This window comes from Papio anubis, chromosome 9, assembly GCF_008728515.1.
Source record: "Papio anubis isolate 15944 chromosome 9, Panubis1.0, whole genome shotgun sequence".
NCBI lineage: Eukaryota > Metazoa > Chordata > Mammalia > Primates > Cercopithecidae > Papio > Papio anubis.
The window spans coordinates 105,952,206-106,078,454 of NC_044984.1; the positions used below are offsets into that span (position 1 = coordinate 105,952,206).

The window sequence follows — 126,249 nt, forward strand, 5'->3', positions numbered from 1 at the left end:
ACGCGCACCCCTGACACTTTTTGAGATGGAGTCTCGCTCTGTTGCCCAGGCTAGAGTGGCACGATCTCGGTTCATTGCAAGCTCCGCCCCCCGGGTTCATGCCATTCTCCTGCCTCAGCCTCCCGAGTAGCTGGGACTACAGGTGCCCGCCACTACGCCTGGCTAATTTTTTTTTTGTATTTTTAGTGGAGACAGGGTTTCACCGTGTTAGCCAGGATAGTCTCGATCTCCTGACTTCATGATCTGCCCGTCTCGACCTCCCAAAGTGCTGGGATTACAGGCGTGAGCCACCGTGCCTGGCCCACTTTCTTTTTTGAGATGGAGGCTTGCTCTGTCGCCCAGGCTAGAGTACAATAGCACGATCTCAGCTCACTGCAACCTCCGCCTCCCAGGTTCAAGCGATTCTCCCACCTCAGCCTCCCCAGGAGCTGGGATTACAGGAACCCACCATCATGCCCGGCTAATTTTTGTATTTTTGTACAGGCAGGGTTTCACCATGTTGGCCAGGCTGGTCTTGAACTCCTGACCTCAGGTGATCTGCCCACTTCAGCCTCCCAAAGTGCTGGGATTACAGGCGTTGAGCCACCGTGCCTGGCTGACACTTTCTTAGATTATTAGAGACATGCTCCCAAGTAAATGTCAGTCAGAGACACAAATTTCACACAGGGCAGAATAATTTCAAAGTTTGGCTATTTTAATTCAATTTCACTGTTCAAGGTAGTATGGGTATATTAAGTGGTTCATTTCCATCCTGAAGAAAACAGCTTCTGTCTGATGTGATATTGTGAAATTCAAACATGACTCCTTGTTTTTATAACACACACACACACACACACACACACACACACATTTTCTTTACGTATCTTGGTAAGATTTTTTTTTCTGGAACTTTTTTTTTAAAACCTTCAAGTAGTTTGGAAACATTTGCCTATTTGCTCATTCCTCTGGGCACAGCCTTTCAGAGCATTTATCCCACCTGTGCTGAAAAATCTGTTTTCCCAGGTGGTGGTAGAGCCGCTGGATAGAGGGGATCACAGAGAAATGAGTGAGCGAGCTTTGTAAACTACTTCTAATTCTCTTCATTAGTATGCTATGATCCACCGCAGCTTCTGCAAGGTCAGACATGCAAGACAAATACTTGGCCAAAACAGCAGGATTCTAACTAGTGTAAAAATAGATTTTAAATAAAATAGAATCTCTATAGGAAAGAGAATTAGGTTATGCTTTACATTCCCACTCTTAAGATATCTGTATATATAAGTCCAAGAGAGACTCAAAGAGTTGGTCTGCCCTAAGTAAAAATTAATGTCTGAGTACATTCATTTTGCAACATTACAGGTAAAGTTTTTTGGGAAATGCTGCAGCATATCCCACAAAAATGGACAGTGATTAGCAATACAGTTGAGGTGCTAACAAGTAACATGTAAGACATTTAGGTCAAAGGGGATGAGGTCTAATTACAGGCTAAAAACCTATTCTGAAATGTGATCATTTGAAAACCTTTGGCTAATTATAAAGCAAAAACCAAAACCCCTCATTTAACAATACATCTTGCTAACCTATCCCTCTACCTCTTCAAGAAACTAAATTCCAACACAGGTCTTAAGTTTGCTCAATTACTGCAGGTTATGAATTACTTGACATTTATGGTTCCAGAGAGAGTACACAGCCCCTCTGTTGGCCCACACAAGCGTTATATGACTGTTGTAAAGGGGGCTCTGTTGAAATTATAATTTTAGGATTTAGAAACAGCCTTTGGTTATATCTTGAAAGCATAATTGAAAATCTGCCCAAGCTCCCTCTAGCTGCAACCTGAACATGCAGCCCAATATTTTGTAAACATTTAGAAAATACTGAACCCAGCAAAATACACAATTAGCTAGTCAGAGGCCTCACTCTACATTTTCACATGGATGAGAAATCTCCCCACTCAGTCTTGCTAGATGCTACGATATCTACTCTGAGATTTGAGTTTGGGAACAGCCATTAAGCCTACTCCTTAATTGCGGTTCATAATGACGTATGAAGTCACCAAAAATAAACAGTGGAGCTGCCACCATTTTTCCTACACTGAGTCTACCTAATGTGCCCCGGGTTGTTTGTTTTTCCTGGCTAGCCCCAGAGCAAGAAGAGATGACTGCTGGTAAAGAGCCAGGGCCCGGTTTACTACCAGGCCTCTTTTCAGATAACATTCAAGCAATTCCTCCACTCCCTAGAGGAAGGGGGAGATGATAATGATATGACACTATTGCTAGGGAATTTTCATAACTCCTTAGTAGCCAATGTACCCTCTCTTTAAAGCAGCTGTCATGACCTCAGAGAGGTTTGGTGCTTTAGTGCTAGATAACCTTACCTTTGAGGTTACAAGAAATAACTTAACATCTTAAACCTACCCCAGAACTGAATGTCAAATACACCAACTCCATAAATACAGCGGAAAAATGCACAGCAGAGTTGGGGTTTCTACCAAGCAGGAAGGCAAAATGGTCATTAGAATGTCTGAGGTTAGGGAACTCTTAAGACCTTTTCAAACACAGCCCCTTTCCATCAGCTCTCCAGTCAGCACCCTCTACATTCACTACATCACACAACAGCAAATGAAAGAGCCAAACAACTGTGGCTTGATCCTCACTTGTACTTATTAGGGCCCACCCTCACATTTAGCTGAAGGTCCCAGCACACCCTCACGGTGCCAGGGAGAAGAGTCTCGGGGATGTCTGTTGCTCTGAAGGTCACTTGCCCCTCCTGCTGCGGCCCTTCCTGGAGGACAACTTCCCACTGCCGCCAGAAGAGGCAGGGCTCGAAGCTGAGGCCATGGCGATGTTGATCTGTCCCTCCTGGATTTCCTGCCGGGTCTCGGCAGGCAGATGGTTGATCTTCTGCTGTGTCTCCAGGTAGAACATGACATCACGCAGCTGCTCCTGGATCTCGGTGATCTGCAGATCTTTTTGGTCACAGGTCTCTTTCAACACCCTCTCCTCCTCTTTTAACTTGTTCTGCAAGAGGACTTGGTTGGCTCGCAAACACTTGTTCATTTCCTGCTCCTCTTTGAGCTCGTTGGTGAGTTTGGCCACTTTCGTGTTTAGCTGAGTGCACCTTTAGAAAAACAAAGGAAGACAAAAGCACATTTTTCATTTGCTGACACAGTCCCCTTTCTGCTCTGGGATTGAACAGAGAAACCATGACTTCAGAATCCCTTTAGGACAGACCCCTTTCTCCCATGATGAGGGAGACTGGTTTGTTGCCATCGCAATCAGCTACGCAAAGCAAGAATTTTGCTTTACTTAACACAAGCGTATTTTTTTTTTTTTTGAGATGGAGTTTCGCTCTTGTTGCCTAGGCTAGAATGCAATGGCACGATCTCAGCTCACTGCAACCTCCACCTCCTGGGTTCAAGTGATTCTCCTGCCTCAGCCTCCCAAGTACCTGGGATTACAGGCACCCGCCACCATGCCTGGCTAATTTTTGTATTTTTAGTAGAGACTAGGTTTCGCCATGTTGGCCAGACTGGTCTTGAACTCCTGACCTCAGGTGATCCACCTGCCTTGGCCTTCCACGGTACTGGGATTAAAGGCATGATGTACTGCGCCAGTCCACAAGTGTACTATTTATTTATTTATTTATTTTTTGAGATGGAGTCTCACTCTGTTGCCCATGCTGGAGTGCAGTGGCGTGATCTTGGCTCACTGCAACCTCTGCTGCCTGGATTCAAGCAATTCTCCTGCCTCAGCCTCCCAAGTAGCAAGGATTACAGGTGCCTGCTACTGTGCCCAGCTAATTTTTGTATTTTTAGTAGAGACAGGGTTTCACCATGTTCCCAGGATGGTCTCAATCTCTTGACTTCATGATCCACTGCCCTCAGCCTCCCAAAGTGCTGGGATTACAGGTGTAAGCCAGCGCGTCCAGCCCACAAATGTACTTTTAAGACACTTTTTAAAAAAGCATCAGAAATTTTTCAGTAGCAGAAACTATTCTGTGACTGATGGTAAAAATTCTACTGCTTCTTTGTTTTGCAGTCAGTGGTTAAATAGGTGCCTTGCAGATGGTAACTGTGATAAGGAAGTTATGAGGAAAAGTGGCATTCTTGGAGAGTCAAGTACTCTGACTTCATTGCATTTGCTGAAGGGAAAAAAAAAGGGCACTTATTCTAACCAAAGGGCTTTAGACTTGGGAGTGCCCTCTTCTTGATGTCCAGTCGTACTCATAAGTAAAGAATTGCAGCTCTTCCACAGGAGGCCTACACACCACTGCTTGTGCTGCCGCCGTGTCTCTAGTGATCCCTGAAAAGTTCCAGCATATTTTGCGAGTACTCAACACCAACATCGATGGGCGGCGGAAATAGTCTTTGCCGTCTGTTATTAAGGGTGTGGGCCGAAGATATGCTCATGTGGTGTTGAGGAAAGCAGACACTGACCTCACCAAGAGGGCGGGAGAACTCACTGAGGATGAGGTGGAACGTGTGATCACCATTATGCAGAATCCATGCCAGTACAAGATCCCAGACTGGTTCTTGAACAGACAGAAGGATGTAAAGGATGGAAATATAGCCAGGTCCTAGCCAATGGTCTGGACAACAAGCTCCGTGAAGACCTGGAGCGACTGAAGAAGATTCGGGCCCATAGAGGGCTGCGCCACTTCTGGGGCCTTCGTGTCCGAGGCCAGCACACCAAGACCACTTGTCGCCGTGGCCGCACCGTGGATGTGTCCAAGAAGAAGTAAGTCTGTAGGCCTTGTCTGTTAATAAATAGTTTATATACCAAAAAAAAAAAAAAAAAAAGAATTGCAAATGAAACCATCATTTGAGGCCAGGTGCGATGGCTCATGCTTGGAATCCCAGCACTCCAGAAGGCTGAGGCGAGAGGATCGCTTCAGCAAATGAAAGAGGAAAGAGTTCGAGACCAGCCCGGGCAACAAAGTAAGACCCTGCCTCTACACAAAATCAAAAAAATTAGCCAGGTGTGGTAGCGTGCACCGGTGGTCCCAGATTTACAGGAGGCTGAAGCTGGAGGATTGCTTGATCCCAGCAGGTCAAGGCTGAAGTGAGCTGTGTTCATGCTACTGCACTCCAGCCTGGGTGACAGAACGAGACCTTGTCTCAAACAACCCACACCATCTGAGACCCAGTCGAGTGGCTCATGTCTGTAATACCAGCACTATGGAAGGCAAAAGTGGGAGGGTCACTTAAGGCCAGGAGAGTCGCTTTGAAACCAGCCTGGTCAACATAGTGAGACACCATCTCTACAAAAGAAACATTAAATAAATTAGCTATTTAATTTAAAGTGTGGTGATGTGCACTTGTAGACCCAGCTAATTGGGAGGCTGAGGCAGAGGATTGCTTGAGCCCAGGAATTTGAGCCTGCAGTGGGCTGTGATTGCACCACTGCACTCCAGCCTGTTTGACAGAATAAGATCCTGTCTCAAAAAAAAATAACAAAAAACAAAAGCGCACACACACACAAAACACAAACAAAAAAACCCCACTATTTAAGATACTATTTTTATGTATCAGAACACCCAAGAGCTGAGACATGAGAAAAGAGGCACTTACATACTGGCACAGGAGCATGAACTGGTATAAACTCTTTTGAAGACAACTTGGCAATATCTATAAAAATTAAAAATTTGGGCCAGGCACGTTGGCTCATGCCTGTTATCCCAGCACTTTGGGAGGCCAAGGAGGGTGGATCATGAGGTCAGGAGTTCAACATCAGCCTGGCCAACATGGTGAAACTCTGTTTCTACTAAAAATACAAAAATTAGCCGGGTGTGGCAGTGTGTGCCTGTAATCCCAGCTACTCGGGAGGCTGAGGCAGGAGAACTGCTTGAACCTGGGAGGTGGAGGTTGCGGTGAGCCAAGATCATGCCGCTGCACTCCAGCCTGTGCGACAGAGCAAGATTCCGTCTCAAAAAAATAATAATAATAAAATAAATAAATAAATAACTGCATTCCCTTTGACGCAGATACTTCATTTCTGGGAATTTATCCCATAGAATATACATACTCAGGATTGGGCAAAAAGAGACATGGAGAAAGATGCTCTTTACAGTATTGCTTATAGTACTGTGAGATTTGACACAACCTGACACAATAGGGAACTGGTCAAAATTACTATGGTAGGCCAGGTGCAGTGGCTCATGCCTATAATCCCAGCATTTTCAGAGGCCAAGACAGGAGGATCACTTGAGGCCAAGAGTTCAAAACTAGCCTGGGCAATATGGCAAGACCCCATCTCTACAAAAAAATTTTAAATTGGGCAGGCATGGTGGCACACACCTGTAGTCCTAGCTACTCAGGAAGCTCAGACTAGGAGGATCACTTGAGCCCAGGAGCTGGAGGTTGCAGTGAGCTATGATTACACCACTGTACTCCGGCCTAGGCAACACAGCAAGACCTTATTTCAACAACAACAACAACAAAAATAATTATGGTACATCCATGCAATGAAACAGCATGCAGATGTTACACAAAGATCAGGACAGATTTAGATGTGCTAGTATGAAAAAAAGTCCAAAAACATATTTTATCAAAGATAACACCTACATTCTATTTTTGCAGAGAAAAGATTATGCATGTGAGATATTTATGTGGGCAGAGCTAAACATCTAGAATAAATATTCACTAGTACTGGATAATAATGGTTAACACTAGATAGCAGGATCTAGGGGGTGAAAAAGAACTTCCTGTTTTGCAGGGTGTGGTGGCCCACACCTGTAATGGTAAAACAGTCTCTACAAAAAATTAGCCAGAGGCCAGGTGCGGTGGCTAATGCCTGTAATCCCAGCACTTTGGCGGGTGGATCACCTGAGGTCGGGAGTTTGAGACCAGCCTGACCAACACGGAGAACCCCGTTTCTACTAAAAATACAAAATTAGCCAGGCATGGTGGCACACACCTGTAATTCCAGCTACTCCGGAGGCTGAGGCAGGAGAATCGCTTGAACCCTGGAGGCAGAGGTTGCGGGGAGCTGAGATCACGCCATTGCAGCCTGGGCAACAAGAGTGAAACTCCGTCTCAAAAAAAAAAAAAAATTAGCCAGGGCCGATGGTGCACAGCTGTAGTCCAGCTACTTGGGAGGCTGAGGTGGGAGCATCACCTGAGCCTAGGGAGGTGGAAGATGTAGTGAGCTGGCCGAGTGCAGTGGCTTATGCTTGTAATCCCAGCACTTTGGGAGGCCGAGGCGGGCGGATCATGAGGTCAAGAGATCCAGACCATCCTGGCCAACATGGTGAAACCCCATCTCTACTAAAAATACAAAAATTAGCTGGGCGTGGTGGCATGCTCCTGTAATCCTAGCTACTTGGGAGGCTGAGGCAGGAGAATCGCTTGAATCCAGGAGGCGGAGGTTGCAGTGAGCTGAGATCGCGCCATTGCACTCCAGCCCGGGTGACAGGGGGAAAGACCCTGTCTCCAAAAAAAAAAAAAAAAAAAACCCTTCCAGTTTAAACTCTATTCTTTATTCTTTAACACAGTTGTTCAATTTGTTAGGGTGCTGAAAGTATAGGGTAATTTAAAATTTTTACTTCTATTAATTTTGTAGTGTTGTTTTTACAATAGCTTAAAAAAAATTTACTTTTGTTGAGACAGGGTCTCGCTGTTGCCCAGGTTGGAGTGCAGTGGTGAGATGTTGGCTCACTGCAGCCTCTGCCTCCCGGACTCACGTGATCCTCCTACCTCAGCCTCCTGAGTAGCAGGGACTACAGGTATGCACCACCATGCCCAGCTAATTTTTGTATTTTTAGTGGAGATGGGGTTTTACCATGTCGTCCAGGTTGGTCTTGAATTCCTGGGCTCAAGCAACCTGCCGGCCTCAGCCTCCCAAAGTGCTGGGATTATAGGCGTAAGCCATCATGCCTGGCTGGTAATTTCAATCAGTAGCAACTATCTTCCCAAATAATAGTAAATAAGGAATGTTATTGCTATGCTGTTTATGAGTTTTATGCTCCATATTCAACATCTTTTGCCTTTAACTCCTGCCCAAGGCCACAGTATATAACATTTCCAGCTTAGACACAGTCTCCTTCCTAACTGCCAGTTCACAGCCACAATGGCTCAAAGAAGCCAAAGGCTCTGGATGGAAGAAAATTGCTTTTCACAGGCAAAAATGGAAGATATCTGCACACACTTCAGGCGCACAGACATCAGGAGAGAGCATTGCATTCCACATGGCATCCATCTGGTATGAAACTCCACATTTTTTAATAAATGAGAAGCCTGTTCCATACATAGGGAGACTCCTGAAAACCTGGTGATACGTATATTTGAAAATGAGGGTGTTTCCATAGGAATGAAAGAAACTGTCTGTTTATAGAGCCTGTTACAACAGAATAGACCAATTGTACCTACCTTCTTTCCACAGACTGCTTTTCCTTTAGGAGATCATTTAGTTTGTGCTCTAGATTATCACACTTCTCAATTGTTTCTTTAAACTTGGTCTTCATGTTGTTAATCTGAGGGAGCAAACAGAAATCAGATTCATTTCACAAAGGTAATGTGGTGTGCTCTCTGGGGCTAACATCATATTTTCCCCCCCCAATTATATGTATGTAACTTTGACAAATCAAAATTAGAAAAGGTAAGATATGGCAGTTTCCAGACAGGGAAAAAATATAAAGAAAAGGTGAGGTAATCATTTGAAAGAATTTCTGTAATAGGATTAAAAATGCCGGGAGATCTTTTTTTTTTCTTCTTTTTTTAAGACGGAGTCTTGCTCTGTCTCCCAGGCTGCAGTGCAGTGGCATGATCTTGGCTCACTACAATCTCCGCCTCCTCGGTTCAAGCGATTCTCCTGCCTCAGCCTCCCGAGTAGCTGGGATTACAAACACGTGCCACCACGCCTGGCTAATTTTTGTATTTTTAGTAGAGATGTGTTTTCACCATGTTAGCCAGGCTAGTCTCAAACTCCTGACCTCAGGTGATCCACCCGCCTTGGCTTCCCAAAGTGCTAGGACTACAGGTGCCAGCCACCATGCCCGGCCTAATTTTTTTTTAATTTTTTTTGAGATGGAGTCTCGCTCTGTTGCCCAGGCTGGAGTGCAGTGGTGCGATCTCGGCTCACTGCAAGCTCCGCCTCCCAGGTTCACGCCATTCTCCTGCCTCAGCCTCCTGAGTAGCTGGGACTATAGGCGCCCGCCACCACGCCCAGCTGATTTTTTGTATTTTTAGTAGAGACAGGGTTTCACCATGTTAGCCAGGATGGTCTCGATCTCCTGACCTCGTGATCCGCCCGCCTCGGCTTCCCAAAGTGCTGGGATTACAGGCGTGAGCCACCGCGCCTGGCAATTTTTGTATTTTTTAGTAGAGATGCCATGTTGGCCAGGTTGGTCTCAAACTCCTGACCTCAAGTGATCTGCTCACCTCGGCCTCCCAAAGTGCTGGGATTACAGGTATGAGCCACCGTGCCTGACCTAATTTTTGTATTTTTTGTAGAGACAAACATTGGTAATATAAGAAACTTGTGACAGTTGACTCTAGTCGTTTATTTTTTCCAATTCCCAATAATTTTTTCAAGTATCACGAAGCCACATGGAACATAAGCAGTCCATGGTCTTTTGAGTCTATTTATAAAATCAATATACATAGACTAATTCATATTACACAGCCTTAAAAACATAAGAGAATTTAAAAATTCTGATGTATAACATGTCAGATGGCAGCAATCCTATCCCAGAGTATTTTGGAGTCTGGCTAGGTAGATACTGGATCCACTCCTGTGTGAAGATCTGCAAACTTGGGAATTTCCTCAACTCCACTGATATGAGGACACTGGCAAAAGATTAGGTGGGAAGGCAAAGTCGGGAGGCTGGGTGAACCACAAGGCAATATAACAGGAACTGAAAGTGGCTGAGAATTTAGGTCATACAGCCCAGGGATCAGCTGGACCTTTCTTTTTAATCATTTTCTATACAGCCTGCCTAGCAAGTCTCTAATAACACTAGCTTTAATAATAATAATAATAATGATAATAAGCCGGGCACGGTGGCTCACCCCTGTGATCCCAGCACTTTGGGAGGCCGAGACAGGTGCATCACGAGGTCAGGAGTTCGAGACCAGCCTGGTCAAGATGGTGAAACCCCGTCTCTACTAAAAATACAAACATTAGCCGGGCACGGTGGCAGGTGCCTGTAATCCCAGCTACTCAGGAGGCTGAGGCAGGGAGGGGCTTGAACTAGGGAGGTGGAGGTTGTGGTGAGCCAAGATCTCGCCACTGCACTCTAGCCTGGGTGACAGAGCAAGACTCCATCTCAAAAAAAATACAATACAATACAGTAAAACAAAAATAAATGTTCCATTCAAATTAACTTTACAGTCAACCTCCATTGGAAGAACACGGAAGAGAGTTTTTTTTGTTGAGACGGAGTCTCCTTCTCTCACCCAGGCTGCAGTGCAGTGGCACTATCTTGGCTCACTGCAACCTCCATCTTCCGGGTGCAAGTGATTCTCCTGCCTCAGCCTCCTGGGCAGCTGGGACTACAGGTGCATGTCACCACGCCCAGCTAATTTTTTTATTTTTAGTAGAGAAGGGGTTTCACCGTATTGGCCAGGCTGTTCTTGAACTCCTGACCTCATGATCTGCCCACCTCGGCCTCCCAAAGTGCTAGGATTACAGGCGTGAGCCACCACACCCAGCTGGAAGAGAGATTTCTAAATGTTCTTCTATGTCATAAAAATCAAAATAGCTTTAAAATTGCTCAAATTCTAGTTAGGTATTACTTTTCTCTTCAATATTGTTTTAAAATAACAGAGCACTAGATCCTTTTGAAATTTTCTCCTAAACTGACTCGTCAGTTAAAGGAAGTTGAAAAGACAGAAATTACTATCATAAGGAACCAAATGGTGCATGTCTTGGACAGTAAAGATACTTAAGCTAAACACATTTAAATCAAGATGAAAATATAAAGGTAACCCTAAAAAGGTTTTTTTGTTGTGTGTGTGTTTTTTTTTTCTTGAGATGGAGTCTCGCTCTGTCGCCCAGGCTAGAGTGCAGTGGTGCAATCTCAGCTTACTGCAAACTCCGCCTCCTGGGTTCACACCATTCTCCTGCCTCAGCCTCCCAAGTAGCTGGGACTATTGGCACCCGCCACCACACCTGGCTAATTTTTTGTATTTTTGGTAGAGACAGGGTTTCACCACATTAGCCAGGATGGTCTTGATCTCCTGACCTTGTGATCTGCCTGCCTTGGCCTCCCAAAGTGCTAGGATTACAGGCGTGAGCCACTGCGCCTGGCCAAAAAGATTTTTAATATTGCTACAGACAAATGTTAACGATTTAAATTAGTGCTTTTTAAAACATTTCTGGTCCAGTGCCATGGCTCACGCCTGTAATCCCAGCACTTTGGGAGGGCCGTGGCAGAAGGTTTGTTTGAGCCCAGGAGTTGGAGATCAACCTGGGCAACATAATAAGCGCTCCCCATCTCTTCTTTTTTTTTTTTTTCTTTGAGATGGAGTCTCGCTCTGTTGCCCAGGCTGGAATGCAGTAGCGCAATCTCAAAAAACAAATGAAAAATTCTGACCATTAGCCCACAGTAAGAAACATCCATGCCACACACAAACCTGAAACGAGTTTCACAAAACAATATTAATTGTCAGCAGGGCGCAGTGGCTCATGCCTGTAATCCCAGCACTTTGGGAGGCCGAGACGGGCGGATCACGAGGTCAGGAGATCGAGACCATCCTGGCTAACACGGTGAAACCCCGTCCTACTAAAATTACAAAAAATTAGCCGGGTGTGGTGGTGGGTGCCTGGAGTCCCAGCCACTCGGGTGGCTGAGGCAGGAGAACAGCATGAACCTGGGAAGTAGAGTTTGCAGCAAGCCGAGATGTCACCACTGCACTCCAGCCTGGAAGACAGAGCAAAACTCCATCTCAGAAAAAAAAAAAAAAAAAAAGTTAATTATAATACACCCTAATATTTACATCTACACTATTTTATCTAATAAAAATGCTAGTTGTGGTCCACCAAACTCATTTTACAATCCACAGCTGGCAAAATACTGATTAACATGAAGCTAGACATCCACAAGAAAAGATATACTTCTAGAGGAGTTCACCTTACGACTACCTCTACCTACCATGTGTTCTTCATATATGGCCATGAAAACTAAGAACCTTTGAGTGTCTGTGAGCTTCGTCACCTAGAATAGGCTCTGCTCACATGCTACTATAACAGCCCTACCTAAGGCACTGGGGGAAAGAAACAGTGTTTATAACTGAAGCCTACAATGAATTTCAACCTTGATCCACACCCCTCCTTCATACCAACAGGAGGCCCACAAACAAGAATCTCTGTCAGTGAGACCCAGGGTCTGGGTTACTGGTACTCCTTGAACATGTTCTACTGCTGGGGGTGCTAACGGACAAGAGACTGGCCAAAAGAAGGACAGTGGTGGAACAAAAGGTTTGCATCATCAATTAACTTATGGATAAATGACAATTGTTACCAGAAAACAAAAGCATCCTTTTAAGCACCTCAAGCGTTTTAGAGCTGCTCTGGCTTCCATTTCACCTGACCTAAAAGCAAACATGAGTTTCAGTGTTTCGTTTCCCTGCCCCTTGACTTGCTTTTCATTGGCATGTTTTAGGGAATGAAGTTAACCCTAAAGAATCCTACAGGGCAGAGAGAATCCTGAGCTTAGCTCTCAAGCATCTGGATGAAGCACTTGAGATAGTCACGCTGGTATATCCCATGGAAAAACCCATGAGTGCAGCTGCAGCAGAGTTGCCAATGCACTTCCCGTGAGCCATGACTTCACAGTATGCGGCAGTGACCTGTGCTCTGCCTCCATCAAGAGCATTGGGAGGCGGTCCTCCCTGCACATACTCTAATCAAGCCCTATTCAGAACTAGTAAAGTCAAGTGACCTTGAGTGCCTTCGGAAGGGCACTTGCGTTGATTAGAAGGCTCTTGTAAGAATTTCATCCATAACTTTTAACTGCGAATCATTTTAAAACTGATTTTTTTTTTTTTTTGAGACGGAGTCTCAGTCTGTTGCCCAGGCTGGAGTGCAGTGGTGTAATCTTGGCTCACTGCAACCTCTGCCTCTTGGGCTCAAGCAATTCTCTTGCCTCAGCCTCCCGAGTAGCTGGGATTACAGGCGCCTGCCAGCACGCTCGACCAATTTCTGTATTTTTAGTAGAGATTGGGTTTCACTATGTTGGCCAGGCTGGCCTCGAACTCCTGACCTCAAGTGATCTGCCTGCCTCAGACTCCCAAAGTGCTGGGATTACAGGTGTGAGCCACTATACCAGGCCTAAAGCTGATGTTAAGCATTAATTTTTACAAACCCTGATTTTGCCCACTTATGGCATATCCAGAAACTGGGGCCCATGGCCCTGCCTGCTAAGATCCAGGATATTCCTAGCCACCTCAGAGGTGGGCCCCAAGCCCAGCTCTGTACTGCCTATCTGAAGGCCCAAGTACAGGTGGGGACTCACAAAGTTACTAAAGTAATTGAGAAATTTTACAAGATTTTATTTCATACTAAGGTAATCACTGAATTACAGACAGTGTCCCTAGGTCCAAAGAAAGGTTCCTAGAGCCATAATTATACACAATTATACACAGGTGCTTACTAGTTTTCAGACTACCTTCTTTGGAAGTCACAGGGTTCCTTGCACATACTGGAGACAGAGCTCTGGGCCTTCCATCTAAGTTTCCACCAAAATCATACCACTGTTTAATTTTGCTAAAGTAGTGAATGGCATCTTTTTTAAAGGACTATTTCATTAAAATTTGAAAACTGCTGCCCTAGACCTTCAGGGTGAATAATGAAGTGCCAATACCTCTGCCCAATTTTATTTCCTTCCATTTAAAAGGGCTCTGCGCCATTTCACTGCCTTAGAAGTTCATGTTTAGCTCCCAAAGGCAACGGTTCCCAAGTGCCTGACTCAAATGACAAACCCTTAAGTAGATACTTCTATCTTTTTAGTGGAACTTCACAAGGCACTAGAAAACCAGATTGAGGTTTTAAAAAAAAAAAAAAAAAAAAGCAAACAAAACCCCCTAAGACCCTAAAATATCAAAACAGTCAAGCCTTTAAATCCAAAGTTTCTTTTTAGTGGCAAAAGTTTTCCACCTGTTACCAGCCTGAGATGGGAAGATGGTAAGATTCCTCTTTCCCTGTACTCTGCCTTCCACACCCCCCCATCAGAGTGCCCTGCCATGTGGCATTTCAGCAGTCACCAAACCAAACAGACTTACTTCCTCTGCTGTGTCCTTCTCTATCCGAACTATCTTGTTTTCCCAGTAGATTCGCTGAGATTCCAGCTGACTTGTTAGTAAATATGAATACTAGAAACATAGAGAATAAAGACCAAAATGTAAGTCACTGTTGTCAATCTCTGAAATCCAATTTAAAAATCTGATCTTTAATGATCCACAGAAAACTAAAACTAACCAACAGAATGTATATTTACACCGTGGTTCCACTCTTCTCAATATATACTGGACGAGGGGACAGAAATGACATTATGCTTCTGTCCTCCTGCGGTTTACAATCTAGTCAGAATAAATGTACTTATAAAAAAATGTATTCTGGTCAAGCTGACTTTAACAAGAACCACAGTGGTTTTAAATCTATGTATAACTCAAACTTACCTGTCTCCCTGCCCCCATGAAGCAGTCCTGTCCCATCCTGTCCCACCCAGCACTTGAGTCAGGCGCCCCCTTTCAGCTCCCTTAGCACTGTGCCTATCAGTAACAGCACTCAGGACAGCAACACTTCATCACCAATTTACCTGCCTGTCTCCCTGACTGGACTGTGAACTCTTTGAAAGTGAGGGTTATATCTCTACTGCTGTATCTCCAGTGCCTGGCACACGGTGGACGTCAAGAACTGTTTGCTGCGTGACTGCATGAATCAATGAACAGTGCTGTGTAACCACAGGGAAGGGACAGATGGCATATGACAGTAAGATCTGAGAGAAGGCGAGATTTGAGAGGGCACTGACAGATAGGAGGAGAACAGATAAAGACAGAGATCCGAGTCCAGAGAACTACTTGGCCAAGACAGAACTGTGGACATTAGAATCTCTTCAGAAATGAACGAGTAACACTAATAAGGCTGGTGTGCCAGGTTAGAAGACATGGCGCCAGTGGAAGGCTTTGGGGTATTATAATATCGACAAATATGGGCAACGGGGAACCCAAGGCCAAGGAGTGGTAAGGTCACATCTCCATTTTGGAAAAACCATTCTAGAAGACTAGAAGAGACATAAACATGTCTGCAGGCTACAGAGAGGGCAAGGAGAAGAATGTCTATGCTACTGAACCCTAAGCTCCACAAGAGCAGGGAGTTTGTTCAATGCTGTGTTTGCAGCACTAGCACCAGTGGGTGAGAGCAAATATTTTTCTTTTTTTTTTTTGTTTAAACGTGGGTCTCGGCCGGGCGCAGTGGCTCAAGCCTGTAATCCCAGCACTTTGGGAGGCCGAGACGGGCGGATCACGAGGTCAGGAGATCGAGACCATCCTGGCTAACACAGTGAAACCCCGTCTCTACTAAAAATACAAAAACTTAGCCGGGCGAGGTGGCGGGCGCCTGTAGTCCCAGCTACTCGGGAGGCTGAGGCAGGAGAATGGCATGAACCCGGGAGGCGGAGCTTGCAGTGAGCTGAGATCCGGCCACTGCACTCCAGCCTGGGTAACAGAGCGAGACTCCGTCTCAAAAAAAAAAAAACACGTGGGTCTCACTCTGTTGCCCAGGTTGGAATGCAGTGGTGCAATCATGGCTCACTGCAACCTCAACCTCTTGGGCTCAAGGGATTCTCCTGCCTCAGCCTCCTGAGTAGCTGGGACTACAGGTGCATGCCACCACACCTGGCTAATTTGTTTTTAAATTTTATTTTTAGTAGAGACAAGGTCTTGTTATGTTACTGAGGCTGGTTTTGAACTCCTGAACTCAAGCGATCAAGCCTTGGCCTCCTGAAGTGGTGGGATTACAGGCATAAGCCACCACGCCTGGCTAATAAATATTTCTTTCTTTTGGAGACGGCGTTTCGCTCGTCACCCTGGGCTGGAGTGCAATGGTACCATCTCAGCTCACCGCAACCTCCGCCTCCCAGGTTCAAGCGATTCTCCTGCCTCAGCCTCTCAAGTATCTGGGATTATAGGCGCCCACCACCACACCCAACTAATTTTTGTATTTTTAGTAGAAGTGGGGTTTCATGTTGGCCAGGCTGGTCTCAAACTCCTGACCTCAGGTGATCCACCCACCTCGGCCTCCTAAAGTGCTGGGATTACAGGCGTGAGTCACCGTGCCCGGCCAGTATTTCCTGTATGAACAGAATGCATGTACATACTTAATGTGGAGGATGTACTTATTCTAAATACTTAAAAGTGTTTGATCTTTTTTTATTAATACAATAATTTATTAAAGATAACAATATAAACCTCATTTTAGGCCATTTTACAGACTATCAGACTTTTAAAAGTCTTGAAATAAGCAAGTTTTCAAACGTCCATTTCCTCCTAAGGTTAAGGTATGTTTCTAAAACAACCTTTTTCAAAATGTATATAAAACATGACTCATGGCCGGGCGCGGTGGCTCAAGCCTGTAATCGCAGCACTTTGGGAGGCCAAGACGGGCGGATCACGAGGTCACAAGATCAAGACGATCCTGGCTAACACGGTGAAACCCCGTCTCTACTAAAAAAAAAAAAAAAATACAAAAAACTAGCCGGGCGAGGTGGCGGGCGCCTGTAGTCCCAGCTACTCGGGAGGCTGAGGCAGGAGAATGGCGTAAACCCGGGAAGTGGAGCTTACAGTGAGCTGAGATCGCGCCACTGTACTCCAGCCTGGGCAACACAGCGAGACTGCGTCTCAAAAAAAAAACCAAAAAAAACACAAAAAAAAGCATGACTCGTGGCCAGGTACAGTGGCTCACGCCTGTAATCCCAGCACTTTCGGAGGCCGAGGCAGGCAGACCACAAGGTCAGAGGTCAGGAGATTGAGACCATCCTGGTTAACATGGTGAAACCCTGTCTATACTAAAAATACAAAAAATTAGCTGGGCATGGTGGCACGCGCCTGTAGTCCCAGCTACTCAGGAGGTTGAGGCAGGAGAATTGCTTGAACCCGGGAGGCAGAGGTTGCAGTGAGCCAAGACTGTACCACTGTACTCTAGCCTGTAGCTACAGGAAGACAATCTCAACACTGAACTTGAGACAACTACAGATATCACAATGAAAGATGAAAAGTAATAAGTCACTAACAGTGAAACTTAGACTTTTTTTTTCTTTTTTTTTGGAGACGGAGTCTCGCTCTGTCACCCAGGCTGGAGTGCAGTGGCCAGATCTCAGCTCACTGCAAGCTCCGCCTCTCGGGTTCACGCCATTCTCTTGCCTCAGCCTCCCAAGTAGCTGAGACTACAGGTGCCCGCCACCATGCCTGGCTAATTTTTTGTATTTTTTAGTAGAGACAGGGTTTCACTGTGTTAGCCAGGATGGTCTCGATCTCCTGACCTCGTGATCCGCCCTTCTCGGCCTCCCAAAGTGCTGGGATTATAGGCTGGAGTCACCGCGCCCAGCCTCTTTTTTGTTTTTTTGAGACAGGGTCTTGCTCTGTCGCCCAGGCTAGAATGCAGTGGCACAATCTCAGCCCACTGCAACCCCTGCTTCTTGGGTTCAAGAAATTCTGGTGCCTCAGCCTCCCAAGTAGCTGAGATTATAGCCATGAGCCACCACACCCGGCTAATTTTAGTAGGGACGGGGTTTCACCATGTTGGCCAGGCTGGTCTCAAACTCCTAACCTCAGGTGATTCACCTGCCTCAGCCTCCCGAAGTGCTGGGATTACAGGCGTGAGCCACTGCGCCCAGCTGAAATTTAGACTTTCAAAGAAGAAAAACAGAATAAAAATATTTTAATAACACTTCACAGCAATGACCGAACATTTTTTTTTTTTTTTGAGACAGACTTTTGCTCTTGTTGCCCAAGCTGGAGTGCAATGGCGTGATCTCGGCTCACTGCAACCTCTGCTTCCCAGGTTCAAGCGATTCTCCTGCCTCAGCATCCCAAGTGGCTGGGATTACAGGTGTGTGCCACCATGCCCAGCTAATTTTTTACATTTTTAGTAGAAATGGGGTTTCACCACGCTAGCCAGGCTGCTCTTGAACTCCGGACCTCAGGTGATCCGCCTGCCTCAGCCTCCCAAAGTGTTGGGATTACAGGCATAAGCCACCGCGCCCAGCCATGACCAAACTTTTTTAAAAAAACGTACATCCAGGTAAATGACAAATATTTCAAATTAGAATAGTAAACAGCAGTAGAAACAGATATTGAGTGATAACTCATTCAGTCTCTTACCTCTAATTGTAAGGCATCTATTTTCTCTTCCTGGCAAGTATCCCCCTCACATTCATACTGTACTATTTTTCCGTCTGTTTTACTGGCAACCAGTCGATGAACATAGTTATCTAAAGAAAGAGTCAATAAAAGTGTGTTTCTTTATAATGAAAAGGGTCTCACTTTTAACGCTGACAAAATTTTTGTTTTTTTCAGATCAAATTTAAATGCTTTATAATATTTCTTTAAAAGTGTCAAATCATTTGAATTTTAGAGGGGAGGGAGAAAGGAAGAATGGAAGTATTAACTCCCTTTATAATGTGTATGATTCAAGCCATTCCTAGAAAAATAGTGCCCTCAGGGAAACTGAGAATTTGGGTTTGCAACAGCTGTCAGAAGATGACATTTCAAGCTGGGAGGGAAAGTGAAGAGGTTGCAAAGGCAAAGTTTCCACACAGAATGAGTCCAAATTAGAAAAGAGAGTGGTGTTCACCTCCAGCATAGTCCCAGACTCGATGGTTGGTAAGCTGCATGGCATACGTGTGCTGTGTTTCCTCAAAGTGCTTATAAGCATGTCGACTGACATACCGTCCACATCCTATGTGGCCGCATATTAAACAAATCCAAAGATTCTGCCGGAAGAGGTAAGATCTTAATTAGTTAAATAAAAATAAGTGATCTGGCCGGGCGCGGTAGCTCAGACCTGTAATCCTAGCACTTTGGGAGGCCAAGGCAGGTGGATCACCTGAGGTCAGGAGTTTGAGACCAGCCTGGCCACCATGGTGAAACCCCCATCTCTACTAAAAATACAAATATCAGCTGGGTGTCGTGGCTGGTGCTTGTAATCCCAGCTACTCAGGAGGCTGAGGCAAGAGAATCGCTTGAACCCAGGAGGTGGAGCTTGCAGTGACCCGAAATCATGCCATTGTACTCCAGCCTGGGCGGTAAGAACAAGACTCCTTCTTAAAATAAACAAACAAACAAACAATCAATCCAGCTCACTCAGAGTGGGAGGGGGCCTGAGGCACAAGAAGACAGAATTGCTGGTCTGGCACAGTGGCTCACACCTGTAATCCCAGCATTTTGGGAGGCTGAGGCAGGAGTATCGCTTGAGCCTAGGAGTTTAAGACCAGCTTGAGAAACATAGCAAGACCCCAACTCCACCAAAACAAAACAAAACAAAACAAAAACACTAGGCCATGGTGGCACGCACCTGTGGTCCCAGCTGCTTGGGAAGCTGAGATGGGAGGAAGGCTTGAGCCCAGGTATTTGAGGTTACAGTGAACTATGATTATGCCACTGCACTCCAGCCTGGGTAACAGAATGACACCCTGTCTCAAAAAAAAAAAAAAAAAAGAGAGAAAGAAAAATCTATTCCTACAGGAGCCTGATTAAATGTATGTTTAAAACCCAACAATCAAGGATGCTTTTTTATGGGTCATTTTTTTGCTGATTTCTAAGAAGCACTTATATGAACAGCAAGAAAAAAATTCACAATTCATCAGTAAAAGCCTAACCCTTTCAAAAGTGCAAAGAAAAAAGGAATAAATTTAGCTCAGGAGTAACATAATTTGTGTATTCATGTCTTGCCCGACCCTAGACAAAAAGAAAAAAAATCAGTCTCAAAACTTTAAAAGAATTTAGGCTGGGTGCAGTGGCTCACACTTGCAATCCCAGCACTGTGGGTGGCTGAGGTGGGAGGACTGCTTAAGACCAGGAGTTCGAGACCAGCCTGGGCAACAGAGTAAGCCCTGTCTCTTAAAATATAAAAAAAAAAATTAAAATAAAGAACTTAAGTCATACCAGGCAGAAGAAAACTCATGACAATTAAAGCTGCGTTCTTTGTTCTTTTCCATCACCCATTACTTACTTCCTGAACACCACACTCAAAACACTTATTTTCTTCTACTGGCTCGGGCGTTTGACAGTACCGGCAAACAGGACACCTATCCAGGACACCAAAAGATAATGGTGCAGGTTAAATATAAATGACAGCTGTTACAGAACCCAAAAGTCAAACACTGGATTTTATATCCTCCTCCTCTTATATGCTATTTTTATCATAACTAAGGAAATCACTTAAAATATACAAAATAAAAATATACAAAATCTTGATAAAACAGAGAAGAACAGAGAAATTGGAATCTGCCTCATGTCCTTTTCTGCTCTTCTGTCTAAAAAGGTTAGATGATCAAAAAGCTAAGTATTTGCAGGTTACAATTAGGACTTCATTTCATGTCTGATTATTTATAATGTTTTTTTTTTTTTTGAGACAGAGTCTTGCTCTGTTGCCTGGCCTGGAGTGCAGTGGCGTGATCTCGGGTCACTGCAACCTCTGCCTCCCAGGTTCAAGTGATTCTCCTGCCTCAGCCTCCTGAGTAGCTAGGACTACAGGCATGCGCCACCACACCCAGCTAATTTTTCTATTTTTAGTAGAGATGGGGTTTCACCATGTTGCCCAGGATGGTCTCAATCTCTTGACTTCATAATCCACTGGCCTCAGCCTCCCAAAGTACTGGGATTACAGGTGTGAGCCACCGCTCCTGGCTTGTATTTTTTTTTTTGAGACGGAGTTTTGCTTTTGTTACCCAGGCTGGAGTGCAATGGTGTGGTATCGGCTCACTGCAACCTCTACCTCCTAGGTTCAAGCAATTCTCCTGTCTCAGCCTCCCGAGGAGCATGTGCCACCACACCAGCTAATTTTGTATTTTTAGTAGAGACGGGGTTTCTCCATGTTGGTCAGGCTGGTCTCGAACTCCCAACCTCAGGTGATCTGCCTGCTCAACTTCCCGAAGTGTTGGGATTACAGGCGTGAGCCACCGTGCCTGGCCTATAATGTATTTTTACTCCAAACAACCTGCCTTATCCCCATTTCCCAAAGATTTAAATCATTCAAAAAGTACCCTGTCTTCTCCAGGTTGCTCCTAAGAATTGGATTTAAAATCTGTAGTAAAAAACAAAGTTTTTTTTTTTTTTTAAGACACAGTCCTGCTCTGTCACCCAGGCTAGAGTGCAGTGGCGCGATCTCAGCTCACTGCAGCCTCTGCCACCCAGGTTCAAACGATTCTACTGCCTCAGCCTCCCAAGTAGCTGGGACTGTAGGCGTGCACCCCCATGCCCAGCTAATTTTTGTGTTTTTAGTGGGCATGAGGTTTCACCGTATTGGCCATGCTGGTCTTGAACTCCTGACTTGAAGTGATCCGCCCACTCGGCTTCCCAAAGTACTGGGATAACAGGCATGAGCCACCGCACCTGGCTAAACACAAGGTATTAATATACTTATTGAAATGCACATGATATCTCACTGCACCATGAACATCATGTGGAAGGTATCAGTGCTCTATCAGGCATTCATGTCTCAATTTACAAAAAGCCAATAAAAACAAAGTTGAAAAAGTCCATTAACTGTTTTCTATTATACTCCACATAATTAATGTTAGGCTGGGCACGGTGGCTCAAGCCTGTAATCCCAGCACTTTGGGAGGCCAAGACGGGTGGATCACGAGGTCAAGAGATCGAGACCATCCTGGCTAACACTGTGAAACCCCGTCTCTACTAAAAAAATACAAAAAACTAGCCGGGCGAGGTGGCAGGCGCCTGTAGTCCCAGCTACTCGGGAGGCTGAGGCAGGAGAATGGCATAAACCCGGGAGGCGGAGCTTGCAGTGAGCTGAGATCCGGCCACTGCGCTCCAGCCTGGGCGACAGAGCGAGACTCTGTCTCAAAGAAAAAAAAAATAATAATAATGCTAAATACTAGTCATGAGTATTTTTGTCAGATGGGCAACTAGGACAGAAAGTGGGTTATAGCTGAGGCTGATTGAACTGGCACCAGGAAGAAACAATTTTCAAGATATAACTAGTGGCTGGGCTCGGTGGCTCACGCCTGTAACCTCAGCACTTTGGGAGGCCGAGGCGGGTGGATCACCTAAGGTTGGGAGTTTGAGACCAGCCTGACCAATATGGAGAAACCCTGTGGTGGCGCATGCCTGTAATCCTAGCTACTTGGGAGGCTGAGGCAGGAGAATCGCTTGAACCCGGGAGGTAGAGGTTGTGGTGAGCCGAGATTGTGCCACTGCACCCCAGCCTGGGCAACAAGAGTGAAACTCCGTCTAAAAAAAAAAAAAAGATATAACTAGTAACAGTTTGTTACCCAACTGAGTAAATAAAACCAAGAAAAGGGAATAAACAGGAAGAACACTAAGTGTGCGTCACAGATGACGCAGCTCTATCTGCGTAAAAGAAAGGAAAGGATCTAGTCCACTTCTTCCTTCAGCATCAGAAGAGAAGGCAGAAGACAAACTCAAAGAAAGAAATGGTAGCCAGAAAGCAGAATGCAGTCTTATTAGAGATGGAAATTGGTTTTGTCTCATTCCTTCGGTCTGTGTGGTGGCTGTGAAAGTGGTTGAAAAAGAAAACAGGCCAGGTGCAGTGGCTCACATCTATAATCCCAGAACTTTGGGAGGCCAGGGGGCGAGGCAGGAAGATGGCATGAAGCCAAGTCTACCCTGGCCAATGTAGAGAAAGCCCTTCTAAAAACAACAACAACAACAACAACAAAATTAGATTTCAGAACTGGTTCTGAAATCCAATTCTCTACACTGTGCCCAAATGATCAAAATGATCTTTCTGAAATGTAAATATGATCTTGAAAAGAAAAAAAATTACAAAAATAAACTTATAAATAAACAATTAGCATTCTATGATATACCAGCTCATCTGTCTACTAAAAAATAATCAACAGTTTATCAGCCAGGCACAGTGGCTAATGCCTGTAATCCCAGCACTTTGGGAGGCTGAGGTGAGTGGATCACCAGAGGTCAGCACTTCAAGACCAGCCTGGTCAACATGGCAAAACCCCATCTCCACTAAAAATATAAAATTAGCCAGGTGTGGTGGTGCACGCCTACAGTCCCAGCTACTCGGGAGGCTGAGGCATGAGGACTGCTTGAACCCGGGAGGTGGAAGTTGCAGTGAGCCAAGATCGCGCTACCGCACTCCAGCCTGGGTAACAGAGTGAGACTTTGTCTCAAAAATAATAATAATAATAATAATAATTAACAGTTTATTAAATTCTTCCTGCCTTTCTCTGCAAAAAATAATTTTATCTTATTTTCCTAATGAGATCTTTGGGAGCTCTTCCCAGAATGGCCTTCTCTGACATCTCTCTGTATCAAAAAGACGAACACCACCTCCTACTGCAGCCCTTCCTGAGTACTCCTGGTTAGGGATGCCATCACTCTCTCTTCCAATCTCCACCCTGAACCACATGCATTTATGTACAAGTGTAAACTCTCTTAGACCAAACCACCCCAAAGAGGACCTGAATTTGCTTCCTCTGTCTCAGCATCTCTCACAGTTCTATGCTTATACCAAGGCTCAAAACTCACTAAATGAACTGCATGATTTTGAAGGCAAATGGCCTGTCTTACACCCCATATGAGAGGTTGAATTTTAGTCCCAGTTCCGGCATTCTCCGGCCATGACACTTTTTGCTTGCAAATTCTTATCTCTGGGCCTCAGTGTCCTCCTCCTGTATAAACTCAGGTGGTTGGAAAAAATGGTCCCTGAGGAAACTTCCAACTTTAAAATGCTATGGTTCTAAAACAGTTAATTTATATCAAAAGGTATACTGGGGATGGGTATCGTGGCTCATGCCTATAATCCCAGCACTTTGTGAGGCCAAAGCAGGAACACTGCTTGAGCTCAGGAGTTCAAGATCAGTCTAGACAACATAATAAGACCCCATCTCCATAAAACAAACAAAAAAACAATTAGCTGGGTGTGATGGTGCACACCTGTAGTCCCAGCTATTTGGGAAGCTGAGGTGGGAGGATCACTTGAGCCCAGGAGTTTGAGGCAGCAGTGAGCTGTGATCATACCACTGCACTCCAACATGGGTGACAGAGCAAGATCCTGTCTCAAAAAAAAGTAAAAGTGGAATGGTGGGGAACAAAGAAGTGCCTAGAACTTAACTGGTATAGCGGATGGACTGAAGATACAGATAAACACTTTAAGGAATGCACATATCTCAGTATGGCTTTGTTCAAGGCAACTGGACAATTCCTTGAAAAACTCCCAAATGACACCCAAGAATTGACTGAGAACTCCATGGAATTGGAGCAACACGCTTGTCCAGCTAAATAAGCAGGGCAGTGATAAGCTGCAGAAACCCAGTTTATTTATCCTTAGTGTCCACCAAGCTCCTCCTGTGTGCCACATCCCCTACCAGGTATGAGAGGTACAGCAATGAGCAAGCAAGGCACAGCCCCTGCTCTGTGAAGCTGACATTCTTCTTCCAGCCACCAGGCCACTTGTGGGTAGACAAAGATTCCTGTAGACTTTCACCCCTCATCACTTCCGTGCTTGGGAACATGATCTTCTCCTTCCCCCACTGCCTTCTCTGGGTTCTGCTCTTTACCCAGCTTAACTCCTAATTATCCTCCTGGAGATGCCGCTTCTCAGGCGGTCCTGGCTTCATTAGGGCCCCAGTTCTCAGTCCCAGTGCTGCACACTGCTCTTCTGTAACACTGGTTATGGCTGTGATTTATTTACTTGTGTGATTTCATTCTGGGTTCTCCTCTGTGCTGGGAAATCCAGAAGGCCAGCATCTGATACACCTTTCTGGTTAAGTCCCACCGTGCAGTCTGCAAAGGGAGCAACCACCCTGGATTTGGGGGTAAAAAAAAGGTACAGGCCTCACCTGTTCTTTGTCTGTAGTAACATCACCTATGACTAAGACCTGGTACGTTGGGAATCAGGAGACTGTAGAGTAGATCTCATACTTAGTAACTGCTATTTCTACTGGCTGCCAAGCCATCAAGAGCCCAGTAGAGCTAAAATATTAGGCTGCTGTAGCCCAGCTGATAAGAAGCCCAGAGTGAATGGCAGACACCAAGTGCAGCTGATACAAGAGATTCCAGATCTAGATTTCATTGCAGCATGAGAGCCTCAAACTAAGCTTTGCTTTTTTTTTTTTTTTTTTTTTCTTCACTCTCTGGCTCTTGGAAGGAAAGAACAACTCATGCTGCTTTGGGGAATTCCACAAGGGTTCAGAATCAGCATACAAAAAAAGGACTTGGTCTCAGAATGCTGATTCCCTGAACTTAGGATACGGAAGGAGAAAAAGGACCTCTTGAATAAAGTCAAATACTTGGAATGGTTCATTTCTGCTGGTGGCTCTTTTTATTTTTATTTATTTTTATTTTTTATTTTTTTTGAGACGGACTCTCGCTCTGTCGCCCGGGCTGGAATGCAGTGGCATGATCTCAGCTCGCTGCAAGCTCCGCCTCCCAGGTTCACACCATTCTCCTGCCTCAGCCTCCCGAGTAGCTGGGACTACAGGCGCCCGCTGCCATGCCCGGCTAATTTTTTGCATTTTTAGGAGAGATGGGGTTTCACCGTATTAGCCAGGATGATCTCGATCTCCTGACCTCGTGATCCGCCCGCCTCGACCTCCCAAAGTGCTGGGATTACAGGCGTGAGCCACCGCGCCCGGCCCCTGGTGGCTCTTTTTAATTCTGGGAAGGGTTACAATGGGCTTGTACACAGTGGGGTTCGGCCCCTGCACTCACGTGGTGTCGTCCCAGCGCTGTAGACACTGGCTGTGGAAGCTGTGGTTACATAACGTTGTGAGGATGCCATTCACAGACTCGTCCATGCGCTCCAGACACACCGTGCACTTGGGGAGCTCAGTCAGGTCCATCACTGGGAGGCTGGCGCCCTACAGGAAACACCTCACATAAACCTTACTCTTCATCTACCAGCAATACTTTATTTTTCCTTCTTTTTTTTTTTGAGACAGGGTCTCGCTCTGTCACCCACACTGGAGCCCAGTGGCGCAATCATGGCTCATTACAGCCTTGACCTCCCAGGCTCAAGTGATCTGCCACCTCGGACTCCCCGGTAGCTGGGACTACAGGCATGAGCCACTGTGCCAGGCCTTTCTTCTTTTAATACTAATTTTCTAGTTGCTTTTTTGACTCCTGGCAGGATATCCTCAATATCATTGCTCTAAGCAAATAATTTAAATTGGTAATATTTTCATTCATTTATTCATTCATTCAAGAAACACGCAAGTACCTCCTATATTCCAGCACTGTGCCAGGTATTGGGAATACAGTGGTGAATAAAACAAAGATCTCTGCCCTCACAGAACTGACATTCCAGGAAGGGAGACTGCTGCCAAAACCTTAACATATAAATCTCAAATGTGACCAGACTCCTAGCTCAAGCTCTAAGTGTCTATGACTATAATAGAATACAAAGGAACAAAAGAATAGCTAGACCTGAAGGATTTTTCCATAAAGTTATAACTTAACACTTTCTACTCAGTGATAACAGCACCAACAACACTGATTTTTCTTTATTCCCTCATTTGACAGGTAAAGATTGAGCCCCTGCTATGTGCAGCAGACAGACACTGTTCTAGGTGTGGAACAGTGGTGAGCAAAAACAGATTCATTAAGTCCAAAAAACAGTCAGTTCCTGTCCCCACACAGCTTAGAATCTAGTGGAGGGAGAAACAAAAATCAAATTAAAAAGCAAACAGTACAGGAAGCCACAACAGGGTGTGAATTACGGGGCATGACAGTCTAGATGGTCAGGAAAGGCATTCCTAAGACATTGCTTGACTTGATGTTTCCAGCCAGAAGAGGAGAAGGAATTACTTAGGCAAAGGTCGGGGAGCACACACTTATGGACAGAGAAAAAGCACATTAACCTATAGTCCCTGAAGAGTAGATACTTACAGGAAATCTCTCAAGAAGCCACGTTAAGAAAGGAATCTCTAAAACTGAGGCCTCGTGCAGCATCCAGCACAAAGGATGCCCAATTTGATCACGTCAAATTTTTTTTGAGTTTGACAAATTTATTGGTATTTTAGTAAAGACATTCATCTCAGTTGTTTCTCTCTCCCAGCTTGACCTTAGGTTAATATTTCATTTGGGTCAAGAAAAGAGTATGTAGGAGAGTTATGTTAACAAACAGGAAAATGGACAAAAATGGATAGTTTGCCTACATTAAAGTAAGTTAAATTCATGTATTTTGATATAATTAAATCATGTAAGAACTAAGAGTTCTATATACATTTCCATTGTTTTACTTGGGGCTTATTCTAAACTTAAATGCTAGTGAACAAGTGTTAGGAATACACACAGCATGCTTCTCTGGAGTTATTACCAACTAAAAGAGCTCAGCGAGCAGTTACCACCAATAAAACAGTCTGAAGCTGCCTCCAAATATAATATTGTAGGAGTTTTCAAGGAAATTTTTATACTGTATGCTTCTTTTGTGACTATGCTTTTAAAAATGTGTTTAACTGTCACATTAAGAAAGATGCCAGGCAGGGTGGCTCACACCTGTAATTCCAGCATTTTGGGAGGCTGAGGCAGGTGGATCACAAGTTCAGGAGTTCAAGATCAGCCTGGCCAAGATGGTGAAACACTGTCTCCACTAAAAATACAAAAAAATTAGCCGGGTGTGGTGGTGGGTGCCCTGTAATCCCAGTTACTTGGCAGGATGAGGCAGAGAATTGCTTGAATTTGGGAGGCGGAGGTTGCAGTGAGCTGAGATCGTGCCACTGCACTCCAGCCTCGGTGACAGAGTGAAATTCCGTCTCAAAAAAAAAAAAAAAAAAAGCATATGCAATACAAAATACAAAAACAAACACCCTACGATACACAAATCTCACAAAGCGTATGTGGTGAAATTCCAAAAAAATGTTTGAAGATGCATTTTCTTTCCTTCTATTCCAGTATCTAGCATGTGCTTTTTGAGAGGCCATTTATTATTTTATATATACATTTAAAATAAATCACGTAATTTTACTAGTAAGAAAGCCAGGTCAGCATGGTGGCTCACACTCGTAATCCCAGCACTTTGGGGGCCAAGGCAGGCAGATCACGAGGTCAAGAGACCAGCTTGGCCAACGTGGTGAAACCCGTCTCTACTAAGAATACAAAAATTAGCTGGGTGTGGTGGCACGTGCCTGTAATCGCAGCTACTCAGGAGGCTGAGGCAGGAGAATCGCTTGAACCTGGGAGGCATAGGCTGCAGAGAGCCGAGATTGCTCCACTGCACTCCAGCCTGGGTGACAGAGCAAGACTCCATCTGGGTTGGGGAGGAAGCCAGTAGTTAAGTTCAATTTAAACTGGATTTCACAAGTTAGTAATTTAAGTCTTTAGACAAAGTTAAAGAAAGTGCATCTTCTTGTTTTCCATCTTCATACAATGTTAAAAATTTTTTTTTGGTGTTTATACTTTTAAATAAATAAAAACAGTCAAATGCTTAATATGTACATTTAATTTTTTGGTGGTGGTGGTTCGTATTTTAAAAGAAAAGCTTCCTTATGATTTGCCTCAAGTTCTGGTGGAAATGTTTACAGCAACTAGTTAATAAACAAAAAACAAGAGAAGCACATTCAAACTACTGATTTACTTTGGTAGCAAATTGTTTTTCTTTGAAGACTAATGAAGATACACAAGACCCATTAAGGTGAAGTGGGCTATTTCAAATATTCAACAGGTTACATTTTTTAAAAATTCTTTATTTTAATTATTTTTTTAATCTCGGTTCACTGCAAGCTCCGCATCCCGGGTTCATGCTATTCTCCTGCCCCAGACTCCCGAGTAGCTGGGACTACAGGTGCCTGCCACAATGCCTGGCTAATTTTTTGTACTTTTTTTTTTTTTTTTTTTGAGACGGAGTCTCACTCTGTCACCCAAGCTGGAGTGCAGTGACCGGATCTCGGCTCACTGCAAGCCCCGCCTCCCGGGTTTACGCCATTCTCCCGCCTCAGCCTCCCGAGGAGCGGGGACTACAGGCGCCCGCCACCTCGCCCAGCTAGTTTTTTTGTACTTTTTAGTAGAGACGGGGTTTCACCGTGTTCGCCAGGATGGTCTCGATCTCCTGACCTCGTGATCCGCCTGTCTCGGCCTCCCAAAGTGCTGGGATTACAGGCTTGAGCCACCGCGCCCGGCCTTTTTTTTTTTTTTTTTTTGAGACGGAGTCTTGCTCTGTCACCCAGGCTGGAGTGCAGTGGCACAATCTTGGCTCACTGCAAGCTCTGCCTCCTGGGTTCACACCATTCTCCTGCCTCAGCCTCCCAAGGAGCTGGGACTAGAGGTGCCTACCACCACGCTCAGTTAATTTTTTTTGTATTTTTAGTAGAGACGGGGTTTCACCATGTTAGCCAGGATGGTGTTGATCTCCTGACCTTGTGATCCGCCTGCCTTGGCCTCCCAAAGTACTGGGATTACAGGCGTGAGCCACCGCGTCCGGCCAAAAAAAAAAATTCTATTAAGAGCTAAACGTCTGTATCCACTGATAGCAATGCAATACCTAGTTTATGATGACTTGAAACAAAACAAATGCGTATAAGCAAAAAAGCTGCATTGTAATTTTATCTAAATTTACTTTCAGTCAATAGTTCAGCAACATTTTCTTCCCAATGCAATACTCTCTGTCTCCATAAGGCTGTTCCTGGGAGCCAGACAAGTTTAGGTAATAAGCGAGTTAAGAGAGTAACTGCTTGCAGTTTTAAACAGCCAATAACGTTTTGCTTCTCTCTTTTTTGAGACACAGTTTCGCTCCTGTTGCCCAGGCTGGAGTGCAATGGCGTGATCTTGGCTCACCGCAACCTCTGCCTCCTGGGTTCAAGTGATTCTCCTGCCTCAGCTTTCTGAGTAGCTAGGATTACAGGCATGCGCCACCACGCCTGGCTAATTTTGTATTTTTGGTAGAGATGGGGGTTTCTCCATGTTGGTCAGGCTGGTCTTGAACTCCTGACCTCAGGTGATCTGCCCACCTTCGCCTCCCAAAGTGCTGGGATTACAGGTGTGAGCCGGTAATGGCTCACTATAGTCTGGACCTCCCCCGACTCAGGGGATCTTCTTGCTTTAGCGGCCCGAGTAGGTGGGACCAAAGGTGCTCAGCATCACACCCAGCTAATTTTTGTTATTTTTTGTCGAGACAGGGTTTCATCATGTTGCCCAGCCTGGTCTCGAACTCCTACGCTCAAGCGATCCATCACCTCAGCCTCCCAAAGAGCTGGGATTATAGGTATGAACCACCACGCCCAGCCAGGGTGATCTTGTCTCCACAAAAAATTTTAAAAATTAGCCAGGTATGGTGGTGCACGCTTATAGTCCCAGCTACTGAGGAGGCTGAGGCTAGCAGATGCTTGAATCGGAGAGATTGAGGCTGCAGTGAGCCAAGATCATACCACTGTGTTCCAGCCTAGATGACAGAGCGAGACCCTGTCTCAAAAATAAAAGGCAGAAACAAGAGTTAGGAAGACAATTAAGGGTTACTATTGAAAACAAAAACATTTATTTTCAGCTTCAGGCTTCACTGATCTAGAATTGATAAACACTCAATTTCAACAATGCGGTATCATTTTTTCTTTTTTTTACGTTTTTTGAAATTTTAGAAAATGAGATGAAATTCAATAAAATTCTCTATTTTAAAGTGTACAGTTCATTGGCTTGTAGTATATTCATAATGTTGTGCAACTGTCACCACTATCTAATTCTGGAACACTTCCATCAATTCCAGAAGAAATCCTGTATACCGTTAGCAGGCACTCCCCATTCGTCTCTTCCTGCAGCCCTGACAACCACCAGTCTACTTTCTGTGTCTATGGACTGGCCTATTCTGGGTATTTCACAGATACCTTAGCATTCAATTTTATACCAATCTGATATATTTTAATTAAACATAGGAACAATTCACACTTACATCTTCAGATTTGAGCACTTCAGCTCTTTCCACATACACTAGCTGGCAAACATCATCTTCTATTGAGTTGAACTGGCGGCCATTGCATGCCATGTAAAAACTATCTGCATCAGCCTATGTACACCAATGGGGAAAAGGAAAAAAATTAAGACAGATACCCTGAAAATCTGCTTTATATTCAATATGCATGGCTCTATTCATTCTCGTCAGCTTTAAAATTTATACAAAGGAGAGAAAGCAACCACCAAAAGTCACATCTACTGAAGCTGATTGGTAGGCAAATCGCACTCTGTAAGTCAATAGTCTATGTTTACAATATTTCCTGGGCTACAACAGAGTTTTTACTTGAATTGGCAGAAGGTACTGAAGTGCAACAAGCTGAAAGCTGGTACAATTTTAATATTCAACCAGCAACAGTCAACATTTCCCTTAATAGCATTTTTTTTTTTCCCTCTAGTCATCACTTGTGCAGCTGCAAGTAAATACTCATTTCTGTAAAGCCTGGAACCAAATAAGTGACGCTTGTTATGAAAGAACTCTTTAAGGAAATGTCAGCATTGGGCTGGGCACGGTGGCTTAAGCCTGTAATCCCAGAACTCTGGGAGGCCGAGGCGGGCGGATCACCTGAGGTCGGGAGTTTGAGACCAGCCTGACCAACATGGAAAACCCTGTCTCTACCAAAAATACAAAATTAGCCAGACATGGTGGTCCATGTCTGTATTCCCAGCTATTCGGGAGGCTGAGGCAGCAGAATCGCTTGAACCCAGGACGCAGAGGTTGCAGTGAGCTGAGATCGCGCCATTGCACTCCAGCCTGGGCAACAAGAGCGAAACTTCGTCTCAAAAAGAAAAAAAAAAAAATGTCAGCATTTATGTTAGAAAAAAATAAAAGACCAGGGGAAGTGGTATGAGATGAAAAACCAACTACTCTTTAATAAACCAAATAAGTCTTAAACCGCCACCTAGTGTCCAATACCAAAAGCAAAGCTCTTGGTCAACGTCAAGAAGCCCAAGATGGACCAGCCTTTAAAATACTAACAGTCGCATTCCCTAGCGGTAGAAAATGGCTGAAATGTGGAGAAACAGCCCCCTTGAGGCAAAGTTGCAAAGGCACATGTGCGTCTATGAAATGGACACAGGTAAACAGAACCTCCTAGTCTAGCCTTAGTAGAAAGCAACAGAGATGACTCTAGTTTTTAAACTCAGCCAATTTTCTGAGGCAAGCAGGGAGGCCAAGGCTTGTCTGGATTTAATTCCCACACAGGCATTAGCCCAAACAGAGAAAGTTGTGTGCTTTGGCCCTACCAACATTGACAGGCTGCTTCTGGGAATTCTGCAAAAGGAAACGCTGCATCATCAACCTTAACGAAGAGATTCAGTGCTGCACCAGGCAAAAATAGTCCTGCCTGTCCACCCTCACAAGGTTCTGAATCTCACAGACACTGTAAGCTTCTCGGTAGCTTTTAATTCCCCTCTGATGAGGTAAATGAGGTAATTGTGAATTCTTGATTACTTATGCTTCCCCCCAACATTTTTTTTTTTTTACACCTGAGATAGAGTCTCACTGTCACCCAGGCTGGAGAGCAATGGCACAAGGTCAGCTCACTGCAACCTCTGCCTCCTGGGTTCAAGCAATTCTCCTGTCTCAGCCTCCTGCGTAGCTGGGATTATAGGCATATGCCACCATATCCAGCTAATTTTTTGTATTTTAGTAGAGATGCGGTTTCACCAAGTTGCCCAGGCTAGTCTTGAACTCCTGAGCTCCGGCAATCCACCCGCCTCAGTCTCCCAAAGTGCAAGGATTACAGGCGTGAGCCACCGTGCCCGGCTACTTATGCTTTCTTAACATGACCAAGTGAGCTAAGCAGCTGAGGAAGGGTGATCAATTCTGAATGTACTTTTATTTTGGAGGGCAAATTGGCGGCAGGTTGGGGTGGAGAGGCTTTACTTAAGGAAATAATCAGTGTATTGAGCATAGCGCATTTTAATCTCAAAATGTTTTATGCCAGCTGTTGGACAAGAAGCCTCTTTAATACTAAGAGGTTACAACCTAATATGGCTTCCCCCATTCTTCAGGAGCAACAGCTTCTTCTTGAAATGCTTTTGGCTGAGTAAGCAGCAAGATCAGCACATGGATTCACCAGGAGAAAACCGACTGTCTGAAAGTCAGGGCCTTCTCTCATCTCTTCAGAGCCTCAGGCACCACCAGGGGCTGGCAGAGACCTCCTGGGGTCTAAGCTCTGCAAATGCTCAGTAAATGACCAGGCCTCCTCAGAGGAAAGGATAAGACATGTGACCAAAACCATTCAATGAATTATTCCTTTCTGCTACCTGAGCCCAGGAGTGTGAGACCAGCCTGAGTGACGTGGGGAAACCCCATCTCTACAAAAAATACAAAAATTAGCCGGGCATGGGAGCGGAAGCCTGTAGTCCCAGCTATTTGGGGGCTGAGGTGGGAGGATCGCTTGAGCCCTCCCACCTCAGCCCCCAAAGGAGGAGGGGAAAGTTGCAGTGAGCCCAGATCGTGCCACTGCACTCCAGCCTGTGCAGCAGAGCGAGACCTTGTCTCCAAGTAAATAAAGAAATTAATAATTAATTAAATAAAATAAAAAAGGAAAAGAGGCACGCAGGTGAGTCGCCATGGTGGCCTAAACTAGGATGATTGTGGCAGAAATGAAAAAAGTAAAAAAAAAAAAAAAAAAAAAAAAGTACTTTTTTGAAACGACAACATCACTACACAGCTGAGATTTCCCAGTTAACATATTGATCTCTTCTTTAAAATCTTGGTATTAGAAATGTACCTTCTCCTGTTTATGTATTTTCTGAGCATCTGGTATGTGCCAGGCCCTGTGCCATGTATTAGGTAGAGAATAGGGAACAAAATTCATATGGTACCTACTTCAACTCACCACCTAAACGCACTAAACAAAAGCCTGAAGCTAACTGCAAAGAACATAGAAGAAACAGCTTTTATTGAAAATGTTTGCATTGTATGGACCCAAAACTTTAAAGAAACCTGGCTTTTGTTTCCTTCTAGTCTTTTGGTTTTATTGTTCTCTTCTGAGGATGAACTCAGAAAAAGACAAATCCATTATGATCAAGGTCCTTCACTGTCACAGGAATCAACTACAGAGTTGAGAACATACCTCTACTTCTCCAAGGAGGCGTCTGCTAAGGCTGTGGTAACTAAGCATGCATGTGAAAAGGAGCCAACATACTCTATTAAGTGGTCATCTGTCCTTTTCTGCCCCCCAAAACACCAAAATTGAACTTCCTTCTGCTTTTCCTATGTCCTGAAGAATTGTAAATTCTTTACCCAAAGACCAAGTTTCCTAACGGTCACACTACAAGTTTGTAAGCACAACCCCCCTGCTTTTTTTTTTTTTTTTTCTTTAAAAAAATTTTTTTTAAGAGACAGGGTCTTGCCATGTTGCCCAAGCTGGTCTTGAACCCCTGGCCTTAAGCGATACTCCTGTCTTGGCCTCCCAAGGTGTTGGGATTACAAGCATGAGCCACCACACCTGGCCTCACAACTCTTCCAGCTAAAGCTAAGGCCAACAGAAATTCAAAAATTGCCAAAGATACAGAGAAGGCTTATGAGTCCGTAATTAAAAATCTGTGGTGAGGAAAAGAATAAAAACGTAGTTAGCTGCCCAGGCTATGGAGTCAGGCTGCCCAAGTTTGAACCCTAACTCTGACACCTACTAGCTGTTTAGCTGTGGGCAAGTGACATATCTGTGCCTGTTTCCTCAACTGTAAAATACATGGCATCTTTTTTTTTTTTTTGAGACAGTCTCGCTCTGTTGCCCAGGTTGGAGTGCAGTGGTGTGATCTTGACTCACTGCAACCTCTGCATCCCAAGTTCAATCGTTTCTTCTGCTTCAGCCTTTCAAGTGGCTGGGATTACAGGCGTGCACCACCACATCCAGCTAAGTTTTGTATTTTTAGTAGACATGGGCTTTTGCCATGTTGGCCAGGCTGGTCTCAAACCACTGCCCTCAAGTGTTCCACCCACCTCAGCCTCCCAAAGTGCCGGGATTAAAGGCATGAGCCACCACACCCAGCCAACATGGCATCGTTGAGAGAATTCAAGGAGACAATGCATGGAAAGCACTTGGCACAGGATCCGGTCTCTAGTAAGTGCTTCATAGTTGGTAGCTACTGAGCCCACTATTCTCATTACAGTCGATATTAGTTTAACTTCCAGTCTTACACCAAGAGGGTATTATTAGGTCTTAGAAAATCCTTGATGGGATGATAGGGATCAGTCCCTAAGATCCAGAGTTAGCAATAAACAATACAACTCATGATACCAAGATAAAGGGCTCTAGCCCCATGGGGAAGAACGTGCAGCAACCTGTTTCACAGTCACAGAAAAACATCTGTCAACTTGAGCAACCTTCACTTGATCAAAAGACAGAAGGGGAAGGACAGTGCAGAAGTACAAGGAAAATCCATTCACAGTAAATATTCACAGTATTACCTGCACATTATGAAGGGCAGTACTTGTTATAGGGAACTGTGTGGGTTTATTAAACAGGTGAGTGTGGTGCATTTGTAAGACTTCAGACTATTTTAAAAGCCTAAATGTTCTTGAACATTTTTGTCTGGGTCTTTTCCTTTGTTATTTGCTTATTGCCCTAGTTGTTAAGTAGAAACTATAACAATACTGCTGTCATCGAATGTCTCACAACCAACTGCCTCCCTTCCCCACACCTTCATCCCACTTCCTACTAGAAGAGGAACGCGTCCCTGGAACTAAAAGTGAGGATGCCACTCTTGTTTGCCATTTATGTCTAGCTATGTAACCCTGGGCAAACCACTTATCTCCCTCTGCAGTCACCCCCCCACATCTGTAAAACAAGGATAACAGGCCGGGCGCGGTGGCTCAAGCCTGTAATCCCAGCACTTTGGGAGGCCGAGACGGGCGGATCACGAGGTCAGGAGATCGAGACCATCCTGGCTAACACGGTGAAACCCCGTCTCTACTAAAAAAATACAAAAACTAGCCGGGTGAGGTGGCGGGCGCCTGTAGTCCCAGCTACTCGGGAGGCTGAGGCCGGAGAATGGCGGGAACCCGGGGGGCGGAGCTTGTAGTGAGCCGAGATCGGGCCACTGCACTCCAGCCTGGGCGACAGAGCGAGACTCCGTCTCAAAAAAAAAAAAACAAGGATAACAATACCATTTCCGCAAGGGATTGTAGTGAGGATTAAATGAGACAAAGCATATTGAACACTTAGCATAGTGAGTGATACAGAAGCCATCGATAAATGCTGGATATTATCATCGTTATCCTTATTATTACATGTGCTACCAGACTGATATGGCTCAAGGCAGGATTTTCTCATGTTTTGCAAAGCTCCTTGGCAACCTTGGAAGGCTTTCTGACGGTCAGTGAAAGGAGCTATTCAAGTGCTTTTCTGTTCTTAATGTCAACTTGTAAACTTTAAATCTACAGGATAATTGAAACGTGTTTTAAATGTCTCCCTAAATGATAGGGTACTTTGTAAAGATAAAACATATTAACTGTGTACTCTCTTGTAGACAGAACTCCACACTAAAGCTTCTCTCTGGGGCTCACAGAACAGGTACACTCTTCCACTTCATTAAAAAGACAATGAGGCCAAGCATGGTGGCTCACGCTTATAATCCAAGCACTTTCGGAGGCCGAGGCGGGCAGATCACCTGAGGTCTGGAGTTCGAGACCAGTCTGACCAACATGGAGAAACCCCGTCTCTACTAAAAATACAAAATTAGCTGGGCATGGTGGTGCATGCCTGTAATCCCAGCTACTCCGGAGGCTGAGACAGAAGAATGGCTTGAACCTGGGAGGCAGAGGTTGCTGTGAGCCAAGATCGCACCATTGCACTCCAGCCTGGGCAACAAGAGCTAAACTCTGTCTCAAAAAAAAAAAAAAAAAAGAAAATGAAAGAAGTGGGGTTAATGGAAAATAATAAGATGGTGTTAACTTCAAAAAGTTTGGGAACTACTGCTTTTCTGGAATAGTTACCACTTGTTTAAAAAAACAAGCAGGCCGGGCATGACGGCTCATGCCTGTAATCCCAGCACTTTGGGAGGCTGAGGCGGGTGGATCACGAGGTCAGGAGTTCGAGACCAGCCTGGCGAACATAGTGAAACTCCGTCTGCATTAAAAATACAAAAATTGGCCAGGCGCGGTGGCTCAAGCCTGTAATCCCAGCACTTTGGGAGGTCGAGATGGGCGGATCATGAGGTCAGGAGATCGAGACCATCCTGGCTAACACGGTGAAACTCCATCTCTACTAAAAAATACCAAAAAAACTAGCCGGGTGAGGTGGCGGGTGCCTGTAGTCCCAGCTACCTGGGAGGCTGAGGCAGGAGAACGGCGTAAACTCAGGAGGCAGAGCTTGCAGTGAGCCAAGATCCGGCCGCTGCACTCCAGCCTGGGCGATAGAGCGAGACTCTGTCTCAAAAAAAAAAAAAAACAAAAAAAACAAAAATTGGCCAGGCATGGTGGTGCATGCCTGTAGTCCCAGCTACTCAGGAGGCTGAGGCAGGAGAATTGCTTGAACCCGGGAGGCGGAGATTGCAGTGAGCCAATACCACACCACTGCACTCAGCCTGGGTGACAGAGTGAGACTTCGTCTCAAAAAAGAAAAAAAAAAAAAAAAACTAGGGTTTTTTTTTTTTTGAGATGTTGTCTCACTCTTGTCACCCAGGCTGGAGTACAGTGGTGTGATGTCAGCTTTCTGCAACCTCTGTCTCCTGGCAAAACCTTAGATTTCATACCGAATCTGATCTATAAAAAATCATGGGCATAAGGCCAGATGCAGTGGCTCAGAGCAACTGTAATCCCAGAACGTTGGGAGGTCAAGGCAGGAGGACTGCTTGAGGCCAAGAGTAGCCTGGAAAACATAGCAAGATCTCATCTCTACTGGAAAAAAATAAAAAAAATAAATAAAAATACCATGGGTATACGTTATAATTGTATTTCTGCTAATGAAATTAGAAATACATCTAGAATTAGAATTATATCTTAGAAGACATATCAAGAATCTTAAGTGCAAAATGCCGTAAATCACAACAGCTACTATCATACAGTTTCAATAACACAGTTTCTGTGGCAAAGAGATTTTTAATAACTTTAATAACTTTTACCTGTGCACTAAACTTTATCAGCACCATATATTGGTTGGGAGTAGAGTCTCTGATGATTTTCATTTGTTCAATTACTTCATTAAATGGGGCGACAAACTTCATAAGGTCATGACTGGTCATTGCAGCAGGGACTGTGAGAATACACAGCATGGCACTGCGCCGCACATCTTCTTTTAAGGAGGTCATCTTACTAACAAAACAATAATTAGAGAGTCGTAAATAGATGAGGTATGGTTAAACAACAGTAGACAACTTTTATGTCCAAGAAAACAGGAAAAAATAAAATTTTAATATTTCATTAATGAATTGTTCTACATTATATCCCCCCACTGGACTTTTTAATCTTCACTTCAATGTTTATTATGGTTAGAAATCTGCATTAGGCAAATTTGCAGTGTTTTACTCTTATCTATGTTTGAATAATAATCTGTCACTGGTGGCTAGGCGCAGTGGCTCATGCTTGTAATCCCAGCACTTTGGGAGGCTGAGGCAGGCAGATCATGCGGTCAAGAGATCGAGACCGGCCGGGTGCGGTGGCTCAAGCCTGTAATCCCAGCACTTTGGGAGGCCGAGATGGGCGGATCACGAGGTCAGGAGATCGAGACCATCCTGGCTAACACAGTGAAACCCCGTCTCTACTAAAAATACAAAAACTAGCCGGGCGAGGTGGTGGGCGCCTGTAGTCCCAGCTGCTCGGGAGGCTGAGGCAGGAGAATGGCATAAACCCAGGAGGCGGAGCTTGCAGTGAGCTGAGATCCGGCCACTGCACTCCAGCCTGGGCGACAGAACGAAACTCTGTCTCAAAAAAAAAAAAAAAAAAAAAAAGAGATCGAGACCATTTGGCTAACATGGTGAAACCCCATCTCTACTAAAAACACACAAAAAATTAGCCGGGCCTGGTGGCGGGTGCCTGTAGTCCCAGCTACTTGGGAGGCTGAGGCAGAAGAATGGCATGAACATGGGAGGTGGAGCTTGCAGTGAGCCAGATCGCGCCACTGCACTCCAGCGTGGGCGATAGAGCAAGACTCCGTCTCAAAAAAAAAAAAAAATATCTGTCACTGATTAACTTAAAAGCACAACTCTGGCTATGGACCTCTCTTAAAGGGCCTAAAAAAAAGAGCTCTAAATATAAGAGAGTTCTCTATCTCTCTTTTTTTTTTTCAGATGGAGTCTTGCTCTTGCTGCCCAGGCTGGAGAGAAATGGCATGGTCTCGGCTCACTGCAACCTCTGCCTCCTGGGTTCAAGCAATTCTCCTGCCTCAGCCTCCCAAGTAGCTGGGATTACAGACGTGTGCCACCACGCCCAGCAAGAGAGAATTCTAAACTATGAGGATATAACTGAGTATTACAGGAAATGTTACCAAGTTGGGATAGCTGGAATAGAGAGGAAAGAAAATCCTCCCACAATGCAATTTGTTTTTTGAAATGCTGTAAAACTCACTTGACAGTTGTGATCCAGAATGGCTACCTGGGCTGGGTGCAGTGGCTCACACCTGTAATCCCAGCACTTTGGGAGGCTGAGGTGGGCTGATCACTTGAGGTCAGGAGTTTGAGACCAGCCTGGCCAACATGATGAAATCCCATCTCTACCAAAAATAAAAAAATAAAAAAAAATTAACTGGGCATGGTGGCGTGCACCTGTGGTCCCAGCTACTCTGAGGTGGGAGAATTGCTTGAATTCGGGAGAGGAGGTTGCAGTGAGCCTGGATTGCACCACTACACTCCAGCCTGAGTGACGGAGTGAGACTCTGTCTCAAAACAAAACAAAACAAAAAACAAAATGGCTACCTGAATAGTCACTGTTTTCCCAGTAGGGATCCGGCAAATAAGTTAGCACAAGAACGGCCTTAAGGTATCAGCCACTGATAACCCAAGGAGGTAGTGGCTGGGCTTGTGGATTATCTAGCCAAATGCTTCCTTTCCTTGGGGCTCCAGCAAGCTTTATTTGAACCACAGAAAATGGTAAAAAGAGGTAATAAAATTGAAATGAGTTAACTGACTTCTTTTTTTTTTTTTTTTTTGAGGCGGAGTCTCGCTCTGTCGCCCAGGCTGGAGTGCAGTGGCCCGATCTCGGCTCACTGCAAGCTCCGCCTCCCGGGTTCCCGCCATTCTCCTGCCTCAGCCTCCCCAGTAGCTGGGACTACAGGCGCCGCCACCACGCCCGGCTAATTTTTTTTTGTATTTTTAGTAGAGACGAGGTTTCATTGTGTTAGCCAGGATGGTCTCGATCTCCTGACCTCGTGATCCGCCCGTCTCGGCCTCCCAAAGTGCTGGGATTACAGGCTTGAGCCACCGCGCCCGGCCGAGTTAACTGACTTCTTAGCAGCCTCTTCAGTAAAGATTTGGTGGGGACATGAGACTACAAAGATGCTGTGGATCATTTTCTTTGTCCTTTCAATTCCCCATCACCTTCCATGCCTATCTGCTAATAAAACATTTTCTGGCCAGGCGCGGTGGCTCAAGCCTGTAATCCCAGCACTTTGGGAGGCCGAGACGGGCGGATCACGAGGTCAGGAGATCGAGACCATCCTGGCTAACATGGTGAAACCCCGTCTCTACTAAAAAATACAAAAAAACTAGCTGGGCGAGGTGGCGGGCTCCTGTAGTCCCAGCTACTCGGGAGGCTGAGGCGGGAGAATGGCGTAAACCCGGGAGGCGGAGCTTGCAGTGAGCTGAGATCCGGCCACTGCACTCCAGCCTGGGCGACAGAGCGAGACTCTGTCTTAAAACAAAACAAAACAAAACAAAACATTTTCCTGGCAGGGTGCAGTGGCTCACACCTGTAATCCCAGCACTTTGGGAGGCCGAGGCGGGCGGATCACCTGAGGTCGGAGTTCAAGACCAGCCTGGCCAACATGGTGAAACCCCATCTCTACTAAAAATACAAAAAATTAGCTAGGTGTGGTGGTGGGCACCTGTAATCCCAGCTACTTGGGAGGCTGAGGCAGGAGAATCACTTGAACCCAGGAGGCAGATGATGCAGTGATCCGAGATCGCGCCATTGCACTCCAGCCTGGGCAACGAGAGCGAAACTCTGTTTCAAAACAGAAAAAAAGAGAACATTTTCCCCACATATTCCCTTAAGTGTATCTACAGGCACTTCTTTTATAAGGAAAAGCTTTGACCCAATCCACAAGATTAATCAAATGTAAAACATCTGAGAATTCTCTAACACACAATACACAAAAGTATTATTTTGAACCTTAAAATACCCACTTTCCTTCAGGGCAAGAGACTACACTAAAGCAAAAAAAAAAATTAGACTAACCCCCAAGAAAAAAGGATTTTCTTACTTTGTCTTATATAGGTGCATAATACCATGAACTATTTCAACTGACGGATTTCCACTGAAGAATGAAATCTGGTCTGGAAGCTGTTTGGATGGAGAATCTGGGGCAGTGTTTATGCATTCCTTACTGTGAACTTTACTTCTTTGTGCAGTGGGGGAGGCTTCTGAAGACTTCCTTTCTTCCACTGTAGTTTTTAGTTCATCTTTCACCAATTAAAAAATAGCAGATTATAAATGGATAGGACACATGCTCAAGGACTTGAACTAGATTAAAATTTCAAGTCAGAGGAATAAACTTTGATAATTATAATGTAATGCATTTAGAGCTATTACTTATAGAACAGCTGAGTTTATGAGAGTATCATACTTTAAAGCTCTCTTTGCCCCATAAAAATCTCATTAACACCCTCAGGAACTTAAGGATGGCTATTACATTTGGCAATACCATAATGCAAGCAGGTGTCTTCTATCATGAAATCCTAACTGGGACAAACATGCAGGGTTACTAAGTTTGAAATCCAAACCTACCAGTTCTGAACACCTCCATGTTGGAGATGTAGTACTATCTACACATCCACTTCCACAGATGAAATGAGCTGGCTGGCCAGGTGCAGCGGCTCACACCTGTAATCCCAGTACTTTGGGAGGCCAAGGCGGTCGGATCACGAGGTCAACAGATTGAGACCATCCTGGCCCACATGGTGAAACCCTGTCTCTTCTAAAAATACAAAAATTAGCTGGGTGTGGTAGCGTGCACCTGTAGTCCCAGCTACTTGGGAGGCTGAGAGAGGAAGGAGAATCGCTTGAAACCGGGAGGTGGAGGTTGCAGTAAGCCGAGATTGTGCCACTGCACTCCCACCTGGCGACAAAGTGAGACTCCGCCTCAAAAAAAAAAAAAAAAAAAGAAAGAAAGAAAGAAAGAAAGAAATGAGCTAGCAGAGCAGGGGAAGGCACAACATGTTTATTTGGACACATTAATGATCTGCCACTGAACTAGGTGGTAAGAAATCCTCCCCAGTGGCCGGGTGTGGTGGCTCACACCTGTAATTCCAGCACTTTGGGAGGCCAAGGCAGGCAGATCACTTGAGACTAGGAGTACAAGACCAGCCTGGCTAACATGGTGAAACCTTGTCTCTACTAAACATACAAACATTACCCAGCTGTGGTAGAGGGCATCTATAATCCCAGCTACTTGGGAGGCTGAGGCGGGAAGACTGCTTCAGCCCAGGAGGCGGAGGTTGTAGTGAACCGACATTGTACCACTGCACTCTAGCCTGGGCAACAGAGACCCTGCCTCAAAAAAAGAAAAAAAAGTCCCCCCCGCACTGAACTGAATGTCAGCCCTGACTGTTAGGATTAATTTGGAAGAAATATTTAGAAACACTAAAATGTGGCTTAACAGTGTCATATAAAGCACCCAGGCAGTGAAAGATAAAAGTATGCTAGATGTTGAAATCATAGGCTCATTAAACACCGTGTATAAAATAGGCAAGCAGGGTTCACATTACAAAAGAGAGTCCAGGGTTTTAAAAGCATACCTGGGTTGGACTTCATGGTCTCAATGATCACATCTGTCATTTCTCGACGGCCGAGATGCTGATGGATAATTGCTACTTTCTCTCCTGGTGACTTCCCTTCTAAACAAGCTACAGCTGAAGCGAGTGTCGTCTTTTTTATCTCCTCATCAGACATTTCCCCGGCTAAAGAATACATGAATGATTAATACAAGGTAATAAAACAAGCTCCTCTCTGTTCTCTATTCCTCCATCATTAGGTTTCCCTTTTCTTTCTCCTGCCTTCCGCCAAGATGATAAAAAGCCTTTGTAGTATCCATCTCACTCACCTCTGGGACCACTGCAGTACCCAGCAAACAGTCAATAAGCAGCCAGGACAATATACTCAGAAATGCAGGGCTGTTCTGAAATCATGCACTTTATTTTTATTTTTTGAGACAGAGTCGCACTCTGTCACCCAGGCTGGAGTGCAGTGGCGTGATCTTGGCTTACTACAACCTCCACCTCCCAGGTTCAAGTGATTTTCCTGCCCCAGCCTCCCGAGTAGCTGGGATTACAGGCACGCGCCACCACGCCTGGCTAATTTTTGTACTTTCAGTAGAGATAGGGCTTCATGTTGGACAGGTTGATCTAGAACTCATGGCCTCAAGTGATCCGCCCACCTTGACCTCCCAAAGTGCTGGAATAACAGGTGTGAGCTACTGCGCCTGGCCCGAAATCATGCACTTTAAAGCAAATTGCCAAAGGGGGAGCCTTAGAGAAGGTTCAACAGTGATCATGCCCAGAAGAGCTAACATTTTAGTAACACCTGATAAAATGAAATTGTGTTCAGCCCAAAATGAAGATATCAAGTCCATTAATAAACAAAATTTCAAAAACTTGTAGGGGTAGTCTTAAACATCCTGGATTATGCTCATGCCATGAAGCAAACCATGAAAATCTGTGATTACTGTCTTAAATCAATGAAACACATGAAAAGTGAAACGGTATTTGGAGGCTTAACTGAAATATCCCGAATATATGTTCTGTCAGGGCAGGGACAAGGCCTGTTTTGCCCACCACTGTATTCCCAGCACTTATACCACAGTGCGGAGCACATAGAGGAAGCTCTCTAAATATTTGATGAATAAATGACTACATGACTGACCCACGCGGATGTCTATATGCGGCTAATATCAATTCAGCTGACTTTCAGAACTCAGAAGCCACTTTTAGCCTTTGGAAAGGTGCTCATAAGCTATAAAATCATATTCAATCTTTAATTTGCAGCTCCAAAGGTCATATCCTCAGGAAGTTTCCAATGACACCATCTCTACCTGACCCCATCCCTCTCTCCAAACCAAACACATCTTCTTGTAATAGTTTCCCAAACTGTTTCTCCTTTCCTTCACAGCACTTACCACAGTTGTAATTCTACACGTATTCTGCACTTATTTAAATAATGTTTCCTCCACGAAACTGCTGCTGCCATTAAAGCAGAGACCCTGTCCGATTCAGCACACAATAAAAGCTCCAGCAAATATGAGCGTAAGTTTTTTTTTGTTTTTTGTTTTTTTTTGAAATGGACTTTATCTCTTGTCACCCAGGCTGGAGCGCAGTGTCACAATCTTGGGTCACTCCAACCTCCACCTCCCGGGTTCAAGTGATTCTCCTGCCTCAGCCTCTCCATGAGCTAGGATTACAGGCACCTGTCACCACGCCCAGCTAATTTTTGTATTTTCAATACAGACAGGGTTTCACCATGTTGGCCAGGCTGGTCTCGAACTCCCAACCTCAGGTAATCCGCCCGCCTCAGCCTCCCAAAGTGCTAGGATTACAGGTGTGAGCCACCGCGCCCGACCAAGTATTTCTTGAATGAATGTTATTATTAGTTAATTATCTGAGGACCAAGGAACAGAGCCAGAGCTGCATTCCCCACTAAGGAGCTTCCTTGTGTTACTGATGTGAAAAGCTCAGACTCAAGTCCAGCTCACTGAGTGAGAATCCCAGTTTCACCCATCATTTCACCTTGGGCAAATGATTTAAATCACTAAACTTCAGTTTCCCAATGTGTAAGAGGCACATGCCACACCCATCTGCCTCTCAGAGCTGTTGCAAAGATAATTAAAGAATACAATACACAAAAGGTGCTTAGTACAATGTTGGGATATAGGGAGTGTCTAAATTTTAGTTATGACTATGGTTAAGGGGCACCTCAATGGATATCCTTCCAAAAGGGAACAATTTAATTAATCCAGGGACAGTCCAGCGTTGCTGGGGACCCAGTCCCTGCCTTTACGAAGCCCAAAGGGAAGCAAGTGAGACAGACACACCACTCGACTCTCTCGAGAGGGAGCCGTGCCAGGTATAAACGGAATGCCCTCAGACGGCACAGGGAAGGAGGTTCGGGGGCAGGGCTTCCCTGAGATAACAAACGGGAAGGCCTCTCAAGGGTGGATGGGAAAGAGGGATCCTGATCACCTCTCCATGTCTTCCTGAGGCAAGAGCCCTAGCCGCGGGCTTTTCCCGGGCCAGTACTTTGGGAGAGGGAGCCCTCCGGACCCAGACCCGGCTACAGGGAATGTGGCGAGGCCGCGGGACTCACCCGCGGCGCTGAAGCCGAAGCCGGCGGGGACGGGCGAGTGTTCCGCGAGCTCCAATCGGATGACAATCAGTGACACACTCATAGGGCAGGCGCTGGCCGGCGCGGGCCCCGGCGGGCTCAGGCGAGGCTGGAAGGCGAGCCGAGAGGCCGAGCGGCCCGGGGCCGGCAGCCCCGCCACCGCCTCAACGCAGTGGCCGCCGCCTCAGCAGCAGCAGCAGCTCCTTGAACAGCCCTCGGAGCCACAACAACCTCCACTTCCGCCTCCCGGCCGCCGTCGCTGACCCGCGGTTTACGCATGCGCGCAGGACCGCGCACCGCGATTGGGCTGCGCGGCATGGGGTCAGCCACTTCCCTTCCGTACGGGATCTCAAGGAGGTCGGAGCGGAAGGACGTCGTGGCGATTGCTAACGCTGGGGTCCCGCACTTAGGCCGAGCTGCGTGTTTTCGTACAGCCGCGAGTTAACCTCTGCCTGCCCTAGAGGCCTGGTCCTAACCCACCTCGGCTGACGGCGCGGGATCCCTGGCTCCGCGAGGTCTCCGAATTGTCCAAGCTCTCTGTTATGCAGAACTTTGCCCCTTTGGTTGTGTTTGACTCCTCTCTCTAACCCTAGTATGGGTGGTTTTGTTTCTGTCCCACTTTACAGATAGGTACAACGAGGCTCAGAGAGGTGAAGTTGCTTCTAAGGGGCCTTAGAGAGTGGTGACTCGATCGCTATGGCGATCTGGCTGGGCGCGGTGACTCACGCCTGTAATCCCAGCCCAGAGGCTGAGGCGGGCGAATCACCTCATATCAGGAGTTCGAGACCAGCCTGGCCAACATGGTGAAACCTCTCTACTAAAAATAGAAAAAATTAGCCGGGCGTGGTGGCGAGCGTCTGTAGTCCAAGCTACTTGAGAGGCTGAGACAGGAGAATCGCTTGAACCCGGGAGGCAGAGGTTGCAGTGAGCCGAGATTGTGCTACTGCACTCCCGCCTGGGCAACAAGAGTGAAACTCCGTCTCAAAAAAAAAAAAAAAGAAAAAGAAAAGAAAAGATGGTGATCTGCTGGTTAGGAGCGCAGTGCTGCAGTTAGACCTGGGTCCTCCTCCCCACTTTGACTCCTCCCCTCGCCTAACTCCTAACCACCTAAACTCCTGGCTTTAGTTGATCTGACCTCCTTGGTCTCCCAAAGTGCTATCACTTCACAAATGTTTACTGAGAGTCTAGACACCCTTGGGATGCTTGAGATACATTGGCATATAAGATAAACACAGTTCCTGTCTGTACTGTGAGGTCGACCTACATCAGCAGTTGTGCAGTCTTGATAGTATAGTCATTGCATAAAGTTGGCATGATATATCCTCATGCAGTTGTGAGGATGAAATGGAATTATGTATATGGAGATAACATTAGCTTTTCTGAGGCTCAGCATTCTTTCCAGTATGTCAGACTGGCTTTTGTATGTAGATATTGACACAATTAATGCATATGGGACATGTACATGACAGGATGCTACTCTAGGTACATTGTATAATACATATATAAGTACATAGTACATTCTAGATGTGTGTGTATGTGGACTATGTGTCTATGACATGACTACAAGATATATGTGTATATAGATCTTGTGACTACATCCTATGAAATACGTTTCCACATGCCCTGTTTAAATCAGGGTTTCTCAACTCTGCAGTATTGACATTTTGGGTCCTGATTACTCTTTTTTGTTTTTGGCAAGGGGGCGGGGTGTCCTCAGCATTGTAGAGTGTTTAGAAACATCCCTGGCCTGACCCAGTAGATGTTAGTAGCACCTCTCCCCAGATAGTGACAACCAATGATGTCTCTGTACCTTGCCAAATGTCTTCTTGGGGTTAAAAAACATAACCCCGTTGAAGAATCACAGGGTTAGGTGAAAGTGCATAAACCATACACACATACTATATGCATAAAACCTATGAGACCTCTTGTGAACTTTTTTAGTATATTACTGTAGTAGATAACATTTCAATGTGTGCCAGGTACTAATTTGAGTGTTTCATATACCTTGTCTCATGCAATGGTAACAACAACTTTATGAAACTGGTACTATGTCCCTATTCTACAGAGGTGTAATCTGAGGCTCGGAGAAAGAGTAACTGGCTCAGGATTACACAGGTAGTAGTGGCAGAGCTGGAATTAAAATCCAGGCAATCTGAATCCAGAACCAACACTCTGTATCTCTTTACTAAACAAACCTTTTTTTTTTTTTTTGAGACAGAGTCTCACTCTGTTGCCCAGGCTGGAGTGCAGTGGTGTGATCTTGGCTCCCTACGATCTCGGCTCACTGCAAACCTCGGCTTCCTGGGTTCAAGTGATTTTCCTGCCTCAGTCTCCCAAGTAGCTGGAGCTACAGGCGCGCAGCACCGCGCCCAGCTGATTTTTGTATTTTTTTTAGAGATGGAGTTTCACCATGTTGGTCAGGCTTATCTCGAACTCCTGACCTCGTGATCTGCCCGCCTTGTCCTCCTAAAGTGCTGGGATTACAGGCGTAAGCCACCGCGCCTGGCCCCAAGCATCTTCTTAATGTATGACAACACACACTGTGTGTGCATTTTTATGAGAGCATCATTTAGGTAGCAAGTCTGCATTATCATGCTAATCCCATTTTGAGTGTCAGGAAGAAGACAAATAAATCTTTTTTTTTTTTTTTTGAGACAGTGTCGCTCTGTCGCCCAGGCTGGAGTGCAATGGCACGATCTTGGCTCGCTGCAACTTCTGCCTCCTAGGTTCAAGTGATTATCCTGCCTCAGCCTCCCGAGTAATTGGGATTACAGGCACCTGCCACCATGCCCGGCTAATTTTTGTATTTTTAGTAGAGATGGGGTTTTGCCTTGTTGGTCAGGCTGGTCTCGAACTCCTGACTTTAGGTGATCTGTCCTCCTCGGTCTCCCAAAGTGCTGGGATTACAGGCGTGAGCCACTGCGCCCAGCCTGACAAATCTTCTTTATGGTAGATACCAGTAACAGATAACTAGAACTGTTAGCCAGAGTTGGGCAGGTTGGGAATGTTACAGCTCTTTGTGGCTGCCAAGGATTAAACCTGTACCCAGCTTTTCCCTATTTTCTGATATCTCCAGTTTATGCATCCTTCCAACTCATATGAAGCACCTGCTATGTGTCTAAAACCTGTACTAAGTCCCAGGGGATGTGTGTGTGTGTGTGTGTGTGTGTGTGTGTGTGTGTGTGTGTGTGTGTGTGTATACTGAGATGAATAAGATAGTCCTTGTCTTAAAAGGAGCTTATGAGTTCAGGAACACCTAGACGTGAAAACAGGCCGGGCATGGTGGCTCTTGCCTGTAATCCCAGCACTTTGGGAGGCTGAGATGGGAGGATCACTTGAGGTCAGGGGTTCAAGACCAGCCTGGCCAACATGGTGAAATCCCGACTCTACTAAAAAAAAGTACAAAACCTTGTATTCCCAGCACTTTGGAAGGCCAAGGTGGGCGGATCACGAGGTCAGCATATCGAGACCATCCTGGGTAACACAGTGAAACCCCATCTTTACTAAAAATACAAAAAATTAGCTGGGCGAGGTGGCGGGCGCCTATAGTCCCAGCTACTCAGGAGGCTGAGGCAGGAGAATGATGTGAACCTGGGACATAGAGCTTGCAGTGAGCCGAAATCGAGCCACTGCACTCCAGCCTCGGAGACAGAGCAAGACTCTGTCTCAAAAAAAACCAAACTTAGCCGGGCATGGTGGTGCACGCCTGCAGTCCCAGCTACATGTGAGGCTGAGGGAGGAGAATTGCTTCAACCTGGGAAGCAGAGGCTTCAGTGAGCCAAGATTGCTCCACTGCCCTCCAGCCTGGTCATCAGAGCAAGACTCTGTCTCAAGAAAAAAAAATGAAAGCAGTTACTGCGTAATGGGGTAAGTGCTCTGCCGAAGATTTGGAGAAGAGGCAATGGGAGTGAAAAAAAAAAAGTCCCACACTCTGCCTGGAAAAAGAAAAGAAAAGGCTCCCCAGAGGAGCTAAAACTGAGGTTATGATGTCAAAGTGAATGGAAATTCATCTAACAGATAAAGCAGGGAAAGGTGTTCCAGTCAGTGAGCACAGCAGGTACCAAGGCCTAGAGGTATGAGAAATGACAGCATTTCCTGCCTTGGGAAGTGGCTAGAGCAGAACAGTCTTCTGTAGTTGAAGGAATAAGCAGACTGCTTGTGGGAACATTTCCCACATGTTGGTTAGCGGGACTACGTGGAGGACAGTGTCCTCCATAAGGATTAAAGTTGCCCCTTCAGGCCCCAAAAGCATTTTTCATCTCCACTAAGCCCTCACACAAAATGTATTGACCACTTTTACAAGTGTGTAAGTAAATTTCTCCTTCTATCATAAACATTGGCCTTGGCATAGGAACGTAAGTAAAACTGAAAATACGAATGAACCTTGACATTTTTAGTTTCAAATATTGCCCCCAAATTGAGCAAATTTCCACTTACTGTCATTGCACGGTGGTATCCTCAGCAGATGGTTGCAGGACTCCCTGCAGATACCAAAATCTGTGGGTGCTCAAGTTCCTGATAGTCAATGGTGTAGCATTTGTTTATAACCTATGCACACCCTCCTATATGCTTTAACCCATTTCCCGTTTAGAAAAAAAAAGTACTTGGCCAGGCACAGTGGCTCATGCTTGTAATCCCAGCACTTTGGGAGGCCGAGGCAAGTGGATCACTTAAGGTCAGGAGTTCAAGACCAGCCTGGCCTACATTGTGAAAACCCCTCTCTACTAAAAATACAAAAAACTAGCTGGATATGGTGGCAAGCCCTGTAGTCTCAGCTACTCAGGAGGCTGAGGCAAGAGAACTGCTTGAACCCGGGAGGTGGTTGCAGTGAGCCGAAATCACGCCACTGCACTCTAGCCTGGGCGACAGAGCGAGACTTTGTCTCAAAAAAAAAAAAAAAAAAAAAGAGAAAGCAAAAAATGTGCAGCACACTGCCAGCACAGTATTCTCAGGGCAAGCAGGATATGAGTTAAGTAATCCCTAGATTACTTATAATACTGGCTGGACATGATGGCTCACGCCTGTAATCCCAGCACTTAGGGAGGCTGAGGTGGGTGGATCACGAGGTCAGGAGATCGAGACCATTCTGGTCAACATGGTGAAATTCTGTCTCCACTAAAAATACAAAAATTAGCCGGGCGTGGTGGCGCACACCTGTAATCCCAGCTACTTGGGAGACTGAGGCAGGAGAATCGCTTGAACCTGGGAGGCGGAGTTTGCAGTGAGCCAAGATCATGCCACTGCGCTATAGCCTGGTGACAGAGGGAGACACCATATCAACAAATATATATATTTAATATATATTATATGTATCAAATTATACTCATATCAAAATATATAAATATATACATACATATATATGTATACCTAAAACAGTGTAAGTATTATGTAAATAGTTGTTAGCCTGTATTTTTTGTTTGCATTTTTTGTTGTATTGTTATTTTATTGGGTTTTTTTGTTTGTTTGTTTTTGAGATGGAGTCTCGCTGTATAACCCAGGCTGGAATGTGGAGTGCAGTGGTGCGATCTTGGCTCACTGCAACCTCCACTTCCCGGGTTCAAGTGATTCTCATGTCCCAGCCTCCTGAGTATCTGGGATTACAGGCATGCACCACCACACCCAGCTAATTTTTTTTGTGTGTATTTTTAGTAGAGACGGGGTTTCACAATGTTGACCAGGTTGGTCTCGAACTCTCAACCTCAGGTGATCCGCCTGCATTGGCATCCCAAAGTTCTGGGCATTACAGGTGTCAGCCACTGCGCCCGTACTGTGTGTGTGTTTTGTTTTACTTAGAATATTTTCTATTGTGGTTGGCCGAATCTGCAGATGTGGAACTCACAAATACAGAGGGCTGACTATACATGAGAAACACATTATATTCAGGATTTACCACTTAAGAGTCCTTTCTCTAGGTGCTTATAGAGGTTGAGTATCCCTTATCCCAAATGTTTGGAACCAGAAGTAGTTCAGATTTTGGATTTTGGTATATCTGCATATGTATAATGAGATATCTTGGGGTTGGGACCCAAGTCTGAACATGAAATTCACTTATGTTTCATATACATTGTATACATATAGACTGAGGGTAATTTTATACAATATTTTAAATAATTTTGTGCATGAAACAAAGTTTGTGTTAAGTACTTACGTGTGGAATTTTTCACTGTGGCATCGTGTGGGGGCTCAAAAAGTTTTGGATTTTGGATCACTTTGAGTTTTGGATATTTGGATTAGGGATGCTCAACCTGTGCAGTTTTTTGAGTCCTGGCCGGGCACTGTGGCTCACGCCTGTAATTCCAGCACTTTGGGAGGCCAAGGTAGGTGAATCACCTGAGGTCAGGAGTTTGATATCAACCTGACCAACATGGCGAAACCCCATCTCTACTAAAAATACAAAAATTAACCAGGTATGGTGGTGCCTGGTACCACCTGTAGTACCAGCTACTTGGGAGGCTGAGGTAGGAGAATCACTTGAACCCGGAGGCAGAGGTAGCAGTGAGCCAAATTCATGCCACTACACTCCAGCCTGGGCAACAGAGTGAGACTCTCAAAAGTAAAAAAAAAAGTTTCTAATTTTGGAGCATTTCAGATTTCAGATATTTGGATGGGGGATGCTCAAACTATATAGTTATGGAGTCCTTTTGGCCCCACGGAATTGACTCCTCTAAACTCAGAGGCTGTCTTACCAACCTGTTTTGCACTCTCCTGATTTTTAGTAAGCTTTTTAACTGTAGAAATCACATCAAAAGCTTAAAAATTTTCATGAAGAAACTAGAATTTGCTTTCATTATTTTGTTTTTTTCCCCATCTTTTTATTTCAAGCTTATAGAAAAGTCGAAAGAACAATAATCTCCCGTTATACCTTTCATCTAGACTCACTATTAACGTCTGGCCATATTTGGTTTTCTCTATACACAGGTGTATATAGGTGTGCATCTGTATACATGTGCATGTATGTGTGTTGTGTCTGTCTTTTTTTTTTTCTGAACCGTTTGAAAGTAAGTTTGGGGAACAGTTACCAGGCTGCTGCAGTGATCTGTAAGTGGAAATGATAGTGTTTTGTGGTGTGAGGGTGTCATCGTAAGTGCTAGGTGGAGGCGAGTACAGGACATCTTAGGAGCACACAGGAGAGACTCCTAATGAGTCTTTTCTGACTTCCAGAAGAGGCTTCATGAAGACAGTGACTGGTAAACTACAACCCAAAGGACTGTTTGGAATTAGCCAGGCAGCTGGTGGAACACAGCATTGCAAAGGAGGAGAACATGGGTTTGAGGAAACTGCATGTAGATATGCGTGTCCAGATCATCCCAGGTTGAGGAGAAAAAATGGGGAGTTGCTGCAAAAAGGAATGAGGTTTTTTTTTTTGTTTTTTTTTTTTTTTTCCTGAGATGGAGTCTGGCTTTGTCAACCAGGTTGGACTGCAGTGACACAATCTCAGCTCACTGCAACCTCCGCTTCCCAGGTTCAAGCAATTCTCCTACCTCAGCCTCCCGAGTAGCTGGGATTACAGGCACCCAACACCATGCCCAGCTTATTTTTGTGTTTTTTAGTAGAGATGGGGTTTCGCTATGTTGGCCAGGCTGGTCTCCAACTCTGACCTCAAGTGATCTGCCCATCTCAGCCTCCCTAAGTGAAGAGATTACAGGCCCGTGCCACTGTGCCTGATGGGAGTAGACCTTAGAGGGCCTTTTAAGCCAGGCTTAGGAATTGAGAGTTTATTTTAAGGGCAATGAGGAGCCGTTGAAAGAGTTGTTTGTTTGTTTTTTGAGATGGAGTTTTGCTCTTGTTGCCCAGGCTGGAGTGCAATGGCACGATCTTGGCTCACTGCAACCTCTGCCTCCCAGATTCAAGCGATTCTCCTGCCTCAACCTCCAGAGTAGAGGGGATTACAGGCATGTGCCACCATGCCCAGCCAATTTTGTGTTTCTAGTAGAGATGGGGTTTCTCCATATTGGTCAGGCTGGTCTCGAACTCCCAACCCCAGGTGATCCACCCACCTCGGCCTCCCAAAGTGGTGGGATTACCGGCATGAGCTACTGTGCCTGGCCCAGATTTGCAATTTTGAAAGAATATTCTGACTGGAGGGTGAAGAAAAAATTGGAGAGAGGTCTGAGAAGAGGCAAGGGGGCCAGTTAGGATCCATGGGCAAGATGGTGGCAGTGAGAATGCAAAGAGGTAGATGAGATTTTCAGGAGGAAGACTTGACAGCACAGAACTATATGGGGCGTGGTGAGGTAGAGACTGCGGAAAGTTACCAGGTGTGGTGGTTCATGCCTGTAATCCCAGCACTTTGGGAGGCCAAGGCGGGTAGATCACGAGGTCAGGAGATTGAGGCCATCCTGGCTAACACAGTGAAACCCCATCTCTACTAAAAATACAAAAAATTAGCTGGGCGTGGTGGCGGGCACCTGTAGTCCCAGCTACTCGGGAGGCTGAGGCAGGAGAATGGCGTAAACCCGGGAGGCGGAGCTCACAGTGAGCTGAGATTGTGCCACTGCACTCCAGCTTGGGTGACAGAGCAAGACTCCATCTCTAAAAAAAAAAGAAATTGCAAAAAGTCAGGGCGAGTCCCAGCTTTCTAGCTTGGGCAGCCGAGTGGGCGATGGAGCCCTTGACCGAGTAGCCAGGGAGGGAGGAGACACTGAGGTCAGTTGTGGGTGTGATTCGAAGTGCCTGTTGGAGATGGGTTAGAGATGTCTGGCTGGCCCCTCTGACTCCAGGATGGAGGCCTGCGTGGGAGGCAGTGCAGGCACGTCACGCCCTGTGCCTTCTTCCCACACAGCCTCGGCTTCACCATGTGTGTAAGGAGCTGTTTCCAGTCCTCCTGTCTCCAGTGGGCGTGGAGGACAGCCTTCCTGAAACACATCCAGCGCAGGCACCAGGGGTCCCACCGATGGACGCACCTTGGAGGCAGCACCTATAGAGCAGTGATTTTCGACATGGGCGGAGTTCTCATTCCTTCTCCCGGGAGAGTCGCTGCGGGTGAGCTATTCATTCTGTTTCACTTTGGGGGACTAGGGTGGCGGTGGGAGAATGGAGGGTGATCAGGAAGGCAGAGGGGAACACTTGGGCAGCAGTGTGTCCTAGCAGGCCATGCTCTGGCTCTCGAGTCAAATTCCAAGCACCACTAGGGGGCTGAGTGTCTTGGGCGCATGGTTTAGCTTCTCCAGATCTTACTTTCCTCATCATTAAATGAGAGCTAATGGTAGTGCCTTCCTCCTTGGGATCTGGCGGATTGTTATCCGTGGGAAGCACTTGCTTAGCACAGTGATTGCTCAGTGCATCCTAAATTCTCAATCAATGATGAGCTGCCATGAGTACTGTGATTAGAATTTAACCACCAAGGCAGGGCACAGTGACTGAGGCCTGTAATCCCAGCACTTTGGGAGACCGAGGTGGAAGGGTCGTTTGAGCCCAGGAGTTCAAAACCAGCCTGAACAACATAATGAGACCCCATATCTGCAGAAATTTAAAAATTATCTGGGCACGTTGACATGCACCTGTAGTTCTAGCTACTTAGGAGGCTGAGGTGGGGGGATCACATGAGTCCAGGTGGTTGAGGCTGTAGTCAGCCATGATCATGCCACTGCACTCCAGCCTGTGTAACAGAGGAAGACCCTTACTCAAAAACAAACAAACAAAAAACCCAAAGAATTTAACCACTTTTTCTTGGGAACTGTGCTGCTTCTGAAATCTAGAATGCTGAAAGTCCCCTTTTGATTACAGCCTTCCTCTGTTCTACCCCACTCCCTCTAAACCTGCTTCTGGACTGACAGGGTAAGAGTCAGCCCTCTGGTGTCTGGTCTTCTCTTTACCTGCCCCTTCCTGGTTTTACTTCTTTTCTACTCAGTTCAGCTTTTATTAGTTACAGTCGTTTTGGCTTCAGGCAGTAGAAAACCTAAAAAAAATAGTGACTGAAACAAGCTAGAAGTTTCTCTTGCACATAAAAGCCCAGGTATGTGGTCTGGGGCACTGTGTGATGTGACTCTGTGGTATCAGGGACTCCAGCTCTTTCTAGCATGTTGCTCTACTGTGACTTTTCATTTCCACTCTCACCTCGTGGTCTGTCTTGGCTGTCTCACCTGCTGCTATCACATTCTCATGCCAGCCAGCAAGAAGGACAAAGGGGCAGACAGACAGCCATCCCTCTTCTTTTGAGCTTCTGCGGTGGCCAGCTGGCCAGTTCTCCATCCTGAATCAACCCAGGCACAGGTTTTCTATGCCTGCATGTCTAGGCTTTCCAGCACTGCTGACCAAATTACTCAGCCATGCAAACTGGCTGCACAAGCTAGTTTCTGAGCTCCAGCCTCAGGTGGGCCCTTGGTGCTACACCTGAGCCTCTCTGTTCCTTCACTCATATCTCTGTCATGTTTACCTCAGGGGCTGTTCCAGACTGTCTGCTCCCCCTGCTCCTTACCACCCCCAAATATTCTTGTTCTGCAGACAGCTGAATCTATTCTTTTACAAAGAACGTAAAGACCAAGCCTGAGCAACACAGTGAGACCCCATTTTGAGCTAGGATTGCACCACTGCATCCCAGACTGGGCAACAGGCTTTTTTAGAGAACCTGTCTCTAAAAAAAAAGGCAGTGGGGAAGAACATAAAGATCAGTGAACAGAAAGTTTCTTGACTTTCTCTAGAATATCTTAAGAACCAATTCACTTCTCTCCATTCCCACTGCCTCCACCCTTGCCTTCTCTCACCCAAATGATGTCATCAGCCTCCTAACTCTTTCCCTGCCTCTGGCTCTCTGGATTTTACAAAATCTCCTCCCAGCTCCAGAATTACCTTTCTAAAACATAGATCTTGCTTCTGCGCTTAGCGGCTCACACCTGTAATCTCAGCACTTCAGGAGGCCAAGGTGGGCAGATCACTTGAGCACAGGAGTTCACGAGCAGCCTGGCCAACCTGGTGAAACCTCATCTCTACGAAAAATACAAAAAACTTACCTGGGTGTGGTGGTGCATGGATGTAGTCCCAGCTACTTGAGGGGCTGTGGTAGGAGGATCACTTTAGCCCAGGCGGTTGAGGCTTCAGTGAGCTGAGATTGCACCACTGCACTCTAGCCTGGGTGACAAAGTGAGACCCTGTCACAAAATAATAAATAAAATAAAAATAAAGCATAGATCTTGTTCCTTTCATCCCTGGCTTGAAAACCTTGAATGCCTGCATGTAGTCCCCTAGATTAAGTCTGGAAGCTTTCGCCTGGGATTCAGGGCTCCTCTCAGTTCTAGCTTTCCTGCTATGGACTACCTGATGCTCCCCAGGCATGCCAGGCGCATTTGCATGTTTGTGCCTTTGCAAGCTCTGTTTCCTCCCTGTCTCCTCTGCCTGTTCAAATCCTACTGATGCTTTTAATGGCAAATTTAAGGGGATATTATTCAGCAATGACTGGAATCTTTTGAACACTCAATAAATCTCATGGTTGTTACTAACTTCAAGAGTCCTCTTCTGTCAAGACTTCTCCAACCTCATTTGCAACCTGGGCAGAATGTTCCTGGATAGCCAATTCCCATGCAAGTTTCACCTTCAACGAGACATTTTAGTTTGCAGTGGGATGTGTTCATGTCTCCTCTATGGGGCTCTTGGATTCCAGGACCCCAGATCTGGGATTTCTTCATTTCACTGTTGCAGTGTTAGCTCTGCAGGCTGTCTCAGTCATTCAGGAAATATTTGATAGGTAGGTGTGTGAAAAAAATAGTGATGCCTTATACTTTGTCTTTTGCTTGACTGGAGCTTCTAATGTTTATTTCAAATGAACCACATCAAGGGTCATTTGATAAGAATATACTAGAATTGGCAAGGTGCGGTGGATCATGCCTGTAATCTCAGCACTTTGGGAGGACGAGAGATGGATCACTTGAGGTCATGAGTTTGAGACCAGCCTGGCCAACATGGCGAAACCCTGTCTGTACTAAAAATACAAAAATAAGCCAGGCATGGTGGTGGGCACCTGTAATCACAGCTACTCTGGAGGCTGAGCAGGGAGAATCGCTTGAACCCAGGAAACAGAGGTTGCAGTGAGCTGAGATCACACCATTGCACTGCAGCTTGGGAGACAGAGCAAGACTGTCACTGCAGTCTGAAACTCCTGGGCTCAAACAGTCCTGCCTCAGGCTCCCAAGTAGCTGGACTACAGGTGTTAGCCACTGTGCCTAATTTTTGTTTGTTATAGATATGGGGTCTTGCTATGTTGCTCAAGCTAGTCTCAAACTCCTGGGCTCAAGTGATCCTCCTGCCTTGGCCTCTTGAGTCATTGGAATTACAGGCGTGAGCTACCATGCCTCACCTGCTGTCTGTTTTTATATGGCCTGTCAGCCAAGAATGACTTTTATGTTTTGAAACACTAATTGAAAAATATCAAAACAAGAATAATATTTTGTGACATGTGAAAATTATGTGAAATTCACATTGCAATGTCCATAAAAATGAAATTGTTTTAGAAAACTGTCTTGCCCATTTGTTTACATATTGTCCATGACTGCTTTTGCCCTGCACTGGCAGAGTTGAGTAATTTCAACAGGGTCCCGAATGCCTTCAAAGCCTAAAATATTTATCATCTGGCCCTTTTCAGAAAAGCTTGATTTAAGCTATTAGTTTACTATAAAATTAGTACACACAACAAAGAATTCAAAGTACAGCCCAAACATTTTAGTTTTTTATTTTTTATTTTACTTTATTTTTCTTCAAAAATGCATTTTCATACCAAAGCTCAAACACTTTAAGATTGAATTTAGGCCGGGCATGGTGACTCACGCTTGTAATCCCAGCATTTTGGGAGGCCAAGGTGGGTGGATCACGAGGTCAGGAGATTGAAACCATCCTGGCTAACATGGTGAAACCCTGTCTCTACTAAAAATACAAAAAATTAGCTGGGTGTGGTGGCAGGCGCCTGTGGTCCCAGCTACTTGGGAGGCTGAGGCAGGAGAATGGCATGAACCCGGGAGGTGGAGCTTGCAGTGAGCCAAGATCGCACCACTGCACTCCAACCTGGCCGACAGAGCGAGACTCTGTCTCAAAAAAAAAAAAAAAAAAATTAGTTGGGCATGGTAAGCCATGCCTGTAATCCCAGATACTCAGGAGGCTGAGGCAGGAGAATTGCTGGAACTCAGGAGGCAGAGGTTGCAGTGTGCCAAGATAGCACCACTGCACTCCAGCCTGGGTGACAGATCAAGACTCCATCTTGAAAAAAAAAAATTGAATTCAGAGGGTATAATGATTTCGAAATTTCAGAATGTTTGACTTTAAAATTTTTGTTAGGCTGGGCGTGGTGGCTCAAGCCTGTAATCCCAGCACTGTGGGAGGCCAAGACGGGCGGATCACGAGGTCAGGAGATCGAGACCATCCTGGCTAACACAGTGAAACCCCGTCTCTACTAAAAAATACAAAAAACTAGCTGGGCGAGGTGGCGGGCGCCTGTAGTCCCAGCTACTCGGGAGGCTGAGGCAGGAGAATGGCGTAAATCCGGGAGGCGGAGCTTGCAGTGAGCCGAGATCCGGCCACTGCACTCCAGCCTGGGCGACAGAGCGAGACTCCGCCTCAAAAAAAAAAAAAAAAATTTTTTGTTAGTGTGGTAGATGAAAATTCCATCTTTGTGGTTTCTTTCCTTTTCCTTTTTTTTGAGACAGAGCCTCACTCTGTTGCCCAGGCTGAAGTGAAATGGAGTGATCTTGGCTCACTGCAACCTCCATCTCCCAGGTTCAAGCAATTCTCATGCTTCAGCCTCCGAAGTAACTGGTATTACAGGTGTGTGCCACCATACTCGGCTAATTTTGTATTTTTAGTAGAGACAGGGTTTCGCCATGTTGACCAGGTTGGTCTCTTTTTTTTTTTTTTTTTTTTGAGACAGAGTCTTGCTCTGTTGCCCAGGTTGGAGTGCAGTGATGCCATCTCGGCTCACTGCAAGCTCCGCCTCCTGGGTTCACACCATTCTCTTGCCTCAACCTCCTGAGTAGCTGGGACTACAGGCGCCTGCCAGCATGCCCTGCTAATTTTTTGTATTTTTAGTAGAGACGGGTTTCACTGTGTTAGCCAGGATGATCTCAATCTCCGGACCTCATGGTCCATTCGCCTCAGCCTCCCAAAGTGCTGGCATTATAGGCGTAAGCCACCGGGCCTGGCCTTTTTTTTTTTTTCTTTCTGTTATTTTAATGTTCATTTGCCTGATTGTGACTGAGTTTGAGCCTTTTATTTTTTATTTTTTTTGAGTCGGAGTCTCACTCTGTCACCCTGGTTAGAGTGCAGTGGTGTGATCTCGGCTCATTGTAACCTCTGCCTCCCTAGTTCAAGCTATTCTCATGGCTCAGCCTTTCTAGTAGCTGGGACTACAGGCGTGTACCACCACGCCTGGCTAATTTTTTGTATGTTTTTAGTAGAGATGGGGTTTTACCATGTTGGCCAGGCTGGTCTCGAACTCCTGACCTGAAATGACCCACCTGCCTCAGGGTTTCAAAGTGCTGGGATTATAGGCACAAGCCACTGCATCTGGCTGGCTTTGTATTGTTGTTGTTGTTGTTGTTTGTTTGTTTTCTGAGAGATCATCTTGCTGTATTGCCCAGGCTGTCAGGCTGGTCTCAAACTCCTAGTCTGAAGTGATCCTCCTGCCTCCTGAGTAGTGAGCCTTTCTTTTTTTTTTTTTTTTTTAATATTATTGGTCGTTCAGTTTTTCCATGAATTGCTCACTTTTCTTGCTGATTTTCAGTAATAACCTTTTTTTCTTTTTGAGATGGAGTTTTGCTCTTGTTGCCCAGGCTGGAATGCAATGGCGCAATCTTGGCTCATCACGACTTCCACCTCCCAAGTTCAAGCACTTCTCCTGCCTCAGCCTCCTAAGTAGCTGGGATTACACGCATGCACCACCACGCCCGGCTAATTTTGTATTTTTAGTAGAGACGGGGTTTCTCCATGTTGGTCAGGCTGGTCTTGAACTCCCTACCTCAGGTAATCCTCCTGCCTCTGCCTCCCAAAATGCTGGGATTACAGGCGTGAGCCACTGCGCCCGGCCAGTAATAACCTTTTATCTGTTGTATCACTTGCGAATATTTTCTCGTTTATGCATTGTCTTTTGATTTTATTGATAATGGTTTTAGCTGTACCAAAGTTTTGTTTTTCTTTCAAGATGAAATTTCACTCTGCCACTCAGGCTAGAGTAAAGTGGAGTGACCTTGGCTCACTGCAACCTCTGCCTCCCAGGCTCAAGCTGTCCTCCCACTTCAGCCTCACAGGTTGCTGAGACTACAGGCTTGCACCACCAAACCTGGCTCATTTTTGTATTTTTTGTAGAGATAGGGTTTCACTATGTTACCCAGGCTGGCCTTGAACTTGGGAGTGTAAACGATCTGTCCACCTCCACCTCCCCAAGTGCTAGGATTTTAGCCATGAGTCACCATGCCTAGCCTTCTGTATTGTTTTCAATTTTTTAGAATTTTATTTTTCTGACTTGGATATTTACTGTATTGGGAATTGGTTTTGTGATGGCCTGAAAGATTATTTAATTTAATTTTTATTCCATATTGAAACCTAGTTATGCCAACCCCATTTATTGAATAGTAACTGCTAAAAGAGTATAAAATACAGAGGAAATTTCCTGCTGCCACCTCGACCCTTTCCCAGTTGATTCCAGACTTCAGTGATTATCATTGTGAAAAGTTTCTTGTTTATTTTCAAAAAATTGCCCGTGTGTGTGTCTGTGTGTGTGTATACAAACTGGATCATATGCTGTAGACTGTTCCATACCTTTTTTTGACTCAGTATGATATTTTGCCATCTTTTTCATATCAGTTGGCATATGTCTACCATCTAGTTTGAGGCTTAGCAAACTTTTTCTGTAAAGGGCTAGACATAGTGGATGCGATGGCTCATGCCTACAATCCCAGCAGTTTGGGAGGCCGAAGTGGGAGATTGTTTGAGGCCAGGAGTTTGAGACTAGCCTGGGCAACACAGTGAGATCCCCATTTCTACAAAAAATAAAAAAATTGCTCGGCATGGTAGCACGCACCTGTAATCCCAGCTCCTCAGGAGGCTAAGGCAGAAGGATCACTTGATCCTGGGAGCTTGAGGCTGAAGTGGGCCATGACTGTGCCACAGCACCCCAGCCTGGGCAGCAGCAAGACCCCATCTTTTTTTTTTTTTTTTTTTTTTTGCTGTTGTAAATGCTACTTGTATTTTAAGACCCCATCTTAAAAAAAAAAATAAAGAAAGGCTAGATAGGCCTTGTGAGCCATACTCTCAGTCATAACTATTAACTTCTACCATTGCAGCAAGAAAGCAATAATAGACAATAGTAAACAAGTGTGGCTGTGTTCCAATAAGACTTTATTTACGAAAATAGGTAGAGCCGGGCATGCTGGTGTGTGCCTATAGTTCCAGCTACTAGGGAGACTGAGGTGGAGGTTCATTTGAGCCCGGGAGTTCGAGGCCAGCCTGAGCAACACAGCAAGACCCCATCTCTTAAAAAAATAGATAGGAGACAGATTTGCCCCCAAACCATATTTTGCTGACCTTTGGGCAAGTTTATATGTTTTAACATCTGTGTGGTATTCCGTTATCTGAATATATCATAATTGATGTAATAAGCACCTTATTAATATACATTTAACTTTTCTAGTTATTTTTATTATGAACAATTCTGCACAAACAGCCTTGTACATAACCTTTGCTTACTTTCATAAATATATATGGAAGAAATTTCTGGAAGTAGAATTACTACATCAAATGTATGTGCATTTCAGATTTTGACAGAAATTATCAAATTGCTGTATCTGCAGAGGTTGTGCTTGTTTACGCTCCCATCAACAGCATATGAGGTGCCAGTTTCCTCACATGCTTACCAACTCCGGGGCTGTGAAAAATGCTATATGCTTTAGCTCTAAAATTAAAGAAGTATTTTTTGGATTGAGTTTTAACAGTCTCGTTATTTTCAAAGGACATATACCAGATTGTTAACATTGGCTATTTCTGAAAGATAGGATTGCTTGTCCTGTTTCCTTCCTTTCTTCCTTCCTTCCTTCCTTCCTTCCTTCCTTCCTTCCTTCCTTCCTTCCCCTTCCTCTTCTTTTTTTTTTTTTTTTTTTTTAAGAGATGGGGTCTTGGCCGGGTGCGGTGGCTTAAACCTGTAATCCCAGCACTTTGGGAGGCCGAGACGGGCGGATCACGAGGTCAGGAGATCGAGACCATCCTAACTAATACAGTGAAACCCCGTCTCTACTAAAAAATACAAAAAACTAGCTGGGCGAGGTGGCGGGCGCCTGTAGTCCCAGCTACACGGGAGGCTGAGGCAGGAGAATGGTGTAAACCTGGGAGGCGGAGCTTGCAGTGAGCTGAGATCCAGCCACTGCACTCCAGCCCAGGCGACAGAGCAAGACTCCGTCTCAAAAAAAAAAAAAAAAAAAAAAAGAGATGGGATCTTGCTCTGTGTCCCCAGGCTGCAATGCGGTGGCACCATCATAGCTCACTGCAACCTCAAACTCCTGGGCTTAAGTGATCCTCCCACCTCAGTTTCCCAAGTAGCTAGAATTACAGATGCATGCCACCACGCCAAGCAATTTTTAAATTTTTTCTAGAGACAAGGTTTCATCATGTGGCCCAGGCTGGCCTCAAGCAATCCTCCCACTTCGGCCTCCCAAAGTGCTGGGATTATAGGTGTGAGCTACTGTACTCAGCCTACTTTCTTTTGTATAACTTTCTATGAAATATGTTGTCTGAAAAATTTTCAATGCACAGGCACTACTTTATCAGAAAAAAACAACAAAGGTGTTTTAATTCCAAAACAAAAGCTATATGTAAAGTGTATTTTGTCTTAGATATATAATTATGAATGTTGTATGTATATATTTGCCCCCAGCATCTGTACTGTAGACAGAAAAAGCAACTGTGGATGAGGAGAAACAATCCTTGCACAAATGTTCCCAGTATTCCACAGATACTGATGCTGATCCATCCACTGCCTTATCTCTTTGTGGACAGAAATTTCCTTCTTGGCCAGGCGCAGTGGCTCATACCTGTAATCCCAGCACCTTGGGAGGCTGAGGCAGGCGGATCACCTGAGGTCAGGAGTTTGAGATCAGCCTGGCCAACATGGTGAAACCCCGTCTCTACTGAAAATACAGAAATTAGCCAGACTTGGTGGTGCATGCCTGTAATCTCAGCTACTTGTGGGGCTGAGGCATGAGAATCACTTGAACCTGTGCGGCGGAGGTTGCAGTGAGCTGAGACTGTACCACTGCACTCCAGCCTGGGTGACTGAGTGAGCCTTTTTCTGAAAAAAAGACGTTTCCTTCCTTATCCACAAAGACAGCATTTCAGGCAAACATTTCAGTGTATCCATTCCATGCTGTGAAGAATTACTATAGCTTATAGAAGGAAGGGCATGTTTTGGGGACCACCAGGATCTGGCTTATTCCTTCATGTGCTTCCATAGTCTCTGCCAGGTCCAGGTAAGTGACCTAACATATGATCTGGTGAATATGAGACCAAGGAAGAAAATTCATCATGCAGTGCCCAGAGTCCTCTCAAGCAAGCACTAAGGACCTGATGCTTCACAGCAGTGTGCTCTCTGTCGTACAAATTAGTATTGTTCTTCCTCTGGGTGTCTAAGGTTGAGATTTTGCATTTTGTGAATGTCTGCAAATTTCCAACAGCATCCACCCTGGCAGTACGGCGAGGCCATAGGAACTGGTATGGTAATTTTCCTGAGCTCCCTAAACCCCATCATGTATCAATGTATTCCACTTTTGCATATTTTACTTCCTATAGAATGGGAGGTACAGAATCGTATCCCTTCTGGAACTATTTTAAAGGCCTTGATGGATGGTGGTGAAAATGGGCCCTGGATGAGATTTATGAGAGCAGAAATAACAGCAGAGGGTTTTTTACGAGAATTTGGGAGACTATGCTCTGAAATGGTGAGTGATAAACATACCTACATTTCCATATTTTTCTTTTTGCCTTGAGTAGTGGTTGCAACATTCATGTATAAGTTAGTTAAACTGAAAATAAAGTGAAACCTTATAACCCATTACATGTTTTAAAGTTATTTCTTAGGCCAGGCGCTGTGGCTCATGCCTATAATCCCAGCACTTTGGGAGGCCAGAGGGTGGATCACCTGAGGTCAGAAGTTTGAGACCAGCCTGGCTAACATGGTGAAACTTCGTTTCTACTACAAATACAAAAAATTAGCTGGCTGTGGTGGCGCACACCTGTAATCCCAGCTATTTGGGAGGCTGAGGCAGGAGAATCGCTTGAACCTCGGGGGTGGAGGTTGCAGTGAGCTGAGATCATGCCATTGCACTCCAGCTTGGGCAACAAGAGCGAAACTCTGTCTCAAAAAAAAAAAAGTTATTTATTTCACCCCTAGGTGTTCAATTTATATATGAATAACTAAAAATATTCTTAGCCAGGTGTGGTGGCTCACGCCTGTAACTTCAGCACTTTGGGAGGCTGAGATAGAAGAACTGTTTGAACTCTGGAGTTTGAGACCAGCTTAGGCAACATAGCCAGACCTCATCTCTACTAAAAATCAAAAAAATTAGCCAGGCATGGTGGCACACACCTCTGGTCCCAGCTATTCAGGAGGCTGAGGCTTGAGCCCTAGAGACTGAGGCTTCAGCGAGCCATGACCATGCCACTGCACTGCAGCCTGGGCAACATAACAAGACTCTGTCTCAAAAAAAAAAAAAAAAAAAATCTTTACTAAGTTCCTCCAGCATATACATATATATATATATATATATATATATTTTTTTTTTTTTTTTTTAGACGGAGTCTTGCTCTGTCGTCCAGGCTGGAGTGCAGTGGCGGGATCTCGGCTCACTGCAAGCTCCGCCTCCCGGGTTCACACCATTCTCCTGCCTCTGCCTCCTGAGTAGCTGGGACTACAGACGCCCGCCACCTTGCCCGGCTAGTTTTTTTGTATTTTTTTAGTAGAGACGGGGTTTCACCGTGTTAGTCAGGATGGTCTTGATCTCCTGACCTCGTGATCCGCCCGTCTCGGCCTCCCAAAGTGCTGGGATTACAGGCTTGAGCCACCGCGCCCAGCCAGCATATATTTTTTTAATGTTTTCTAGTGTATTATAAAGGATATTATGAAGGATACGAAAGAACAGCCAGATAACAAGATACCTGGGGGCAAAGGTTTTAGAGCCATTGTACCCTTTCTGGGCCTGCCACCCTTCTCCCAGCACCTCCATGCATTCAGCAACCTGAAAGCTCCCCTCCAACAGATACCAAAACAGGAGCTGTCTACATAATGGCTTTGATAAAACAGCTTATTTAAAACAATAATAATATTGAACATTTTTTTCTGTACTGTGCACTGTTCTAAGCTCTTTATATAGCTCATGTAACTGTAATGGGTCTACTAAAATATAATTTAAAATATAGTAAGAAAAGTTCTGTAGGTAGATGGTGGTGATGGTGATGGTTGCACGACAACATGACTGTACTTAATGCCACTGCCCTGTATACTTAAAAATGGTCAAGTGCGGTGGCTCATGCCTGTGATCCCAGCATTTTGGGAGGCCAAGGTGGGCGGATCACCTGAGGTCAGGAGTTCAAGACCAGCCTGGCCAACATGGTGAAACCCCATCTCTACTAAAAATATAAAGTTTAGCCAGGCGTGGTGGTGGGCATCTGTAATCCCAGCTACTTGGGAGGCTGAGACAGGAGAATTGCTTGAACCTGGGAGGCAGAGGTTACAGTGAGCTGAGATCGAGATTACACCACTGCACTCCAGCCTGGGTGACAGAGTGAGACTCCATCTCAAAAACAAAAAACAAGGTTAAAATGGTAAATTTTGTGTTACATATATTTTCCACAATTTATATATATACACATATATGTGTATATATAATAGGAAACCTTGAAAACATGCAAAGTGAAAGAAGCCAGTCAAAAAGACCACATGGTATGTGATTCCATCTGTGTGAAATGTTCAGAATAGGCAAATCCATAGAGATAGAAAGTAGATTGGTGGTTTTCTAGTACAGGGAGACTTGGGGGAAATGAGGAGTGACTGTTAATGGGTATGGTTTACTGTTTTAAAAAAAAATTTTTTTTGAGACAGAGTCTCGCTCTGTCACCCAGGCTGGAGTACAGTGGAGCAGTCTCAGCTCACTGCAACCTCTGCCTCCCGGGTTCAAGTGATTCTCCTGCCTTAGCCTCCCGAGTAGCTGGACAGGCATGCGCCACCAGCCCCAGCTAATTTTTGTATTTTTAGTAGAGACAGGGTTTCACCATGTTGGCCAGGAAGGTCTCGATCTCTTGACCTTGTGATCTGCCTGCCTCTGCCTCCCAAAGTGCTGGGATTACAGGTGTGAGCCGCTGTGCCTAGCCTATAACTCTAGTCCTAGGTAACTTTTAAAAATCTTATATGAGAGTTCAGCACAGGGGCTGAGGAAGTGAGAAACACAGTTCCTGCAGGCAGCAAGCTATGAGCCTTGGCTCCTGTAGCCAGAGAGCAGAAGGACTCCAGGAATAAGCTTTTTTTTTTTTTTTCTGTTGGCCATGAGTGTTTGTCACTCTTAATGATTGCTGTTCTCCCCTGCCCTCTCCTGTTTTTAGTCAAAAACCTCCGTGCCTGTGGACTCATTTTTCTCTCTGCTGACCAGTGAGCGAGTGGCAAAGCAGTTCCCAGTGATGACTGAGGCCATAACTCAAATTCGGGCAAAAGGTCTTCAGACTGCAGTCTTGAGCAATAATTTTTATCTTCCCAACCAGAAAAGCTTTTTGCCCCTGGACCGGAAACAGTTTGATGTGGTAAGCTTGAGCTAATTGAAAACCATTGGAACAGAATCTGTGCCCTCGCTTCAGGGTGCAGCGTTAAATGCTGCCTTCTAACAGGTCTTGAGTGAGGGAGTTTTTCCTTCAGACACTTGACTAAGTTAGGTTTAAATGCAATAGGTTGAAAACAGACCTTTTAAAATAACACTGTGTTCTTAGCAAGGTCAGACATTTATGGCATTTGATAACCGGTTGACACTTCAGCTTTACATTCTAAATTCGAACCTTAGTCTTCATATAACACAAGCATCTCTATCAGCCCTTACATCTTAATGGATCCTTTGGCCTTTTCTAAGACGAACTATGTTGCCTTCTATTTCTGTGATACTAATTCCTAGACCAGTGCTGTCCAATAAAACTTTACTGCCTTTCTTGGCCTGATTTACTTCTGTACTAAATCCATCTGCTCCATGTGTGTATCCCAACCTGTCATGTGATAAACCTATAGTTTTGACATGCTTGGCTGTATTTGGGTACTTTACTTATTTATTTATATTTATTTATTTTGAGATGGAGTCTCGCTCTGTAACCCAGGCTGGAGTTCAGTGGCGCAATCTCAGCTCACTGCAACCTCCGCTTCCCAGATTCAAGCCATTCTTATGCCTCAGACTCCTGAGTAGCTGGAATTACAGACATGTGCCACCATGCTTAGCTAATTTTTATATTTTTAGTAGAGACGGGGTTTCACCGTGTTGGCCAGGCTGGTCTTCAACTCCCAACCTCGAGTGATCCGCCCATCTCAGCCTCTCAAAGTGCTGGGATTACAAGTATGAGCCACCGTGCCTGGCCTATTTTTATGTGTGTGTGTGTATATATATATATATGTATATATATATATATTTTTTTTTTCTTGAGACTATCTTGCTCTGTTGCCCAGGCTAAAGTACAGTGGCACCATCTCGGCTCACTGTAACCTCCCTCTTCTAGGCTCAAGCAGTTCTCCTGTCTCAGCCTCCTGAGTAGCTGTGATTACAGGCATGCACTGCCCCTGGTACTACCACCCCTGAATTTTTAGCAGAGACAGGGTTTCACCATGTTGGCCAGGGAAGAAGGAGGCTTCCCCTCCATCTTCCTGGGATAGAGACTCCAAAGTTTGAACTCCTGACCTCAAGTAATCTACCCACCTCGGCCTCCTAAAGTGCTGGGATGACAGGCATGAGCCACCATGCCTGGCCCCTATTTGGGTACTCTCTTTGTTTTTTCCCTGAGAGAGGGTCTCTCTCGGTTGCCCAGGTTGGAGTTCAGTGGCTCAGTCTCAGTTCATTGCATCCTCCACCTCCCAGATTCAAGCAATTCTTGTGCCTCAGCCTCTTAGTAGCTGACACTATAGGTGCATGCCACCACGCCTGGCTAGTTTTTGTTTTTTATTAATATTAGAGACCGGGTTTCATCATGTTGGCCAGGGTGGTCTCAAACTTCTGACCTCAAATGATCAACCCACCTCAGCCTCCCAAAGTGCTGAGATTACAGGCATGAACCACCATGCCCAGCCCTATTTGGATACTTTAAAAATGTTTCTTTTTGTCTTATAAGCAACAGCAGTGATAATTCCCTTTAGAGACTCCAAAGCCCAGATTGGCAGTTGATCTTCCAGCACCTTTTAGAGTTGTGATGGATCAGAAGAACCCTTCCCCTGACCCATTGCTCCAAAGATATTCCGAGTCAGTGCAAAAGGGAACAGCTCACCAAATATAGTGAGTGTCATGGTAACCCCTGGAACACATTGGATGAAATTTCTCTGCTAACTCAAGTATTGGACATTTTGCTACCAGAGCCCCTTTCTGATTCTTTCCATCTTTGGAAGAGCTACTTTGGCTGGACTCCAGGAAGTGGCATATTCCCTTAGCCCTACATCTGCCTATGCCTGGCTGTATTTGTACCCTTCGTTGGGCCAGTGAGATTAAAGATTTTCAACTTTGGGAGGCCGAGGCGGGTGGATCACAAGGTCAGGAGATCGAGACTATCCCTGGCTAACATGGTGAAACCCCGTCTCTACTAAAAATACAAAAAACTAGCTGGGCGCGGTAGCGGGCGCCTGTAGTCCCAGCTACTTGGGAGGCTGAGGCGGGAGAATGGCGTGAACCCGGGGGGCGGAGCTTGCAGTGAGCCGAGATCGCGCCACTGCACTCCAGCCTGGGAGACACAGTCAGACTCCGTCTCAAAAAAAAAAAAAAAAAAAGATTTTCAACTCTGCCTACACATCACATGACCTGGAAGTTTGTAAAGATTCTGGGTCTGTTTCCCTGGAGGCTTTTGTTGAGTATGTCTAGTTGGGATCCAGGCATGTGTATTTCAAAAAAGCTCCACAGGTGATTCTGCCGTGCAGCTGGGGTGAGACACCCCAAGATGCAGTGAGGGACTTGGACTTCGGATTCTGTCCATGCTTCTGTCTTACCACACAGCCTCCGTCATGCTTACCTTGAGAAGGAGGCTTCCCCTCCATCCTCCTGGGATAGAGCCTTGGTAAATAAAATCATTTTTATCTGATCCACATTTGGAAAAACACTGGCCTTGTTCCCACAGTTCCTGGTTTGCTAAGAAAGTAATAGAAACCCTGAATAAGTTCATGCCATCATGTGCAAAATAGAACAGAAAAAGAAGGCTAGAGATCTTATCAAACAAATCTTAAGAATTTATTTTACTTCTCCCAAATGTAATTCACCTAGTGAGAGGAGCTATCTGCTTCCTGGAACTTTGCCCCATCCCCCACAGTTCCCTCCACTTTCCTGTCTCTTGTCTCAGCCAGTACAGCTCTGCCGCTTCCATCTGGTACGTTACATCGATCGGTGTCTGAGACACCCTGCTTCTGTACTTCTCACTATTGACGTTTTCTTTAGGGTAGCTTCTTAGCCTTTTTTTTTTTTTTTTTTTTTTTAGCTCATTCAGGTCCTTAGAAGACAAGAGAAAGTAGAAAGGTCCAGTTTATTCTGGACATTTATTTACCTGAAAGGGCAGTTCTCACCCAACCCAGAATGCAAGTGTGGGATAGAGAGAGGGGCCATTGGATTTGTCCTTGGCCTTGGAGAGCCTGGGTCATTCCAAATGGCAAGTCAGAGATTTAGTTCTGTTCTTAGGGCAGATCAGAGGGTATTGGTTATAGGCTATGTGGCTGTCTTGGGCCCACACTATAGGAGATTAAGCCCTGGGGACACTAAAAGGACTTTCGGGGAATCAGTGGATCAGAGACAGCCTGACACTGAGAAGGCTTTCCCGGGTTCTCCTGTACTCTCACCAGCACCCTCCACCCATTGCAGATCAGATACGTGGCTGAAGCAAGGTCATCAGAGTATAGGAGCCTCTTAGCATGTCAGGAACAGTGTCAGCCCTCCCATGGAATTTCTGTCTAAATGGAGTATGGATGGGTTTTTAAACCTCTAATATAAACACTAAGTTCGTATTTATTTTATACCTGTGACAGTGTCTTCTTTCTGAAAAAAAAAAAAAAAAATGGCGAACTACTTCCCATAAAGCTGACATGTACAGCTTTTCTTCTGCTTTGTTTAGCCCCAAGATGTGACATTAGCCAAATGCTTTGTCATTTTGGAACTCACTTAAGTTTCATTTAAGTTTCACAACTTACTGAGCTAAGATAGGTAAGATGACTATTAATATTCTTCCCATTTTGTTGATGATGACACTGAGGCCCATTATAGCTTTGCTTGTTTGCAACAGGGTCACAGTGTCTGAAACAGACATTTTGGTTTTTTGAGTTTGCCCCCATGTTGTAACCCAGTATTGTCAAATTCCTCAATTTAAGAAGGCAACATCATTTTATATCATAACAATCTTAAATTACTTGTTATAATAAATCTCAACTGTCCTTCTTATGCTTTTCCTTTCAAAAAGTTTACCAGCATGCGTGTGGGAGCCCCACCTTTAGGGACATTCATCTCTCATTCTCGTCCCTCCATCAGGTCGTGGAGTCCTGCGTGGAAGGGATCTGTAAGCCAGACCCTAGGATCTACAAGCTGTGCTTGGAGCGGCTCGGCCTGCAGCCCTCTGAGTCTATCTTTCTTGATGACCTTGGACCAAATCTAAAAGCAGCTGCCAGCCTTGGTATTCACACCATTAAGGTAATAGTCACTATTTTTTGAACCCCCTCCCATGCACGAGCCACTAGTGCAACATATTTCTCTGTAATCTTTTTACATTTGTAGCTCTAGCTTTCCTTAGGGTTTCTCCCTACATTTCCATAGTCATCTTATTTTGTGTTAATTATGAAATCTATGTGACTAGCTGCTTGAATTTTCAATGAGAAGCAAGACAAACAGGTACTGAGAAGGCAGCTTGAGAAAAGAGATAGGAAAGGAGGTGAATGGTAGGCTTAAGACCTTTGTGGGGGTGTTCACCCAGGAGGCAGAGCTTGCAGTGAACCAAGATTGCACCATTGCACTCCAGCCTGGATGACAGAGCAAGACTCTATCTCAAAAAAAATAATAATATTAGCAAAAAAAAAAAGATGTTTGTTTCATAATTAAAACTCAATATTGTACCTTCGTTCCTAATAATACTGTCCCTGATGGACTATAACAAAAGTGCTACAGTATTAACCTCCCTATCTGATAAACTTGCCAAAAATTCTAAAATAAATCACCCATTTTCTAAAATAATAAAACATTGGTTCAGTGGATAAAAAGAAGGTTTAACTTCAGTTCTCACCTCGTTTGCTCTTGTTATTGGTGTCCTTATTCTTGTAGGCTGTTATATTATTCCCGGCCTTCAAATGTTTTTGTTTTTTGTTTTTTTTTTGAGATGGAGTCTCACTCTGTCACCCAGGCTGGAGTGCAGTGGCGCGATCTCGGCTCACTGCAAGCTCCACTCCCCCAGATTCACGCCATTCTCCTGCTTCAGCCTCCTGAGTAGCTGAGACTACAGGTGCCCGCCACCATGCCCGGCTGATTTTTTGTATTTTTAGTAGAGACGGGGTTTCACAGTGTTAGCCAGGATGGTCTCGATCTCCTGACCTCGTGATCCGCCCGCCTCGGCCTCCCAAAGTGCTGGGATTACAGGCGTGAGTCACCGCGCCCGGCTATTTGTTTGTTTTGAGACAGAGTCTCACTCTGTTGCCTAGGCTGGAGTGCAGTGGCTCAATCTCGGCTCACTGCAACCTCTGCCTCCTGGGTTCCAGTGATCTCCTGCCTCAGCCCCCTGAGTAGCTGGGATTACGGTCGCACACCACCATCCCCGGTTAATATTTTTGTATTTTTAGTAGTGACGGGGTTTCACCATGTTGGTCAGGCTGGTCTCAAACTCCTGACCTCGTGATCTGCCTGCTTCAGCCTCCCAAAGTGCTGGGATTACAGGCATGAGCCACCGCGCCCAGCCTTTGAAGTTTTATACAAAATCTTGTCTCTGCCACTCTGTACAGAGTTAACTCCTAACTCTCCTCCACCCTATTTGGAAAAATTACTTCTATTAGAGGGACAAACAAAGCAATTAAATCAAAACGTATTAAACAAATTTGAAGAGAAATTATAAAATAAAAAGAGGGGGAATTGTAAAAAGTAAAGTAGAGGTTCCTCTTCAAAGACTTTCCTCCCCACTTAAGTAGGAATAAATAGTAACTTCTCTTAGAAGCAAAATTTATTTGAAGACCCGTGCTAGCATTCTTAAATATCTGCTAGCTGTGATAAAGAAATCAATGTACTTTATGTTCTTTACTCCCACAATTTAGCCTAAATATTTGCCCTGGCATGCTTATACTGGTCCAAGCAAGCATTAGGTCATAGCCTGTTCCTCTTCCTTATTTGAAGGTGTTTTTACTTTTCTCAGCATTCCACAAGTTACTTCTTCCTTCCTTTGTTCTCCTCTACCTTTGCCTCTTTCAAAAAGTTCTAGGCCGGGTGCGGTGGCTCACGCCTGTAATCCCAACACTTTGGGAGGCCCAGGTGGGTGGATCATGAAGTCAGGATGTGGAGACCATCCTGGCTAACACGGTGAAACCCTGTCTCTACTAAAAATATAAAAAATTAGCCAGGCGCAGTGGCGGGCGCCTTTAGTCCCAGCTACTCAGGAGACCGAGGCAGGAGAATGGCATGAACCCAGGAGGCAGAGTTTGCAGTGAGGCAAGATAGCGCCACTGCAGTCCGGCCTGGGCAAAAGAGTGAGACTTCTATCTCAAAAAAAAAAAAAAAAAAAAAAAAGTTCTAAGTTGCTAGCCAATCAGGATAAATACAGAATTTAAAAGTCCCATTCCAGCGAAACCAGACACAGCAGTAGGGTGGATGCGTCAGGTTATAAATGACCCTGTCTCCTTTGTTTGGTGTACTCTTGTGGCAAAACTGCTGGCGAGTGTACCCTTTCTGCAGGAAGTAAAAATGGCCTTCCTGAGTAAATTAAATTTGTGTTCAAGTGCTATGTCTTTACGGCACTGGGGAACAAACATTTCGGACACCTCCTAGGAAACAGATAGGAGCCCCTGAGGCCAGGGTTGACTGCTGGCACCTGTTCAATATATATTCTCTACACCTGTACTACCATGAATTGTAAAATTAAAAAAAAAATGTATATATATTCTCAACATTCTGTGAAAAGAAGGGAAAAATAACAACAACAAAATATATACATATACATATTCTCTCTGAAACCAGGTTAATGACCCAGAGACTGCAGTAAAGGAATTAGAAGCTCTCTTGGGTTTTACATTGAGACTAGGTGTTCCAAACACTCAGCCTGTGAGAAAGACGATGGAAATTCCGAAAGATTCCTTGAAGAAGTACCTCAAAGACTTACTGGGTATCCAGACCACAGGTATGTGGGTGTCTTTCATGTTTTGGTAACTCTCTCCGAGGCGAAGGTTTTGGTCTGTTTCTCACTTTTCAACCCTAATGGAATGGGCTGGAGACAAAGAAGCTTTACAGTGAGGAAAATAGCCATTGGGCCTGGTGCATCTGAGCACTGCTTTCAGTTTTGCTTGGGAAAAAGCATTAACTTCCCTATTTATGGATCTCCAAAAGTATACCTATCCCACTCTTACACCTGAGAGTGTGGTATGGCAGTGGTTGCCTGCTTTCAACAGGGAGAGGAACTTGGGGACTGCAGTATGTGCTCAGAGGATTTTACAGTTTCTAATGCTTTGAGACGACAGCCCATTTTGTGAAGATGACTTACAGTTACATTGGCAGGCGGGGTACGGTGGCTCACGCCTGTAATCCCAGCACTTTAGGAGGCCGAGGCAGGTAGATCACGAGGTCAGGAGTTCGAGACCAGCCTGGCCAACTTGGTGAAACCTTGTTTCTACTAAAAATACAAAAATTAACTGGGTATGGTGGTGGGTGCCTGTAATCCCAGATACTCAGGAGGCTGAGGCAGGAGAATTGCTTGAACCCAGGAGGCAGAGGTTGCAGTCAGCCAAGATTGTGCTGCTGTACTCCAGCCTGGGCAACAGAGCAAGACTCTATCTCAGGAAAAAAAAAAGAATTTGCATTGGTGACCAGGGTGTAGTGGCTCACTCCTGTAATTCCAGCATTTTGGGAGGCCGAGGCAGGCGGATCACTTGAGGCCAGGAGTTCGAGACCAGCCTGACCAACAATGTGAAACATTGTCTCTACTAAAAATACAAAAATTAGCTGAATGTGGTGGTGCACAACTATAGTCCCAGCTGCTCTGGAGACTGAGGCACAACAATCGCTTTAACCCGGGAGGCAGTGGTTGCAGTGAGCCTATATTGCGCCACTGCACTCTAGCGTGGGTGATAGAGTGAGACTCCCTCTTAAAAAAAAAAAAGAAAAAGAATAAAAGGCGGCCAGGCTCAGTGGCTCACGCCTATAATCCCAGCACTTTGGGAGGCTGAGGCAGGTGGATCACCTGAAGTCAGAAGTTCGAGGTCAGCCTGGCCAACACGGTGAAACCCCATCTCTACTAAAAATACAAAAATTAGCCGGGCATTTTGGCGGGTGCCTGTAATCCCAGCTACTTGGGAGGCTGAGGCAGGAGTATCACTTGAACCCGGGGGACCGAGGTTGCAGTGAGCTGAGATAGTGCCACTGCACTCCAGCCTGGGCGACAGAGCAAGACTCCATCCCCCCCCCTCCAAAAAAAGGAAAAATACAAAAATTAGCTGGGCATGGTGGCACATGCCTGTAGTCCTAGCTACTCAGGAGAATCACTTGAACCTAGGAGGTGGAGGTTGCAGTGAGCTGAGATCGTGCCACTGCACTGCAGCCTGGGCAACAGAGCAAGACTCTCTCAAAAAAAAAAAAAAAAGTTGCATGATTTTAAAATGCAACAAGTTGTCTCCATTTCTTGGAGAGAAGTTTTCTCTTTCCTCCTTCACATTCCGCCCTCAGAAAACCAGGTGCCTTGTGTGCTTTAGAGGACACTTTTGGGTCAGGGGTGGTGACTCATGCCTATAATCCTAGCACTTTGGGAGACTGAGGTGGGCAGATCCCTTGAGGCCAGGAGTTTGAGACCAGCTTGGTCAACATGGCGAAACTCCATCTCTACTAAAAATACAAAAATTAGCTGAGTGTGGTGGTGCATGCCTGTAGTCCCAGCTACTGGGGAGGCTAAGGCAGGAGAATCGCTTGATCCCAGGAAGCAGAGGTTGCAGTGAGCTGAGACAGTGCCACTGCACTCCAGCCTGGATGACAGAGCAAGACTCCATTTCAAAAACAAAAGAAAACAAAAAAAGAGACTTAAAAATTTTTTTTAATTTAATTTAATTTTTTTTGAGATGGAGTTTTGCCCTTGTTGCCCAGGCTGGAGTGCAATGGCATGATCTCAGCTCACTGCAACCTCCACCTCTTGGGTTCTAGTGATTCTCCTGCCTCAGCCTCCCAAGTAGCTCAGATTACAGGCACCCGCTACCATGCCTGGTTAATTTTTATATTTTTAGTAGAGATGGGGTTTCACTATGTTGGTCAGGCTGGTCTCAAATTCCTGATCTCAGGTGATCCACCCGCCTTGGCCTCCCAAAGGGCTGGGATTACAGGCGTGAGCCTCTGCTCCCGGCCAAAGAAGACATTTTTCCCAAGTGATAAAGGTTTCACCCACTTGCTCCTTGAAAAAGGCGTTTATTGATAGAGTTTCACATTAGGATGTTTTCCAGCAATTGGATTATGGGTAGTGGCCTCTGCACAGCTGTGGCACCCACTCTGGCCAGCCGGAAGAACTCAGGCAGACTTCTGTTGCTTGCCTGCTCTTCTAACCAAGTGAAATCAATCTACACCCAGGGTTCAGTCTTCTTATGGAGCTGAGAATGAATTACTTTCACCTCAGCCAGGATCCTGCAAGGGAGCCATGGAATTCAGCCTAGTGCAGTGGGAAATTGCATCTCATGAAAGCAGCTTTGTGTCAGGCCAAAGGCCTCTGTGTCACTCCTTTCAGCTGTCCCAGCAGTGTCAGGCAGAGGGACGTGCAAGGGCACCTTTCATCCTCAGGCTTAAAGCATTCTATTTAGCAAGATGGGTTGCCATGGCTGCATTTGTGCTTGATAAACAGAATGAGCATGTTTTTATTCATGGAGCAGGAGTTGGCAGGAAGGACAAAATTGGACACCTGCACAAAATGAGAAAATTACTGTGGTATAAAATGAATGGCCTTTGACAAACTATAGTGGCATGTGATCCTGGACCTGAGTTGGCGGGGTGTAGACCTGGGACTCAGTCATTCCTGGTAGGCAGGTAAGAGGTGCTTTTCTTGCACTGCATGGCAGATGAGGATATTTTGAAGCCCAAATGCACAACTCATTAGAAAGAAAGAATGTCTGCTCAGATCTGTCGTCCAGGGCTGGTTTGAGTTTTCTTTGTTTTCAAACTTGCAGGCCCATTGGAACTCCTTCAGTTTGATCACGGGCAGTCAAATCCAACTTACTACATCAGGCTGGCTAATCGTGATCTGGTTCTGAGGAAGAAGCCCCCAGGGACACTCCTTCCATCTGCCCATGCCATAGAGAGGGAGTTCAGGTAAGTTTTCAGGGCCAGGGGAGCACTTGCCCACCAGCCTCCACCGTGCACAAGCTCAGCCCTAAACAGAAAAGTCAGCACTCCATAAAAACACCCCAAGACATTTAAAACTACAGTTATGGACCAGGTTTTGTGGGTCACACCTATAATCCCAGTGCCTTGGGAGACCGAGGCAGGAGGATCATTGAGCCCAAGAGGTCAAGACCAGCCTAGGCAATGTGGTAAAACCCTGTCTCTACCAAAAAAAAAAAAAAAAAAGAATTAGCCTGCTCGTGGTGGCACGAACCTGTAGTCCCACCTACTCAGGAGGCTGAGGTGGGAGGATTGCTTGAGCTGGGAGGTTGAGGCTATAGTGAGTTACTGTGGCGTCATTGCATTCCCGCCTGGGAGACATTGTGAGACCCTGCCCCAATCCCCAAAAAAGCCAAATGTAAATTAGAACTATTCTGGAAAACAATATGATACAATTTATTAAAAGCCTCAGAGTTTTCATACTTTTAGACCTAGTAATTCCAATTCTGGGTCTCTGTCTTAAAGAAATAATTCTAAGTAGGGGGAAACAGCTTTATGTATTAATATGCTCACCACAAAGTTGTTTAATAAGAAGAATTTGGAAGGCCAGGAGCAGTAGCTAATGTAGTCCCAGCACTTTGGGAGGCTGAGGCAGGTGGATCACTTGAGCTCAGGAGTTTAAGACCAGCCTGGACAACATAGTGAAAACCTGTCTCTACCAAAAACACAAATAGTTAGATGGGTGTGGTGGCATATGCCTGTAGTTCCATCTACTCAGCAGGCTGAGGTGAGAGGATCTCTTGAACCTGGGAGGTGGAGGCTGCACTGAGCCGAGATGGCACCACTGCACACTCCAGCGTGTGTGACAGAGTGAGACTCTGTCTCAAGAAACAAACAAAAGAGTTTGGAAACTACTTAAATGTACTATAATCTGTACCATAATCAGGAAATAAGTAAACCTTGGTATATCTACTCTTTGCAATGACAGAAATAGTAATAGCTAACATTTATTGAATGTTTAGTGTGTGCCAGGCACTAAAATAAATGCTTTGAATGTCTTGTTACTGCAGAGCATCCTCACAACTCTATGATATGTTACTGTTATAATCCTCATTTATGACTAGGAGGAGTGAGGCTTAAAGAAACCAAGGCAGGCAGATTGCTTTGAGCTCAGGAGTTCGAGCCCAGTCTGGGCAACATGGTGAAACCCTGACTACAAAAAATACAAAAATTAGCCAGGTGTTGGTGCCTTGCACCTGTAGTCCCAGCTACATGGGAGGCTGAGGCTGGAAAATCACTTGAACTCAGGAAGCAGAGGTGTAGTGAGCTGAGATCGTACCACTGCACTCACAAAGTGAGACGCTATCTCAAAAAAAAAAAAAAAAAAGATTAACCAGCATACCCAGGGTCATAAAACTAGTAAGCAAGTGCTAGAGTCTAGCTTTATAGCCAGTCCATCAGATTTCATAGCTCACCCTTAATGATTATGCTGTTATTACAGCTAGTAAAACTATGCCTATAATAACAAATGTGTATGATAAAATTTTAAGATAGTAAAGGCAGATACAAATCGCATATATAGTATTAGCTGATTTTTTTTTTTTAGGCAGAGAGTCACTCTTGCCTAGGCTGGAATACAGTGGTGCGATGATACCTCACTATAAACTCGAACTCCTGGGCTCAAGTGATTCTCCTGCCTCAGCCTCCCAAGTACTACAGGCACATACCATCATGCCTGGCTAGTTTTAAAAATTTTTTTGTAGAAATGGGGCCTTACTATATTGCTTGAACTCTTGGCCTCAAGCAGTCCTCCCACGTTGACCTCCCAAAGTTTTGGGGATTACAGGCAGGAGCCAGCGTGCCTGGCCAAGGTTTTTGATTATTAATTAATTAATTAATTAATTTATTTATTTATTTATTTATTTTTTTTTTTAGACGGAGTCTCGCTCTGTCGCCCAGGCTGGAGTGCAGTGGCGCAATCTCGGCTCACTGCAAGCTCCGCCTCCCGGGTTCACGCCATTCTCCTGCCTCAGCCTCCCGAGTAGCTGGGACTACAGGCGCCCACAACCGCGCCCGGCTAATTTTTTGTATTTTTTTAGTAGAGACGGGGTTTCACCGTGGTCTCGATCTCCTGACCTTGTGATCCGCCCGCCTCGGCCTCCCAAAGTGCTGGGATTACAGGCGTGAGCCACCGCGCCCGGCCTTGATTATTAATTTAATAAAAATATTGTTACTCAGATATTTTATTTCATCTTGTTTTAGTTTTGGTAAGTTGTAATTTCTAAGGAGTCTGTTCATATCACCCAAGCTATTGAATTTATTATTTATCATATTCCCTTACTATCCTTTTAATATATGTAGGATCTATAGTGATATCCTTTTTTTTTTTTTTCTGTCGCCCAGGCTGGAGTGCAGTGGCATGATCTTGGCTCATTGCCACCTCCACCTCCCAAGTCCAAGTGATTCTCCTGCCTTAGCCTCTCAAGTAACAGGGATTACAGGCACGTGCCACCATGCCCAGCTAATTTACTATTTTTAGTAGAGGTGGGGTTTCACCATGTTGGCCTGGCTGGTCTACAACCCCTGACCTCAAGTGATTCACCTGCTTCGGCCTCCCAGAGTGCTGCGATTACAGGCGTGAGCCACTATGCCCACCCTAGTGATATCCTTTCTTTATCACTGCTGGTATTGATTGATAATTTGTATTTTGTCTCTCGTTAGTCTAGCTAGGGGTTTATCAATCACATTGATCTGGGAACCACAGTTTGTTTTGTTACTTTTTTCTATTGTTTGTTTTGTTTTGAGGCAGAGTTTTTCCTCTGTCGCCCAGGCTGGAGTGCAGTGGCGCGATCTTGGCTCACTGCAACCTCCGCCTCCCAGGTTCAAGCGATTCTTCTGCCTCAGCCTCCTGGGTAGCTGGGACTACAGGCACACACCACCATGCCCGGCTAATTTTTGTATTTTTAGTAGAGATGGGGTTTCACCATGTTGGCCAGGATGGTCTCGATCTCCTGACCTCGTGATCCACCCGCCTCAGCCTCCCAAAGTGCTGGGATTACAGGCATGAGTCACCGAGCCCAGCCTTTTGTTTGTTATTTTTTGAGACGGAGTTTCGCTCTTGTCGCCCAGTCTTCATTGCAGTGGCATGATCTCGGTTCACTGCAACCTCCGCCTCCTGGGTTCAAGTGATTCTCCTGCCTCAGCCTTCTGAGTAGGTAGATGTACAGGTGTGAGGCACCATGCCTGACTAATTTTTGTATTATTATTTTTTTTCTGAGACGGAGTCTCGCTCTATTGCCCAGGCTGGAGTGCAGTGGCATGATTTCAGCCCACTACAAGCTCTGCTTCCTGGGTTCACGCCATTGTCCTGCCTCAGCCTTGCGAGTAGCTGGGACTACAGGTGCCTGCCACCACACCTGGCTAATTTTTTATGTATTTTTAGTAGAGACGGGGTTTCACCATGTTAGCCAGGATGGTCTCGATCTCCTGACCTTGTGATCCGCCCACCTCGGCCTCCGAAAGTGCTGGGATTACAGGTTTGAGCCACCATGCACAGCCCTAATTTTTGTACTTTTAATAGAGACAGGGTTTTGCCATATTGGCCAGGCTGGTGTTGAACTCCTGACTTCAGGTAATCCGCCCACCTTGGCCTCCCAAAGTGCTAGACTTATAGGTGTGAGCTACCGTGCTGGGCTAGATTTTAATTTTTATTGAAATTTATTGAGATTTATTTTATGGACCAGCACATGACTTATCTTGGTAAACATATTGTGTTTACTTGAAAATAATGTATATTTTGCAATATCTGAGTTAGTGGTATACAAATATCCATCAGATCAGGTTGGTTGGTAGTGGGTTCAGATATGTCTTTAGATAAATCTAATTTTGTCTAATTCTATCATTACTGTGAAAGGAGTGTTAAAATCTCAGCTAAGACTTGTGGATTTCTTCATTTTTTTCTCTTTAATTTTGATCATTTTTACTTGACGTATTTTGAAGCTCTGTTGTTCAGCATGTACATATTTATGATTGTAATACCTTTCTGATGAACTTGCAGTTGTATCATTTTCAAATGTCTCTCTTTGTCTCTGGTGGTACACTGTTGTAAAGCCTGCTTTATTTGATATTAAAGTAGCCACACCAGCTTTCTTATGCTTAGTGATTGCATAATGCTTCCATTTCCATTCTTGTTTTTGCAACCTATCTATGTTTATATATTCAGCGCATATCTCTTGTAGACATCATATAATTAGGTCATGCTTTTCTGTCCAGACTGAAAACTTCTGTCTTTTATTTTTATTTTATTTCATTTATTTTTTTGATTTTTGAGATGGAGTCTCACTCTGTCACCCACGCGAGAACACAGTGGAACGATCTTGGCTCACTGCAACCTCCACCTCCTGGGTTCAAGTGATTCTCATGCTTCAGCCACCCAAGTAGCTGGGATTACAGGTGCACGCCACCACGCCTGGCTAATTTTTGTATTTTTAGTTGAGACAGGCAGGAGCCACCATGTCCAGCCAACTTCTGTCTTTTAATTGGAATCTATTCATCTATTGAGTTTAATGTAATTATTGATATGTTTGATTTAGGTCTACAATTTCACCATTGGTTTTTTGTTTGTCCCATCATTTTTTTTGTTCTTACTTACTTTTGGGTCAATTGAATATTTTTTAGAATTTCATTTTAATTTATGTACCATTTTTAATTCAGAAAAGTAATTTCAGGCCAGGCGCAGTGGCTTATGCCTGTAATCCCAGGACTTTGGGAGGCTGAGGCAGGTGGATCACCTAAGGTCAGGAATTTGAGACCAGCCTGGCCAACATGGCGAAACCTTGTCTCTACTAAAGATACAAAAATTAGCTGGGCATGGTGGTGCACATCTGTAATCCCAGCTACTCAGGAGACTGAGTCCTGAGAATGGCTTGAACTCAGGAAGTGGAGGTTGCAGTGAGCCAAGATCGCGCCACTGCACTCCAACCTGGGCAACAGAGCAAGACTGTGTCTCAAAAAACAAAACAAACAAACAAACAAACAAAGAAAAGTAACTTGAAGAAAATCTCATCAATTCAGCCAGCGGTTTTGTTTATTTTCATTTGTCCTGGCAGGATTATGAAAGCCCTTGCAAATGCTGGAGTACCTGTACCTAACGTTCTTGATCTCTGTGAAGATTCAAGGTAAAGTTCAGATGTTTTTGCTATCGCACATTCAAGCTACAGGAGAGAACAGCCCATATGCTAACACAAATTCCAATTCGTTAAAGACAAATAAAATTTGGGTAGGAGGGCAAAGAAACTTTATAACAACCTCTCCCAGAAGTTCTCAGATATTTAAGTTATCCTGCCAGATAAGTATATGCCTGCTTTAGGGAGAATTGGTAGAAAACATCTTTTTTTAACATTCAAAAAATCCATATTTATCTAGTTTCATGTTGCTTGTTTTTGTTTATTCTTTTATAAGAGTCTTTCTAAACTGTTTGGTGTTTTGAGACGGAGTCTCATTCTGTCACCCAGGCTGGAGTCCAGTGGCCCAATCTCGGCTCACTGCAACCTCTGCCTCCTGAGTTCAAATGATTCTCTTGCCTCAGCCTGCTGAGTAGCTGGGATTACAGGCGCCCCCCACTACGCCCGGCTAGTTTTTTTATTTTTTGAGTAGAGACAGGGTTTCACCATGTTGGCCTTGCTTGTCTCCAACTCCTGACCTCAGATGATCCGCCCACTTCGGCCTCCCATGATGCTGGGATTACAAGTGTGAGCCACTGTGCCTGGACCTAAACTATTTTAAACAGCTTTGTAACATGGTTTTTGAGTGTCACTTCTTTCCTAACGTTTTAATTATGAAACATTTGAAACCTTCGGAAAAGGTGAAAGAAGAAAAAATAATATAATGAATATCTGTTTATATTTCATCTAGATCAAAAATTAAAACATTGTTAACATTTTGCCACATTTATTTTCTATATATGTGTGTGTGTATACATGTATACTTTTAACATGTATATAATGATTTTTTTTGGCTGAACCTTTTGAAATAAGTTTCAGACAGCATGCATCTCTCAAGAATAAAGACATTGACCAGGCATAGTGGCTAACGCCTGTAATCCCATCACTTAAGGAGGCTGAGGCAGGCAGATCACTTGAGCCCAGGAGTTTGAGACCAGCCAGGGCAACATGGCAAAACCCCATCTCTACAAAAACAAAAAAAAAATTAGCCAGGTGTGGAGGTGCACACCTGTAGTCCCACCTACTTACCTGGAACAATTGAGGTGGGAGGTGGAGGCTGCAGTGAGCTGTGATCACACCACCGCACTCCAGGCTGGATGATAGAGTGAGACCCTGTCTTTTTTTTCCTTTTCTTTTTTTTCCTTTTTTTTTGAGATGGAGTCTCACTCTGTTGCCCAGGCTGGAGTGTAATGGCGCAGTCTGGGCACACTGCAACCTCTGCCTCCTGAATTCAAGCAATTCTCCTGCCTCAACCTCCCAAGTAGCTGGGATTACAGGCATGCACCACCACACCTGGCTAATTTTTGTATTTTTAATAGAGACGGGGTTTTGCCTTGTTGGCCAGGCTGGTCTCAAACTCTTGACCTCAAGTGATCCATCTGCCTTGGCCTCCCAAAGTGCCGGATTACAGGTGTGAGCCACTGCACCTGGCTGACATTGTCTTTCATAACCACAACACCAGTACACCTAAGATAACTAACAATTATTTAATAATAATACTGAATATCCAGTCCATGTTCAAATTTCCCCAATTCTCTTGGAAACATCTTTTGTAATAGTTTTTAAACTTGAAACATTTGTAATGGTAGAATTTTCTTTTTTTTTTTTTTTTTCAGACGGAGTCTTGCTCTGTCACCCAGGCTGGAGTGCAGTGGCCAGATCTCAGCTCACTGCAAGCTCCGCCTCCCAGGTTTACGCCATTCTCCTGCCTCAGCCTCCCAAGTAGCTGGGACTACAGGCGCCCGCCACCTCACCCGGCTAGTTTTTTTGTATTTTTTAGTAGAGATGGGGTTTCACCGTGTTAGCCAGGATGGTCTCGATCTCCTGACCTTGTGATCCGCCCGTCTCGGCCTCCCAAAGTGCTAGGATTACAGGCTTGAGCCACCGTGCCCGGCCAATGGTAGAATTTTCAAAACAATTTTTTAGAGTAGTAAACTGGAGGCTGAGGCAGATGGATCACTTGAAACCAGGAGTTTGAGACCAGCCTGGCCAACATGGTGGAACCCCGTCTCTACTGAAAAATACAAAAATTAGCTGGGCATGGTGGTACGTGCCTGGAGTCAGGAGAATCGTTTGAACCCGAGAGGCAGAGTTTGCAGTAGGCCGAGATCACACCACTGCACTCCAGCCTAGGTGATAGAGTGAGACTCTGTCTCAAATAAATAAATAAATAAAGTACAGTAGAGTAGTAAACTGATTGCTAGTAATGACCAAAAGATGGATTAGTGACACGTCATTGGGTCACCTTAGTACTGCTGGGTGGTATATACACCATTCATACCACCGAAAAATGATAAAAAATAACCTCAATAACAAGAAGGGATACTTACTGAACCCTTGTTGGAACCAGAGACCATGCCAGGCACTCTGTATGTTTGTTGCTTAATTCATTTTTTTTTTTTTAAGTAACAAATACCCTGGAAGCGCCCTTAATTCTTGCAATTACCCTTTGAAGTGGGTATGTCTTACAGATTAAAAAACAACAACACGGCTGGGCGCAGTGGCTCACGCCTGTAATCCCAGCATTTTGGGAGGCTGAGGCAGGCGGATTACGAGGTCAGGAGATTGAGACCATCCTGGCTAACACAGTGAAACCCCATCTCTACTAAAAATACAAAAAAGTTAGCCAGATGTGGTGGCACACACCTGTAGTTCCAGTTATTCGGGATGGTGAGGCAGGAGAATCGCTTGAAACCAGGAGGCGGAGGTTGCAGTGAGCCAAGATCGTGCCATTGCACTCCAGCCTAGGCAACAGGCAACAGAGCGAGACTCCATCTCAACAACAAAGCCTAAAGAGGTTTAATAAGTCTCTCAGGGTCACTCTTCAACTAAGGGCAGAGTTGGGATTTAAACCTGGTTCTGACCAGGTGCAGTGGCTCACACCCATAATCCCAACACTCTGGGAGGCTGAAGCAGGCAGATTATCTGAGGTCAGGAGTTTAAGACCAGCCTGGCCAACATGGTGAAACCCCATCTCTACTAAAAATACAAAAATTAGTCAGGCATGGCGGCACGCACCTGGAGTCCCAGCTGAGGCAGGAGAATTGCTTGAACCCAGCAGGAAGAGGTTGCAGTGAGCTGAGATCACGCCACTGCACTCCAGCCTGGGCAACAGAGCAAGACTCCATCTCAAAAAAATAAAAAAATAAGAAATAGGCCAGGCGCGGTGGCTCAAGCCTGTAATCCCAGCACTTTGGGAGGCCGAGACGGGCGGATCACGAGGTCAGGAGATCGAGACCATCCTAGCGAACACGGTGAAACCCCGTCTCTACTAAAAAATACAAAAAAACTAGCCAGGCGAAGTGGCGGGCGCCTGTAGTCCCAGCTACTCGGGAGGCTGAGGCAGGAGAATGGCGTAAACCCGGGAGGCGGAGCTTGCAGTGAGCTGAGATCCAGCCACTGCACTCCAGCCTGGGCGACAGAGCCAGACTCCATCTCAAAAAAAAAAAAAAAAGAAAAGAAAAGAAATAAAAACCGGTTCTGTGTGACTCCAGAGGTCCTTCTCTGAGCCTTGCTGCTTGCTACATTATTACACTTTGAATCCATTCCTGTGGCTTATACAAAGGAACCAGGGAGAAGAGAAAAGCATGCTGTCCAAGAAGCACAGATGGGTGTGCATGTGTGTGTATGCACGTGTGTATGTATGTGGGTAGATCCGTTGCAAGAAGGATACTTCTAATGCACTGTGCTTATGTGTAAGGAAAAAGGAAGTATCCAGTGCTCTGGGTCTGAACTCTTCTCCAGATCTCAACCCAGGGACAGTGTACACCCAGGGACAGTGACAAAGAATAGGGTCATGACTAACAGCCTGCCACATTATGACTCAGATCCCTGAAACCCCTTCTGTGTTCCTCCCAGTGTCGTTGGCACCCCATTCTATGTGATGGAGTACTGCCCAGGTCTCATCTACAAAGACCCTTCCCTGCCAGGCTTGGAACCCAGCCACAGGCGAGCCATATACACTGCTATGAACACAGTCCTGTGCAAAATTCACAGTGTGGATCCCCAGGCTGTGGGGCTTGAAGACTATGGGAAGCAAGGTGAGCAGGAGGCCACGTCTCCCATGCTGGTTGTTTCATCACTAGTGCTTCTGCTTTTAGGATCTGAATCATTTTGGGTATTAACACACCATGCGTAAGGCACACTTAGCTTCTTCCTTGGAAATCCAGTTTAGTTTTAATGGGTGTTGCTGACTTAGGTATTTGGGCCTTCGATAAATCCCTTTATGAACTACACAATCTTTCTTCCCTGCAACTTTTTTTTTTCATTTTTTCTTTTTTTCCCTGAAGTATTCTACTATCCAATTCCCTGCTACTTTTATCTCACTAGACCATTTAAATTTTTTTTCTGATACTGACCAAATGTATTTAAAATGTGTTTTTCTCTGTTTCTTACCCTTTTCCCTAAATACTCTTCAACAGGAATTTATATATTTTTTGAGATGGGGGTCTCACTATGTTGCCCAGGCTGGTCTGGTCTCAAACTTATGGGCTCAAGCCATCCTCCTGTCTCAGCCTCCCAAGTAGTTGGGACTCTGGGCATGTGCCACCGTGTCCAGTTTCAACAGGGATAGTTTTTTTGTTTGTTTTTTGAGACAGGGTCTCTCTCTGTAGCCCACACTGGAGTGCAGTGGCGTGATCTTGGCTCACTGCAGCCTCAACCTTTTGGGCTCAAGCGATCCTCCCACCTCTCCCTCTTGAGTAGCTGGGACTACAGGTATGCACCACCATGCCCAGCTAATTTTTGTATTTTTAGTAGAGACAGGATTTCGCCATGTTGCCCAGGCTCTACCCAAACTCCTGCGCTCAAGTGATTTGGCCTCCCGAAGTGTTGGGATTACAGGCATGAGCCACTGCAGCCAGCCCTCATATAGTACTTACCACATGCCAAGAACAGTTCTAAGGGCTTTACATATTTTATTCTCCCAACAGCTCTATGAGGACCATCTCAAGATGAGGAAACTAAAGCATAGAGATGCTAAGTAACCTGCCTGAGATCACACTGCTAGAGAACAGCAGAGCTGGGTTTCAAAGCCTGGCAGTCTGACTCCAGGGTTGATTTGCCCAGCTAACCACTGTTGTTTAGCCAAAAAGTGATTTATGAAAGGCTGTTAGGAAGCACACAAGATCTTTTTTTTGGGGACGGAGTTTTGCTCTTGTTACCCAGGCTGGAGTGCAATGGTGTGATCTCGGCTCACTTCAACCTCCACCACCTGGGTTCAAGCGATTCTCCTGCCTCAACCTCCCAAGTAGCTGGGATCACAGGCACCCACCACCACACCTGGCTAATTTTTGTATTTTTTAGTAGAGACGGGCTTTCGCCATGTTGGACAGGCTGGTCTCGAACTCCTGACCTCATGATCTGCCCACCTTGGCCTCCCAAAGTGCTGGGATTACAGGTGTGAGCCACCATGCCCGGCCATAAGGTCTTTAAGAGGAGCAGAGATCATATTTGGAGACCACACAGCTAGGAACAGCACCCAGACCACACTAATCCAGCCAAACAGCCGATGATTTCCACCTTGGGGCAGCAGGAGCATCATGTGGGAAATTCTCCAGTCTTAGGAACGTGTTCAAAGACACCGCAGCACCCACTGCAGAGCATGACAAAGGGTTTTACTGCACTGGTTTTTTTTTCCCGTTACTTTCAGAGGTTGCTGAAATTGCATACCATGTTCTAATCATCTTTCCCACAGGGGCCTATATTCCACGCCAGGTGCGAACCTGGGTTAAGCAGTATCGGGCTTCTGAAACCAGCACCATCCCAGCTATGGAGAGGCTGATCGAGTGGCTCCCCCTCCATCTTCCCCATCAGCAGAGGACCACACTGGTGCACGGGGACTTCAGGTAGATGTGATGGCAGGGAGAGCTGAAAAATGACAGCAAGGACACTCCAAGGGGGAATTGAGCAATTGGTCTTGCTGCAATTTACAGTCGGGAATTATTCCTATTACAAAGCACCTCTCTGTGTGTGGCCTTTTCAGGCAGGGTTTCTCAGCTCTGGCACCGTGACATGTTGAATTGGGTAAGTTTTTGTGGTGGGAGCTACTGTGCATTGTAGGATGTCAGGCATCATCCCTGGCCTCAACCCGATGCCAGTAGCACCCCTCCCCGCAGAGTGTGGCAACCAAAAATCTTTGCAGACCTGGTCCAGTGTTCCCAGGGAGGGCAGCATTCCTCTGTTGAGACCCACTGTTTGAAAGTAAGGCAGAGTCTACGGCCCCTGAAGAGGCCTGATCTCATCTGAAAGTAAGGCAGAGTGAGGGTGCCACTCACCTCCCAAGAGTCCTGGGGATGGACATTCTCACTGGGTGTAGTGAAAGGATTGAAAGAGAGTGACAGAGTCTCTGGGGCTATGTGATGAGTCTGTAGCGCGGCTAAAATGGGAACTTCAGTATGCCTGGCATCCGGCGGCAGAGATGATAGCTTTATCTTATCATCTCTTGCTGTGAAAACTGCCCATTAGGTACTTTTATAGGGTAGTGTTTATCGTGTTTTCTGCTTCACAGCACCTGGAGACCTGCTTTTGATGCAAGAATGCCTTATTTGGCTTGTCTTTTTGCCCATGTGGGGACCCAGGCCTTTTATTGAACAAGGCTAGACAGTGAAGGTTAATTTTAAATTTTAAAGACCTTTCGGCTTCTTCTTTTTTTTTTTTTTTTAAGACAGTTTCACTCCGTCGCCCAGGCTGGAGTGCAGTGGCATGATCTCAGCTCACTGCATACCCCACCTCCCGGGTTCAAGCGATTCTCCCGCCCCAGCCTTCCGAGCAGCTGGGATTACAGGTGTGCACCACCATGTGCGGCTAACTTTTGTATTTTTAGAAATCCAAAAATACAATATATTTTTAGTAATACAAAAATATGAGAATGGGGTTTTATCATGTTGATCAGGCTGGTCTCAAACTCCTGCCCTCAAGTGATCTGCCCACCTTGGCCTCCCAAAGTGCTGGGATTACAGGCGTGAGCCACCATGCCCAGCCTTAAAGACACTTCTTTGCCCTCCAGATTTGATTGGCCTGTCTTCATTGGCTTGACCTGTGTCCCTCACTCCCGGCTTCTTCTGTTATCCAGCCACCTTTGGGAATCCCCCTGGGTCTGAGAGTGGACAGCTGAGCTTTCTTTGTCATGTGGTCATCATGGGAGCTTGAGGAACCTACTCCTGCATCAGAGACTGATGGGGCCAAGTGCTTCCCCCACACTGCCTTGAACTTGGCAAGCAGTTGGGCTGCATTTGACCCCCTCCTCCATCTTTCTCCACTTGGGACTCTAGAGCACTTGCCTGACAACACTTTCCTGGCCAGCTATTGCCATGTATTTCCTTTGGTGGGGAAGACCTCAGGTGGCCTTTGTGTCACCAGCCCATAACAGCTGCTCCGTGGACCTTGTCTTTGCTTCTCTTGGCACCTCAAAGATCTACGAATGTGATCAAGTATACAGCAGGCAGGAGATGTCCAGTGCAGTCTGAGCACCCCATACCCTAGCTATAGTGAAGTATGATGATCATTTAGGATGTTGCCTCCAGGAAAGGCATCCTCTGATTTTAGAGAGTGTGCTGCTGCTTATTGATCAACATAGTTGAGATAATTCTGATTTTTGATGGATGGAAGAATATTTCTTGCTAATGGAGTGAATCACCGGTGGTGAAAGCATAAACTGCCGCAGCTACTTTGAAAAGTAGGCCGGGCGCGGTGGCTCAAGCCTGTAATCCCAGCACTTTGGGAGGCTGAGACGGGTGGATCACGAGGTCAGGAGATCGAGACCATCCTGGCTAATACGGTGAAACCCCGTCTCTACTAAAAATACAAAAAAAAACTAGCCGGGCGAGGTGGTGGACGCCTATAGTCCCAGCTACTCGGGAGGCTGAGGCAGGAGAATGGCGTAAACCCGGGAGGTGGAGCTTGCAGTGAGCTGAGATCTGGCCACTGCACTCCAGCCTGGCCGACAGAGCGAGACTCCGTCTCAAAAAAAAAAAAAGAAAAGAAAAGAAAAGTAGTAGGCGACTCATGCCTGTAATCCCAGCACTTTGGGAGGCCGAAGCGGGCAGATCACTTGAGGTCAGCAGTTCGAGACCAGCCTGGCCAACATGCCAAAATCCCATGTCTACTAAAAATACAAAAAGTACCCGAGTGTGGTTTTACCCGTGTAATCTCAACTACTTGGGAAGGTGAGGCAGGAGAATCACTTGAATCCGGGAGGTAGAGGTTGCAGTGAGCCAAGACCATGCCACTGCATTCCAGCCTGGGTGACAGAGTGAGACTCCATCTCAAAAAGAAAAGAAAAGAAAAGGAATGGGCAGTAACATGGAAGATGGGAATATGCTGCAACACATCGTTTTTTGTAAAGAAGCATCTGCTGCAGCTTTGCACCAAGAGACTCAGGCGAAGATGTTTGTTTTGGTCATGCTTGTAATTATAATACATGATAAATAAAATGTAGTTTGGCCATATGTTGGAATTCTATTTAGTGGGTAAAATAAACCAATTTGCTGTACATAAGTCATAAGTCTCAAACAGATAATGCTAAGTAGAAAAAAGTAAGTTTCAAAAGGGTAATAAATCATTTATGAAAACTTAAAAATAATTGAAAGAACACTATATGTGGTATATAGGTACAGTTATAGATAAGAGAAATATAGAAATATCTGAGACTGATATATACTAACTTCAGGATAGCAGTAAATCTGTCATTTTTTTAAAAATCTGAAGCAAATATAACAAAAAAGCAGATATAATATCTGCTAAATCTGGAAGATGGACACATGAGTTCTGACATTATATCATTCTCTGTATTTTTCTGCATGCTTGATGTTTACTTTTTCTTTTAAATAAAGCATGCATTACAGACAGCCCTGGCAGGAAACAGAAAGCATGAAAGAGGCTATTTGGGGAGAGTTCAATATAGGGTTGTAGTGTGGTTTAGAGGAAACGCTGAAGAACAGTGTGGAGTCCCGGGGCCAAGAACAGTGAGGAGTCAGTCTGACAGGGCAAGCATGTGCTGTGGTTATTGCTACTCTACAACAAACTTTGTCAGAACTGAGTGGCTATCAACAACGACAGTAGTCATTTTGCTCATGAATCTTTGCAGTCTGGGGACAGGACAGCTTATTTCAAAGTAGGGCGGCTGTTAGACGGGGCTGAATCTTCTGAAGGCTTGCTAGCATGCCGGCCCTGGGCAGAGAAGATATGAACAGCCGGGCTCCTTGGGCCTTTCTGTCTCTTTATGGTTCCCACATCGTCTCTCCAGCATGGCAGCTTCTGGGTAACTGGACTTTTTTCTTTGAGACAGGATCTTGCACTGTCACCCAGGCTGGAGTGCAGTAGCTATTCATAGGCTGGAACATAACTGACTGCAGCTGCCAACTCCTGGGCTCAGTGATACTCCCACCTTAGCCTCCTGAGTAGCTGTGACTATAGGCGTGCACTACCACGCTCAGCTAATTTTTAAATTTTTTTTTGTAGAGATAGGGTCTTGCTGTGTTGCCCAGGCTGGTCTTGAACTCCTGAGCTTAAGCAGTCCTCCCAACTTGTCCTCCCAAAATGTGGGGATTACAGGCATGAGCCATTGCACTCAACCCTGGACTTCTTACCTGGGGGCTCAGGGCTCCAAAATAGTGTGTTTCAAGGGACAGAGGGCTGGGCAGAAGCTGTATCATGTTTTCTGACCTAGTCTAGTCTCGGGAGTCCCTCAGCATCACTTCCATGTGTCTTGTATCTGTTAAAAGCAAGATGCTTCACTGGGCCAAGCGTAAGACTCTACCTTTTGTGGGAGGAGTGTCAAAGGATTTACAGATCTGTTTTAAAACCATCACAGGGAGGGAGTAATTCCCTGAACCCAGAGAGGCTAGCTCTCTAGGGAGGGCTGCAGAGAAGGAGCTGGGGAAATAAATAACCAGGCCCCTTCCCATCTCCTGCTTTTGATTGGCTGAGTCCAGCTGGAAGCCAGAGGGCAAGGGAGTCCTTGGAGCACACAGCCCAGGGAGCTCAGGCTCCCGGGCACAGAGGGGATGGGAGGGTGGGGAGCCAGTCTGAAAGGCAAACAGACCACGCAGAATCCTCCCTAGCCGGCAGTTTTCTTAGTGCTGTCTCTGTTCCTCCTGGGGCTTTTCAGGCTCGACAACCTGGTGTTTCATCCAGAAAAGCCAGAGGTGCTTGCTGTCCTTGACTGGGAACTTTCTACCTTGGGCGACCCCCTCATCGATGTGGCCTACAGCTGCCTGGCTCATTACCTGCCGTCCAGTTTTCCCGTGCTGAGAGGTAGGAACTGCTGCTGGAGGATAGTGGAGGAGCAAGCCAGTTCTCAAAGCACTTGGGAGCAAACTCAGCTGAAGTAGTCCATGATTGGACAGGAAAGTGAAAGTGAGGTCCTGATGGTTCTGGTGGGAAACATAGCTGGAATGCACTCCTGTCACATTTGCGGGGAAGTAGATATAGAATGTGTGTTAAGTGAAAAGTATGCTTGTATAGGCACCTCTTTTGCTTTTACACAGCTAACTTCTATTTAGGGTTTTAAATTAAAAACACATTTATTGTGGCTGGGTGTGGTGGCTCACGCCTGTAATGCCAGCACTTTGGGAGACCAAGGCGGGCGGATCACAAGGTCAGGAGTTCAAGACCAGGCTGGCTAACATGGTGAAACCCCATCTCTACTAAAAATAAAAAATTAGCTGGACGTGGTGGCATGCGCCTATAACCCCAGCTACTCGGGAGGCTGAGGCAGGAGAATCGTTTGAACCTGGGAGGCGGAGGTTGCAGTCAGCCGAGATCACACCATTGCACTCCAGCCTGCGCAACAGGGCAAGACTCCATCTCAAAAAAAAATAAAAACAAGCCACATTTATTATAAAAATACTAGAGCCAACAGATAGCAACAACAACGAAACAGTTAAAATCATTAGTAGTCCCAGAGATAACCATTTGCTGACATTTCAGTATCTATCCATGTCATCTTTTCTTGTGTGTATATGTATATTTCCTAAAACAAAAATGTAACATGATCGAATGACATGCTTTTTTTCACTTCATTGTATACTGTAGACATGTTTTCATGACATTACATATTCTACAGCATAATTTTTAATGAGAGCATATAATCTTATTGTATAGAATTAAGGGAAGATGGCTGGGTACGGTGGCTCGCACCTGTAATCCCAGCACTTTGGACTTTGGGAGGCCGAGACGGGCAGATCATAAGGTCAGGAGATCAAGACCATCCTGGCTAACATGGTGAAACCCCATCTCTACTAAAAATACAAAAAAATTAGCCGGGCGTAGTGGTGGGCGCCTGTAGTCCCAGCTACTCAGGAGCCTGAGGCAAGAGAATGGCACGTGAACCCAGGAGGCAGAGCTTGCAGTGAGCCGAGATGATTGTACCACTGCACTCCAGCCTGGGCGACAGAGCGAGACTCCGTCTCAAAAAAGAAAAAAAAAAACAAAAGAGAATTAAGGGAAGACTTTTGGGTTAATTCCTATTTAGATATTTAATTTGTTTTCAATTTTTAAATATTACCTCCCCCACCCCTATGAAGAAAGGCAGTGAATATCTTTGTAGTAATATCTTTGCCTATATATAAGGTATACTCCTAAGATTAATTTCTATGAATAGAATATATTACATGCTTCTAAATCATGAAAATGTCACAGATGGAGCAAATAAGTGAATTTTTTTGAGACGGAGTCTAACTCTGTTGCCCAGGCTGGAGGGCAGTGGTGCGATCTTGGCTCACTGCAAGCTCTGCCTCCCAGGCTCACACCCTTCTCCTGCCTCAGCCTCCCGAATAGCTGGGACTACAGGCACTTGCCACCACGCCCAGCTAATTTTTTGTTTTTGTAGTAGAGATGGGGTTTCACTGTGTTAGCCAGGATGGTCTCAATCTCCTGACCTCGTGATTTGCCCACCTTGGCCTCCCAAAGTGCTAGGATTACAGGCATGAGCCACTGTGCCCGGCCTGTGAAATTGTTTTATTTGCTATAATTATCATTTTCATAATTTGGTGAGATCTTTTTGTTTATTTTTATATTTATTTGTTTATTTATTTTTGAGATGGAGTCTCCCTCTGTCACTCGTTTATTTATTTTTGAGATGGAGTCTCACTCTGTCACCCAGGCTGGACCACGGTGGCGCAAACTCGGCTCACTGCAACCTCCATCTCCCAGGTTCAAACGATTCCCCGGCCTCAGCCTCCTGAGTAGCTGGGATTACAGGCGTGTGCCACAACACCTGGCTAATTTTTGTATTTTTAGTAGAGACAGGGTCTTCACCATGTTGGCCAGGCTGGTGTCGACCTCCTGACCTCAAGTGATCTGCCCTCCTCAGCCTCCAAAAGTGCTGGTATTAGAGGCATGAGCCACTGCGCCCAGTCAATTGTTTATTTTATTTTTTTTTTTGAGATGGAGTCTCGCTCTGTCACCCATGCTGGAGTGCAGTGGCGTGATCTCAGCCCACTGCAACCTCTGCCTCCTGGATTCATGCAATTCTCCCATCTCAGCCTCCCTCCCAGGTAGCTGGGATTACAGGTGCATGCCACCATGCCTGGCTAATTTTTGTATTTTTAGTAGAGACAGGGTTTCACCATATTGGTCAGGCCAGTCTTGAACTCCTGATCTCAGGTGATCCACCTACCTCGGCCTCCCAAAGTGCTGGGTTTACAGGCGTGAGCCACTGCGCTGAGCCTGAGATCGCTCTTTCCACGTCATTTTTGATCAAATGACTGGTTGAAGATAATATGCATCCACCCTTAACTGTGGCCCAGATGGAGTTGGAAGCTCCCATTCCTTCCTTTACTGCCATTAGAGTCTGAAACCTGTAAGAGCCAATTTGTGAATAATGACTTCATGCCTGGATGCCCAGCCATCTAAGGGAATAAGAGCCAATGCAGGAATAAGCTAACCCCTGGAACTGGTCGTGAAACTAATTTTCAAGGGACATGGCAATTTTCAGAATTTAAATATTTGCCAGCTACAGGGGTATGTCAAGTCAGTGACTACCCATGAATGGCTCTTTCTCCCAGGTTTTAATGACTGTGACTTGACACAGCTGGGAATCCCTGCTGCAGAGGAGTATTTCAGGATGTACTGCCTCCAAATGGGACTCCCTCCCACTGAGAACTGGAACTTCTATATGGCTTTTTCCTTTTTCCGTTTGGCTGCAATCCTACAGGGAGTCTACAGGCGATCACTCACAGGTAATGGGATGGCTGCCCTGAAGAATCGCTTGGGAGTGAGTCACAGTGAGGACCGTGCCTCCACCTGGAAACCCTCTCAGGGCCACAGAGGCTTTGGAGAGACCGGTTTGGCCACAATTCTCTGAGATTCAGTTAATCCAACCATTTGTCACGTAAATATTTTCTTTACAATATTTATTATTTGTTTTTGAGACAGGGTCTTGCTCTGTCACCCTGGGTGGAATGCAGTGGTGCAATCCCGGCTCACTGTAATCTCTACCTCCTGGGTTTAAGTGATTCTCCTGCCTCAGCCTCCCGAGTAGCTGGGACTACGGGCCTACACCACCACACCTCACTAATTTTTTTTTGTATTTTTAGTAGAGATAAAGTTTCACCATGTTGGCCAAGCTGGTCTCGAACTCCAGACCTCAAGTGATCCTAAAGTGCTGGGATTACAGGTGTGAGCCACCATGCCCAGCTTATTTAACAATATTTAAACTTGTTTTTTAATTATTAAAGTAATGCACAAAGAAATTTTTCCAGTTAAAGCATTCATGCTCATGATCAAAATTTGGTCATATAGAATTATGTAAAATTGTATTTCACCCTTTTCAACACCATTCCTCAAAGATAAATGTTACCGTTAAGAGTTTCCTGGGCCCTCCAGTTTTTCTGTTTATCTATCTTCTCTCTCTCCTCCTACTTTTGCGCAAACGTGATCATCCTATGTGTATTTTTCAGAACTTTGATTTTAAAATTTTGTATGCTTAAGAATTTCTATGAAATATGTGTATGGCCATTTGCATATTTAACAACTATATTAGGCAAATTTCTTGTGGGTTTTTTTGTTTGTTTGCTTCTGTTTTTGTTTTTTTTTTTTTGAGACAGTTTCTCACTCTGTTGCCCAGGCTGGAGCGCAGTGGTGCGATCTTGCCTCACTGCAACCTCCACCTCACCAGCTCAAGCAATTCTCATGCCTCAGCATCCGAAGAAGCTGCGATTATAGGCACAGGCCACCATGCCCGGGTCATTTTTTTCTTTGTTTTTAGTAGAGACAGGGTTTCACCCTGTTGGCCAGGCTGGTCTCAAACTCCTGACCTCAGGTGATCCATCCGCCTTAGCCTCCCAAAGTGCTGGGATTACAGGCATGAGCCACCGAGCCTGGCCAGCTCCCAAATCTTTAGGTAAAACCGTTGTGGTCTTTGGCAACTTCCTTGCTTGCTGGTATGACAAAATGTTCCAGGTTCGTCTTGGCTCTCCAGCTTATCCAACATGGTGAAACTGTGTCTCTACTAAAAATACAAAAACTAGCCAGGCATGGTGGTGGGTGCCTGTAATCCCAGCTACTTGGGAGACTGAGGCAGGAGACTCACTTGAACCTGGGAGGGAGAGGTTTCAGTGAGCTGAGATCGTACTACTACACTCCAGCCTGGGTGACAAGAATTAGACTCTGTCTCAAAAAAAAAAAAAAGACTTGGGAGCCAACCTGAACAGGCTCCCACTTGCTAATAATAGGAAACTTTGGGCATCACCAAGGATGATAGCTGAAACGGATGAAACACATCAGGTATGTTTAAATCCAGGAGTAGTAGCCGGGCATGGTGGCTCAGGCCTGTAATCCCAGCACTTTGGGAGGCCAAGGTGAGCAGATCACTTGAGGTCAGGGATTTGAGACCAGCCTGGCCAACATGGTGAAACCCCATCTCTACTAAAAATACAAAAATTAGCCAGGTGTGGTGGTGGGTACCTGAAATTCCAGCTATTCAGGGGGCTGAGGCAGGAGAGAGAATCGCCTGAACCCAGGGGGCAGAGGTTGAAGTGAGCTGAGATCGCGCCAGTGCACTGCAGCCTGGGTGACTGAGGAAGATACTGTCTCCACTGAAAAAAATAAAATTAAATAAATAAATAAGTCCATGAGTAGTGATACAAAAACAGAGACAAGAAAGTCTCATTGATGACCTCAGAGGATGCCAGGGAAGCAACTTATTATTCTGAAAATTGGTAAATGGGTTGGGGGGTGGGGAATCAAGCATTTGTCCTGTCTTTCCTAAACAAATCATACCTCAGGCTATCCAAATAATCGATGAGGGAATGTTTCTCTCTAGAGAAGTATCCTGGACAGAATAATATAGAATTTGCGTATCACCAATTTGCAACTCCTAATGCATTAATGCATGTGGGCAATAAGCTTCAATGAAAGCCAACACCACTGAGAGAGAGAGACAGCCAGACATTACGTTCCTCCTGATGCTTCCCTCAAAAGTCACACCGACTCTGCCCAGGCCTCCAGTGCTAGCTGCCAACTCATGGAAAACACAGGGTTCAGAGGGACATGTTCAGCAGCACGCTGGGCACAACCACTCACAAAATCCAGATTCTGGAAAACATCACAGGGCACACAACTCAGTTTCTTCAAACACATACATTTCAAGGGGAGGAAAAGAGTGAAAAAGAAACCTGTAGATTGAGAGAGACTTAAAAGAAACATCAGGCTGGGCATGGTGGCTCACGCCTGTAATCCCAGCACTTTGGGAGACCGAGGTGGGTGGCTCACCTGAGGTCAGGAGTTTGAGACCAGCCTGGCCAACATGGGGAAACCCCGTCTCTACTAAAAAACATAAAAATTAGCCAGGCCTGGTGGTGGGCACCTATAATCCCAGCTACTCAGGAGGCTGAGGTAGGAGAATTGCTTGAACCTGGGAGGCCGAGGTAGTGGCGAGCGGTGATTGCATCATTGCAGTTTAGCCTGGGCAGCAACATGAGACTGTCTCAGAAAAAAAAAAAAAGGGAGAGAGAGACTTAAAAGATACATTAGCCAGTTACAGTGTTGGGACCTTATTTGGATCCTTTCTTAAACAAATTATTTGGAAAAAATTTTGATGATAGTCAGTGAAACTTGAATTCTGAGTGGATGGTCGATGATATGAAGAAGTTACAGTCAACGATTTTTTAAGGGTGATAATAGTATTGTGGGTTCTTTAAAAAGTACTTGTCTTTGGAGTTTTGAAAGAATCCTAGATGAGATATTTGGGATGCACTCCAAAAAATCCAGGACAGTGGGAGTGAGGATGGCAGGGAATGAAACCAGACTGGGCTGGCGTCAATCATTGCGGAAGGTGAGCAATAGAACCCGCAGGCTCATTATTCTCTCCTCTCTACTCCTGTGTGTCTTTGAAATTTTCCAAAAGGAGGCCAGTGGTGATGGCTTATGCTGGTAATCCCAGCACTTTGGGAGGCCAAGGCAGGTGGATCACCTGAGGTCAGGAGTTTGAGACCAGCTTGGCCAACATGATGAAACCCCATCTCCCCTAAAAATATAAAAAGTACCTGGGTATGGTGATGCCGCCTATAATCCCAGCTACATGGGAGGCTGAGGCAGGAGAATCACTTGAACCCGGGAGGCGGAAGTTGCAGTGAGCAGAGATCATGCCACTACACTCCAGCCTGGGTGGCAGAGCGAGACTCCATCTCAAAAAAAGAAACAAAAACAAAAGGCCGGGTGCAGTGGCTCACACCTGTAATCCCAGCGCTTTAGGAGGCTGAGGCGGGGCGGGGGGATCACAAGGTCAGGAGATCAAGACTATCCTGGCCAACATGGTGAAACCCTGTTTCTATTAAACATACAAAAATTAGCTGGGCTTGGTGGCACGTGCCCAGCTACTCGGAAGGCTGAGGCAGATGTATAGCTTGAACCAGGGAGTCAGAGGTTGCAGTGAGCCGAGATTGTGCCACTGCTCACTCCAGCCTGGTGACAGAGCGAGACTCCATCTCAAAAAAAAAGAAAAAGAAATTTTCTAAAAGTGAAACTTAAAAACAAAAGGCAAAGAGAAAGAAGGAGAGAGGAACTCATCATGGGGTTTGCTGGTGCTGAGGGAGTGTTTAGCTTTGCAGTCAGCGACTCCCCAAGCTTACTGGCAGCCTGTGTTCCCAGCCAGGTTGCCAGAGTCTTCTGAGAGAAGCAGTTGCAGTAGGAGAACTGATCATTCATTCCCAAGTATATGAGCCTCTACTAAAAGCCAGCACTGTGCTAGGTGGTCCTGGAAATACACAGTCGTGGGGAAAACTGTCTGGAGAAAAACCAGTACCCAGAGAATTTCTAGTTTAACTGTACCTGGTCTGATAAGCAGGGGATGCAGGAAGCAGGAATTTCTGGAAACAATATTTTCCCTTTTTTGGGAAAATACAGTATCAGCTGTAAGCCACCATTTCACATTTTTTTAATGGTTTTCCGATAAACACTAACCAGAAATATTTACTTAAACAGAATGGCTGCTAAGTCCTTATGGTGATGAATAGGCCTGGTCGCTTCCGACATTTCCTAGCAGGCTGCTGAGTTTTCTCCCTGCTCTGCTCCAGTGACCTGGGAAGAGCTTAATAGACTTTGCCCATTTTAGAATCTCCACCACTGAGTGTCCTCAGTCTGTCTCTCAGGAAGCCCTTTGACATGTTTCTAAGATCCTGTGAGCCATCGTCGTGGCTTCTGGTTTCTCTCGGCCCAGAGCTAAAACACCCCACCTTTTGCCACCAGACAGAAAAATGTCTGTTTGTTCAAGCCTTTATTCCTCTTATCTTACTGTGCACTCTTTTCCCTCCCCCTGGGAAGCCATCCAGACACACTGAGGAAATGGCTTAGTTTTCTCACATAAAAATAGCAAAATCCATTTTTTGAAAGAATAACATAAAAATATATGATGAATGGGGAAAAAACCAACTATATGAATATAAATATTACTTTTGTACATTTGTCTTCTACAATTAGCTTTAAAATCACTTTTGTTTGAACAGCTGAAATATTTGGTACTACCCAGGGAAAGTGGAGCTTAGAGAAGGGGTATCTGTTTCCAAGACATTCTCTCTATGGTGTCATTTACAAAAGACCTCAGATCAGCATTAGATTGGGAGGGGGATGAGAGAGACCAGAGCCCACTGAGCAGAAGATTTACAGTATGTACCTGCCCAGCACATGTGTCCTTCTCCTTCCTTAATAAGTGGGTGCAGAAATTAGATTTCTGGCAGATGGCCACTGAAATTCTATAAAGTACTTACGACTGCAACTTAAGAGGACACCAGTGATGTGGTCTCCTGCCAGGACTACATTTGGGAAATATACCAGAAGCAATAGGTCGAAATCAATCCAAGTTTATACAAGTGACTTTTTCAGAGACAAAGTAGCAGTCTCAGAGTGCGAGTCAACTAAACAGAAGAAAATTAAGAATACACCTCTTACTCTGTTAGAAGAAGAAAATCCTTATGAATAATAGGGAACATAAGGGAAGTATCTTTCCCCTTCAATGTGCTGTGTGCAGTCCGAGGAATAAGGGGAAAATGCAGCCCCTTGTACTTCTCAGCCCCCACTGTGTGTCTGCAAGGAAGGGGCTATCTGGTTTCCCACTGACTTCCCTGGGTTAGGTTCATACCGGAAGGTCCTCAGTAGAGACCTAGTGAGGTCCAGTGGGCTAATTCTCGGCAGGGTAGCAAAGAATTTGTTCCTAACTCTGTAAGGAATAGTTTAAACTATCTTTAACACCAAGGCTGCATGCAAATGGCGGTCTCAGCTGGGCATGGTGGCTCATGCCTGTAATCCAGCAGTTTGGTAGACTGAGACAGGAGGATTGTTTGAGGCCAGGAGTTCGAGATCAGTTTGGGCAACATAGTAAGGCCCTATCTCTTATTTAAAAATAAATATTTATTTTTTTGAGACAGAGTTTTGTTCTTGTCACCCAGGCTGGAGTGCAATGGCATGATCTTACCCTACTGCAACCTCCACCTCCTAGGTTCAAGCGATTCTCCTGCCTCAGCCTCCCCAGTAGCTAAGATTACAGGTGTGCATCACCACACGTGGCTAAATTTTGTACTTTTAGTAGAGACAGGGTTTCACCATGTTGCCCAGGCTGGTCTCAAACTCCTGACCTCCGGTGATCCGCCGGCCCTCAGCCTCCAAAGTGCTGAGATTACAGGCATGAGCCATTGCACCTGGCCGAAATATTATGTATCTTGATGGCAATGGTAGTTACCCAACTATGGGTTTGTTAAGACTTGCAGAGTTCTACATTAAGGAGGTGTGTGTACACCACACCTTAATTTTTTTTTTTTTTTTTTTGAGATGGGAGCCTCACTCTGTCACCCAGGCTGGAGTGCAATGGCACGATCTCGGCTCACTGCAACCTCTGCCTCCCAGGTTCAGGTGATTCTCCTGCCTTAGCCTCCTGAGTAGCTGAGATTACAGGCATGCACCACCATGCCTGGCTAATTTTTGTATTTTTAGTAGAGACAGGGTTTCTCCATGTTGGCCAGGCTGGTCTCAAACTCCTGACCTCAAGTAATCCACCCACCTTGGCCTTCCAAAGTGCTGGGATTACAGGCGTGAGCCACCGCACCCGGCCACCTTAATTTTTTTTAATGGAGAAAAATGTGTTTGTAAAAAAAGTCTTGATGCACATTTTAAAAGAAGAAAGAGATGGTGCGAGAGCCAAATAGTGAGTTGAGTGATGCTGGAGTTGATTCCATCCAGAGACAGTTGTGTCTAGAAATTGGCTCTTCCTCTAGTCAGTTGTGGCATTGCTGTTATCAATTTTGTAGCAAGGGTGGTCTAGGATGCAGGACTTCTTATAGCCCACTGGCAATGGCAGAGGTGATCTGGGGTGTTACTGATTAAATGTAGTCTTTTAGGAAAGCAGAGATCAAGAGCAGGGAGCAGGAAGTCCTGAGTTGGACTCTGGCCCCCAGCCCCCTAACTTCCAGTTCGTCCAAGTCACCTCCTTCTCTAAGACTCAGTTTTCTTGCCTGCAAAGTGCAGGTGAAAGCAGTTGTATTGCTTTGGTGATTCAGTGAGCTATAGTGGCTCTTAGTGTTCCGTACTTAGCAAGTGCTCAGCAAATGACAATACCTGTTGAAGTGACAATGTCATCACATGTTAACATCCCTGTGATGGGTTGTGTGGGAGTAATCACTGTTTTTCTTTGATTCTGCTTAGGGCAAGCAAGCTCCGCGCATGCGGAACAAACTGGAAAGCTGACCGAATTTGTGTCTAACCTGGCATGGGATTTCGCAGTCAAAGAAGGGTTCCGGGTTTTCAAAGAGATGCCCTTCAAAAATCCGTTAACAAGGTCCTGCCACACGTGGGCTAGGTCCCAGTCCCAGTGGTACCCCATAGGTACCAGGAGTTATAGCTCCGTTCCAGAAGCTTCCCCAGCTCATGCCTCAAGGGGAGGTCTGGTTATCTCTCCAGAGAGCCTCTCTCCACCTGTCAGAGAGCTGTATCACCGGCTGAAGCACTTCATGGAGCAGCACGTGTACCCTGCGGAGCCAGAGCTGCAGAGTCACCAGGCCTCAGCAGCCAGGTGGAGCCCCTCCCCACTGATCGAAGACCTCAAGGTAAAGCAGCCGTGGTGAGGTGGTAAGACCCCAATACCATGGCACACCCTCCCTGACCCCACCGGGCTCACCTGAGCCATCCCAGGCAGTGAAGATACAGGAGGGCCGAGTTGAATGATCTTTGCTTCCATCATCTCAGAAAGAGCCAGCTAGCTCTTCATGACTCAGTTTCCATCTCTTGCTTTTGCTGTGCCTGTGTCACAGGCAGATGGCTCAGGGGTGACTGCACAGCCCAGGCAGCAGAATGCTTGGCCTTAGAAAGCCAGGGCAGGTTGGGCCTATCTCATGCATATTTGAATTACGTAAATTTGAAACAGTGCTGTATCAGCTAATACATCTCTCTCTAGAGAGCCGATAATGTCACAGCTAGAGGGCCAAATCCACTGTGAGCTGAGTTTCTGTGTTATCTCCCAGTGCTGTCACTTAAGCCGATAAACAGAAACACCTGCTGTTCCTTATCAGGTGAACCTTGGATTGTGTTAGTTTTGAAATTACTTGAGATCCTCAGGAGCATAATGCAATCATCATCTACTTTTCTTTTCCGCCCCCCCAGGTTCAAGCGATTCTCCTGCCTCAGCCTCCCGAGTAACTGGGATTATAGGCACATGCCACCATGCCCAGCTAATTTTTGTATTTTTAGTAGAGATGGGATTTTACCATGATGGTCATGCTAGTCTCAAACTCCTGACCTCGTGATCTGACCGCCTCGGCCTCCCAAAGTGCTGGGATTACAGGCATGAGCCACCATCTCTTTTTTCTTTTTTTCTTTTTTTTTTTTTTTTTTGAGACAGGGTCTTGCTTAGTCACCCAGGGTGGAGCACAGTGGTGTGATCATAGCTCACTGTAGTCTCAAACTCCTGGGCTCATGTGATCCTCTCACCTCAGCCTCCTGTGTAGCTGGGACCACACGTGCAGCCACCACACCCAGCTCCTCATATCATTCATTTTTTTGGGCACACATGCATGTTTGGTTGTCTGCCTTGTTACCTCCAATCCATTTCATTGTTTTCCGTGGTTCAAAATAAAATGAAATCTTCCACTATGGTTTCCTGACTTATTTTCCCCATGATAGGAGAAAGCCAAGGCGGAAGGACTTTGGAACCTTTTTCTACCCTTGGAGGCTGATCCTGAGAAAAAATACGGAGCAGGACTGACCAATGTGGAATATGCACATCTGTGTGAGCTCATGGGCACGTCCCTGTATGCCCCCGAGGTACCTTCTTTAAAGTTTTCCTCAGTGTGTGGGAACATCCTGATCTTCAAAAGAACTCACTCCTAAACAGATAGACCAGATTCAGAAGCACCAGCATGAACTTGAACTTTTTTTTTTTTTGAGATGGAATCTCGCTCTGTCACCCAGGCTGGAGTGCAGTGACGCAGTCTTGGCTCACTGCAACCCCTGCCTCCCGGGTTCAAGTGATTCTCCTGCCTCAGCATCCCGAGTAGCTGGGATTACAGGCACATGCCACCACACCTGGCTAATTTTTGTATTTTTAGTAGAGACAGGGTTTTACCATGTTGGCCGGGCTGGTCTCAAACTCCTGACCTCAGGTGATCCACCTACCTCAGCCTCCCAAAGTGCTGGGATTACAGGCGTGAGCCACCATGCCCATCCAACTTGAAGCTTGAAATATTGACATGAGAAGGCCAGGCATGGTCGCTCACACCTGTAATCCCAGTACTTTTGGAGACCAAAGTGTGGGGGATCACTTGAGGCCAGGAGTTCGACACCAGCCTGTGCAACATAGTGAGACCCTGTATGTACAAAAAAATAAAAAATTAGTCGGGTGTGATGGTGCACACCTGTAGTCCCAGCTGCTTGGGAAGCTGAGGCGTGGGAGGATGGCTTCAGCTGAGGAAGTCGAGGCTGCAGTGAGCCATGATTGTCCCACAATACTCCAGCCTGGGTGACAGAGCTTGACCCTATTTTTTTTAGAAGAGGCCATGACAGTCGTGGTCATGCTCCTTTTCCTTCTCAGATATGTAACTGCTCTGCGCCTGACACAGGCAACATGGAGCTGCTGGTGAGGTATGGCACCGAAGCGCAGAAGGCTCGCTGGCTGATGCCTCTACTGGAGGGGAAAGCCCGCTCCTGTTTTGCTATGACCGAGCCCCAGGTACCTTGCCTGGGCTGCCACCCACTTGCCTGGCCCTGTTGTTGTCAGCCCCGCAGGAAACACGGGCTATCTACCGGCAGCTCTGACTGGAATGTGCTCCCCACTCAGGTTGCCTCTTCAGATGCCACCAATATTGAGGCTTCCATCAGAGAGGAGGACAGCTTCTATGTCATAAATGGTCACAAATGGTGGATCACAGGTATTTGGCCTAAAATGCACTTTTCAAATGCACATCAGGGAGTCTGCACTGATAGGCACACCTCTCAATGCCTGGGAGGAGCCTCTGCTTTTTCAAGTTGACACAAAGGAGATTCTGTCACTTAGCGCCCCCAGCAGAGGCAGCTGGGAGAATAGGAGGGTTACTGCATGGAGCACGCTGTTCTCAGAGGCGGCGCTTTGCAGGGCAGGGACGTCCCCCAGTGCCCACACATGGACAGATGCCTCCCTGCATGTGACCCCAGGAATCTCTCCACTTCCTGCTGTTCATTCTGCCTTGGGCAGCTCCCCTTCCTTGGTGGCTTCCTGGCTCCTTGATCAGATGTGTTACATCCTAAGGGTTAATGACAATCCTGACGCTTAGGGAGTGTCCAGTGTTACTTCTACAGGGCCCCCACAAGTAGCTAATGGAGCTTACCTCCCAGAGCCCGTACCTCCCTGGACATTAAGAATGAGCATCCCTATTTTTCAGAGGAGGAAACCACACTCAGACTTAGGTCCCTTGCCTGGGATATGAGCCCCTAGCTGGCACGTAGAGAACCCAGAGTCAAAGGTTCACCTGATTCCAAGGCCCAGGCCCAGAGCCATTATGTGTGCACACCTGTGGGAGCCGAGCCAGCTGGCAGGGATCAAGTAGCAGTTTTCGTCCTCTTGTCTCTAAATTATATTTTCTGCTCTATGTGATGCTTTTAAAAACTTGCTCTTATGATGTTGGATTCATTCCTCACTGAAATAAGAGCAAAAGCCAATTTGCTCTTATTTCTGGTCATCAGTCTGCAGATGCTCATCTGATTACATGGAGCCTTAAAGATTTGATCTGTCTGCTTCCTTGCTGTGCCTTTCTTGGGCCAGGACCATGTGTGTAGAGATTTGATGGCCCTGGTGTCAGATGATGAAGTCTGTCTCTCTCCTTTCCTGGCAGGCATCCTGGATCCTCGTTGCCAACTCTGTGTGTTTATGGGAAAAACAGACCCACATGCACCAAGACACCGGCAGCAGTCCGTGCTCTTGGTTCCCATGGATACCCCAGGGATAAAAATCATCCGGCCTCTGACAGTGTATGGACTGGAGGATGCACCAGGTGAGACGTCCAGGGGCGGTGTCACCCCTGGGTGTTGGTCTGGTCCCCAGGAAATGCCGTTGGGGAGCCCCTGCTCTTGTTCAGGACTTGCCACATCCCACGTCTGACAGTATGATATTTGGAGAGTTACATGCTCCTACATTTCATTTCCGTACATGAGTATCAACCATGCAGGCAGATTTCAGACAGGCATTTATGCATTTTTTCCCTCTTCTTTTTTTTTTTTTTTTTTTTTTGAGACGGAGTCTTGCTCTGTCGCGGCCCAGGCTGGAGCGCAGTGGCCGGATCTCAGCTCACTGCAAGCTCCGCCTTCCGGGTTTACGCCATTCTCCTGCCTCAGCCTCCCGAGTAGCTGGGACTACAGGCGCCCGCCGCCTCGTTCGGCTAGTTTTTGGTATTTTTTTTTAGTAGAGACGGGGTTTCACCGTGTTAGCCAGGATGGTCTCGATCTCTTGACCTCGTGATCCGCCCGTCTAGGCCTCCCAAAGTGCTGGGATTACAGGCTTAAGCCACCGCGCCCGGCCATTTTTTCCCTCTTCTAAGCTTAGAAGGTAAGCAGGAGTCTGTGACGCAGGAAGCCATACAGGGCAGAGGCAGGAAGTGGACCCCAGACCTACTCTTCCAGGCCCCAGTGTGTACAGCTGACCTCTAGGTCACAGCCCTGGTTTGGTCCGCTCCCAGTTTGGTTCTCTGCTAACAGTGTTCACGTTTTTCCTTTCAGTGTTTTCATAGGATCACTACATTATCACAAACCACTAGGAGCTTCAGCTTAAGGTGGCATTATGTTTTTATAAAAGGAATCACAGAATATTCATTTGCCATTATAAATCAGTGATTCATTTTCTGTGTTTAACAGGCTCCTTCCTGCCATCCTTTTCCCTTTAACCATGTCCTAGTAAGAAAGCTAAATAAAGTGCAGGGACATTGCCAGCAGATAACCCAGACTAAGGTGAGGAAGAAACACATCCAAGGGAAATGACTATGGCACCTGCTCACAGTGATCATTTGGGTCTTTCAGGTGGCCATGGTGAAGTCCGATTTGAGCACGTGCATGTGCCCAAAGAGAACATGGTCCTGGGCCCTGGCCGAGGCTTTGAGATCGCCCAAGGCAGACTGGGCCCCGGCAGGATCCATCACTGCATGAGGCTGATCGGGTTCTCAGAGAGGGCCCTGGCGCTCATGAAGGCCCGCGTGAGTGCTTCCTCCTGCGCCTAGCACTGACTCAGAACCACCACCTTCTGCTTTGCTGTCGGGCTTCAATTCCTACCTGTTTTCTGAGTACAGTCCCAGCAGGTGAAGCAAGGTGATGTCCTTGCCAAGAAGTTGCATTCCTATCTTTGCTTTGCATCTGCTACTTTGCTGCAGTTTGGATTCAGAGCAGGATAGAACCCACTCTGTCGAGGTGACCGGAAAGGCCAGGCTCTATAGCAGCAGAGGGCAAGGTTCCAAGGTGTAAAGGTCATGCTGCTAGCACATTATTAAAAATCAGTCTGGGTGCAGTGGCTCATGGCTATAATCCCAGTACTTTGGGAGGTCTAGGTAGGAGGGTTGCTTGAAGCCAAGCATTTGAGACCAGCCTAAGCAAAAAAGAAAGACTCAGTCTCTACAAAAAAAAAAATATTTTTTTTTTTCTTAGAGATGGAGTCTTGCTCACCAGACTGGAGTGCAGTGGGGTGATCTTGGGTCATTGCAACCTCCACCTCCCAGGTTGAAGCAATTCTGCCTCAGCCTTCCAAGTAGCTGGGACTACAGGCGTGCACCACCACGCCCAGCTAACTTTTGTATTTTTAGTAGAGACGGGATTTCACTATGTTGGCCAGTATGGTCTCGATCTTTTGACCTCATGATCTGCCTGCCTTGGCCTCCCAAAGTGCTGGGATTACAGGCATGAGCCACCGTGCCACCCGGCAAAAAAAAGTTTTTTTTTTTTTTTGGAGATGCAGTCTCGCTCTGTCACCCAGGCTGGAGTGCAGTGGCGCAATCTTGGCTCACTGCAACCTCTGCCTCCTGGGTTCACACCATTCTCCTGCCTCAGTCTCCTGAGTAGCTGGGACTACAGGCATCTGCCACCACACCCGGCTAATTTTTTGTATTTTTAGTAGAGACAGGGTTTCACCGTGTTAGTCAGGATGGTCTCGATCTCACCGTGTTAGCCAGGATGGTCTCAATCTCCTGACCTTGTGATCTGCCCACCTCGGCCCCCCAAAGTGCTGGGATTACAGACTTGAGCCACCGCGCCTGGCCAAAAAGAAAGAGTTTAAGTGCCAGGCATGATGGCATGTGTCAGCTGGCATGTGTCAGACTACAGGTCCCAGCTACTCGGGAGGCTGAGGCAGAAGGATCGCTTGAACCTAGGTGTTTAGGGCTGCAGTGAGCAGTGATCACACCACTGCACTCCAGCCTGGGTGACAGAGTGAGACCCTGTCTCTTTAAAAATAAATAAACGAACAAATAAATAAATCAGACACCAGGGAGACCCCATGTGGCTTGTTTTTGTCCTTAGGGTTCCATCATCTGGCCTGTACCACCCTCCTCCACAGCACATCCAGAAAACTATTCTGCCATGACCCCACCGCCCCCAAAGTTTGGAAACCTAGGTTAAAAGACAGCTGCTGCCAGGACAAGAATTCAAATTGGTGATTATCAATTTCAGAAAGGTGACGCATACCATGAGACTAAAACCAGTGTCTCACAAGAACTGCTATTGAAAGAACAGAGGCAGTCTGCATTTTTGATTACTGAGCAAACCTGTGATTTATACCCTTTTTAGTTAAGACTGACCAGTTGTTTTTTCTTTCTAAGTAAAACGCTCCTGTCTGTGGACTCAGGTATGGTGCTTCAGCCCCATGTGGCATTAAATTCAACCTGGCAGAACAATTGGACTGAATGAATCAGACAGAAGTCTCCAGAAAGTACATAGCATGAACATGGCACCTCCACTGAGGACTTGGTTAGAGTAATTAGGAATCTACAAAAGATTTGCTACTAGGAGGTTCACCACAGTGCTCATTCGGATAGCAAAATTCTGAACAACTTATAAGGATAACAATGACTGTTGGACAAATGAACCACGAGATGACATACAGTGAGACTTTTAACATGGAGAAATTGTTCACTATATACATTTAAATTTTTTTTAAAAAGACTGTGACCAGGTGTGGTGACTCACTCCAAGCACTCTGAGAGGCCGAGGCAGGCAGACTGCTTGAGCCCAGGAATTTGAGAGTAGGCTGGGCAATATGGCAAAACCTCATCTCTATGAAAAATAAAAAATAAGGCCGGGCGTAGTGGCTAATGCCTGTAATCTCAGCACTTTGGGAGGCTGAGGCGGGCAGATCACTTCAGATTAGGAGTTCAAGACCAGCCTCACCAACATGGTGATACTGCGTCTCTACTGAAAATAAAAAAAAAGCTGGGCCTGGTGGCACATGCCTGTAATCCCAGCTACTTGGGAGGCTGAGGCAGGAGGATCACTTGAATCCAGGAGGTGGAGGTTGCAGTGAGCTGAGAACGCACCACTGCACTCCAGCTGGGGTGACAAAGCAAGACTCTGTCTAAAAAAAAAAAAATTAAAATTAAAAAATTAAAAATATTAGCCAGGTGGGGCTGGGCGTGGTGGCTCACACCTGTAATTCCAGCACTTTGGGAGGCTGAGGTTGGGCAGATCACCTGAGGTCAGGAGGTCGAGTCCAGCCTGTCCAACATGGAGAAACTCTGTCTCTACTAAAAATATATAATTAATTGGGCGTGGTGGCACATGCCTGTAATCCCAGCTACTCGGGAGGCCGAGGCAGGAGAATTGCCTGAACCTGGGAGGCGGAGGTTGCGGTGAGCCAAGATCACACCATTGCACTCCAGCCTGGGCAACAAGAGCAATACTCTGTCTCAAAAATAAATAAATAAATGAATAAATTAGCCAGGTGTGATGGCACGCATTTATAGTCCTAGCTACTCAGGAGGCTGAGGTGGGAGGATCTCCTGAGCCTGGGAGGTCGAGGCTGCAGCGACCTGTGACTCTGCCACTGCACTGCAGCCTGGGCAACAGAGCAACACCCTGTCTGGGGGAAAAAAAAAAAAAAAGAAACAAGCTGTTAGCTTTGATGCAAAATAATGTTTTTGTTTTTTGTTGTTTTTGTTGTTATTGTTTTAAGCAGGCTGGCCGGGTGCAGTGGCTCACACCTGTGATCCCAACACTTTGAGAGGCTGAGGCAGGCAGATCACCTGAGGTCAGGAGTTAGAGACCAGTCAGGCCAAAATGGTGAAACACCCCGTCTCTATTTTAAAAATACAAAAATTAGCCGGGTGTAATGGCAGGCACCTGTAATCCAAGGTACTTGGGAGGCTGAGGCAGGAGAATCACTTGAACCTGGGAGGCGGAGGTTGCAGTGAGCTGAGATTGCACCACTGCACTCCAGCCTGGGCAACAAAAGCGAAACTCCATCTCAAACAAACAAAAAGGCTACAAAACAATATGTAGAGTATGGCTCCTGTTTTTGGAAAAAATAAGTATATATACAAAAAGTCTAGAAGGATAGAGGAGAATATCCACCAAATATTAACTAGAGGTGACTAGATGGTGGGATTCTAAGTGTTCGTAATTACTGTCCTCTCTTTTTTTGTTCTGAAAACGGGTAGTTTTTCTGCCATGAGATAAATTATTTGTGTAGATTCTTTTAGTAAAAAAATAAAAAAACAAAAAAACTAGGCTGGGTGTGGTGGTTCATGCCTATAATCCCAACACTTGGGGAGACCAAGGCAGGAGGATTGCCTGAGTCTAGGAGTTTGAGACCAGTCTCGGCAATGTAGTGAGATCCTGTCTCTACAAAAAATTGAAAAGTTAGTTGGATGTGGTGGTTCACGCCTATGGTCCCAGCTGCTCAGGAGGCTGAGGTAGGAAGATTGCTTGAGCCAGGGGAGGTGGAGGTTGCAGTGAGCCAAATTCATGCCACTGCACTCCAGCCTGGGCAACAAAGTGAGAACCTGTCTCCAAAAAAATTTAAAAAAGAAGGAAAAATTATCAATAAAACAGGAAAAAAAAGGAATACTTAGAACCTTTTCTGATGCCTTGTGACTTTCAGAATTTAAAATCCCCATTGCAGATACAGCCGCCCACAGCAGAAGGCCGGGAGCAAGAGAGGGGGCTGAGGAGACCTTGCTTCCACTGGAGCTGCAGGGTGGGAAGGGGTGCTGCGGTCAGCAGAGGGCACCCTTCGCCTGCGCCGTGTGCAGTGCCTGCAGTCACTCCCTCATTTCCAGGAGTAGCCTTGGACCAGATGCTGGCTCAGATCTGTAACTGCTTCTGTCTGGTAGCCAGGCCTGCCCAGATGTACAATGGCTGGAATAAAGGGTTCTTGGAAGCAATTTGTTACAGGTACCCTGTGGGCTATGGCTGGCTGTGGTGCACATGAAGGTTGGGTGTCAGACCTACTCCCTGGAAATGGCCCATGGCTGCACACAGGCACCTTGGCTGAGAAGCTGCACAGTCCTGCTTTCACTCTCCTCCCCTGCTGTGTCCTGTCTGCTTCCACCCAACTCTTCAGGCCACCAGCCCCCACCTCTTGTGACCACCCCCAGCCCAGCGTGTCCTCAGCCCATCTCCTGTGTCGACAGGTGAAGTCCCGCGTGGCCTTTGGGAAGCCCCTGGTGGAGCAGGGCACAGTGCTGGCGGACATTGCGCTGTCGCGCGTGGAGATCGAGCAGGCACGGCTGCTGGTGCTGAGAGCTGCCCACCTCATGGACCTGGCAGGAAACAAGGTAGGGGCAGGGGCATGAAGGGGCCTCCCAGAGGCAGAGATTCTTCCTCCTCATTCAGCAAAGCATGAGGGCCTGGCTTCTTGACATTAGAAACTATTTCACCTGTACTTGGAGCTGTTTTGGCAGTTTTTCAAAAATTGAACAAGAAGAGAGGACTGGCCTTTGTGTTTTACTGACCTGGTGAGCTGCTTAGTCCAAGGCAGTGGGTTTGATGGGGCCACAGCACCCCTGGGTGGCCCTGGACTCCCAGGGCCATTGGTGGAGGTGTTGGACAACCGAACAGTAAGTCAGGGAAAAGGGACCCTCTACTGGCCTTCATCTGAATATCGAATTAGCAAAATAGAAGCTTATTTTCAAGTGTGACATTAGTCATTAACTAAGGCGCTTTTTAACCTTTTATTTATTTATTTTTTGAGACAGGGCCTCACTCTGTAGCCAGGCTGGAATGCAGTGGTACATCATGGCTCACTGAAGCCTCAGCTTTCTAAGTAGCTGGGACTCCAGGCGCACACCTCCATGCCCAGCTAATTCTTTATTTATTTATTTATTTTTTTTTTTTTGAGACGGAGTCTCGCTCTGTCGCCCAGGCTGGAGTGCAGTGGCCGGATCTCAGCTCACTACAAGCTCCGCCTCCCGGGTTCGCCATTCTCCTGCCTCAGCCTCCCGAGTAGCTGGGATTACAGGTGCCCGCCACCTCGCCCGGCTAGTTTTTTTGTATTTTGTAGTAGAGACAGGGTTTCACCGTGTTAGCCAGGATGGTCTCGATCTCCTGACCTCGTGATCCGCCCGTCTCAGCCTCCCAAAGTGCTGGGATTACAGGCTTGAGCCACCGCGCCCGGCCTCTTTATTTTTTGTAGAGACCGGGTCTCACCATGTTACCCAGGCTAACTAAGGCTCTTTCTAAGTGCCTGTGATGACCAAGTACAATGCCATGTTGACCGTGCTTTGTCCAGCCTTCTGTGGGGCAGCCTCCACCCCCACCCAAGATCCTCAGCCGTCAGGGACCAACCCAGGTTCACAGTTCCTGGTTCTTTGACACTGGCGTGCTAGATATGGTAGAGGCTGCTGGGTGTCCCCCTTGAACACCCTGCCCCAGGGCAGATCACTGTAGCTCGGTTTCCCAGAGCCCTGACTGGCCTTGGTCCACTGCTGCTTGGAGGCAGAGCTGGCCATGACCCTGAGCAAAACACAGGCCCCTCCCCCTTGTCCCTTCAGTGTGTGCTGGCAGTGTTCCCCGTCATCTGGGAAGACAGCCACATTCTCCCAGCACTTGCTTCACATCTTGCAACATAAGATAGTAGTTGCTAACATGGCGCCCTTCATCCCTGGGTGCTGTCTAGCCGTATACCAGGCAGGGGCAGCCTCACCCAGCTCACATCAGCGAGACCTTGGGGCCTCTGTTGTGGACCCTGGTGTTTGACTTCCTCCTGGGAATCTGATCATTATTCCAAGCTTTCTGCCCTCGGGTCTTTTTTGTTGTTTGGTTTTTTGTTTTGTTTTTGAGAGATGGAGGCTCGCTCTGTCGCCTAGGCTGGAGTAGGGTGGCATGATCTCGGCTCACTGCAACCTCCGCCTCCCGGGTTCAAGCAGCTCTCCTGCCTCAGTTTCCCAAGTAGCTGGGACTACAGGCGTGCAGTACCACACCCAGCTAATTTTTGTATTTTTTAGTAGAGACTGGATTTCACTATATGTTGGCCAGGTTGGTCTCGAACTCCTGACCTCAGGTGATCTGCCTGCCTCGGCCTCCCAAAGTGCTGGAATTACAGGCCTGAACCACCGCACCTGGCCTGTTGTTTGTTTTTGAGATGAGGTCTTACTCTGTTGTCCAGGCTTGAGTGCAGGGTTGCAGTTTTGGCTTACTGTAGCCTCGACTTCCTAGACTCAGACAGTCCTCTCACCCCAGCCTCCTGAGTAGCTGGGACTACAAGCACATGCCACCATGCCCAGCTAGTTTTTGTATTTTTAGTGGAGATGGGGGGCGGGGTCACTCTGCCACCCGGGCTGCCCTTGGGTCTTTTATAATCACATCTCCTCTTCCTTACAGGCTGCAGCCTTGGATATAGCCATGATTAAAATGGTCGCCCCATCCATGGCCTCCCGAGTGATTGATCGTGCGATTCAGGTGAGCACAGACTAGACAGTTGGCTTATTTGAACCATCAATACCAGATGCCAAACTCCCCTGTCTTCAGCCGCCCAGCCTCCCGTAGACCCTGGCAGACACCCTGTGTCACCCACTCACCATGCATGCGACTTTCCTTTTCCTCTTCAGAATGACCCAGCAAGGTGCGGGGTGCCATCCTACCCCAATTTTTAATGTGAGGAAACAAGCACAGAAAAGTAAAGTGACTTGTCCAGGTCACTGAGCTTGCAAGTAGCTGACCTCAAATTCACATGAACTTGGGTTTTCATAAGCCCGGAGCCCAGGCTCTTTACCATGCAGGGAGGCCGCCGCCTCAGATCCTAACCCCCGGCCCCAACATGGGGCAGAAGGCACCTGCAGAGTGGACCTGGGGAGTCTGGAGGCTGTGGGATGGCAGGTGTGGCCCCATAGAAGCCCTATGGAATATTAGTGATTGTATCACATAGGTGCCACGGGGGAAGTCTGGGAAGATGGTTGTTATGGCCCATCAAAAGCAGGCTATCATTCCTGGGGCCCTCAGAGACAAGGGCTCACCCAGGGCCGCCTCCCTCCACCCTGTGTCTGCCAGGCCTTCGGAGCGGCGGGCCTGAGCAGCGACTACCCACTGGCTCAGTTCTTCACCTGGGCCCGAGCCCTGCGCTTTGCCGACGGCCCTGACGAGGTGCACCGGGCCACGGTGGCCAAGCTAGAGCTGAAGCACCGCATTTAGAGGCTTGGGGCTGCAGGAGCCCAGTGTCCTGGCTGGACCAGCCGTGCTCAGATCTGTCACTGATGTGCCTTGAAAGATCCAGTGTGTGTGGCTCCTGCACCCTGCTCAGCAGCTCTGTCCCAGGACAGTCAGGGTGCACTCAAGCTTTCTGGTTCTCCACAGAAGACATCTCTGCAAGAAGCCTAAAGTCTGTTTCAGGCCAGGAGGAGGGGATTTGCTGAGGGCCAAGGGGGTTCCAGGACAGAGTCTGGAAAGCTGGTCTTCAGGCTCTCAGTCCCGGGCTGGGCAGGCACGGTCACTTCACTTCAGCCTCTCAGTCCCTCTCTCTGCCTGTGGGGATCTGGACACATTTTGGGAGGCCTCCCGAAGGCTGTGGGACGTGCTTGCTCTGGCAGCTGCAGGGTTCCTGTCTGGCCTCCCTGGTGAGCAGAGGGGTGGCCACGATGGGCAGCAGCCTGGAGACCCAGGGCCTGGGCACCTGGGAAAATGGAATGCAACCCACATTGTAAAGCCACTGGCATCTGATTATCTCCATTTGAACACACAGCACAGAACACTCATTTAAATGTTGTTTTGGAAAGGGGTTTTGGGATCACAAAAGAATAAGAAAACACATCTCAGAGGCTTTGTGGACTTTCTGTGTCATACAAAGAGAATCGAGTGGAGAGGTTCCCTTCGTGCCTCCTCCCGCCTGTGTTTCCTTGAGGTCCAAGCTGCCATCTCAGTCTCATACATGCTGGGAGCGCAGAGGCCACGGGTCCGATAACTCCCGAGTTGGCTGCCTTCCCTCACTATGTAGCCCAGGGCCCTGTACTCATATACACTTCACCCAGGAGCTGGCATGTGAGGCCCCTGCAGCCTCCACCTGCTCCATAGTCAGAATCATATCTGATGGAACAGGAGGTGGTGGCGCTTTCGCCATTACACTTTGGAGTGCAATCTCTCTTCTCTGAGGAAAGTGGAAACGCTCACTCACTTGTGGTCTGAGCTCCTTGAGAAACCCGGCGATATGCAAAGATGAGCCAGGGGCAGTGAGGACCCAGCCTACTCGTCTTATAACTCGTGGTGGTGTAGCCAAAACCTGTCACAGGTTAGACCAGATGGGCAGGGACCATCCCCCCGGCTGCCACATTGCTGAGGTGACCCTGTGGGAACCGCCTTCCCTGAGAATGGCCAGCCAGGACTGCGCCCCTACACTATCAGCACCACGAGGGGCCCGTGAATGGCTCCTCAGACCCGTGTGCGCGGGGGTGTGGGGAGGCAGGTCCCCCTTCACCACACTTGAGAAACTGCTTGTTACTCAAGGAAGTTAAACCCCAAACAAATGCCTGTCACAACGCCTGCCACACTGGCCTCCTGACCAGTGTGGCAGGAGCACAGCAGCTGAGTGCTCCCTTAGGCTCCAGGAGGAGGGGTTTTCTTCAAAAAAAGGAAGTGGTCATGGCCTGGCCTGTCTCGTGGGCCTAAGAATGTTTTTCATGGCCTCTGAGGTTAACCTTGCCTGTTCAGTAACACAGCTGCAGAGAGGAAAATGGGAGTCAGGCTGTGGGCACCCCCACATCTCCCTCAGATCCTCTGCCTTGAGGGCTGGAGGCCCTGGGGACCCTGGGAATGCTGCCTGCAGACAGGCAGGTCCCTGCAGGCCCTCCACCTTTGCTAGATGATTCTGCCTACCACTGTTGAGGGAGCCCCAGCTCTGGGCCCAGCACGAGTCCAAGCCTTGGGGGAATGTGCAAGTAAACAAATCAGGCCAACTGCTGGCCTTTGGGGTTTGCATCTCAAGTAGGGGATGGTGGTTAGTGCCCCGGAGGCCTGGGCACGTGATGGGGCAAGCACTGCTGGGGCTGGAGGCTGAGGGGAGGACTCTCTCCAGAAGAGGTGTCTCAGCCAAACCTGCCTGACAAGAAGAAAGGGCAGGCTGGGTGCCACGGGTCACACACATAATGTCAACACTTTGGGAGGCCAGATGGCATCTGGATGCCAAGACCTGTGCTCGCCAGGGCCTAATTTCAGATACTGTCAGATCATTCCACAACAATCCTACAGAGGCTGCAAAGAGACAATTCCAGGCAACTTGTCTGGGCAGGTCCCCTTCAAGACGGCAGCTGGGAGTGACACCGAAAGAACAGGCTCCAGCGATCTCTGCTGCATGTCCCCATTGTAAGTCCCCTGGGGTTGTCTGTCACCACCCAGGGCTTCAGAGTTCCCCAGAAATGCCTTGGGTGTGCCAGAGCTGTCACTCAGAGACCGCTCTGGTTGGTATTTCTGCTACCTTCCCTGCTGTGACATGGGTGCAGATTTCTCCCCTTCATCCATTTTACCAAAATGGATGTGCGTTGGGACAGGTGAGTCCCGGACTCCAGCGGCCTGGGCCCACATCTGCAAGTAACGTGGGACAGGGTTTCTTTTAATCAAGTTGACTGAATGGAGAAATGGCCCAGGGGATTTTCTATCCTATCAGCGTTAGACGGATGACACAATGGTGAAGAGCTGTCAGAGGTAAAGGTGGACACTAAAGTGGTAGGAACAGGTTTTTATTTATTTTTCTGAAACAGAATCTCACTCTGTTGTCCAGGCTGATGTGCATCGGTGCCATCTTGGCTCACTGCAACCTCCACTTCCTAGGTTTAAGCAATTCTCCTGCCTCAGCCTTCCAAGTAGCTGGGATTACAAGCATGCGCCACCATGCTTGGCTAATTTTTGTATTTTTAGTAGAGATAGGATTTTGCCATGTTGACCAGGCTTATATTGAACTCCAAACTTAAGTGATCTGCCTGCCTCAACCTCCCAAAGTGCTGGGATTACAGGCATGAGCCACCGCACCCAGGAGGGACAGGTTTTAATCAGTCATAAGTCATTGCCATAGGGAGCAGGGCCCAGTGGGAACTGAGCTCCACTTGGATTTGTGCGTAGGTGATGGGAGGGGTGGTGTTTGGGAGGGGGGCTCAAGAGTCAGGAAGGGGAACTATGGAGAGCAGGAAGGAGCGTGGTTGGCGTGACACCCGTCTGGGTTTGCTAACTGGCTCTTAGGGTTAGGCTCCTGCCCTCCCTCGGAGGCTCAGGGACAGGGTTCATCTTCTAATGTTGCTGGAACAAACAGTAACTTCTTTCAGCAGCTTTGGGCTTTCTCAGGCAGGTATGGGCATCCCAGGGATGTGGTCTTGAGCTGTTGGACACCATGTAACTGTTAAGTCTTTTCATGAGAGTATGGGGATGTGGACTTAAGCATTTGTGTTGAAAGTCTGCAGTTTTTCTAGGCCAAGTTTGAGGTCTAGTGGAGATGGGAGCTCAGAGGGAGGCTGGCAAGAGTGTGGTCAAGGAGAGAATTTTTGTCAGGACTGTGGCTCTGGATTCAAGTGGCCCAAATTCAAATGGGTTTATTTTTATTTATTTATTTTTATTTATTTATTTTTTTTGAGACGGAGTCTCGCTCTGTCGCCCAAGCTGGAGTGCAGTGGCTGGATCTCAGCTCACTGCAAGCTCTGCCTCCTGGGTTTATGCCATTCTCCTGCCTCAGCCTCCCGAGTAGCTGGGACTACAGGCGCCCGCCACCTCGCCCGGCTAATTTTTTGTATTTTTTAGTAGAGACGGGGTTTCACCATGTTAGCCAGGATGGTCTCGATCTCCTGACTTCGTGATCTGCCCGTCTCGGCCTCCCAAAGCGCTGGGATTACAGGCTTGAGCCACTGCGCCCGGCCTCAAATGGGTTTAAATCCTGGCTCTGTGACAGAGTAGCTGGGCAACCTTGGGAAATGTTCCTTCATCTTAGAGACTTAGATCTCTTGTTTTATTTATTTATTTAAATTTTTTTTAGAGACAGAGGTCTCACCATGTTGGTCAGGCTGGTCTCAAACTCCTGAGCTCAAGCAATCCTCCTACCTTAGCCTCCCAAAGTGCTGGAATTACACCACACCTGGCCAGATTTCTCATTTGAAAAATGAATAGACCAGTCCTTGCCTCCCAGAATCACCTGAGGATTAAATGGGATGATGCGTGGCTTACCATAAGCCACAGCACACACCAGCTGTTCCTGTGTGGCTGGAGTCAGGAGCAGGACCGGCTAAAGAGGTGGTCTCGGCTATGCTCACACTGGGGTGCAAGCATGTGGGGCCTCATCTGGGCTGAGGACCAGCCTGGACCAGCTAAGATGCCATGCTTCTCACACTTAACTAGCAAAGGAATGCCACTGAGATCAGGTTAAAATGCAGAGTGTGGTGTGGTGGGCCTGCTTTCCTAACACACTTGCAGGTCGTGCTCCTTGTTTTGGGACCCACTTTGAGAAGCGAGGGTAAGAAAGGCTTGACTTCCCTAACCTGATACCCAGGGGAGGGAGAATGAGTGACACCACCTGGCTGGAATCATAAGAGCTACTGGGTATTTAGTACATACCAGATGCCAAGAACTATCTGTATATTATTATTATTTTGAGACAGAGTCTCACTCTGTCATGTAGGCTGGAGTGCAGTACTATGATCTCAGCTCACTGCAGCCTCTGCCTCCCGAGTTCAAGTGATTTTCTGTCTCAGCTTCCTGAGTAGCTGGGAGTACAGGCGTGCACCACCACGCCCGGCTAATTTTTGTAATTTCAGTTGTGACGGTTTCACCACGTTGGCCAGGCTGGTCTTGAACTCCTGACCTCAGGTGATTGACCCGCCTCAGCCTCCTAAAGTGCTCGGATTACAGGCATGAGCCACTGTGCCCGGCTGGTTATTTTGAACTCTCTAACAATTGGCAGATCCTTTTATTCTGCCCCTGCTAGAGATGAGGAGACAGGGGTTCAAAGGAGTTGCACAACTTGCCTAAGATCACACAGCTTGTCAGTGAATTCAAACCTAAATTCAGAAGATCCTGGAGCTCTTTCTACTCCATGGCATAGATTGTTAAGATCACCTCCTGAGAGGTACTGGCCTCCTCGCCTAGGAAAGGAGGAAGATGATGAGGCTCACGTCACCAAGGAAAGCATGCTGTGCCCTCAAGAAGCGCATGAGCTTCTGATACTTCCAGAATAATTTCCAGGATGCCCCCCACCCCCGACTGCCTCTTAGGGGGTCAGGCTCCACCAGGGGGTGTCTGCCCTGTGCCCTTGGCTGCATGTGGGGTGTCAAGCCAGCTGTGTGTCCGAGAGAGAGAGAGAGAGAGAGAACATATGCAAACAAAAAGGGCAGAGCTGGGGCTCAGGGCTGACCACATTTTTCCTCCTACCTGTGAGGGCAGATGTCTTACTGTGTTTTGTTTTGTTTTGTTTTTGAGACAGAGTTTTGCTCTTGTTGCCCAGGCTGGAGTGCAGTGGTGTTATCTTGGCTCACCGCAACCTCCACCTCTCGGGTTCAAGTGATTCTCCTTCCTCAGCCTCCCAAGTAGCTGGGATTGCAGGCATGCTAATCCCATGCCTGGCTAATTTTGTATTTTTAGTAGAGACGGGGTTTCTCCATGTTGGTCAGGCTGGTCTAGAACTCCCAACTTCAGATGATCCGCCCACCTTGCCTCCCAAAGTGCTGGCCACTGCGTGAGCCACTGCGCCCAGCCAGATGTCTTCCTGTTAAAATGGAGCTTTGAATTCCCCACCTAACATCATTGTTTGCAACAACAACAACAAAGAGCTTCCATAGACTGAGTCAGTGTCCCAGAATGGGGACTAAACAACCAAACATCTAGAATCTCACCAGTCAGTGACCCTGAAGGAGACCTCAGTCACCATCTTTGTTAGAGAGCAAGTGGAACTAGGGTTTTTTTAAGCCTGAAAACACATCAGTTGTGCCCTAACAATGAAAGGTTTCGAGCAGTTGAAAGCTAAGAATTTGAATATCTTAGAGGAAGTTAAGTGGCTTGAGGTGTTTCCACAGAAGGTCTCAGCACTGAGAGAATGCCTGTGCTTCTGCCGGCCCCATTCCTGCCAGTGAGCCCACAGACATGGGGCGATGAAGAACCAGGAAACAGATGGAAAGAAACGTGGAAGAGAGAAAAGCGCTCTGTCAGGGCAAAATCTTGGTTGAGAGTTAAGTTTTAGTTCATGCTTTGGAGAGACTGAGCCACAAGGAGCCATAATTATATTAGAGTTTCAGCACATCCAGGTGATCTTTGTCTGCAGTATTTTGTTGAGGACAGTGTGAAAGCAGCTGAGGCCGGATGGGGTGGCTCATGCCTGTAATACCAGCATTTTGGGAGGCTGACGCGGGTGGATCACTTGAGGCCAGGAGTTTGAGACCAGCCTGGCTAACATGGTGAAACCCTGTCTCTACTAAAAATACAAACATTAACCAGGCGTGGTGGTGCATGCCTGTAATCTCAGCTGCTTGGGAGGCTGAGGCAGGAGAATTGCTTGAACCCAGGAGGTGGAGGTTGCAGTGAACTGAGATGGTACCACTGCACTGCAGCCTGGGCAAGAGAGAGACGCTGTCTCAAAATTAAAAAAAAAAAAAAAAAAGCACCTAAGGAAGGCTACTATGGTCACAAAAGACTTCCCAGAAGATGGGACTTGGGCTGGATCTTGATAGGGAAGATTTCCATAAGGAGAGAGGGCAGGACGTGGGTGGAAGAGGTGCATCAACAGTAGGGCACCAGGGATGAGAGAGCTGCTGATTAAGGTTATGGTGAGCACCACAGACCACAGACAAACCAGAATAAATGAACCTGTGGACCAGCGTGTCCTGCACTGAGACACACACCACACACAGCAGGAGGGACGAATAAGCACGTTGCCCACACGGTATCGATGTATGTGACTGTGGATAAGTCAGCTCATTTTCTCCTTCCCCTCCCCACAACCAAGTTTACTGCTGCTCCTGGCTTCCCCATCCTGGGGAAGAGCACATGGTAGGAACCTCAGCACCCCCTCCACTCCTCTCTCGCCCTCATCTCCACACAGCTACCTGTCAATTCCACCTTCATGCTCTCTCTGCCAACTGGGCCCTCCTCATCTCTCTAGCTGTGGCCTGCCTCCCCTCTACAACTGAGTTTCCATGCAGTTCTCAGAGGAATCCCTCGAAGGCACATGTGCAACCTCTTCATTTCCAGGCTGAAAGATCTTGGTTAAGAGAAATATTAGTACAAGCTATTAAAACAGGAGGCGGCTGGGCGTGGTGACACATGCCTGTAGTCTCAGCATTTTGGGAGGCCAAGGTGGGCCGACTGCTTGAGCCCAGCAGTTCAAGACCAGCATGGGCAACATAAAGAGACCCTATTTCTACCAAAAAAAAAAAAAAAAAATTAGCTGGTGCCTTAGTCCGTTTTCATGCTGCTGATAAAGAAGTACTGGAGACGGGGCAATTTACAGAAGAGGTTTAGGCCAGGTGCTGTGATCCCAGCACTTTGGGAGGCCAAGGCAGATGGATCACCTGAGGTCAGGAGTTCAAAACTAGCCTGGCCAACATGGTGAAATCCCATCTCTACTAAAAATACGAAAATTAGCCAGGCGTGGTGGCATGTCTTTAATACTAGCCACTTGGGAGGCTGAGACAGGAGAATCGCTTGAATCTGGGAGGCAGAGGTTGCAGTGAGCAGAGATTGTACCACTGCACTCCAGCCTGGGTGACAGAGTGAGACTCTGTCTCACAAAAAAAAAAAAAAAAAAAAAGACAAAAGGAGTTTAATGGACTTAGAGTTCCACATAACTGGGGAGGCCTCACAATCATGGCAGAAGGCAAGGAGGAGCAAGTCACGTTTTACATGAATGGCAGCAGGCAGAAAAAGAGCTTGTGCAGGGAAACTCCCGTTTTTAAAACCATCAGATCTCGTGAGACTCATTCACTATCAAAAGAACAGTGCAGGAAAGACCCACCCCCGTAATTCAATCACCTCCCACCAGGTTCTTCCCACAACACGTGGGAATTGTGAGAGTTAGAAATTCTAGATGAGATTTGGGTGGGGATGCAGCAAAACCCTGTCAGGCATGGTGGCATGCACCTGTAGTCACAGCTACTCAGGAGGCTGAGATGGGAGGATCAATTGAACCTGGGAGGTCAAGGCTGCAGCGAGTTGTGATTGCACCACTTCACGCCAGCCTGGGTGACAGTGAGACCCTGGTCTTGGGGAAAAAAACAAAAAGGAGAAAGCTACAGTGATGAAAACAGTGTCGGGCCGGGCACGGTGGCTCAAGCCTGTAATCCCAGCACTTTGGGAGGCTGAAACGGGTGGATCACAAGGTCAGGAGATCGAGACCATCCTGGCTAACACGGTGAAACCGTGAAACCCCGTCTCTACTAAAAAATACAAAAAACTAGCCGGGCGAGGTGGCGGGCGCCTGTAGTCCCAGCTACTCGGGAGGCTGAGGCAGGAGAACGGCGTGAACCCGGGAGGCGGAGCTTGCAGTGAGCTGAGATCGGCCACTGCACTCCAGCCTGGGCCACAGAGCGAGACTCCGTCTCAAAAAAAAAAACAAAAAAAACAAAAAAGAAAACAGTGTCATACTGGCACATGAATAGAGAGATCAATGACACAGAATATACTGTAGTTCAGAAATAACTACTTACAGCACTTAGTAGTAAAGAGATGACTGGCAGGATGTATTTGTGCCATATATGATAGACAAAATGTTAATTGCATATACATATAAGTACCTACATATAATACATATAAAGTACCTACAAATCCATTTCAGAAAGACCAACAATCCAATAGAAAAGTGAGCCAGAAACATGAGCAGCTAGTTCATAGCAGAGGAAACATGCATGACTTCATCTAGGCAAAAATGCTCAAGCTCACTTGTAAAAGAGAAGCAAATTAATATGGTAGCGAAATGCTACTTTTTTGTCTCTCAGATTAGCAAAGCTAAACAAAAATCCTGAAACGTCTACTGGTGAGGGTGTAAGGAAACTCAGACATGACAGGGAGTGGGGCATAAATTAACCAAACTTCTTTGGAGGGTAATATAGTCCTATCTGTATTTAAATTGTAAATATTCCTTGTTCCATTTCTACTAATTTCTTTTTTCTTCTTCTTTTTTTTTTTTTTTTTTTTTTTTTGAGACATAGTCTCTATCACCCAGGCTGGAGTGCAGTGGCACAATTTCGGCTTTTGGCTCACTGCAACCTCTGTATCCCAGATTCAAGCAATCTCCTGCCTTACCTTCTGGAGTAGCTGGGATTACAGGCATTGCCACCACTCCTGGCTAATATTTTTTCTTTTTTTTTTTTTTTTTTGTATTTTTAGTAGAGACGGGGTTTCACCATGTTGGCCAGGCTGGTCTTGAACTCCTGGCCTCCAGTGATCCACCCACCTCAGCCTCCCAGAGTGCTAGGATTACAGGCATGTGTCACCGTGCCAGCCTCATTTCTATTAATTTCTTAAGCAAATCAAGAACATATATTGTGGCATTGTTTGTAGTGGCAAAAGATTGGAAACAACCTAAATGTCCATCATAGGAAATTCATGAAATAAAACTACTTCATGTATCCAGAGGAATACCATGAAACTGTCGAAGAGAATGGGGACATGTTCCTTATGTGCTGTGACAAAGCGATCTCCACACACAGTATTAAGGGGAAAAAAGTACCCGGCGCAGTGGCTCACACCTGTAATCCCAGAACTTTGGGAGGCTGAGGCGGGCGGATCACCTGAGGTCAGGAGTTCGAGACCAGCCTGACCAATATGATGAAACCCCATCTCTACTAAAAATAAAAAAATTAACCAAGTGTGGTGGCATGCACCTGTAATCCCAGCTACTTGGGAGGCTGAGACAGGAGAATCGCTAGAACCTGGGAGGTAGAGGTTATAGTGAGCCCAGATGGTGCCAGCCTGGGCAACAAGAGTGAAACTCCATCTCAAAAAAAAAAAAAAAAAAAAAGGTGCTGTTGGGAAGGGGAATTTGGGGCCTGCATGGCTGCATTCAGAGAAGGAAGGGAGTCTTGCTTATCAGATTATCTCTGCAGCTGATCTCCAAACCTATTTCCCTTCTTCCTGGCACACAGGGCCACTCATTTCCCAGACTCTTGCATGGAGGCACGGTTGTGTGATTGAAATCCAGCCAGGCAAGCAGGCTCAGCCCACGGAAACCTGCCCTGGGCCACCCTCCATGCCTTTTCTTCCTCTGGTTTGTGTGGAATGGTGCTGAGCCCCAGGACGACTTTGGTGGAATCTGGTATTCAAATCAGAGTCCCGCAAAGAAAGGAGCCTGGGTCCCTGAGTTCCCAGCTGGAGGAGAATTCCAGGAGTCCACCTGTTGGAAGCAACATGAGCAGGGACTTCATTGCATTTCCACTGGAATTCTGGGGCGTCTCTCTTGCAGACAGTAATTAGCTGTAATATCCCTTTGGCATCGTATTAGCCCTTAAAAGCAAAGCAAAACAAAATTCACACACTCTGCAGGCCTTCTTTGGCCCTGGAATCCACATTTTGCTTTACCCAAACTCTCTGGCCTCAGCTCCAGGGGCTCCAGCCACAAACAGCTCCCTGGACGCTTGTTGCCTAGATGTGCACCTTTTCTGCAATTCTCTGCTGTCCAAACATATCTCTTCTGGCACAGCTCAGCTCCTGTCACTTCTCCTGGCACAGCTGAGCTCCTCTCACCCACTCCTCCGGCTTTTGCTGACATTTATCTGGCTGAAATACACACATTTGACTGGGTATCCCACCTCCCTTCCCAGCCAGTGTCCTCTGTTCCTTCCTGCATGCCCAGTGCCCAACCCCAGCATGTCCCTAGAAAAAAAGAGTTGGCAAAATCCTTAGATCCACCTGAGAAGAGTTAAGAAGCAAATCATGGCCGGGCGCGGTGGCTCATGCCTGTAATCCCACCACTTTGGGAGGCCGAGGTGGGCGGATCACGAGGTCAGGAGATCGAGACCATCCTGGCTAACATGGTGAAACCCCGTCTCTACTAAAAATACAAAAAATTAGCCGGGCCTGGTGGCGGGCGCCTATAGTCCCAGCACTATACTTGGGAGGCTGAGGCAGGAGAATGGCGTGAACCCGGGAGACAGAGCTTGCAGTGGGCCGAGATTGCGTTCCAAGACCCTCCCTGCCCTGGCCCTGGTCGCCTGTCCCCCTCTCTCTCCCCTTGTTAACTGGGCTGCATTCATTCTTTCCATTTCTCTAACACGTGCCATGTCCCATCTCCTGGCCTTTGCCCTTGCTGTTCCCTCTCATCATTCAGGTCTCATTGCCATTTCCTGACCATGCTACTTACAAAAGCAGTGCCCTCTGCCCCATCCATGTCACCTCGTTCATCTCCTTCATCTCCGAAATGATCTCGCTTTTGGATTTACGGCCGGTCTCTTCCCCTGGAGCATCAGCCAG

General features: G+C 46.3%; 2 protein-coding genes and 1 pseudogene across 10 annotated transcripts; 2 read left to right on the forward strand and 1 right to left on the reverse strand.

Annotated features, from left to right (window-relative positions):
* Window positions 1-672: 672 nt before the first annotated feature.
* Window positions 673-45,817, reverse strand: BRAP (BRCA1 associated protein). Of its 3 annotated transcripts, none has more exons than XM_003907166.3 (12): window positions 45,534-45,817; window positions 42,974-43,135; window positions 41,440-41,638; window positions 38,147-38,336; window positions 31,011-31,124; window positions 25,847-25,995; window positions 20,145-20,220; window positions 18,768-18,906; window positions 18,296-18,405; window positions 14,198-14,287; window positions 8,345-8,448; window positions 673-3,096 (listed from the first exon to the last, which is right to left on the reverse strand). In XM_003907166.3, the coding sequence occupies exons 1-12, from the start codon at window positions 45,613-45,615 to the stop codon at window positions 2,733-2,735; spliced, it is 1,779 nt and encodes a 592-aa protein (XP_003907215.1). In that variant the 5' UTR covers window positions 45,616-45,817; the 3' UTR covers window positions 673-2,732. The 3 variants fall into 3 exon arrangements, with proteins under 3 accessions (XP_003907215.1, XP_009179999.1, XP_009180000.1); XM_009181735.2 differs by having other exon boundaries at window positions 45,410-45,552; XM_009181736.2 differs by lacking the exon at window positions 31,011-31,124.
* Window positions 3,876-4,777, forward strand: LOC100999002 (annotated as a pseudogene).
* A 52-nt stretch (window positions 45,818-45,869) lies between the features above and the next one.
* Window positions 45,870-115,646, forward strand: ACAD10 (acyl-CoA dehydrogenase family member 10). Of its 7 annotated transcripts, XM_031650760.1 has the most exons (21): window positions 45,880-46,066; window positions 54,334-54,533; window positions 64,305-64,453; window positions 67,110-67,304; window positions 71,243-71,401; window positions 73,919-74,078; window positions 77,092-77,233; window positions 82,354-82,422; window positions 86,326-86,507; window positions 88,163-88,313; window positions 92,576-92,721; window positions 95,475-95,648; window positions 102,601-103,001; window positions 104,074-104,214; window positions 104,981-105,118; window positions 105,227-105,317; window positions 106,257-106,415; window positions 107,434-107,606; window positions 112,026-112,169; window positions 114,214-114,291; window positions 114,880-115,646. In XM_031650760.1, exons 2-21 carry the CDS (start codon window positions 54,347-54,349, stop codon window positions 115,018-115,020), a joined length of 3,180 nt encoding a protein of 1,059 aa, XP_031506620.1. In that variant the 5' UTR covers window positions 45,880-46,066; window positions 54,334-54,346; the 3' UTR covers window positions 115,021-115,646. The 7 variants fall into 7 exon arrangements, with proteins under 7 accessions (XP_031506625.1, XP_031506622.1, XP_031506623.1 ...); XM_031650765.1 differs by lacking the exon at window positions 107,434-107,606 and having other exon boundaries at window positions 45,870-46,066; window positions 114,880-115,645; XM_031650762.1 differs by lacking the exon at window positions 104,981-105,118 and having other exon boundaries at window positions 45,870-46,066; window positions 105,167-105,317; window positions 114,880-115,067.
* The last annotated feature ends 10,603 nt before the right edge of the window (window positions 115,647-126,249 follow it).

Excerpts from the sequence above, each read along its gene's own strand:
- BRAP (XM_003907166.3), bottom strand. The coding sequence starts at position 45,615 with ATGAGTGTGTCACTGATTGTCATCCGATTGGAGCTCGCGGAACACTCG. Across the intron at positions 31,125-38,146 it reads TGATAAAGTTTAGTGCACAG|GCTGATGCAGATAGTTTTTA; the intron begins GTAAAAGTTATT and ends TGGTGTACATAG. Across the intron at positions 25,996-31,010 it reads AAGTGCTCAAATCTGAAGAT|GGCGCCAGCCTCCCAGTGAT; the intron begins GTAAGTGTGAAT and ends TGTTTCCTGTAG.
- ACAD10 (XM_031650760.1), top strand. The coding sequence starts at position 54,347 with ATGTGTGTAAGGAGCTGTTTCCAGTCCTCCTGTCTCCAGTGGGCGTGG. Across the intron at positions 74,079-77,091 it reads ACTGGGTATCCAGACCACAG|GCCCATTGGAACTCCTTCAG; the intron begins GTATGTGGGTGT and ends TCAAACTTGCAG. Across the intron at positions 104,215-104,980 it reads CGTCCCTGTATGCCCCCGAG|ATATGTAACTGCTCTGCGCC; the intron begins GTACCTTCTTTA and ends TTTCCTTCTCAG.